Source organism: Phragmites australis, chromosome 3 (genome assembly GCF_958298935.1).
Source record: "Phragmites australis chromosome 3, lpPhrAust1.1, whole genome shotgun sequence".
In the NCBI taxonomy this organism is placed as follows: Eukaryota; Viridiplantae; Streptophyta; class Magnoliopsida; order Poales; family Poaceae; genus Phragmites; species Phragmites australis.
This window is the reverse complement of record NC_084923.1, coordinates 29464293-29608471: the sequence shown is the minus strand read 5'-3', so window position 1 is coordinate 29608471 and position 144179 is coordinate 29464293. Positions and strand designations below refer to the sequence as shown.

General features: G+C 43.6%; 3 protein-coding genes across 3 annotated transcripts; 2 read left to right on the top strand and 1 right to left on the bottom strand.

Annotated features, from left to right (window-relative positions):
- Positions 1-2937: 2937 nt before the first annotated feature.
- On the top strand, positions 2938-4802 carry LOC133912778 (dormancy-associated protein 1). The gene is made up of 3 exons (XM_062355687.1): positions 2938-3147; positions 3357-3576; positions 4390-4802. Exons 1-3 carry the CDS (start codon positions 3042-3044, stop codon positions 4424-4426), a joined length of 363 nt encoding a protein of 120 aa, XP_062211671.1. The 5' UTR covers positions 2938-3041; the 3' UTR covers positions 4427-4802.
- A 73807-nt stretch (positions 4803-78609) lies between these two features.
- Positions 78610-109590, top strand: LOC133912777 (probable sodium/metabolite cotransporter BASS1, chloroplastic). Its single transcript, XM_062355686.1, has 8 exons — positions 78610-79052; positions 79723-79811; positions 97706-97799; positions 97876-97909; positions 99475-99529; positions 99611-99694; positions 99777-100064; positions 109085-109590. The coding sequence occupies exons 1-8, from the start codon at positions 78623-78625 to the stop codon at positions 109235-109237; spliced, it is 1227 nt and encodes a 408-aa protein (XP_062211670.1). The 5' UTR covers positions 78610-78622; the 3' UTR covers positions 109238-109590.
- Positions 109591-122630: 13040 nt separating this feature from the next.
- LOC133912776 (putative E3 ubiquitin-protein ligase RING1a) lies at positions 122631-138551 on the bottom strand. Its single transcript, XM_062355685.1, has 10 exons — positions 138202-138551; positions 138006-138099; positions 126611-126669; positions 125459-125540; positions 125139-125259; positions 125014-125055; positions 123656-124186; positions 123472-123579; positions 123213-123386; positions 122631-123106 (listed from the first exon to the last, which is right to left on the bottom strand). Exons 1-10 carry the CDS (start codon positions 138365-138367, stop codon positions 123074-123076), a joined length of 1410 nt encoding a protein of 469 aa, XP_062211669.1. The 5' UTR covers positions 138368-138551; the 3' UTR covers positions 122631-123073.
- Positions 138552-144179: the final 5628 nt, after the last annotated feature.

Sequence of the window (144179 nt, the reverse complement as noted above, 5' to 3'; positions counted from 1 at the left end):
GTGCTTGAGTTACATGGTGGTATTCATTGCCCATGAAGATGCCTAGCCTAGCCGCTTAAGGACCGAGTCTTGCGTCGTCATGCTTTGCCACACCCGTGCAACCATGCGTCCTGTATGGGTAGGACTTGACTTTCCTTCACTAGACTGAGTTGGGCATCATACCAGGAGGCTGAGAGCAACGAGCAGCCAAGGGTCCATCTGTCCCGCTGTTTGGAGGTTTCAAGGATCGTCTTAGGCTTAAAAAGGGATGCTGGCCTTCAGAACATGTAGCTCTGGGACTTGGCGTGTCTCGTGGAAAAGCCCAGCAGGAAAGGTTTTTGGAGAGTCTCGGTATGATTCGCTCCTCCGCTTGCAACGGTTGGAGGCTGAGTATATCATGTGGGTAAAGTTGTACAATCTCTGCAGAGTGTATATCTATTCAAATAGCCGTGTCCACGGTCATGGACATACGAAGGCATGTTCATGCTTGAATAGACTCCGGGTGCGTGAGTTTTGATGAGTGAGTATGTGGACTAGATGTCCGTGTGATGTGATTCCTGGCTCACTCTGCCAGAAATTATGTGGTACTAGAGGTACACCAGATGTGATAAAAGGAACTGTGGAGTGAGGTGTAGCCCCTCCTAGGACTCAGAAACCCCAGATACAGCTCGTCACTGGTATTGAACTACTTAAAATTTATTGAAGTCAATCATAGGTGATACAATGGGTAATCTGCATAAACTGCTTTACGCTTAAATCTAAATCGTAAAACCTATCCTTGAATAAACCCTTTATGTATCTATCAACACTTGAAGTAATATAGTGCTTGTTGAGTACCTTCCGTACTCACTCTTACTGTCATTCAGATGAAGAACCCAATGTCGACTCCGCCGGAGGTGAAATCGGGGATGAAGAATAGTCTCTGAGGTCGCGTTCGCCCCCTCGCTGCTTGTGGCTTGGGCTTTTGCTTCCGTTGTGTGTTTTGCTAGCCGCTAGGCCAGACTTGTAATATTCAGTATGGTTTGTAAGCCTTCTGTACTCAGAACTTTACTATTTACCTATGAAGTTTGACTGTAATACTACAATTGTTATACTGTACGTATCAGCTACGTAATCCAGGGACTGATATAGGAGGCACAAGAGATCCCGGTAATGGGGGTCTGACAACCACCTGGTCAGAACCCATCTGAACAATTCTGATAATATCTGAGCTTCATTGTTGTATCGTGTCACCCTCCGCAGTTACTATCTGATCTCATACAACTTTCTCTAAACGGAGTACTCTACCTTCCGATTCAAAGTCAAATAGTAACTAAATCGGCAACAACATTAAGTTCTTATCATTAAGCTAAGCAACACTGCAATAGCCATCATACATGCTAAATCTTGCCATCTTTTTCCTTCTTCAGTTTGATTTGTGGAAGGCATCACTTGCCCAAAACTGATGTGAGCGGTTAGCAGCCTTTTCGCCCTCTGAGGGGCGGTTAGGTCATCCGCTCTCTCAGGGGCGGTAAGGAGGCTTAATCGGTCTCTCAGAGGACTGCAGCTCTCTCAGAGGACTACAAATGTCTATTTGTGTAATTATTGCAATGAGAAATCTATTTATTTAATTTTTTAATAAAAAATATATAAAAAAAAACTCATCTCCGTGCTCAGAAAACAAAGGAATCTGCCGTTGGCCTCGCGGTTGGGCACCGCACCGTTAGGTGCGTGCGCAGTGCGCGGTCGCAGGCAGGGACTCGTGGCGGCCAGCGAGCGAAGCAGCGGAGCCGTGCCAGTTTGTCCGCTCCGGCGTGTCCCACTCTCACGTCTGACGTTGCCATCAGGTTAGCATAGGATATTTTCGCTCTGATCGAAGTATCAAGGCCCTTTCGTGATGCGGGGCCCGGGCGCCAGTCCGCTCCATCCTTATCTACTTCGCCACCTTTGCTGCGTCATCCGATCGAGCGCTGGGTCTGCTCACCTTCGCACCGGAACTGAAATTTCCAGCGGCCACCCCCACTTACTTCGGACGTGTTTGGTTGGTGTCCTTAACTCTGTGATTGAGGATAATAGGTACATAAAGGTATTTTGAGAGTTGAATCTTTTTTGTTCGATTAGCCACTAACTGGCTTTGTTATTTAGTTGAAGATAGGTATCTAAGATAAAAACGTAAAACTAAAAATACATCAGTTAGCCAATATAAAAGCTAAAAGCTATTTTCACTAGACCTCTCAACTCATGTGCCAATAAACGCTCCTTCAAGCTCACCAACGGCGAGGCTCGGCTGGAGGAGTGGTGGAGACCACCAAAATAGATGTGTTATGAGGTAGACAGTATAATGAAATAATCAATTTAGGGTAATACATGGTTTAGGTGATTAATTTTGAAGATTAGTGGTACTGTTGGTTGCGTTCTTATACGTGCAGGAGCAAACTAGGTGGGCGACGGGTGATGACCAGCAGTACAGAGGCAAGCGAGGCCAAACGGGATGAGGATGACTGCAACGACAAGCAATGTTAGGAGGGATGGTTGCTGATGTGGGATAGAGGAGGTGGATGTGTGGAGTGAGGAGATAGGGAGTATATGTGGCCGTGCGGGGAAGACTATGGTCTGAAAGGGTAGTCGCGCTAGGAAGACTATGACCGAGAAGAGCAGCTTGGAGGAAAGATCGTGGGGAGGACGGTCATAAAAAAGAGGACGGTCATACGGAATGAATAGTTATCAAGAGAGAGCATGGTGAAAAAAAGAGATGACATAGTCTCATACGCTCAATTTCGAATGTCTGAACATGAGATACACACTTAAGCGAAAAAGATACTTAAAATAGGAATCAAACACCCCCGTCAACATATCCCTATAAAGACATTCTTCATTGGCTTCTACAGCGTGACAGCTTCTTCTGTTAACCTATGGCGGTACCCGGACCTGCCGGTATTCCCACCCTCCTCGCTTGATGATTTAAGAGCGGCCCCGTAGCTCACTTTTCTTTGTACCTGGACATTCTAGTGCGGTGCGTTCAGCGGTAGCAGTAAGTAACCTTGGAAGTGCACGAGATCTTGAGCTAGAAAGAAGAGGTGAAGATGCTGGAGAAGCTGTGGGACTACGTGGTCGCCGGGCCTCATCCGGAGACCGGCCTCGAGAAGCTCCGCAAGGCCACCACCTCCCGCCCTCTTGTCATCAACAAAGGTAGTCTACTAGCAACTATAGAACTAAAGATCGAGCACGCAACTGCTCGTACTAGAACTATAGAATTATTGCGCTGTAATTTGTGACAATATAGCACAAGAAATTAACACAAGCAGAGCTTCTAAGTTCTAAGAGGCATACTATCACTAAGATGAGCATCTTGTGTTGGTTTGTTCACTGACATGCGAGTGACTGGGTGTGGTTTTAAGATGAGGACGGAGGAGCTGCTGGTGGGAGCTACAAGCGGACGCAGTCGATGCCGACGACCCCCACGACGCCGGTGACTCCGTCGTCGTCGTCCATGACGCCGCGCTCCAACGACAACGTGTGGCGCAGCGTGTTCCACCCGGGGAGCAACCTGGCAACCAAGGGCATGGGCGCCGATCTCTTCGACCGCCCGCAGCCCAACTCCCCCACCGTCTACGACTGGTACTTATCGCCCCATCTGCATCTCCTCTCCTCGATCCGTACAGCCGGATCGGATCGCTGTTAATTAACCAGCTCCAGAATGATGAGCGGGCCAGATGACCCTATCATTTGATTACTACTCCTCGCTCACAAAGTGCAGGAGCTTTTTTAAAGAAAAATTAAATTTTGTGTAGTTTGATTAATATTTAATTAAATTATAAGAATATCTTGGATATAAAACTTATATAACTAGTTTATAATTAAAATAATTTCACATTGTACAGATTTTTAGCTATAAATGATATATTTTATGAGAAAATCTTAATTAAAATCTAATTTGAAACACTAAGTCTAAAAGAAATATTTCTATTTCAAATGACATGATCTACCATTTTTGAATGGTTAGGAGAATTTTCTGCTCAAAGCATAGCACCAAAACACAAAACAGGGAGTGTAGATGTCACTGCAAGTTGCAGAGCGTCAAAAACTTGGTTCTTGCATGCTCTTTGCCTGTGAATGATTAATGTTTCTGTTTGAACAACCCGAGATAAATTAGTGAAATTACTATGGACATCGAGATGATCGGCTGGCATATTAGTTTATTAGCATTAAACAAAAAGCAACAGGGGGGGCCACCTAGCGCAATATGATTAGGTCGCGTGGCATGCCAATCCATAAGTACGATCGAGTGCTACTGTTTGTCGAAACGGATAAGGCCATGGCCACCATATTAAAAGCTCCTCTATTTTTTCTAACCCGCGAAAATGATCTCTTTGCAGTCATGTCATTTGAACTTTAGCATTATTATCACCGAAAATATTATATGTATTTCAGGCTCTATAGCGACGAAACAAGGAGCAACCACCGCTAGATCGGGGCCGTCCGACGGATGAGATGGATGGTAAAGTTTGTGGTGGCCGGTCTCTGTCACTCATGACATGTTTGCTAGTCCTTGTGGTTATCTAATGTACTACTGCGTTGCTGTCAGAGGCTACGTGTTAAGACGTTGCCGTTTAATTTGTCCTATGCGATGGAGTGAGTACTAGTTACTACTACTTGCCACTTGGTCAGTTCCTCCGACTCAGCTTGGATGCTAAGTGCTAAGCGACCGACGAGTGACAAGAACCTTGCGTGTGGTGTGTAGCGTTCATATGTAAATACTGCCAGTGTAAGAGCATTCAGAGTGTGCCTCATAATAATTAAATAAACAGAAAGGGAGTACTCTTCTTCCCTCCCGTTCCTGCTCTCGTTCCCAACCACAGGTGGTTGTTTTCCATGGTGCCTCTTCTCTCTGTGCCTGTTCTCCCCAAATCCACTCAATGTAGAACCAGATGCAATCCGACATCAAATTGATCCAATCCAGCCCCAAATCAAACAAATGTTCCGCAAATAGAACAAATCTTGGCCCAAATCAACGAATGTTTCGCCATCTCGAAGCCGACTTCACCGAGGTGCTGCGTTTGCTTCTCCCGCTCCGGCGATGCCATGAATAGCCTGATGCGGCGTCACGTGGCTGCAAGACCCGCACGGGGCGCCATGGTAGAGAGCTGCAGGCCGCAGGGTGGGAGGAGCGAGCGGTGGAGGGGCGCCGAGAGGCCGCACGCCGCATGGATAGGTGAGCACGACTGTCGCCCCCGCTGCATTGGCCGAGGACGCGCCCTCCTTCCCCGATGACGATGGCAGCAGCCAACGATGCCTTTCTCCTCCATCTTGTCCCGTCCTCGCGCCACATCCCTTCTATGCTTTGCAAACGCGAGGAGTTGGTTGTTGGCGGGACACTGCTAACACTGGTCAGTCCTATTTTTTTAATCTCCAGACATCGGGACATCTAGTTTCTTTGCAACCAACTTTTTTCAACTGGGGCTACTGTGGAAAAATCGATACCTGGATCTTCCCTCTCCTGTCTCCTGTTGAAGCATCGTTTCCTTATCACACCGTGGGTGGTCTAATAGGATGTGTACTACTTGCTTGTTTCCGTGTTTAACTAATTTCCCAATTTGATGTTTAATTACCGGTGCTGAGATAATAGATAACAACGGCAATTACTTGCGTTGCCGACTTGCCGTTAAAGCACGTTCAAGGAATGATGAATCTACCTTCAAAGAAAGAAAAGGGGAAGGGAAATGAACTTCCATGGATAAAGATAACAACAGTTCATTCTTTCTTTGGACCGTTGAACATGCATTGCACAAGTTTTATATATGTGGGTCAGCGGGGAATGTGAGATTAGCGGAACCAAATGCAACGCAATGGGGCTTGCTTCTAAAAAATAAGTACCTTCAGGTCCACGCAATCTATCCACTGAAAAATTAGCACGCCGTAGTCAGGCTGCCGTGCTGAGTTTGGTGACCGTGACTTGTAATCAAGGTACGTAGCACAAGAAGGTTTGCTTGACCGTCATCCACATCTCTCTGGCAACATGCAGTCGACATTTTCACCGACGTTTACCGCTGAGACTATTACTTTTAGTAAATTAGTACTCATTTCCTTTCAAAATATAGGTTGCGATTTAATCCGACACGGTCTTTAAAACCAAACTTTGATCTCAAGTAATATTATTTGTAGCAATAAAATCATAGTCATAACAAAGTATTTTAAAGTGTGAATCTAGTGGTACCATTTTTATAACACAAAACCTATATATTGTAAGACTAATTGTTGATCAAAGATTGAAGAGTTTGAATCTTGCAATATATGTGCACTTTATCATAAGAAATTGAGGGAGTATGGAGGTAATACAAGGACTCGACATCAACTTTGTCTCTGACTTAAAAGGTTTAGAGCCTTGATCGAATGCATTTTTGATAGTAATAAGACGGTAGAACTGAGGACATGAGGACCACGAAACATGAGAAAATTGAAATAATGACTGATAAAATACAGGAAAACACATGATTTCTTTTATGGAAAGTAGGGAGAACACAAAAGAATCTTTACATAAGATTGGCCTAATGATGTGGATCAAAACGCTACTATCGCATCAATTGTTGTTGACAAGAGGTCAATATTGCTTCATGTAGTTACTCTGTTTCTACGGAGGTAGACCATGATGAGTTTATGAAATATTGCCATGGTGAAAAACAAAAATCCATGATGGCTAGCTAGGGTTTGCACCTTGTTTGAGTTGGTGAGAGCTTGGTAATATCACCCAGTTCTTGAGAAGCTGGTTAGGTTTTTCTTCCTGCTGTGTGAATTTAACCTTCTAGATTGGAATTCGTGAACACCTCTGCTCATGACAAATTTGATCTTTTGCCGCTTCAAAGAGTGGGCTTCGATTAGTTGCCACTCTAAACATTTGCTTCGACAAAAAAAAAACGTTGAAGCCTTGTTTTCCATGCCATTATGCAATTTTTAATTGATTTCATTTTCCTTTCTCCTCTCAGGCCACATGCAAGGATTGTTTTACCCCTCAGCTCATTTTCTTGTCCACAGTGGGGTCAACCCGAGTAGACAGAACAGAACCAGTTCATCCCATTTTCCTTCGAGGAGGAAACAAGACACGTGATGTAGACAGGTTCGGATCCTCAGTTAGAGTAATATCCTACATCATGTATGGATGATGTTGTATATGGATTATCTCGAGTACAAGCAATGTGGCTAGACCTATTACAATAGAGGGGATTGGATCTAGACTAATCTAGAGTTGAAGGGTTGAAGTCGCCGAGTATCTCCGATTGCTAGGGTCTTGGAGTTGCTTCCGTCAAGTTGAGTATTCGTCCCTCCCTCTCTCTAAGGGCCAGGGTCCCCGCATTATAAAGGAGTACTGGCACCGCTTTAGTTCTGACCGTAGTCGATAGGGAGTTCTTCATCTTATTAGCCAAGATACTAGCCCAGATAATTGTAATACTCGAGTCGGATAACTCGATCGGGACCTTCCTAGTATGTCTTCATGATCTCTTGGAGTCTCGTAGATTCAGGTCCGCAATATCCGGAGTTGTTAAGCAAGCCTATGATATACCTTGTCTGTATACGGTGCACTCCTTATACGTATATACCCTATAGTTAGATATTCGATAATAGCCCTCAAACTCTACTTAGAAGGGAGGTGATGAAGACATGAATTGTCCAAATACAATCACGTGTTTACTTGAATATAAGGTGCTCGCATTCATATTAAATATTATTATAATACACGTGAACTTGATTTACTATGTCACGAAGGAATTTTATTGTTCACATATGCATAATTATTGACTTGGATCAAAGAAGCATGGTGAGGAGAATGAAGATATGTGGAACAACATTTTCATCACCAAGCTAGCCCCACCTCTTACAAGAAATTGATTGGGGACCACACCAGGACCTTCCCAAGATCCCTACATGCTCATCACGTTGTTTATATCCATAAAGAGTTTGAGTTGGGCACGTTCTGGATTTGGATTCTCCTGACAACATCAGTTTCCAACAGCCATAGATTTTGACATAGAAGGAATCAGGAGCCCATGAGTACATCATGGAAAGCTCTTCTCGTCTACATTCAGATGGATCTGACCACACCTCCAAATTCCTTCTGAGCTATTCAGAATTGGCCAAACAAAGCACGTCACTTTTCTGGTCCGAGTCAACACGGGCTTTTGGATCTTGTATCAAGTAGAGTCTATTAGGGATGCATCCTAGGGTTAGAGCACGACCCCAACACCCTCTTGGTTATCCTCTACCCCTTTAAATATCCCCCATATCCATCATTAACAAATTGGGTTTTGTTTAGATTGAAAGTTAGCATTGCTACTTCCTACTATAATCGCGTGTGTTGGCTAAACCACCCGTATTAGTTATCTTCAGAACCTGGATTTCGTGATTCTTGGTTTTTATCTTCTATTCATATTTGCAATTTAGATTGCTTTTATCTTTTTTCTTGCTCATTCTTCGGTTGCTCACAGGAACAAAGGTTGATCGTGCCCTGGCAGGATCAACAACACGTTGGAGTTGGTGTATCGACTGCTAAGGCGCAAATGTCCTGTACGGTTGTAGTCGGATCGTCAACGTCTCCCCCCTGCCATAAATCGATAGTTATCTCCTCTCATCAAAAGATCGAGACTCCAATATATTTATCAAGTGGTATCAGATTTTAGGTTGATCGGTGAGAGATTTCTAGACCTAGTTTTTATTTTTACTATCATCCAACTAAATCAAAAAACAAAAAAGATTAGTTTCCCTTGTTCGAACCAATTTGAGCCTTTTTGACATTATTCACTTGGTCTTTGGTTTGTTGAATTTTTGGTTGTATTGTTGTGTCGAGTTGTTGGTCTTAGTGTCTAGTTCCATTAGAGTTTCGAGTTCTTGTCATATTTTTGTCACGCATCACCGCTGCCACCACCATCATCACTGTATCCAACACCTTTACCTTCGCTTGCACTAACTTATGTCATAAAAAAAATACAAAAAGAACAGAAAAGAAAGAAAAGAATATCAAGGAAAAAGAGGGGGGAAAAGAGAAAGGTTGTTCCTGAAATTTGGCAAGATTTTTTTTTAAAGCAAGGACCAAATCTGGTGTGTTTCAAAAGTACAAGTTTGGAGAAAGAGAGGAAAAGAAGTGAACAAAAGGGGAGGAAGGTTTTTCTTTCTTTGTGCTGGTTGCTTTCAATACGTGACATCTTTTGTGTCTAGGCTCACATCTCTAGCACGGTTTAGCCTAGGACCAACATAGTACCACGTTGAATGATTATTCAACTTGCTTTTCACTAACATGGTTGTAGCACTTTCCTTCCTACTATATTTTAGCCCACCTATAGCTCCAAAAATTCGGTGACAGCTGTACAGGCAAATTTACCTCCAACGCATTGATACAACAATCTCTAAAGGATATCTTGACTTGTTCGCTGGCCATTACCTCGTGTTTGGCTTGGTAACAATTGGTAAGAACTTGATCAAAGCTTAAGAGTGAGTGACTTGAGACCACCAGATCCTCATAGCAGGGATAATTTTTCTTTACTAACAGTGCATGGATTTCATATTCTTGTGAGTTTCTTGTTTTTAAGTATAATGGCATGTTCAAGTAAGGAGGTTGGAGGCTATGCTGATCACCATCAATCTAGTTCTATACATCAGGATACAAGGTGTAATCAGCATGCTGCACTTGAGGTATGCGAAGATGTTTCAACTAGGCTCATATCTACACTGCCTTCTTTTGATGGAGGATTTTATCCTTATGCTCGAGTTAGATAATCAATTTGAAATGTTTGTTTTGACTGAAGGTGCAAAGATTAAATCTAACAGCAGTGTTTCTACTAACTTTGCAGTAAGTTGGTGGAAACATATTTGTAGACATAACAATGTACCTCATACTTGGAGAGCCATGAAAAAGCTTATGAGAGATGAATATGTCCCTTTATTATGCTAGAAAATTGCTAGATAGGTTACAATGTTTAAAACAAGGTAGTAGTATCGTAAGGGAATACTGTCATGAGTTAAAGATCCATTTATGACATTGTGGTTTAGATGAGTGTGCAGAAGCAACATAGATCAGATTTCTAAATGGACTTAACTAGGAAATTTGGGACATTCTTATGCATGAAACATATAATTCCCTCTCATGTTTGTTTAATCTTGCATGTAAGGCTGGAAATCAAATTGAAGAAGACTTGAGAATAATTGAAGCTAAACAGCATAGAATGCAGCCTACTTTGCTAGTCGCTCTTTATTGCTTGGATGAGTTGCATTTATCGGAAGGATTTTCTGTGCATGTACCTGCTTCTATGACTAACATATCCCAACCAAGTTGACAATAGTTCAAAGGAGAATGAGATCAATGACCATCTGCTTTTGCTGAATTAAGTTTAAAGGATGAGGAAGAAAATTCTCTATGCGATCCTCCTGCTACCATTGACATGATCTAGGAGAAGATAGTGATACAACATCTACATCATTTGGAGCGATCAAAACAAGTAATATATGTGGTGCTCACATTATTCGAGGTGAGTATGCAATATCATCAAATCTATCCACTACTCTTGCTGCGTTAGAGCAACCATTAGAGGAAGTTTCTTTTACTCATCCTCTGTCACAAGATGATTTAGTTGTTGTTCCTTGTGCTAAAGAAGAGTTATGTGACCATGCTTCACTTATATGTTAGTCACAACTAGTGAATAAACTTGCTAAATCTATTGTAGAGAACAAAACATGTGTAGAAAACGGACATGTACATTTCATTGCTAGTGAGGATTTCACTTGTTATCTTCTTTAAATACTTTGGGTTATATTGAATTAGATGTTCTTTGTAATTTAAATATAGGAGAAAATAAAACTGAATTATGGTTTGCCATGTACCGGTGGTTGTTTGTTTCATGTGATTGAACATTTTAATAATAAACAAGAGTATATGGTGCATCGTGTTTATATATGTTCAAATCTGAAATCTCCCTTCATTATGACCAATGGATCAATTCAAGGATTGTTTAAATGCTAATCATATTATGCTGAGTTTCTCTTTTTGTTCTTTCAAGAAACCTTTCAAGAAGGGGAGCGCAATGATCTATCCACAAATTTTTCTTCAGAGTCATGTGCAATGAAATCAGAGTCATCATAATTTGTAAAAAGATCTAGTAAGGTTAGTTAGCTACCTCCTAATTTCCAACCAAATGGATTTATGATATTGAACCATGATCCTTTGTTTTATGCTGCAAGAAACACTGAAAAGAATGACATATCAAAACCAAGGACGGTTTCCTATCAAAAAAGGGGAGAATGATGAATCATCCAGATACAACCACGTGTGTACTTGAATATAAGGTTCTCTGATCCATATTGAATATTATTATAATACATGTGAACTTGATTTACTAGGTCATGAAGTAATTTTATTAATCACGCATGCAGAATTATTTATTTGGATCAAAGAAGCATGCACGAGCAGAGTGAAGGCACATGGAACAGCATTTTCATCACCAAGCCGGCCCCACCTCTTACAAGAAATTGATTAGGGGCCACACCAGGACCTTTCCAACATCCCTAGATGCTCATCATGTTATTTATCCATAAAGAGAAGCAAGGGTTTGAGTTAGGCATCTTCTGGATTTGGATTCGGATTCAGATTATCTTGACAGCATCAGATTCCAACGGCCATAGATTTTGATACAGAGGGAATCATGGAGCCCATGAGTACATGATGGAAAGCCCTTCTCGTCTACTTTTAGATGGATCTGGCCTCACCTCCAAATTCCTTCTAAGTTGTTCGAAATCAGCCAAACAAAGCGCGTCACTTTTCCGGTCTGAGTCAACATGAGCTTTTAGGTCTTGTATCAAGTCTATCTATTAGGGATGTGTCCTAGGGTCAGAGCACAACCCTAACACCCTCCTGATCATCCTCTACCCCTTTAAATATCCCCCATAGCCATCATGAACAAATCGGGTTTTGTTTAGATTCAAAGTTAGCATTGCTACTTCCTGTTGTAATCGCATGTGTTGACTAAATCACCCGTATCACTTGTCTTCGAAACCCAATTTTGTGATTCTTGATTTGATCTTCTATTCATATTTGCAATTTAGATTGTTTTTGTCTTGTTCTTGATCGTTCTTCGGTTGCTCAAAGGAACAAAGGCTGATCGTGGCACGATAGGATCAACAACACATCAGCGTTGGTGTATCGATTGCTAAGGCACAAACATCCTTTATGGTTGTAGTTAGATCGTCAACGTCTCATCCCTCCTCCCTCCCACCACAAATCGATAGTTATCAAGCTTGTAGTTGAAAGAATCGAGCAAGAAATGGTCATGTTTTGAATATCGAGTTTTAACGTAGTTGAGTCGAGTGCCCTGCCATTGCCCATATTCAAGACTCTAGAAAGGCATGAAAACTCGACTTATTGATATCCAACTTTGAGTAGAGTTAAAAAAGAAATCTCCAAAATTTGAACCGTTGGGTTTAGACACATTTAATGCTTGTGGATGGACGTGCAAAGATTCATATAACGCCATCATCCTGCCTTTTGCGCCAAACAAAGCGCCACAGTGACGGGAGTGCTTACCAAAGAGATGTTAAATACCAAACTATTTATCCGTATGAACCTGGACTGTAGCCATTCTTTCACCCTCTTGCCGTCAATCTTTTCCTGCAAACTCTCTTATTTCTCTACTCAAACACATGTCGATGCACAGAAACTCAACTCCATGACTTCCAAAACCTCCACGAATGTCGCTCCTCCTTCCTCGCCTGAAAAGAAGTCTGACGCAAAGGCCGCCGACACCTCTCCCAAGTAGCTGGACTAGATGAGGCTCCTAACGGATGTCTGATCAATCTCAAGAATCAAAGCTCTAGGAACTTGAGGCCAAAGGAATTATCACTCGTGAGCTAGCCAACTAGAGGCTGGCATCAGGTGAGGAATTCCTGTCATGTCAACTTGATCATGAAATTACGGTGTTTGAGTCATTTTTTTGATACGGTTTCAATGTTCCCCTTCCAAGTTCCTTCTCACCATACTCGACTGCTACCAAATCGAGTGATGAGGACATCACTCCTTCGGTTACACGCACCACAAATATTCCTCCTCGCGCTGCTGTAATTCAAGGTCCTTTGACAAGAGCTCGTGCACGAGAATTTAATTATCAGGTGAACTCGTTCCTCGCTGTCCATACAAATGTTTCTAAGGATTGGATGCTACTAACTTATTGCGATGATTTTATTATCCTTAGGAATCTGAGAGAAGATCCATATAAGCACAAGTGTAACCGGAGGGCTACCGCGCATAAATCCAGTTCTGTCCCCAAGATCAATTCGGAATCGGAATTACAGACAGCACCAAATTCAAATGAACATAACTCTTGATTCCGAAAGGTGGTCGAGGCCCATGAGTACTAGTTGGAAAGCTTGCGGAGTCTACTTTCATACGGATCTGATCTCATCTCCAAATACCTTCTGTGTTGTCCGAAATCGGTAAAACAAGTCGCGTCACTCTTCCAGTCCGAATCAGTTTGGACCTTGGGTCTTGTAATTGAGTTGTATTCGAGCTCCATCAGTTGTGGCCGAATCCTTTCTCCTCCTAGCTTATAAATAGATAGCCCCCCCTCTTCTAGGGTTTGGGTTTTTCTTAGATTACAACTAGACAATTAGTCAATTTTTCGCCGTTCATCGGTTTGTGGAACCCCAACTTGTGTGCTTCATCTTTATTAGCAATTCAGATTGCATCTTCCTTGTTCTTGAGTTGCTTTGATTGCTTGCAGGAACAATAACCCTCGTGGTAAGGTCAATCACGTGCGAGCGTGGTTGATAACGACAGTCGTGCGGGTGTAACGAATTGCGAGGTAACAATCTGCGGGTTGAAAGCCTCCAAGCGTCAACGTCCTCACGACGAAATCAATCGAACCTATCGGAAGATCGGGCCGCTGTTCTCTTCACGTGGTACCGGAGCCTCAGTTGCCCGATAGGTAACTTTGTATCCTCTTTTGTTAGATTAAATTTGCCATCGTCCTAGAATCCAGAAAATTAGCCCCCCCAAAAAAAATTATTCATCGTCTTCCGCTGTCCTACAACCCCTTTGTGCCGTGCAATTTTCAGTTTGGTTTGCTTTTCTGAATTTTAGTCCCTCGCTGTGTCGTTGTGTTCGTCGTGTCTAGGTCTTGTTCTTGGTCTCTAGTTTCGAGTTTTGCTGCCATTAACTTCTGCCTCTGATAAGTGCTTCATGTTCGTGCGAATTATTGTTCATACAGAGACAGAGGAAAGCCGAATCATAGCAAGCTAGTTTGTCTTGTCTAGTCAATAGCACTGAACGGAAAGGAAATTTTGCCTTTTTTTTATTGCTGATTTCGAGCAGCAAGTGCCAAGACCGTTTTGCTACGCTGGCTCAGTTCTGCTAAGCTGTAGCTTTCAAGCATTATAAATTCCAAAGCCGAAAGCTTATTTGTTCTATAGCGCGGCTGCTAGTTTATTGCCAGCGGTGAGTTTGCTTAGTGCAGAAAATCTATTTGCGTATTGGAGAGTGTTTATTTGTCTAGTGCAACAGTTTCCGGTGCAGAAGCTTTGTAGTTCGATCTTAGGTTGTAATTTATCTCTTGCGGCACTTTCTGTCATATAAAAAAAAAGAAAAGGAAAAGAGCAAAAGGCAAAGAGGTGCAGAAAAAGTGAAGGAAAAAAAAGCCGCACCAAAAGAAAAGAAGATAAAAAAAAAATAGAAACAGAAGTGCTTGCATCCTTTGAGTTCTTGAGCTGAGTTGGATTTCTGCTTGCTTGAACAACGTTAGAGACGAGTTTAGGCCGGCGGCATAGACTAGCTTGGGACTACTTTTCAGTCTTGCAATTTCTGAATTGAACTATTGCTAATCCTTGCTACCATATATTGTGCCTATCAAAGCTCCACATACTTTTGGCCCTCAGATTTGGATCCTCGCATTCGCCTCCGTGGCGATCATACATCCCACCTTCTCCGGTCATACCACCTGCTGCAATTTGGTAAGAAATTCATAAGAGCTTGGTAAGACGCTTGAGAGTGTGTGATTCCACCTTCACCTCCACAACCCAGTAGTCGATAGGGATAATATATATATATATATATATATATATATATATATTTGTCTCTTGTTTGCTACTAACCATGGCAGGTAAAACGTTCGAGGAGGAGATGCAGGAATTCATGAGGAGTTATGGACGTAAGATCGATGAACTGGTTGAGAGTGCGAAAAATCAAACTGAGAAGATGGACGAGATGCAACAATTACTTCGGAGCCATGAGACGTGACTTCATCATGTGGATGAAGCATTAGGTTCTGCTAACCGTATTATTGTTAATTTCACTGATAGGTTGAACAGGATGGAGACGCGCATTCCAGAGCAGCCCCCAATGCAACATGGTATTCATGGCGACAATGGCCATCTTCAAGGTGCAGCCCAACATGAAGAGTCCGTCGCTGATGATGAAATTTTGAGGCAAGACCGTGACGCCTTTGATGCACGACAAAGGAACCGATTGAACTTCAACCGTCAAGGTATGAGAGGTAACAATTTTCAGCAACATAATACACGTGGTAATGATGATCCATTTGCTAAAGTTAAGTTTACCATACCATCTTTTTCGGGTACTTATGATGCTGAAATATATCTAGATTGGGAGATGACGGTGGAACAAAAATTTAATGCTCACCTAGTTCCTAAAGTGCATAGAGTTAGGCAAGCCACTAGTGAGTTTAAAGACTTTGCTATCATTTGGTGGAATAGGGTATGCAATGATGGGTTATCGCCTACTACATGGGATGCTTTAAAGGTGGCTATGCGCAATAGATTTGTTCCACCATCTTTTAGACGTGATTTGCGTAAGAAATTACAGCGCTTAAACCAAGGCAATAGGTCAGTAGAAGAATATTATCCGGAGCTACAAATTGGTATGTTACGTTGTGATATTGTTGAGGATGAAGAGGCTGCTTTGGCACGCTTTTATGGAGGGTTGAGATGTGAAATTCAGGACATAGTAGATTACAAAGAATATGATAATATTCCTAGATTGTTCCAACTTGCATGTTTGGCAGAAAAAGAATTACAGGGACGACAACAGAGGCCAAAGAACAATTTTGGAAGAACGTCTACACCAAGATCAACGCCGGGGCAAGTTAAAACCATTCCACCTTCTGCTACACGGTCTGCTGCCCCCTCCTCGAGTAGGGCGCGTTCAGCAGGACCTACTACACCGTCACATGCAACTGAGGTAAGTAAATCTACTAGTGTGCAGGCCCCCGCTAAGAGTTCTTCTTCGGTTGCTTCCACGGGCCGTACAACTGGGATTGTTTGCCACCGATGCAAGGGAATGGGCCATGTCATGAAGGACTGCCCAAGTCAGCGCGCGTACATTACAACAGAAGATGGTGGTTATGTAAGTGCTAGTGATATTGAGGATGAATATGTACTGGCTGCTAACATTGCAGGTGAGGATGATGAGGACATCACTCCTTCGATTACACGCACCACAAATATTCCTCCTCGCGCTGCTGTAATTCAAGGTCCTTTGACAAGAGCTCGTGCGCGAGAACTTAATTATCAGGTGAACTCGTTCCTCGCTGTCCATACAAATGTTTCTAAGGATTGGATGCTACTAATTTATTGCGATGATTTTATTATCCTTAGGAACCTGAGAGAAGATCCATATAAGCACAAGTGTAACCAGATAGCTACCGCGCATAAATCCAGTTTTGTCCCCAAGATCAATTCAGAATCGGAATTACAGACAGCACCAAATTCAAACGACCATAACTCTTGATTCCGAAAGGTGGTCGAGGCCCATGAGTACTGGTTGGAAAGCTCGCGGAGTCTACTTTCATACGGATCTGACCTCATCTACAAATACCTTCTGTGTTGTCCGAAATCGGCAAAACAAGTCACATCACTCTTCCAGTCCAAATCAGTTTGGACCTTGGGCCTTGTAATTGAGTTGTATTCGAGCTCCATCAGTTGTGGCCGAATCCTTTCTCCTCCTAGCTTATAAATAGATAGCCGCCCCCTCTTCTAGGGTTTGGGTTTTGCTTAGATTACAACTAGACAGTTAGTCAGTTTTTCACCATTCATCGGTTTGTGGAACCCTAACTCGTGTGCTTCATCTTTATTAGCAATTCAGATTGCATTTTCCTTGCTCTTGTGAGTTGCTTCGATTGCTTGCAGGAACAATAACCCTCGTGGTAAGGTCAATCGCGTGCGAGCGTGGTTGATAACGACAGTCGTGCGGGTGTAACGAATTGCGAGGTGACAATCTACGGGTTGAAAGCCTCCAAGCGTCAACGTCCTGACCACGAAATCAATCGAACCTATCGGAAGATCGGGCCGCTGTTCTCTTCATCGAGCTTCACCATCTGAACCCAAACTCTATTACCAAGCTTAGTGTGTTTGTGTGCGAAGCCTTCCTCGGTAACAAGCTGAGATTGAATTTGTTCCAATACTTTTATCATCTAAAGAGAAATACTGAGAACAAATATGTCAGAGGCTGTGGTTTCTAGCTGCAGAATAGAATAAAGAATTCCTATATCCCCGTTTCGCTTAGCTCCTCCTGGCAAAAAGATTAGAAAAAACATTGGTTTTACAGCTTCAACCCTGATTCAGTCAATTCTCCCTTAGTTTATAAGGGCCTCCATCGCTAGCCAAATCCGTCCTGGTTAAAGAAGCATTGCGAGTCCGATCACACTGCCCATTACGTCAAGAGGATTAGTGAACTTAGGCAGAGTGGTTTCACCAGGTGGCATGCGGCCAAAGACTTCATTAGTCGAAAGTCAAGCCCTTGGAAGCACGGGATCACTTTGCCTAGGACTATGCTAGAGATGAAGATAGCTCCTAGGACGTTGTTGGATGTAAGATTTATATAGAATTTTGCTGCTTCTATTGCTTTAGTTGAGCTATTTCCAGTGACCCTATCTTCTTTTCTCTTTGTAACCTTGCCCCTGCAAGACACTACTGCTCGACTGAGCAAGCTATTTGCTGAAGAGGTGCAGTCATGCTCTATTCAGCCCTACTCCTTCATGAATTCTCGACCACCGGTGAGAATTTTTCTGATTGAAGAAGTAGTACTAATTATTACTTGTTTGACCTTATTCATTTTTTTTATTCTAGGCTCTAGTCTTCCACCAAGAGGAAAACATCTACACAACTGAGGTCTTTTGTGCTCGGTGATGATAAGCAAGGCCCTCATCCCACAACCAATGCTGTTGTAGAAGAAGCTAAGGCCAAGGGGAAAACAACAGCCGATCGAGATTCCATAGAGTCTTCAGGTAATAAATTATCCAGCATCTACTCCGGTTATCGGGTATATACCAACTGATGCTCAGTCCATGCGGGTGGCCTTTCTTACAAAAGATAGCCAATGCTCATGATCGATTGCCTCCTCGTACAACCGACGTGCCTGACGACTTGGTAAGAGAGGTAACTCGTATCAAGTTGCCACCCCTTATGCTGGTCATTCTTCTAAAGATTTGCTCGATAAATCCAGAATGATGATGAATCATTATGGGCTAGTTTTTTTGCATGCAATGGGTTCCTTGGCTTCATCTGACCTCCAAGTCATCTCTTCGACACAGCCGGTCCCAACTGCCGGTACGATGAAGAAGATAATATCGATCAAGAGGAAGAAGTTGGATGTCCTTCCAAGCATTCCAGTCAGTAAAAGGTTTGTTTTGAACATTTATCTTGACTTGTGGCCATCCGTTCCATTCCTTATACTGTTGATCGCAAGTCACCACGTATGAAGGAATCGAAGGAGTAGACGACATAGTATAGCTAACTTAATATGGAACAAAGACATCATAATATGGAACAACACAATGCATAAACAAAAACAACATAGGTGCATCAACCAAGCATATGTTACACCTAAGGGCATAGTATAGCTAACTTAATCATCCAAACGCTCACACAAGGAAGCTACACCCTATTACACTTCTCTCATCTTCACCAACTTAGAACCACTCACCCAAAGAGGCCATCCTTAACCCCTTAAGAAGGAGACGAGTCAGGGATCAAGATTAAACATGTTGTCCACAAGAAGATGTACGACAAAATCTAAGATAAGGTGAGGAATAAAGGAGAGCAAACACTTAGGATACAAAGATAACTTTAGTGGGTTGTCTTAGTGAGGTTGATATGTTTTATTAACCCATCCTAAGTTCTTTAGGCTACTTCATTAAACCAAACTCTGATACCACGCTGTGACAACCGTGCAAATAATATTTTAATTAATTATTAAATCGATCATTTACCTAATCATGACTGCAATGATTAATCAGAATATTATCCCGATAGTCCCGACATGTGTTTTATGCCTAAGATCGGAATACACGCCTTTTCAACATAGGTCATCATAACAAAGCTTAAGAAAGAGTGAGTAATTAACATATATAACATGTCATTAAGTCATTACATTGCCATAAACCTCGGCGGGCGTAAAGTAGCCAAACACTAGCTCCTCCTCGTCTGCAGAACCTGAAAGAGCAGCGTGAGTATGAAGGTAATCGCAAAGTTTAATCCATATTGGGTACATATAAATAACTGAACTACAAGAATTATACATTTGGATGATTAGCAAGGAAGGACCACAGGGTTCAGTAGACTCACATGTGAAAGAAAATTTTGACATAAATTTGTAAGCATCTACACATGACCACCTATACCATTCTATCCTGTAATCATCAACATACAGATATATGTAACTAAAACCATCATATATGTGTCACGTCCCCAAATTCTGTAATCGTGTGATTAAGCTTAATCATGCATCATTAACGTCATAATTAAATTCGTGGTAAATTATTTTGGCATTTTAGAGCACTCTATTCCAAGTCATTGGATGAGAGAAAAATATTGAATTCACAGTTAAAACAGACCTCTTCTCTCTTTCATGTGGGCCCCACCACCCACCACACATAATGGGCAGCCCCCACCTACTCTCTCTCTCCTCCTCACTCCCCTTGTCTCCCACCCGAGCTACATAGCAGCAGTAGCAGCTGCTCTCTCCTTCTCTCTCAAGCTCTCTCACTCCTCCTCTGTTCCCCGAGGTACGCATGTGGTGTCTATACGTTCTTTAGCTTGTAAGCTATCCATCCCTCCAATTCATTTTTGTTTTCCTGAAGGATTCAAGTTGATTTTGGTATCTTTTGGTGTTTAGGTTTGAAACGTGAAGAACACCGGATTTCTTCGCCTCCCGAGCGTTTCACTCCATTAACGTCATCATCCTGGAGGTCACTAACCTCAACAAGCACCATGGGTAAGTCTCTTAGGCTCCCCGTGGCATGAATTTGTGATTTGGTTACTCAATTTCGTGATAAAGCAAAGTTCATGAGTTCTAGACCTTATAAACTACCTCAAACATGTTTCCCTTTGGATTGGAGAGGGTAGCAAGTCGATTTGGTAAAGTTTCCCCTTTTTTAGAGCAGTTCTGGACAGTCCGGATATTCCACAAAAGTGCAGAGTATCCGCAGAAATTTGCGGATAATCCGTAGTTACTGTTCATCAGATGGTTTACGGCTTATAAAATTTATAATAAATTTTCTGTAGCTCCATAAATTATGAAACCAATTTTGTTGGTTTCATAATAACCTCCTCTACCTACTAAAAATGTTTCCAGTCATGAATAGTTAATTAACTTTCTGAGATAAATTAATTATGTAAGGTTTCATTAATTCACCGCTAATTCTTTACAAGTCCAAAATGGGTGAATCCAATTTGTTAGTTTTCTTATGACTTGTGCTAACTAGGAAAAAGATTTTCATGCAATTTAAAGTATATTTTCAAGGCTTTTCTTCATATGCATTGTGGTATGCATTGTTACACTTTATTCATACTCATCATTGCACGTGCTCTCCCTTTTAATGAATGAAGAACTGGAGCATGACGTGGGTGTGAGCGAAGGCAGCAGTGAGCTCCTTTATTTTACACCTTTTGTTCAAATGAATGGAGTCTAAAAATTGATAAATTATGCTTATGTAATGTTTGAATATGTTTCGAGTCGATGTCGGGCAAATGGGTAGAACCTATGTTGTTTGCATGATTCATCTACCTTGAACTATTGTTCATCCATAATCACATGGTCGATGTCTACGATTCGTCCTATATGCTTAGCAACGCTAAAGTCATCGGTAGAAGTCGAACGACGATGTCGCCGTTGTTCGCAATCCTAGGGCTTACTACTTGGTTCACAAATACTTGATGATGATGATGAGACAGTTGGATGAGTGGTGAGAATTAGGCGAGATGTGAGCAGTGTTAGGGGTGTATCTGCTCCGGTGGGAAGTCCTGGGGGCAGTTCGGGGGAGGAACCCGAGCACCATAGACTGCTTGCATCAGTTAAGGCCGTCAGTCGTTGCTGTTGGCTTTAGCACTTTCCTTACTCACCACATGCCGATCTAATGATAAGGCGAGCCAAATACCTTTGTAGCTTGGTCATTTAGGGTCTGAACATCGACGGTGTGAGCGGGCGGGCTTGTAGTGGTACTAGTTTACTCCGGGAGTAGTTCTAGTACCGCCGCGCAGAGCGATGCTTGTTTCAAATGATCAGGGCTTATTGGGAAAAGTTGACATGAGTACCCCCTCGTATGGACCTGTGTGGTTATGCGAGCCATATGGTCCTCAAGTCGTGTGGGTTCAGAAGTATCCCCCTATAGGGTGTATAAATATTTTGAAATACCGCGCTCTCGGTCATGAGCATGCTTCTGTCCATCCGCATCGGTCGTAGAGTTTTCGATTGTGGTTTGTGGTATGGTTTAGTGGGGGATGATTGTGTTAGTTACTATTATATGTTGATACTCGTGATGGTTACAGTTATATTATGTTTAGTTGGTAAATTGCAGGGTTTATGATATATGTTGTTGGTTTAGTTAGTTGCTCACACATACGTGTCTAGGTTACTTACCGCATATGTTTACTTAACCTTGTGGCTTTTCCTTGTTAATAGCTCAATGCATAAACCTTGGAGTCAAGCTATGTATATGTACTCTATATGGTTTAAGTCTGGAAAGTACCTTCGTACTCAGCTGCTCTACAGGTTTTGCAAGTGAGGTAGGGCCGGTGTTTGGCTACTTTGTGCCTACCGATCAGGGTGGCGAGCAAAAGTAGTTCATCCTACTCTCAGAGGTCGTGCTTTTGGAGTGGAGACCAAGCGCATGTGGCTCTATCCTCCTTTTGTTGTGTAGTTTTTAGTCTTCTGCTGCTTAGTTTCTTTTGCTGGTTAGGAGTTGAGTAGGTTTTAGTCTCCTCCTAGCTCCATTTTATTGTAAATTGTATAACGTGTTGCATGCTTAAGAACTTGTAATATAACTTTAATTACTTGCTCTTTCTTAAGCTGAGTTGTGATGCTATATGTTGTAAAGGCATGTGTTCTAATGTTGGGCATAAAACATGTGCCGGGACTACCGGGATGATATTCTAGTTAATCGTTGAAGTCGTGATTATGTAAATGATCAACTTGGTGATTAACTAGAATACTGTTTGAACGGTTCCTCACAATATGTATATGAGAAAAGAACCATCTCAACTATATCCCAACATACCCTACCATATCATCCCAAATTCGTGACTCTACGACAAAGGTGGATGGACATAAGCATACTTATGACTGAGAGCATAGCAATTCAAATTGATCTTACACCCTGCAGAGGGTACAACTTTACCCACATGACTTGAGGATCATTCATCTTGCATGACCACACAGGCCCACACAAGGGGGTAGGTAACACCCTAATTTTTTTATTTTGTAATTCCCTAAAATTTTGCTAGAATTTAATTAGGGTTTAAAATAAATAGAAAGGTCAAAACCTAATTTCTAATATAAATTTAATTTTGCCTTAGGATATAATTTTGTGTTGCATTCATGCTGGAATAGATGCATTAGAGTTTTTATTGTGTGGAAAATGAATTTTTGAAATCTCGAGGCACACAGTTAGAGCTTTTGAGAAAGTTGAAAAATGTTTCTATAAAAGAAAATGTATTTTTCCCTATTCGGTCCAAATCTCTTCCGTTTCTCCTTTTCTTTTTCCCCTTCTTCACTCTGGCCCATTCTTCTTTCTTCTCTAGGGCAAAGCCCATTCTCCTCTCTCCTTCTCCCAACCTACCCTCTAGCTTGGGCCAGCCAAAGGCCAGGCCCAACAGCTGTCGCCTGTCTCCTTCAGATGTCGCCCTAGCCGAAACCCGCCTCCCTCTCCCTCTGGCATGTCGGGCCTGCCCGTCGGTCGTCGTCTCTGACTCGAGCTTGGGCTTCCACCGAGTCCACACTGAACTCGATGCCATGCGCCGGCTTCCTAAGCCTGAATCCCAACAACCCTAGCCGAACCCAACGCCCTACGCCTTGCCCGCCTATATAAACCTAGTTTTCCCTCCCTTTTCGATCTATTTCACCCACACCAAGCAGCCGCCGCAGCCACCATTGCCGCTCAACCAAGCTTCGCTGCTGACCATTCTCGCCATGCATTGTTGTACCCGAGCACACCTCCATCTCCACGTGCTCATGCGGAGTCGATCTCGCCACTTCCTGTCGCCTCTCTGCCGTCAGAATGCCGTTGCCGACGAGGACCCGACAGTCTCCGCCGCCCATCATTCCGCCAATGCTTTCCACCGCCTCCCCGAAGACGTCGAAGCCCTAGGTGAGTTTGCCGCCCTCCCGTGGTGCTTTTCCGCTACTTGTCATCACCACCGGCGAGCCGGAGCCTGTTTTCAGCAAGACTCCGGTCGCCTACCGCTGCTAATCCCCTCCCGTCACCATCTTGGTCCAAGCCACCGGTCGGCTAACCCTCTCTTTGATTCTCAGTCATCAGATCCGAGATAGATGATTAGATCCAAAATATCCCTTCGCCGGAACCAATCGCGTGATGCAACGTGGCCTCCTTAATCTAGTCAACCGCCTAGAGTCGCGTCATCGTCTACATCAATCGGCCATATCATCCAATCTGCCTACGTGTCATGCCATATTATCAAACCTTTTATCTAGTAAGCTTTAGGTTTATTTTACTTTGGGAGAAGTGTCACTTTTGCACTTTTGCCCCCGAACGTCTCTGTAATTACCTAATAGCCCTTGTCTTTTTACATCTTAGTCCCTAAATTTTCCCATATTTGCATATAGGTCTCTCTATTTTTAGGAAAAGGCCCCCAACCTTTCTGTTTTATTCAAAACAACATTGTTTCATTTTCAGATTTAACCTTAAACTTGTTTTTAGCGTAACTTTCTCGCCCTAACTCTGATTTAGGCGATTTTCATGCTCTTGTGTTTGTAGCAGCGTGTACTATCTTTTAGCACCTTTTTCATAGATGTTAGATCCTGTTTGCTATACTATTCTTATTTAGTTTTGTTATGTGCTTTTCTGCTGTGTTTCGAGAGCCGACGAGTAGCAGTTCGAGAATCCCTAGGACCAAGTGTTTGAAGAGTCTGAGCAGCAAGTTGGAAGAGGCAAGTGCCCTTGAACATTCTGATCATAGTATTTCAAATGCATTCTTTATTTTAAACATGCATTTTGTTAATACCGAATCCTATTTACTTGTAGTATCATGTTCCATATATTTCTTGTCGCCTAGTTGTCAATAGTGGTTATGTGGGGTAGGTTATGCTTAGCTTTGCACAAGGGTATGGATGGGTTGATGGTTAAACATGACTAATGAACTATGCAACTATGAGTTAGAAACTCTGGTAACTGTTGTAGCAACATGGGACATAGGGATGTCGAGTAGAAGGTTGGTTGATAATGGTGTGTGAGGCACAGGTGTGTGAAACACTTTGGTGGGTGGTAGTGTTTGCTCGGTATCCTAAGGACTGGTTCATGGAGCGGCAACCCAAGAAGTATCGTCTAACCATGAGGCTTATATGAGTACGGTCGGGACTATTAATTAGCAGATCCTCAGCATAGAATGAGCCAATGGTGGTGTAGTGGAAGGGAAGAGTGACTCTTTCTGGAGCTACATGGCGTAAGAGGGGGCTTCTGGGTGGTGTGACTCCCATTTGACAGTGGTGAAACCTTAGCGAGCTTATTCTTGTTGGGAGGATGCTTTATAATAGCCTTGTAGTGCTCTCCAGGCGACACACCACTAGCGTGTGTTAAGTGTCTTGTAAACACAGCAACAAGGAAATCATGACTCCTGGGGAAAGTTGGATAACTTTTGCAGAGTGTAAGATCTAATATATCAGCTGTCCTCATGGTCATGAGAGATTTGGATCCCCACATGATCAGATGGATGGGTTTGGTTTGGTTGGATGGTTTAGGAACCTGAAGTGGTTTTCATGTAGTTGGTAAACATGTGGAGATGTTTCTAGGAGTTGAAAGTCTAGTAATGATTCACGTAGTTAAATAGGTTTCTTTTATAACTCTTACGTTAGCTTAGATGGCTTTTATGCAAATTTAATCTTTTCCTTTATTTAAGCTTACATGTCATTTATTTCTCACACTTATGGAATATGACATGTACTCACACTAGCTATTTCCATCCGAATATACATCAAATGCTGCTCAGACAATGAAGGAGAACTGGACTACTACGTCGATGAAGATAAAGATTGCTTGGCTAGTGGACCCCGGGTCAATTGCTTGGGGAAGATGGGAGCTTCGCTGTGTTTAGTTTGTGTGCTTAGTTAAAGACTTTGGAGTATATCTATTTTGTTTAAGTTAAATGTTTTAATAATGGCACTGTGTATGGTACACTGATGAAGTCACTGCATGTATGAAACTTGATCCTTGCATACATGTGGTTTACATCTGGTTTTATCCCTTTATCAAACCAGGTGTGACAGAGGTGGTATCAGAGCTGTGTTGACCGTAGGACGTGAGCCAAGTTAGAATGGTTGAGTTTAAGGATTAATTTGATAAACAAAACTATTTTTGAAAACTCTGCCTTCGCTTTTCTGTGCTTTTCTTGGCTTATTCTGTTTGAACCCATTAACTTCTTTCCCTTTCAAAATATTGTAGATGGCCCGTACCCATCAGGCTGCTCGCAAGAGTGTTGGTGGTCATCTTCCTGCTCCACTGTTGTCCCTGACTCGTGCCATGGCCGCTGCAAGACCTCAGTCACCCCATGTTCCTTGTTAATGCCGCGTCTACCACTCCGATGGACGCCGCATAGGATAGTTCCCCACAAAGCTTTGGGAGATACTCCATAGTCTAGGATCCGAGAAGGCACCTAAGTATGCAGGAGTAAAGACTGAGTACACCGATGCTCCTCCTGAGTGGAAAGTCAAAGTGGTGATCTACGGTTTGCTACCAGAGCATGGAGCCTATGAAGTGACGAGCATCCACTACGTCATCTCACCAAGAGCTACCTTCGAGGCTGGAATCTGTGATGCTGCACACCAAGCCCTTCTGATCCTTTGCCATCGCCACAACAAAGAGCTGATCTTCACCCAGTTTCTCCACTACCCTCAGCGCATCAGTGGCTTCACCAACATCACTGCTCAACCTGTCCTCGCAGAAGGCACTATAAGGCTTTGAGAGTAGACTGACCTAGCTTTGGAGCTAAGTCATGAGCTAGATAGTACCGCCGAGGAACTGCACTATGTCAGAGGCAAGCTAGCTCAGGCATAGTGTGAGATACGCAACAAGAAGTGCCATCATCTGGACTATTGGGACTCTTCTTCTTCTGAATCTGAGTCTAGGGAAGAGACTCCGTGTTCTTTGCACCGTCTCCTGGCCCGCCATATCCCAGCACAAGAACCTTGAGGCTTCACTAGAGTTATGTGTCATTTAGGAGGTTATCTTGTAGATGGAAGTCATTAGAACCGTGTGCTAGTTAGTGAGTTGGTTGAGTTTGGTGGTGTGCTATGTAATGATTTGGATCTTTGTCTGCGTGTGTGTTGTATTGTGAAGAGTTCCTTCACGAATGCACCCTAATAATAATAATAATAATAATAATAATAATAATAATAATATAATGGATAGTTTAGGAGTCTATCTCTATCTATCTTTGTCCTTTCTTTACTACTGTTGTTCTACCTTTTCCCTCTTTCCTCATCTTCATGCCTCTATGTCAGATGGTGAACCTAAGGAACCGCGCCAACGTTAATGGCAATGCTTGTAATGGACAAGGCAATGACAATCCATCCCCACCGCCGCAGCCTTCCCTTGAGTAACTTTTGGTAGTGCAAACTTAGATTCTACAAGGAGTGGCCCAAGCAATGGCTCAAATGCAGCAGAATCCCCTCGCCACCGCCCATGCACCACCACAGCAACCCTGTGACAAGCTTAGAGAGTTCCAAAGGACTAAGTCACCTAGTTTCTCTTATGCTATTGAACCCATGGACGCCGATGGCTGGCTCAAGGTCATCGATAAGAAGCTTTTAGTCGCATAGTGCTACATCAGTGAGAAAGTTCTGTTTGCTTCACACCAGCTTATGGGACCTGCCGCAAACTGGTGGAATGATTCTCCTATTCTTTTTTACTTACGTGTCATAAGGCCGTAAGGCAAGCATCAGTAAGACGTATGATAATCAGCTTGTCTTACCATTAGATCGACATGTGGTTAGTGTTGGGAAATGGGTAAGCTACGCTAGCCTCAAATCAAAAATTTCTATCGCATTCACCTAGGAAACCATGCTAGTAGGATATCATAGATTGTTATCACTCGACACGCAGTGCTGCGGAAGAAGAGTTGGAGTAGACTGATCCAACATCGTATGCGTCAAACTCCTTGAACAGCTTCTCGATTAGAACCACGACTTGCCCCACACAGATGGTCATGCTCCTCGACAAACTACGAGCAGGTGGTCGTGCTCCTCGACCAGTTTCTCGACCAACTCCCGATCAGGTCTGTCGTGATGTCGACTAGTTCTGAGTGGTTGAGTCATGCTATCCGACCAGATTTGAGTGGTCATGTTGTGCTTCACGGCCAATCCTGAACACATCGTGATCAACTCATCTAGAAGATCAGCACCACAATTGTAGAAGAGCCTCTACGATATCCACACACACTGGGCAAAAACGCTGAGCGCCGATGTGCTAGAACCTCATGCACAGCTAGGGTTTTGGGAGATCGGGTGGAAGGCTGATGCTAGGGTTTTGGAATGGCTCAACCTCTACATGCCCCAACCCACGCCTTTCCTTATATAGAGCTCACTAATGGGCTCCTACATTGGAAGCTCTTTAGGACTCTAACACCTCATGGATCACAATCCAATCAAACCCATATACGAATCCAATTCCCATGTTTTGTTCCAACCCATTAAGTGTGTGACCCGTTAGGTTCATGTAAATACGGCTATGACTCGGAAACCCTTTCCAAACCGATTGCGGTCCCTAGCAGGACATGTTGACTCCCGAGTATACACAAAAGATCATATCATCTAAACCTTGATATACACGTGCACTGATCCCTTCGCCTCATGATACTAGTCAAGCTCAAGATGAGATACGTGCCACCCTTGTGATAGCTTGACCATTCACTCGATCAAGTAGTGGATTCATCATGATTAGCTCTTTAATCATATTGGCATGGCCATGCACTTTCTTAATCCACCTACATCAAGGGCCCCAGAGATATCTCTTCTATTATCATGGAGTGCCAAATTCCATCTTGATCGCTCACACCCCACGATATATTTCATGACAAACTTGAAAACTACCTTTATGACTACCGAGTTATGGAAAGGGTTTGGCAGCCCTAAAGTATGTCACAACATATTTTGGGAATCAATAACGATCTCAGATCTAAGGATCCTATAGGTACACCATTTGAGATAACAACTGATGGCACATCATAATAACAATCCCAACAATATCTCAAGGTGGGTCTATCCAATATTATATTCTTCAAAATAAATGTCCATATTATTGACTTGATATCTCTATACATGTGCTAGTCTTATGTATCATCACAATAATATGCGACCAAAGATCGATTAAGAATAACATCATGATATAAACAAAGAGTTTCATGAACAAGTCACATATTTGCCAATCAAAGTAAACGATAGTCATTCTTGGAATAACATATTATTCAGAAGTACATGAACATAGATGTGTGATACAATCATCTCTATGATTGCCTTTAGGCATATCACCTTCAATCTCCCACTTGCACTAGAGTCGATCATCTAAGTATCTAATACCCATAGCTATTATGTGCGCCTCATGCTTTGGCCGCGGGAGTGGCTTTATCAACAGATCATAAATATTCAAATATGTGCGTACCTTGCATATCTTCATGTTACCCCAATCTAAAATCTCTCTAATAAGGTGATAGCGCCACAGTATGTGCTTGAACTTCTGAAGCGACCTAGGTTCTTTGGCTTGCGCAATAGCTCCACTATTATCACATCAGAGATCCATTGGACTAGAAGCACTAGCCACCACACCTAACTTAGAAACAAACTTTTTGATCCAAACAGCCTCGTTTGCAACTTCAGAAGCTGCAATATACTTGGCATCCGTCATGGAAGTGGCCACCGTTTCTTGCTTGGAACTCTTCCAACTCACTTCTCCTCAATTGAGGCAAAATACAAAACCAGATTGCGATCTCGAATCGTCCTTGTCGGTTTGGAAGCTAGCATCGGTGTAACCATTTACAACAAGCTCCTCCTCACCTCCATAGACTAGGAACATATCCATAGTTCTTCTTAAGTACTTGAGGATACTCTTTACTGTTACCTAGTGAGCTTCACTCAAGTTTGATTGGTATCTACTCGTAACACTTGGAGAATAGGAAACATCTGGGAGTGTACAAAGCATGGAATACATGATGGACCCGATAGAGGAAGCATATGGGATCACACTCATCCCCTCTAGCTCATCAATGGTCGAAGGACATTAACTCTTGCTGAGAGTGATGCCATGTGACATTGGCAGGAAACCTTTCTTGAAATCCTGCATAGTGAACCTTTTCAATACCTTGTCGATGCATGTACTCTGGCTTAATCCGATCAGCCTTCTCCATCTATCTCTATTTAGATCTTTATGCCCAATATGTATGCCACCTCTCCTAGATCTTTCATTGAGAAACTCTTTCACAACGAAGATTTCACAGCATCAAGCATTGGAATATCATTCCCGATCAATAATATATCAGCTACATATAAGACTAGAAACACAAGTGTGCTCACACTAGCTTTTTGTAAACACAAGGCGCTTCTTCATTCTTGATGAAACCAAACCCTTTAACCACTTCATCAAAACAAAGATTCCAACTTTGAGAAGCTTGCTTCAGCCCACAGATGGACTTTTGCAGCATGCATATCTTCCTAGCATTTTTTGGACTGACAAAACCTTCAGGCTATATTATGTACACATGCTCACTTAGGTTTCCATTAAGGAAAGATGTTTTGGCATCCATCTGCCATATCTTATAGTCATAATATGCGGTAATTTCTAGTATGATCCGGATAGACTTTAGCATTACAACGGGCGAAAATGTTTCATCATAATCAACACCTTGAATTTGCCTGAAACCTTTCGCCACCAATCATGACTTATAGATGTGAATATTTCCATCAACGTCCATCTTTTTTCTTAAAAACCCATTTGCACTCAACTGCTTTAACACCATCAGGTGGATCAACCAAGTTCCAAGCTTGATTATCGTGCATGGATTCTATCTCGGATCTCATGGCTCCAAGCCATCTCTCAGAGTCCGGTCCCACCACCACTTCCATGTAGGTCCTAGGTCCATCATTGTCCAACAATAATATATCATGTTTCTCCATGGTTAGGAACATAAATCTCTCAGGTGCGCGATTGACCTTTTCCGACTGACGTAAGGCCGATGTCTCCACAACATGTTCTACAGCATCCAATTGTGGTTCAGTAGGGGCTGAAACACTTTCTGATGGTTCTCAAATTTTTTTCAAGCTGCACCGTGCTCTGATTAATTTCATTGAGAGAAACTATTTCTCCAGAAAAACACCATTCCGAGCGACAAACACTTTTCCCTCTTTCTGGTTATAGAAGTAATATCCTTTGGTTTCTCTAGGATACCCCACAAAGACTGATTTGGGAGTGAGCTTATTAGACATCAAACATTTTAATAGGTCTCACAACCCCAGATCTTAAGAACAGAAAACCCGAGATGCTTCTCGGTCTATATCTCATATGGTGTCTTCTCTACAGCTTTAGATTAAACCCTATTTAAAGTGAACATAATAGTTTTTAAAACGTATCCCCAATAGGATAATGGAAGATCTGATTGGCTCATCATGGACCGGACCATGTCCAACAAATTCTGGTTCCTCTATTCAGACACCCCATTCCATTGAGGCGTACCCGGTGGAGTCAACTGTGGAATAGTTCCACATTGCTTTAGATGATCACCAAATTCATGGCTCACATACTCACCTCCATGATCAGACCACAGAAATTTAATTGTCTTGCCAAGTTGATTTTGTACTTCATTATGAAACTCCTTGTACTTTTCAAAGGACCCAGACTTGTGCTTCATTAGGTAGATGTTACCATGTCTACTAAAGTCATCAGTAAAAGTAATGAAGTGTAACCATGTCTACTAAAGTCATCAGTAAAGTAATGAAGTACTAAAAACCACCTCTAGCAATAGAGCTCATTGGTCCACTTACATCAGTACGTACAAGGTCCAGCAACTCACTTGACCTCTCTCCTTGACTGGTGAAAGGCTCCTTAGTCATGTTGCCAAGTAAACAAAATTCGCATGTATCAAATGACTCAAAATTAAATGAATCAAGAAGACAATTTTTTTGGAGCCTCTACATGCGTTTTTCATTTATATGACCTAAGCGACAATGCCAAATAAAAGTGGGATTCAAATCATTAAGCCGAGGCTTTTTTTTATTAATGTTATAGACATGGACATTCGTACCTCATTCCGGACAGAGGCCTCGCAGGCGCTTCGGGGTCTTACCATCCCTCGAGTCCAATCTCGGGATGGCGCTATGGCAAGGTTCCTAATCCCTAAGGTCGGGATTCCCTCAAATGAGGGATTCCCTCTATTGAGGTCAGGATTCCCGGAGGGATTAGAATATATAATCCATTCACTAATGAACAATAACCATAGAGCATACCATTCAAATAAATCAAACAACACTTGTTCTTTACTATGAAATCATATCCATCTTCTTCCAAATATGAAGAAGAGATAATGTTTTTGCCCAAGGCAGGAATGTAATAACAATTATTTAATTCCAAAACTAATCCTAAGGGTAGCAATAAGGAATAAACACCGATGGCCAACAACAACTTTTGCACCATTGCCGACATGAGCATCTATCTCGCCTCTCGCACATTTCCTAGCCTTTTTCAGTTCCTGCTACGATTTGCAAGTATGAATCATCGATCCAGTATCAAATACCCATAAATCATTAGAATGAGTAGCAAGATTAATTTCAATAACATTTATACCCGAAGTGGAAGTCTTACTTCCCTTCTTCATCTTGAGTTCTTCCAAGTATTGCTTGCAGTTCCTCCGCCAATGGCTAGGCTTATGGCAGTTGTGGCAAGCATCAGAAGCAGTAGGGCCAGCCTTGGACTTTCCAACATGTTTATGCTTTGATCTTGAGATCTTATCTGATACTTTAACCTTGGCCTTATGCTTTCTCTTCGTGCTATCCTTGTGAACCATCATCATATAACTAGAGATTTTCTTAATGCTTTCATTGGCAGTCTTAAGCAGCATATGCAATTTAGTCATGCTCTTCTCCATTCTATTCATATGAAAATTCAAAATGAATGGCTCGAGGCTCGCAGGAAGCGACTGGAGAATCACATCCGTAGCCAACTAAGGGGAAAACCAAGTTTTTTTAGGCTCTCAATGTAACCAATCATTTTGATCACATGAGGGCTAACTGGACTGCCTTTTGTCAACCTACACGCAAACAAGGATTTGGAGGTGTTGAACCTCTCGACGCTAGCTTGGTTCTCAAGTATGCCTTGGAGTCCCACAATCATATTGTGAGCATTTGCATTCTCATAGTGCTTCTGAAGCTCAGAGAATATAATGGCAAGCATGAGACAGCTAACATCGAGTGAATCATTGGTGTGCTTCTTGTAAGCCCTGTGAACAGCTGCAGATGCATTATTAGCTGGTTCATTAGGATAGAGAACCTCTAGAACATACTCCTTTTTCTCTTGTTTGAGAACTATTCTCAGATTTCTATACCAATCAATAAAGTTTGTTCCAGATAGCTTTTCCTTTTCAAGAATTGAACGCAAATTAAAACTAGAATTGGCGTGAATAGTAGGTAACAAAAGATACTCCCACTATATGTTTTGAAATTGTTTCTCTCTAACGACATATAGTAGAACAAGATCCATATTCGACTAGGTTCTAGTGAGCTTTGGCATCACTGCTAAAAATTTAGATGACATAGGCAAGCAACATCTTGCTAATCATATCCCTATGTGACTCTTGTTTGTTGGGTGGCATCGAATGCCCCAGTTCCCAACTCTATGCTCCAAAGCCCAAAACCGTTTTGATAGCTTTGTTAAGTAAATCAACACTAACGCATGTGGATGTTCAGCATCCACACTAACTAGTTGAGATAAAAGATGCTATCTTGCTTTGGTAGACCTACCAAACAATGATCAAAACCTATATTGGTGCAACTATTGGAAGGACATCAATTACTCTTAATTTTTCTGAGGGAGGCTATTCTATCATGTAAACATATCCATCTCAAAGAAAATATGAATAAAATAGCTTGACAGGAACATAGATAAGCATCATAGGTGTCACACCCTGATTTTTAGATTTCTCAAATTTTTAAAATTTTCCAATATTAGTTGATAGATCAAATAATTTGAATAGGAAAAAATCCTAATTTCTAAATTCAAATTCAAATGTAAATTAAGGTTATTCATTTTTTGATGCATTCATGCTGAATAATAGGCATATAGGTTATCTTTGGATTTTATTTGAGCTCTATTGGAGTTTATTTGAATTTATTGAGTTAAATCTAATTTCCAAAATATCAAAATGTTTTCACAAGCTTCAAATATTTTTATTTGGCTTCTAAATGATTTAAAAAGCTTGTTGAAATTTTCTAGAATTTTTAGGCTTTATTTGGTGTTTTTATTTGCTATTTATTAGAATTGTATTTGCTTCTCCTTTTCTGAAATTCCTAAAACAAAATCCTATCCTATTTCCCTAAGCCCAGCCCATCCTCTCTTTTCTTTTCTTGGCCCGGGCCACCCCTCCTCTCTCCTTTCAGCCCACCCTGCCAGCGGACCCGACTTGCCCTGCCTTCCCTCCCCTCCTCCCCTTCCCTTCCCGCCTGGGCCGCACCCCGACCCAGCTCCTCAGCCCGCCTGCTACAGTGCTCCGCTCAGCCCGTCGCGCACAAGACGCCCCGGCCGCTTTCCATTTTCACCCCCACGCCCGCTCCTGTCTTCTCCGACTCGAACTCCGCCGTCGCCATTGTGTCCGTGACGAACTCCTACCGTCGCCTTAGAGTCCCGGCACACCCCGAAGTCCCTCGACCCACCTATATAGGTCTTAGCCCCCTTCCGTTCTCATCTCGTCCCAAATTTTGGGTTCCGAGCCCTCTCGCTAAGATCTGAAGCTCCGTCGCCGCCATTGTTGCCGTCACCGGTCGATCTCTCCGCTGAGCTGCTCCAGTGCCGCCTTGCGCCATCTAAGCTTCCCAATAGTTCCACCGTTGACCACCGAAGCTGTTGCCACTGTTGTCTTCGCTTCCCGACCGTCGAAGACCTCTCCCCGTCAAGCCCGAGCTGGTTCTCCACCCCTTCTGTTGCCGACTACCTTCCGGTGCTACTCTGCTCAAGGTGAGCCTTCAAATGGATTCAACAACTCCCTCTCTTGCCTTTCTGCCGCTCGTCGGTGATATCCGAAGCCTGCGACGAGGTCTTTGACTAACTCCAGCGAGTCCGCCACTGCACAATGCCCGCCGCCACCCTTTGGTGCCGTCAGACCACCGACCCTCTCCCTCCGCCGTTCGATTCAAAATCAAAGGCCTGGATTAGATCTGTCCCTTACCCCTTCGCCAGCCAATCAGAGCTTATCATGTGTCCACATAACCCCGTCATCACAACTTTGCCATGTCACTCTACCACATCTTGTGCCACGTCAACAAATCCGCTCATGTGTCATCCCTATCAGCTAGCCACATCACCAAATCAAGCCAGTCAGTAGCCCACTCAATAATTCTCAATTTCCAGTACAAAAATAATTCAAGAAATTCCAGTAGTTGACAATGTTTCAAATAGGCCCCTGAGCTTTCCTATTTTCACAAAAAGACCATATCCTTTTTGCACATCAGTCCCTAAACTTTTCTAGAATTTCAAATAGGTCCCTCTATTTTTACAAAAGGCCCCAAAGCTTTCGGTTTTATTCAAAATTAATCCTTTTCTTTTTCAGGTTTAATCCCTAAAAATTGTTTTAGCCATAACTTCTTCATTTTAGCTCCGATTTGAGTGATTCTTGCGCTCAAATTTTTCTAAAATCATGATCTATCCAACCATGCCAATTTTCTATCTTTGTAGTAGTTTTCCATTGTTAACATTTAAGTCCCTATAACACGAAGATATTATTTTGATTAGTAAATTTATGGTTGTCACATTTACATATAAGTCCTGACTAGATCTACATGTCATTGTGTTACAAACATGTGTTTATGATATTAAAATAATATATTAACTTTGTAAGTCCCTCACGTTAATTAATCAGTTATGGTGTGCAAGGTGGGGCACCTTGTATGCTAGTTGTTGCTGTACGGGTTACATTCACTTAATAATTGTTTACTTGTATTTACGCAAATGTATCATGTGTTAGCCTGTTCTTGTTATACGCCTGTGTAGCAAAAATGGCCTTATTAGGCCATGATTGTGATTTGATGATTAATGACAACATAGTTATTGGGACTAACATGTTTGTTAAGAATATATGTTAGTAGATCTCATAGATGCAATAGATCAAGAACCCACTGTAGCCAAGACAAAGTTTGATTGAATTGGAAAAAGTCCCAGAGAAATTGTTCTCACTGGAAGGTCCAACGTTGGAAGAATTGCACTCACCGAAGCATTATGTGTAGAGCCAGTTTGCCTCACTGGATGATCCGGTGATAAAGAGTGTACATGCTAGAGCAATTCTGTCAGAAGGAGTCAGAGTGGATTGCACTCACCTGAAGATCTGGCGATCAGAAGAGATGTACACCGGACTAATTCTTGCAGAGAAGAATCAAAGCGCAGAAGATCGAGGATGAAGGCTTCACCAGAGCATTTAACAGAAGGTGTGGAAAATCGAGAAAAGGAGAAGTTTAACACATCGGAAGGTCCGGAGATGAAGACAATAAAAGTCGGAGCAATTTACACATAGAGGCTGTTGAAGATGAGAAGGCTCAAGTGTACTCATCGGATAGTCCGGTGATGGATTGAAGATTACACCGGACAATCCGGTGTTCAGAATAACTCTGAGTGGAGGTTCAATGGCTAGTTTCTGAGAATGTACACATCTAATAGTCCAATGCTTGTACCTCTGTTAACGCCGGATCATCCGGTGTTCGCAGAATATGTGAGCCGTTGGGATAATGGCTAGTCCGTGGGGTTGAGGTTATAAATACCCCTCCACTTATTCATTTGAAGGGGCTGGATTTCAGAGAAACCCTTATACACCTAAGAAGACATCCAAGCCATCCAAGAGTATAAAGTGTTCATCGAAGGCGATTAAGCACATCATTAGTGTGTGATTAGTACTTATAGGACTAGAGAGAAGATTTGCTAGGTGCTGCAACCTAGAGTGTGGATCAAGGAGTGCTCCAAAAGTGTACCGAGAGGTACGCTGACGCCTGTCTTTGTGACTCACCGGTAACTTGTTGGGCCTCTGACTTGGTGTGGAGCGACGATAAGTGGATTGTGCGGGGACACGGAGGCCCTTGTCTTTGTGACTAAAGCTCTGAAGTGAAGATGATGCTCAAGTGACCGGAAGAGAGGTTAGTTGTGAGACCTCGCCTTGGTGGCTCATTGTGCTTGAGGCCTTGTCTTGGTGACTTGGTATCTCAAGAGCCATGACCAAAAGAGACTTGGCGACCGGGAGCATATCTTTTGTGGAGCTCCAACATGGACTAGGGGTGGCTTGTGCGTCACCGATACCACGTAATAAAAATCCCTCATACCGTGTTTGTCTCTCTACCTCATTTATGTTTCCGCATTTACTTACTTGCAATTTACCTTGCAATTCTCTTAAGCGGTAGAGTAGACACACTAGATAAGCCTAGAGCACATTTAGATAGAAATTGAGATAGGCTTATCTTGTGAAAGTTTTGAAGCCAATAGTTTTTAGTGTCCTAATTCACCCCCCCCCTTAGGACATCTTCGATTCCCTTCAATTGGTATCAGAGTCTCGTGCTCTTCAATTGGGCTTAACCGCCTAGAGTTGTGACGTCCGAGGTTAGGGATGGATATTGGTAGTGCTCCACACTTCGATGGCACTAATTTCCCCGTTGGAAAATTCTTTTGACATGTTACTTGGAAGCAAAAGGTCTAGATATTTGGAGGATCGCCGAAAAGGGGAAGAATGAACGCATCACCAAAGCGGAGAAACAATTTGATGTTTTAGTGAGGAGTAACCTTTTATCATCTTTATGTGTTGATGCATTTAATAGAGTATATTCTCTCACTAATGCATATGATATTTAGACTAGTCTCATTGAAATACATAAAGGCACAAAGGATGTGCGCAATGAGAAATATCATGTTCTTGAGACAAGAGAAAGAAGTAAAGCATTTGCAAGCATAGGAAGATGCGTGAGTGGGCATGAAGAGTCGAGCTCAAGTGATGAAAATTTCACCATCCACTCCTCCAAGAGAAGCTCTTCCTCAAGGTCATCATCATGCAAATCTTCATCGCGCAAGTCATCTCACAAGTGCCTTATAGCTAAAGGTATGGAAAGTGATGTAAGTGATGATGAATTGGATGAGGATTCACCATCCCAAGAAGAACTTCTTGATTGTATAAATGAGCAACAAAGGGCCATTAAAAAATAATATAAAGAGCTTAAAAAATTCACTGCACTTAAGTACATTCATGCTACCTTTGTTTCTAATTATGAACAATTATTGTGCAAATTTAATTTTCTAAACAAGAAGCATGAAGAGATTAAGGTTAATTTTGAGTGCATTGAATCTCAACCTAAGGTACCTTTGAAACAATCTACCTCTCTCTTTAATTTCAAACCTAAGGTAGATGCTTCCACTTCTTGTGATGATTTAATTGATTTATCTAGCTCACCCATTTGCAATGAGAAATGCGTTGAGAATGTTGTTGTAGCATCATCTAATGAACTCATTGCATAAGAAAATGGTGAGCTCAAGAAAGAACTAGAGAAGCTCAAGAAGGACTTGGCAAGACTAAAGGACAAGAACCATGTCCAACCTCCTCAAGATAACCATACCACCATGGTGAAGAAGCTTGCGGAAGGGTCCACCGTGACAAGCTTCAAGTGCCATCAAGGAGGCCACAAGTACTTCCAATGTAAGGAAGTCAAGAAGGAGACCAAGGAGAAGAAGAGGATGATAAACCTCTCCAAAAAGACCTCCAACATCTACACCAAGCCCAACTACAAGAACAAGATTAAGAGCAACCACTACAAGCTCAAGAAAAAGAACAATGGAAAAGTGGTTACACACATGGTTGAGAGAAAGGATCGGGGGTGGAACCAACCTATTTGGGTGCCCAAGAAAAATTATCACCAACATGAAAGGACCCCAATCAGTTTGGTTTCCAAATAATACTTAAAGTCCACAGGTATTCGGAGATTTGGCACACAAGATTAAGTGAAAATTCAAGCAAAAAGCCAAGTATATAAAATTGGGCGCATTGATGATGATCATGATCATTATATACCCAAATCCCCATCCAAAGGTGAAAGGTATTAGATATAAAATATTTTCAATTGGTATCTTTGCCTTGTGCTTATTTCAATTTATTGCAATACCTAGTGTAGGTTTTCATATGGTAGGTTGCTTGTGTTTCTCTCTCTCTCCTATGAGCAACCTATATGGTTTATTAGTTGTAGGTTTCTTTCATGACATTAGTCCTTCAATTGGTAATTACTAGCTCTTCAATTAGTATTCCTTATGTGCCATGAATCAATCCATAGGATAAATTCCCCATTGTTATCAATAATAAGTGCATATCTCTTACAAGTATTCAACACTTGTATACACACTTTTAGGGGGGTATATCTTATGGGTTGTGATTTTGAGACTAACATGTGTACCAAGTGATATCTTTTGTAGTCTCATGAAGTGATCAACAAGTCCCCGGAAGTATGCAATGCTTAAAAGATTCAATTGGTATCATTGTCGATTTATTTTCTACATTTAAGCTACCTCCATGCATGATATGTCTTAAACTTCCTATCTTATCATATTGTCTAATTATGCATATGTTTTACTCTCATCATATGAATGCAAACACATAGGGGGAGTTTAGATTATATCATGTGAGTTTCATGATTTGTGATCCTTGTTTGTATTTTGTAATTGGTATCAATACCTCCTATTCTTTCAATTGGTATCACTACCTCATATCTTAAGTAGTATCATTCATATAGATCATATTTTATGAAACTCTCTCCCAAATGCTCTAAAGCTTTCCCTTGAGTTCAACATGTGTTTGTAGCCTTTTTGAGATTGTTGACAAAGGGGGAGAATTTTGAGACCAAAGCAAGAAGCAAGAAAAAGCAAGGTGAAAGAACTATCTCGAGTAGATTGTTGACAAAGGGCATCTTGAGTTGACAAAGGATACGAAGAATCTCTTGCATGGGTCAATCGAGGGAGATATAAAAAGAGGGGAGATTGTATCAAAAATAGGAGATATAAATTGGTAAGAACATGATTGCCTTACATTAGTATCATAATTTGTTCTTACCATGCATCCAAGCAAAGAGGTATGTCCTTATGAACTTTTGAAATCATGTACTCTATTAATTGGTCTAAATTGGTATCATTTTCCTCTTCCTTTGGTTGTGTTGTCATCAATCACCAAAAAGGGGGAGATTGTAGCGAAAATGGCTCTATTAGGCCATGATTGTGATCTTAATGATTAATGACAACATAGTAATTGGGACTAAGATGTTTGTCAAGAACATATGTTAGTAGGTCTCATGGATACAATACATCAAGAAGCCACGCAACCGAGACAAAGTTTGATTGAATTGAAAAAAGTTCCAGAGAAATTGTTCTCACCAGAAGGTCCGGTGTTGGAAGAATTGCACTCACTGGAGCATTATGTCCAGAGGCAGTTTGCCTCATTAGATGATCTGGTGATAAAGAGAGTACACGCCGAAGCAATTCTGTCAGAAGGAGTCATAGTGGATTGCACTCACCGGAAGGTCCGACGATTAGAAGAGATGTACACCAGGCTAATTCTTGCAGAGAAGAATCTAAGCACAGAAGATCAAAGATCTACTCATCGGATAGTTCGGTGATGAAGTGATGCACACCGGAGGCTTCACCGGAGCATTTAACAGAAGGTGTGGGAAATCCAGAAAAGGAGAAGATTAACACACCGGAATGTCTGGCGATGAAGACAATGAATGTCGGAGCAATTTACACAGAGAGGCTGTTCAAGATTAGAATGCTCAAGTGTACTCATCAGATAGTTCGGTGATGGATTGAAGATTACACCGGACAATCCGGTGTTCGGAAGAACTGTGAGGGGAGTTTCAACGGCTAGTTTCTGAGAATGTACACACCGGATGGTCCGGTGCTTGTACCTCTATTAACGCCGGATCATCCAGTGTTCACAGAATATGTGAGACGTTGGCTAGTACGCGGTGTTGAGGCTATAAATACCCCTCCATTCATTTATTTGAAGGGGCTGGTGTCGGAGAATGAACTCCACAAGCAGGGATCTGGAGGGACCCCCTTTGAGATTCAGCCGGGGGATGATTCTGAATCCGCCTCGTATGTGAAATAAATGGGAGTAAATGAGATGCAGGTAGAGTGGATGATCGGATGCAGGAGGAAGTAAATACTCAGGGGATTTTTAGACAGGTTTGAGCCACACTGAGCGTAATACCCTACTCTTGTGTGTATGCTATAAATACTCTGAGAATGTTTCTCTGAGGATCTGCTGTGTTACAAGAATGTTTGTCTAAGTCTAGAGCTTCGTGCTTCTTCCGTCGTCATCCAGAGTTCGTCCGATGTGTTCTAAGACTCGTCACCGCCTTTCTCCGGAGAGCCCGCCCCTCCTTTATACCCGTCGGGGCGGGTAGCGTGCCCAGATAGGATGGTGCAAGTTCCAAGGCGCCATTAATGGAAAGCAACCATCATGGGCTGCAGCTTGAGGTGACGGGGAGAGTTGAAAACGTGCCCCCGTCTGGTCTTCTCCGTCATCATTCCGCTTTTCTGCGGGTGCAGCGGGGAGGGCCCGCCGGGCAGCCACTGAGCAGCCCCGCGTGCCCACCCGGTCAGAGTGAGTCTGACATAGCAGGGTAGTAGGCGTTACGCCTCGAGCCCTGCGACGTTATCCCGAGGCGCGCCGGATGACGCGTGATGGGACCCGTGCATTAAATATCCCCACGCCTCCCTGCCAGTCCGTGGGAGGGACTGACAGTAGGCGTGAGGAGTGGTAGGAAGCGACAGGCCACGCACTATCTTAAATGCAGCATCGGGCCTCTCACCCATTGACACCTCACCGCTGAGCCCTTATGGAGACCACCGGCGAAGGACTTCTCGGGCCCTCGGGAAACTGTGAGTGCTCGGGGACTACTATTCACAGCCCCGAGCACTCTCTCCCGGATATGCCCTCTCTTGGTCCTCGGGGAACTCGGGTGCTCGGGGACCACTGTTCATGGCCCCGAGCACCCTCTCCCGGAACTTGACTACTCGGGTCCTCCGGGAACTCGGGTGCTCGGGGACCACTGTTCATAGCCTAGAGCACCCTCTCCCGGAACTGACTTCTCTTGTCATTGGGGAACTCGGGTGCTAGGGGACCACTGTCCATGGCCCCGAACACCCTCTCCTGGAACTTAGCCTTCTCGGGTCATCGGGGAACTCGGGTACTCGGGGACTACTGTGCATGGCCCCAAGCACCCTCTCCCGGGACTTGGTCTTCTCGGACCTAGGGGAGATAACCCTCGAGGGAGGGTACCACATGGCACTCTGTTGTCCTGGCCTCGGGACTCAGGGACCCCTGGTTCCCATGTCATCGACAGCTGGAGTCCAGAGAAACCTTTGTACACTTAAGAAGACATCCAAGCCATCCAAGAGCATAAAGTGTTCATCCAAAGCGATTAAACACACCATTAGTGAGTGATTAGTGCCTATAGGCCTAGAGAGAAGAGTTGCTAGGTGCTGCAACCTAGAGTGTGGATCAAGGAGTGATCCAAAAGTGTACCGAGAGGTACGCCGATGCCTTAGAGTCTTTGTGACTCGCTGGTAACTTGTTGACCCTTCAACTTGGTGTGGAGTGACGACAAGAGGATTGTGCGGGGACATGGAGGCCCTTGTCTTTGTGACTAAAGCTCCGAAGTGAAGACAACGTTCAAGTGACCGGAAGAGAGGTTAGTGGTGAGACCTCACCTTGGTGGCTTAGTGGCTCATCGTGCTTGAGACCTTATCTTGGTGACTTGGTATCTCAAGAGTCATGACCGGAAGAGACTTGGCGACTGGGAACATATCCTTTGTGGAGCTCCAACATAGACTAGGGGTGGCTTGTGTGCCACCGATACCACGGGATAAAAATCCCTCGTGTTGAATTTGTCTCTCTTCCTTATTTACGTTTCCGCATTTACTTACTTGCAATTTACCTTGAAATTCTCTAAAGTGGTAGAGTAGACACACTAGATAAGCCTAGAGTACATTTAGATATAAATTGAGATAGGTTTATCTTGTGAAAGTTTTGGAGCCAATAGTTTTAAGTGTTCCTAATTCACCCCCCCCCCCTTAGGAAAACTTCGATTCCCGTCAGCCTGCATATCATTATCTTTCCCACACTTGCTGAGCATGTCATGTGCTCACACTTGCTATTTTCCCTATACCATGTGACATGTGTGGTGTTTCTCAGTAAGTGACGATGTTGAAGATTATCAAGATGAGGTTGTGACGTTCTAGGCGCGTGTCTCCCGGTCGGTTGCCTGCGGTGTTGTTGGCACCAGTGCTTCTGTTTCGCTATAGATATCTTCATAGAAGATAATATATGTTAATTGTTGTAAGAGTTTAACATTTATTTAATAAAATTATTGCTTTTGTTACTTCACCTGTAACGTCCTTATGTGTATTCAACCGGGTGTATTCAACCTGTAACACCCTAGGCACACATAAGTCGCATCTGGTTTTGTCTATTAAAACCGGGTGTGACAATAGACAATCATATTAATTGTGACATAGTATGACCCCTTCACATGGTGATCTCCATCGCCATGGTCCCTGTCCTCCGGGTCATCATGTTTCAAGTCTCCATGGTTATATGCTAGTCTACTACACCTAATAGCACTAGACAAATTACATGAGAATATGAAGCATCACAAATAGGCACACCACCTATACACAGTCCGTTAATTACAACCTTTGGCTGTAATTAACCATGACTCGCAGGCCATGAAAATTACATGCATGCATCATATACACATAAAGGCCATACTGTGCACATCATTCCTTGAGAAAACAAGTTAAACGCATAATCGAATTCTAATAGGATGATGAAAACATGTTATCCTTAAAAGCCCTAGGCTTGGACAGCACAGTGGTCCCGCTAACATGTTATCGAGGGGGAAGACACCCCCTCCCCTGCGGGTTTTAGGGCAGTGCCCTGAAAACCTCTCAGTAATACATAGATCATATCTATGAAATTTCTATGACAATCTCATCAGATTGATCATATCAAGCCGATTCTGAGTCATTCATAATGCCTCAATTTCCATTGGATCAATCATATTGATCATCACGTGAGGTTTTCTAGAATCAATGACAACACATACAACCTCGATCTGCTGTTCTTCCGACCATGTGGCGGTGCATGCTGTTAGCCCGGATGGTGATTCTAGCCGGTAGGAGGAAGTCACACGCGCGGCCAGGTGGGAAAGCGAGCTAATCCTTTGGCCATATGGTTCCATCGACTCACACCTCATCTGACCCCTAGTACAACAAATTGTGCAATAACCGATCCATCACATGAACTGATCAAGATCCAATCTTTAACTACCATATATCATCTATATGTGTCTGATCTAGATAAAAAAACTATGCTGGATGGCTCTGATACCACAGTTAGGAAACAAGTAGGCTAAACTAGCCTAAAACAAAAAATTTCTACCGCATTCACCCAGGAAATCATGCTAGTAGGAGATCATAGATCGTTACCACTCGACGCGCAGTATAGTGGAAGAAGAGTTGGATTAGACCGATCCAACATCATACGCGTCAAACTCCTTGAATAGCTTCTCGATCAGAACCGCCACTAGCCCTACGCAGATGGTCACGCTCCTCGACCAACTCTGAACAGGTGGTTATGCTACTCGACCAGTTCCTCGACCAGCTTCCGATCAGGTCTGTTGCGACCTCGACCAATTCTGAGTGGTCGTGTCATGCTATCCGACCAGATTTGAGTGGTCGTGTTGTGCTTTGTGACCAGTCTTGAATAGTCACGATCAACTTGTCGAGAAGATCAGTGTTGCAATAGCAACAGCGCCACTACAGTATCCATACGTACTTGGAAGAAATGCCAAGCGCCGATGTGCTAGCACCTCACGCACGACTAGAGTTTTGGGAGATCGTGTGGAGGCTGTGGCTAGGGTTTTGGAATGGCTCAACTTTTGCAAACCCCACCCCACGCATCTCCTTATATAGAGCATGCTAATGGGCTTCCACGTTGGAAGCCCTTTAGGACTCTAACACCTCATGGATCACAATCCAATCAAACCCATATACGAATCCAATTCGCATGTTTTGTTCCAATCCATGAAGTGTGTGACCTGTTAGGTTCATGTACATACGGCTATGACTCAGAAACCCTTTCCAAACCAAAATAAATAGCTGTCCCAGGACATGTTGACTCCCGAATATACACAAAAGATCATATCGATTGAACCTTGATATAGACATGCACCGATCCCTTCAGCTCACGATACCAATCAAGCTCAAGGTGAGATACGTGTCACCCTTGGGATAGCTCGACCATTCACTCGATCAAATAGTAGATTTATCATGATTAAATCTTTAATCATATTGGCATGATGATGTACTTTATGAATCCACCTACCACGAGGGCCCTAGAGATATCTCTCATATTATCAAGGAGGGGCAAATTCCATCTTGATCACTCACACCCCACGACATGTTTCATGACAAACCTAAAAACTACCTTCATGACTACCCAGTTAAAATAGTGTTTGGCAGCCGCAAAGTATGTCACTACACATTCTGGGAATCAATGATGATCTCCAATTTAAGGATCCTGCAGGTACACCATTTCAGATAACGACTGATGGCACATCATAATAACAATCCCAACAGTATCTCAAGGTGATCCTATCCAACACTATGTTATCTAACATAAATGTCCACATTATTGACATGGTATCTTTATACCTATGATCTATGAAATGTGATCATCAATCAATACATATGCTGGTCTTATGTATCATCACAATGATATACGACCAGGGGTCGACTAAGAATAACATCATGATATAAACAAAGAATTTCATGAACAAGTCACATACTTGCCAATTAAAGTAAATGATAGTCATTCTTGGAATAACACATTATTCAGAAGTACATAAACATAGACGTGTGATACAATCATCTTTAAGATTGCCTCTAGGTCATATCACCTTCAGTTAGTACGGAAAGAGCTAGAGCGAACATCACCTACGGACGGTACTTAATAAATGCAAGCAATCTATGACATACGGGTTCCTCTCCCGACCTACCCCTAGCACCGCCCACATCTCGTTTAATCCTCACTCTCCTACAATCCATATTGTTATCATCATTGTGAACAATAATTGACCCAATAGCTCACAAATGATGGAACATTCCACCGCTCGATTTCTACCGAATACCTATGCATTGGCAAGCATCTCGTATCACTTTTAAGTAAGACATTCTCATGATTATACCCAGGATACAAGGATAAGGATCATCCACAAGATCAAGGTAGAAGTAATGCATCAACATAGGTTCTACCTATATAATCCAACATTGGAACTATAACATGCATAACTCACTACATAAAGAATGTCAGTGCATTGGTCAGGCCAAAGGACATAACAGTATACTCATAGATCCCATAACGGGTAGAGAAAGCCATCTTTGAAATATCCTCCGGTCGGATCTTTATTTGGTGATAGCCCAATCTCAAATCAATCTTGGAGAAAACCCAGGCACCGATCAACTGATTGAACAGAATGTCAATCCGAGGAAGTGGATACTTATTCTTAACTGTGATCTCATGCAACGGATGGTAATCAACACACATCCATAGAGTTTTATCCTTCTTCCTCACAAAAAGCGCCGAGCATGCCCAAGGTCAGGAGCTCGAACGAATGAAACCCTTTGAGAGCAACTGCTAAATCTACTTCTTCATCTCTACCAATTCATTTGGAGGCATCCGATAAGACCTCTTTGAAGTTGGGGCCGTACCAGGTAAAAACTCAATAGAGAATTCTACTTCTCGGTCGGGTGGCATTCCTGTCAATTCGTTTGGAAAGACATCTGGAAACTCACAGACCATAGGAACATCCAAAAGACTCATGGTTACCACACTCAGCAAGGCATATAAGTGTGGACCACCCTCTCCAAGGTGAAAAGAAATCTGCCCACCACTTGGATTTTTGAGAGAAACTACTCTTTCTGCGCAATCAATACGAGCGCTATGCTTGGCTAACCAATTCATCCCCAAGATGACATGAACTCCTCTAGTGTCCAACACAATCAAGTTTTCCAAGAATGAAACTCATTCAATGAGTACCTAGCCTTAGGAACAACTCGGTTGGCTCTTAACTTAGTGTTGGGCACATCGGTATGGAATGAAGAAGGTAGGGTCTGGGTGACTATATTGTGACCCAAGACATAACCTTCCTTGATGAATGAATGAGATGCACCAGAATAAAAAAGTACGACTGTAGGGTGAGAATTCACAAGTAGCGTACAAATGAGCACGTTGTCATTCTCCTGAGCTTCCTCGACGGTGATGTGGTTCACTCAGCCACGCTTGGGAACATGCACCATCTTGGAAGCTTGGGAGGGGGTTAGACCGACAGTGAAGGCCATGGAGCAGTCATCATAGCTCCCAGCTTCGGAAAAGGGTAATCTCGTGCAAAGTGGCTGACACACCTATAGTTGTAACATGGGCTACCGGGGCCACCTATCACGCTCCCTTGCAATCCTACGGGTCTTCAAAGTTGCCCCTTACAAAGAGGAGGACGGACGTCAAACTACCCACATTGGTCATGGAGCAGCTGAAGTTGCCATGAGAGATGGAGGAGGTTGACTCTCTGACCGTGGATGTTGAGAGCTCCTGCCCATGGAAGGCAATGGAACCTTCTTGCGCTTCTTCTCTTCTTGGTGGTTCTTCATCTTCAACTCGACCGTGAGAGAGGTACTTACCAACTTGTTGAAATCGATAAACTCATGAGCCGACAAGTGATCTTGCATCTTGGATGACAGGCCATTCACAAAACGATATTACTTCTTCTCATCGGTGTTGACCTCTTCTGGCGCGTATTGTCCAAGGTGGTTGAACACTTGCACATACTCCATAACAGACTTTCCTCTCTGCTCGAGGTCTAAGAATTCCCGTCTTTTGATCTCCATTAGCCCCTTGGGAATATGATAGTCACGTAAGGTTTGGTGGAACTCCACCCAAGAAACCTGATGGTTGGCGGTGTGCATGGCCAGGTAGTTAGTCCACCACGTGCCAGCGCACCCTAAAGTTTATGGGTGGCGAAGGGAGCTTTCTTATGGTCCTCGCACTGAAGGAGTACGAGCTTCCGCTTGATGGTGCAAAGCTAATGGTCGGTGTCGAGAGGATCCTCAGCAGAAGTCATCACGGCGTCTACCTCCACCTCCTCCTTGAGGACTCGTGTTGCACATGAGAGCTTCAAGAAGAGCCATCCGCGCTTGATGGTTTTGCTCAATCTGCATTAGCACATCCGCCATGCTTGGTAGTGGAGGCGGTATTGGATTGCTCTCATTAGAACCCTGAGGGAGATCTCCAAGACTTTGGCAGATTCGCATCCTATTGTGACAATAAGATGGAAGAGATGTGAAAGGTCAAACTCCAACATAGCAAAAATAGCATTAGTCGGATATCACTTGCTTGGACCCATAATACCGTATATTAGGAAAAATGCATGCAATATGGGCGATAGGGAAATGAAGGCATGCTCGATCCCTATCTACACATCTCTTTCTCGAGTGCATTGTTCCCCACAAGCATTCATACATAATGAGCACCAACAATCACCCTTCGCGCGAGAAAGAAAAGTGTTCGTGCAAACAGTGGTTATGCAACTTGCCACACAAGCGACATTTCAAATGTTGTTGCCAACGTATTTACTTCCTATACCATCACCTTATGGGACACCCCATGTGATTGCCATATGGGTAGATGACTATAACTACCATTGTATGGTGGATGTTTATACGTTATTCCTATCATATTCACTTCCCATACTATCACCGTACGTGACACACTAGGCCCCTACCTCACACTGGTTGAACCCTCGATATTTACCACCATCAGAATGTGTTCCTTACCTTCTTAACTTTTTCGTCGATTACGTCAATACAGCATAAATCACAAATACATCATAATATGGAAGAACACAATGTGGAAACAAAAACAACATAGGTGCAGCAACCAAGGATACATTACACTTAAGGGAATAGTATAGTTAACTTAATCATCCAAACGTTCATGCAAGGAAGCTACACCCTATTACACTTCTCTCATCTTTACCAACTTAGAACCACTCAGGAAAAGCGGCCATCCTTAACCCCTTAAACCCCTTAAGAAGGAGATGAGTCTGGGATCAAGATTAAACATGTTGTCCATAAGAAGATGTACGGCAAAATCTAAGACAAGGTGAGGAATAAAGGAGAGTAAGCACTGAGGATACAAAGATAACTTTAGTGGGTTGTCTTAGTGGGGTTGATATGTTTTATTAACCCATCCTAAGTTCTTTAAGCTAGTTCATTAAACCAAGCTCTGATACCACGCTTTGAGGAACTATCCAAATAATATAACAATTAATCATTAAGTTGATCATTTACCAAATGATTACAATGATTAATTAGAATATAATCCCGGTAGTCCAGGCAAAGTGTTTTATGCCCAAGATCAGAACATACGTCTTTCCAACATAGGTCATCACAACAAAGTTAAGAAAGAGCGAGTAATTAACATATATTGTATGTCATTAAGTCATTACATTGCTATAAACATTTACAAGACACTACATAGTGGAAAAGCAAAATTTATTGACAACAAAAGGTGGGTAGAGCCATTTTCTTGAGGCACCACCCTAAAAACTCGCCACTCGAATAGTTCGCACTACTCATGCTCGCCACCTACATCGGCGGGCGTGAAGTAGCCAAACACTAGCTCCTCCTCGCCTACAGAACTTGAAGGAACAACGTGGGTACAAAGGTACTCGCAAGACTTAATTCATAATAGGTACATATAAATAACCTGACTCTAAAGATTATGCATTTGAATGATTAGCAAGAAACGGCAATAGGGTTAAGTAGATTCACATGCAAAAGCATTTTTGACATAAATGTGTAAGCATCTACACATGACCACATATACCATTCTATCTTGTAATCAATGACATAAACATATATGTAATTGGAACCATCATAAATATATGTGAGAATAGAACCATCTCAATTACATCCCAACATACCATACCATATCATCCCACATTCGTGACACTACGAACAATGCGGATGGACAGAAGCATGCTCACGACTGAGAGTGTGACAATTCAAAATGATCTTACACCATGCAAGAGGTAGAAGTTTACCCCATGACTTGAGGATCATTCGACTTGCGTGACCACACAGGCCCACACAACGGGCTACTCGTGTCAATCTTTCTCATACCCAAAACTACCAACTTGCACATGCCCCTATGGCACCGGGGTTAGCACGAGCGTGTCCTGGACACCTCTGGCTTCCCGCCACCTTGCTTCTCCTATTTTTTTTCTTACGTGTCATAGGGCCGCAAGACTAGTGTCAGCATGGCGTATGATAACTCACATAAGCATAATTTATCAATTGAGACTTCACAAGATCAAAATATGAGGTACAATATGCTTAGAAGCTTGCCTTGCTGCTCTGGTGCCTACCTGATGATACCTGTGTAGCACTCACAGAACTCCAGTAGTTCGGTATCACCTTCGATCACCCCCGCGCCACACTCCAGTCCTTTGTTATCCAAAGAATAGCGCATGCAATGATGAGCATGAAAGAAATGCAAGGAAATTTGCTACATGATGCATAACAATGGAGGATGCAACATAACAAAAAGCTAAAAGTACACAACACAAGAAAGAACACAACTTCTGAACTTATGACAGAACTCGGAAGTTCCGGGTTAACCTCCAAAAAGGGTCCTTGATTTTCCACATTTTGATTGACTCGAAGGTCCCGGGTTGAGGTCAGAACTTCCGGGTCAAGCGGAACATTCAGGTTTTGCTCCAGGTAGAGGTTTTGCTCCAGGTAGAACTTCCAGGTTGCATCGGATGCTCCGAGTGAGGGTGCTTGGTTAGAGTTAATTCATCTTACCTGGAACTTCCGGGTGGAGGTTCTCGGTTACCTCTAACTAGGATCACCCAAAACTTCTGGGCTGCAAACTCGGAACTTCTGGGTTCTGGAAGAAAATGCGTTCTCATTGATTTCTTTGCTGATTCACCGTGCATGTTAAATCTATCCCACATAAACTTGTATTTGCACGAGCCCAGTGGTTCTAGAGTCAAGTTACACACTAAACCACACAATTTTCTGAGTATAATTCAATTTGGTTTACCCAGAACTTTTGGGTTGAACTCGAAACTTCTTAGTAGTTCCAGAGGGAGTTCTTCGCAGGGAAATTTTGGCCAATTTGATTTGTAAGCCTTACCAATTCAAAGAGACAAGGGCTTTCACTACACATAGGTTCTACACTTCATCCACCAACCAAAAAACACAATTTTCTAGCTCATACCCATCCAAATTACTGTAATTAGCTCCAAACATCAAGAACACCAAAAGAGGTCAAGAACGGCTCGAATCCTTTGGGTATGCGCAAAATACTTGGATGTATGGGAAGCCTAGAAGCTAGGGATCATGAGAATACCACACACATACATCGATTTTGCTTATTGAAGGCGGAATCCGAGGGAGAATAAGAGAGGGCTTGAGGTAGAGGGGGAGCAGCTCTCTTGCTCGGTTGGAGAGGGAGAGAGCATGGGAGAGGAGTGAGGGGTGGGGCTGCAGCTGTGCGAGAGGGAGGGGGTGGTTGGCCAACTCTAATGGGCCCCATTTGCTAGAGAAACAAGTCTATTTCAACTGCAAAACCTTTCCTTCTCTCCCATTTTCTTTCTCTCTTTTTATTACCCAAACCGATGTGCTCTAGTGCTCCAAAAATAAAATTGCTAAAAATAAAACATTACACTAATGATGCATGATTATGCTTAAATACATGATTACGGGTTTGGGACGTGACAAAAAGTTATCACGAAGAAGGATAAATATCTGGAAGACCTCAGAGGTGCTTTGAAGAAAGCGAAAACTGATCAGAACACTGTGGTTACAGTGCTTCAAACCCTCGACCGCATGAGCCAGTCGGCTTCCATCAATGCCGAGATAGTGCTTGTCTTCTCAAGAGCTATAACCCCAACCTCGACACATTGGTGGTGACAGAGGGGTTCGAGTGCTCTACAGAGGAGGCAGCAAATATTAACCAAAGCATCGGGCCTCTGATCCCTACCTTTTGTCGAGTCGTTAGCACTTAGGCTGCCTAACGGCGAGGGCAAGGGCAGTCCTTATAACTAATTTCCTATTAGTTTTTGACTCGAAATATTTGAAACTTGCCATGTGATTGGAAGTTTTCTATAACAGTACTGCTATTTTGCTTGTGTAGCATGCTATTACCTACTATTTCCTTATCAATGAAATAGAGTTAGCATAAGTAGATGCAATACATTATGACCATCCTCGGTATTGGCTGACTGCATATCCGTTGATACCTGAAAGCTCAACTAGACACATTATCAAATACATTTGTCCTCGAGCTAGCACTCAAAGTAGCCGAAAGGGTAAGAGAAAAACACTAGTTCAAAGCTAGAAAAAATAGATAACATGATGATTTTTCAAACTTTCACTGACTTGCATATTTAACCAGCACAGGAACATGAACTCAATAGAGTAACACATATGGGATTGACTAGAACTTTGAAATCTTGTGGATAGTTAGGTGTGAGATGTCTGACAATCTCTAATACCGTTATGCCTTATGAGGTGTAGTTGTTTGTCATCGACCCAACACATGTCTCTATTGGTTCTATCCACTGTAGTTGATGCATAGATAGATAAACTTTTGCCAAAAAAAATGTATTTTTCAAAATATGGCATTACTATGTAGCCCCCGATTCTCTGGTCAAGGAGAAGATTTCCTAATTGGAGAGTAAGAAAGAACATACATTACCATAAAAAATGTGTGATGTAGCCCCCGACTCTCTGCTCGATACTGGATCAAGTGGAGAGTAAAGTCATAGCATCGAAAGTATGCGATATAGCCTCCGACTCTCTGCTCGATGTGATAACCAGACAAAGATTAGAGTTATAGCATTAGAAAGAATACCCGATGTGGCCGCTAAATCTTCACTCAATGAGTGGATCAAATAGAAAGTAGAGTGTAAGCACTAACATTATGCGATGTTGCCCTGACTCTCTGGTTTATGTGATAACCAAAATAGAAAGTAGAACACAAGCATTGAAAATGTATGATTTAGCCACTGACTCTCTACTCGATAACTGGATCAAGTGGAGAGTAGAGCATAAGCATTGACTCACTACCTTCAACCATATGCTCGAAGATGTAAACCTACAAGCATATGGTTGTACTTATGTTATGGCCATCAAATGAATTCGAACAATCGGGTGGGTGAACATTAAAAATCTACTCCTGTTCGTGCTTGTTTTCACCGCAACCCTTGATTTGATGTTCCATAATGATGCAGCATCCTGCCACCAAAGGATTGGACACGCCATAATATCCCAGTGACGCCTCGGCTTCCACCTGATGTGCAACTAAGGCAACCTCGAAATTGCAACCAGCATTATCGGATCTTGACGGTTCCATTTCCGTAGTTTGACCCATTCCCATGACTATAAATATGTGGGACCCGAGGCCGTCTATTTTTCACCCCGTCTCCTCCCATCTTCCTTGTGCATTGCTTAGTAGTGCTTGTAGATCATGAGACCATGGCCTCCGCTCCAATGTCATCTCCCAAGAAATGCTAGGAAAATGAAGAAGTAGAATCTCTCTCCCCAAAGCCTCTCACCATGGTTCCACTGGGAGTCATCATCATCTCCTCTAACGAGGAGTCGAGCGAGGAGCATGGGAGAACAAGATGTAGAAAGTCCATCAGAGTTCGTCGACCCTTCACTTAGCACCTTTGGTGCTTCCTTGATGCCGATGTCACTGAAGGAGCAGTGCAAGAGCAGGCAACATGGGCTGCGCAGGAGGAGGATGAAGACGGTGATGATCTTGACAAGATCATTGACCAAGTCACTGACGAGATCTTCAACGATGGAGCCCCCGAATCTCTGGTGGTGAAGAGACCGCGATCTCTTCGTTGACAACCGCTAGATCATCTCTACATTCTACTGAGAGTCCTTCAGCACTGGTCAGCAGCTCCAGCACAGGTAGGGTCTTCACCTCGGCCATTTCCCTGGCCCTTTTGCTAGTCAGGGTCTAGTCCCTGATGTGATCAACTGCCGCCACAAGGTAGAGCGAAAGAGGTTCCTCGACTCGTTCGAGGGCAAGTAGGACCTTCCCTGTTTACAAGAGCTAGGTAAATCCTTTCTGTTAATTTTTCACTACCCACACAGGTCGAAGGGAAAAGAAAAAAATATAATAGAATAGTTAGTCTAATTAAATGTGATCAATTTACCTTAAATTACCTTATCTATGAATGAAACTGTCAAAGTTGATCGATATGCCATGAGTTTTCGAGTACCTCACCATTCAGAATATATAATTGCACTTATTCAGGTCAAGTAACTTCGACTACTATGAAGGATCCTTCCCACTTAGGTGATAAATTGTGGAACCTAGCCTGTTTTTACACCTTAAGTAAAACAAGGTCCCCAACAGTGAGTTTCCTGGGCTGGATCTTCTAACTATGATATTTACGCAACTGCTCCTACCCTTTTTAAGAGTAACTTTCCACTCATGGTGATCCAAACTGCAACTCAGTCAGAAGCACCGCCTCTGCTCCATAGACCAAGAGAATGGAGTTTCACTAATGGCTCTGTTAGTCAAGGTGCAAATGACCCATCATACTGAGGGAAGTTCCTTCACCTAGCATTTCGAGTAGGCTTTCAACCTACCGAAGACCTGAGTTTTGATACCCTGGAAGACTATACCATTGGAGCACTCAACCTGATCATTACTTTGAGGGTGAGCTACTGAAGTAATGCAAGTTTTGATGCCAAATTCTTCACAGAAAGCAGTAAAGGTTCCACTTCGGAACTAGCTACTGTTGTCTGTAAGTATTCAATGTGAGATGCTATATTGAGTAATTATACTCCTCATGAACTTCTTAGCCTCTTATGTGGTTACATTTCCTATAGGTTCAGCCTCAATCCACTTAGTGAACGTGTCGATAGCAACGAATAGGAATTTATAACCACCTTGGGCTCTTGGGAACTGTTGAAGCAAGAGTTCGTCTTGCCCCAGCAAGTACGGCGAGAGTTTCTTCTAAGGAGGAGACTCAAGCTTGAAGACGAAGTTTAAGAGGAAGGAACACCACGAATGTATTGATGGTAGAAAAAATCGGTCAATCTGGAAGGAGTTTCACAACATGACTTGGTGTTTTTTCATTTCTGTGTTCTTCTACCGTCCAGACCTGTTTTCTTTAGCCCAGGCAACCATGGCTCCTATTTAAAGGGCCGTGCGTAGCTTGGCGTACAAGTTATCATAATGTACAAATATCTGAAACCTGACCAAATTACTAGGTCTTCTCCCGAATAACTACTTTCTACCCAATCTAGGAGACAAATATACACCGTAGTAACTATCGTGGTACCTGCCCCCTGAAGGCGGCGAGCCGGTCACCAATTGCGGTCCAGCGTCACACTGTCAGGGGTGCCAGGATAGCCTCCTTTACACCGGGGTGTCAGAGCGGCGTCCACCAACCTAGACATTTAATGCCAGTCACTTCCTTGCAGGCATAGCATGACCGGTGCTCCCCTTCCGGCAGATCTTTCTTGAGGCCAGATGACTCACCCTGTAGCCTCCGGGAAGCCGGCCCGAGCAGCTGGAGACGGGGGCCTCAGGAGGCATGGCCCTGGGAGGTGAAGGCTTCGGGAGGCAGGACTCTGAAAGGCCAGCGCTTCAGGAGGCCGAGGCCTAGGGGCATCGGGCTTCGGGAGGCCAGGCTTTAGGAGGCTGAGCCTTCGGGTGGCCGGGGCTGGTTAAGCCAAGGGAAGGCTTCACAGGTACAAAGAGGTGGTGCCAAGGAGCCTTGATGGCTTTGAAGGTCGAGCCTTTAGCTGAGGGTCCGGAGATCAAGACTCTAGAGGGACCTGGATAGTACTCTTCAACCATCATCCTTAGGCTAGTTTATTTTCCCCCAACAGGAACAGTCCCAGGATATCCAAGCCCCATACGAAGAAAGGCTAAGAAAGACGATTTCTTTGCAGAGCTTGGGGTGGTCGGGTGGCCTAACTTCCAAAAAATTAGTAGCTTTCACACTTTTTGATCAGCTTAGAAGCATCCAGGAGGGTAGTCAGCCAAAAGAACCCCTAGCAGAAAACCTTTCTGACTAAGGTGCGATAAGACACATGATTACCACACATTCCTTAATGGATATCAAGCAATATTCTATTGCCCTCTTTCTGAGTGATGACTTCATTAAGATTTTGTTACTCCCCTTTTTATAGAGCTTGCTGTCTACTAGAGTGTATAGCTTAGACTTATGAGCAATTTTCTCTGTGGATGCATCATTGTTATGGACTCTCAACCTTCGAGATAGGCTCGTAATGGGGTCATCCAAGTTAGCTCGTATTCGAGTAGTACAATTTTCGTGTCTGCGGGTTCTGCCTTGCTAACCTGACTAGACTGCTGGTCAAGATGGGCAGCATCTGTGCTCGAGGCTGTCGAGATAGATGATTTGAGGGGTTTCTCGATGAAGACTCCCACAGGTGTTGGCGAACGAGAGAAGCGAGCCTGGCGAGTTCATCATAAGTGGAGTTGTCACTTCTCCAAATGTGCGTGACCTCCAACCCTTCAAACTTTTGCTCGAGCTTTCGTACCTCGTTTAGATAAGCCACCATGTTGTCGTCCAAGCACTAGTACTCTTTTTGCACTTGATTTACGACTAGCTGTGAGTCCCCTTTCACGAGTATCTATCTTATTCCAAGTGACGCGGCTATACAGAGCTCGTTTACCACTCCCTCATACTCTACAACATTGTTGGAAGCATTAAAATCTAATTGAATGAAGTACTTGACTTCGTCGCCTGTTAGAGATTTGAGTACAATGCAAGCCCCCGAGCCTTGAAGCGTGAGCGATCCATCAAAGAAAAGCGTCCAGTGGACCTCAACCACATTTGGTTTTGTTTCTTCAACGTTTGTCCACTCGGTGATGAATTCTGCTAGTACTCCCTATTTAATGCTTGTACATAGTGTATAGCCCACGTCGTTGAGTTCGACCGCCCACTGCGCGATTCATCTAGTTGTCTCCCTATTGCGTATAACATCCTTCAGCATCCTTTAGCGGGTACATTTTCACAATGGTGACCTTGTGCGTTTGGAAATAATACCATAGCTTCTGAGAAGTCATAAGGACTGTGTAGAGTAACTTCTGCACTTACGGGTATCGTAGCTTGGCACCATGTAGCACTTTGCTCATGTAGTAAACAGGTTTTTCGATATTAGCCTTCTTATCAGGACATTCCTGTTCGACCATAGGGATTGCGCTTATAACTTGAGGAGTAGCTGCAATGTACAAAAAGAGCTCCTCTTTGTCGTTACACAGGGTTAGAATCAACAGAGATGATAAATACCTTTTCAAGTCTTGGAAAGCTTCCCCGCTTCTTTCATCCACTCAAACTGGTCATGTTTCTTCAGCAGCTAGAAGAAAGACATCCCTTGCTCGCCCATCTTGGAGATGTATCGACTAAGGGCGGTTGTACATCCTATCAATTTTTGAACTTCCTTCAGTGTTCGAGGTGACCACATCTAGTCGAGAGCCCATTTTACGTGGATTGGCCTTAATTCCTCAACTTGACACCAGGAAACTGAGAAGATTGCCAAACAGAACACTGACATTCACTTCTCGAGGTTAAGCATCATACGATACTTCCTGAAGTTGTCGAATGTTTCCTTGAGGTCATCAATAAATGCATCTTTAGTTTTAGATTTGACTACGATATCATCGACAAAAGCTTCAACATTGTGCCTAATCTAGGGTTACAAAAATTTTGAATACACCATTGATAGATAGCACTAGCACTCTTCAATCCAAAGGGCATATTTACATAGCAAAATACACCAAAGCGAGTAATAAAAGCAATTTTTTCCTCCTCCTCTACCCTCATACTAATTTGGTGATACCCCGAACAGGCATCAAGAAAACACAGCAACAACAACCTGCTGTAGAATCGATAATCTGGTTGATGCGAGGAAGGTGAAAATAATCCTTTGGACAAGCTTTGTTGAGGTTGGTAAAGTTGACGCACATTCTCTGCTTGCCATTGGCTTTGTTCATGAGGACAGGATTCACGAGCCATGTAGGATGACAAACCTCTCGAATGAAGCCCAGCTTAAAGAGTTTATTGACCTCCCCTTGGATGACCTGCTTTCTATCCTCCATGAATCCTCGCTGCTTCTGCACCACAGGTTTGGTGCTTGGTTCCATAGCTAGTCGATGCTCGATCACCTCCCTAGGGACCCAACGGTTGCCACACAAACACATCTTGGTTCGCCTGGAGGAAGAGCTCAAGCTCCTATTTTGGGTCAAGGTTAGCCCCAATCCTAGCCATCTTAGCCAGCTCAGACGGGTCGAGGGGCACTGCCTTGGTACCACCACAAGCCTTCTTATCCTTGGTGCCTTCATCGGCCTCACCTTTGGTGGTGTCATCGGACTTAGAAGTATCAGCAAGACTCAAGAGCTTGGAGTCATTGGCACTATCCTTGCTCTTGCCGATAGCTTAACACTTCTGACACTTGGACTGCATGTATTTTGCGGTAGTCGCTGTTCGGCAGAATTGCTCGACCATCTCCAGGCTCTGCTTATCGCACTTGACCCCTTTTCGGCGTAGGATTTTGAGCTCTTAGTACGCATAATGTACCATGGCCTTGAACTTGCCCAGCATTGGATGACCTAGGATTACATTGTGTAGGACCAAGAACACTGACTAGAGGGGGTGAATAGGTGCCTTACCAGTTTCTTTTAAAACAGATGGCCATCTCCTAGTTTCTCACCCAACGCACCCAAAACAAATAGCAGAAGCAAGAAACTAAGAGAGATAGATCACAACAAAAAAACTCTGAAGGCATGGCTCTCATGTATGTATATGAACACTAGGATCCATTGAAACTCATTCCATCAGTCACAGACACAAAAATATATCAACTTGAATGAAGAACACTTAGGTCCAAAGAAATGGACACTAGGTGAATAAACTCTTCAAGTTGATAGATCTAGAGGCAAGGGAGATTAAGACCATTCTGAATGTGAATTTAGTGCCTCTAGCAACAAGAAGAACCACTCCAACGAACTGAAAATTTTAGCTTTAAAAAAACAAAAATCACAACAAAAACTAAAGAACTTGCAATAAAGCAAGGGAGCCAACAAAGTTAAACTAGAAGGAGATGAACTCAAGCATGGGGACAAACATAAACTTAATTTCTTCCAAAATTGATGCATGTTTTCCCGATCTTCCGAAGGTAATATGATAAGTCGATTCGTGGAGTTTCGACATTGATGATCCAAAGGCTCCGAATAGAACAGATCGAGAACCCTCGCAACCACTACACCACTACTTCGTGGTTATCAACTGTGACAAGATGCGGTTGACCTCATCAAGAAGGATTTTCATACAAGCAAATCAAGAGCACAAGCAAGAATAGGTAGATTCAATCTAAATATTGCTAATTACCAATGAAGTGCTCGAGTTGGGGTTCCACAAACCGAACAAGCGGCGAAACTGTATAAAACAAAATAATCTAAGCAAAACTCAAGCTTAAATTATGATGGCTATTGTGTATATATAGGGGAATGTGAGGAGATTGACTTAGGGTTGTGTAACCATGGAAAGAGGCATGCACAAACTGGACTTTGACCCCGACATGATTACAAGAACCAACTAGGTCCAAAATGGTGGGGCAACACATTATTTCTTTTAGTCTGACTAAAGTATAAGGAATATTTGGTCGATCCCATATCCATTGTAAAGGGCACGTCGTAAAATCTTTCTAGAATGTTCAAGATTGCCTAAAATGGTCTTTGTCTGAGAGAGTTATGCCCGTTTTACTAACGTGATATCCTGCATCTCGACCATGACCACGACTTCGACCACGACCACGATTAGAGCACAGCCTCGAGTCCGAGTAGACTTGGCCTTCGAGGGGTAACATCCGGGTAAGGTTGTGGTGCTTCTCCCACGTTCCTAAGAAATAAAACATCACAAGAATTTAGTAGTAATCCATCCAAGAAAGCATGAACAACAAGAAACGAGTTCACCTGGTGGTCTAATTGTCATGCACATACTCTTGTAATTGGACCTTGTATGATTTGAGGATTATTGGCGGTATTGATTATATCCAAAGGAACCATGGGCTCATCATCCTCCCCCTCTTGAACTAGAGTTGTCCTCGACTCAAGCTCTTCCTCTTCTCCCAAGTTGGAATTCATATCTGAAATGTGGGACTAACCCCAAAATCTACATGTGGTCCAATTTGTATGCATTGTCATTTAATTTCTTAATTATCTTAAATGGTCCATAGCCCTAGACATCAATTTTGACTTTCTTAGTTCTGGAAACATATCCTTCCTCAAATGCAACCAAACTAAATCACCCGGTTCAAATTTTATTTACTTTCTACATTTACTTCCAGCAATCCTATACTTTTCAGTCATGTTCTATATATTATTTTTAGTGGTTTCATACAACTTAAGAATAAATTCAACATGTTTTTTAGCATCTAAATTAAGTCTTTCAAAACTAAGCAAAGGTAGTAAATCAATAGGAGTACAGAGATTATGTCACACCCTGATTTTTAAATTTCTCAAATTTGTAAAATTTTCCAAAAATAATTATAGTATAAATACAAAGAATAGGAACAATCGTATTTTCTAAATTCAGATTCAAATTTGAATTATGTTATAGTTTGTTGAATGCATTCATGCTGAAAAAGGCATTAAGGCTTTATTTTGGGTTGTTGGTTTTCTCTGGATTTTATTTCAGCTCCTCTGGAATTTATTTCAATTCTTTTGCGTTCAAATTAAATTTCCAAAATATCAAAATACTTTTAGAAGTCCAAAATGTTTTTATTAGCTTCTAAAATGTTTTCAAAAGGCTTGCTGGAATTTTCTAGAAATTTTAGGCTTCATTTGGCGTTTTATTTGAATATTGTTTGCTTCAATTTGAATTTCAAAAGGATTTTAAAAGAAGAAGAAGAAAAGAACCCCTAGCTACTGGGCCTATTTTCCTCCGACCGAAGCCAGCCCAACCTCCGGCATGGGCCCGGCCACCCTAGCCTATTCTTGCGCCTAGCCATCTAACCGCACGCTCTTCTGGGCCAGCCTCAATTCCGGCCCGAGCCAACCGCACCAGGCCGCTCACGCGTGCCTCAGCCTAGAGCTGCGCTTGGCCACTCCATTGGCGCCTCGCCTGTTGCCGTCCTCGTCATGTGCCGGTACCATGTGGGGCCCACGTGTCAGAAGTCCCGACACCCATATAGGGCAACCGATGTACCCCGGTCCCATCTCGCCAAAAGTCATCGCCTCCCGTGCCCGTTCTCACAGAGTTGCTGAATCCCAAACTTGTGCCACCGCCCGCCATTGGAACCTCAGTCGAAGCTCGCCAATCCGCCGCCCAAGCACCAATCGCTGTTGTCGACAGGTCCTTGAGCCTTGACGTTGCCCCTTGTGTGATTTGATTTTTCTTTTTGAGTGCTGGAGTGCGTTGTGGGATGCTTTAGCATATGCTAACAGCAACATTCCTTATATACCTCTATAGTTAATAGTGTAATTGGGTTTTCTCCTTCTATTCTTTTCTTTTCTTACCCCAACTTGCCTACTCAAATTCCGATTAGATGGTGAACATAAAGAAAGATCAGCTTGGTAAAAGTACCAACAACAGCAACATCTAGTAAATGACATTTTTGGAGATGTAGACTCAGATCATTCAAGGCATGACTCAGAATATAGAAAATCTGCTACAGATTGTCGAAGCTCTAGGTGCAAAAGATGAGCGTGGAAAGAAAGGTAGCAACAAGAAGAGGAAGAAAGCCTTTGAAGACCATCAAGCAAACAATAGTTCTCAGCTACATTCCACTCCTGAACAAACACTTTGTTCTGTCAACTAGGAAGTTTCATAGGTCGAGAGAAAATTTGCAGAGTACCCCTACAAGAAAGGTGTGTTTTTACTGTGAAGAAGAAAGACACTACGCCAATCGATGTCCCCTGAGGATCCTTGTACCTGACGATAAGAAGGTGTGTGTCCACTGTGGAGAACCTACGCACTGGGTCAAAAGATGTCCCATGAAGTACCCCGCACGGAACTGTAATAACTCCAAACCCCATATGAAGATCTCGGTTCAACATTCAGACCATCACGACTTTCAAGTTGTAACTCAAGATAGCAAAGATCGACGAGATCCCATCAAGCCCGCAAAAGCTCCGTAAGCACCAAGAAGTTGAGAGTGATATATCACATGTCAAATGCAACCTTATAATAATGTGGACCGATGTCATCTCTTCGTATCATCAAACCATGTTGCTTAAGTACAATATGCCTTAACACTTGAATGGCAGTTTTGTTGCCCCTCGTTCTACCTGAGAATTGTTTCTTCGCTCCATCTAGTATGTCTACACCTCAAGAACTGAAAATGCATGTCAAAGAAGTCCTTTTTTAAGGGGGTAGACTTTCTGGCCAACCTCTTGGTTCAGGAACCCAAAAACAGATATTTGAAATGGCTAGCCAGCAAGTTTAATGGAGTAATTAAGGTGTGTCAAAGGAAGGACAATACTTGCAAGCTACAATCTGATCTCAGAAATGACCATCAAGAACAAGTACTCTTTTCTCAGAATTAAGATATGCCGCGGTAAATCTCGAGGAATAAGAAGGTCCACCAAGGTCGATTAGCAAATGAGAAGATCAAGAAATTAAGGAAACTTATCATAAGTGCTAAAGCTACGATTCTCGGGAAATAGTTCTGAAAGGACCAAGATGTACCATGGTCTCAAGGATCGTTATTGATGTTATGGGAAGAAGAGACATATAGCAAAGCGTGTGACCCTATATGATACATGTTAGAGAGTCAAAGCAGTACCCTAGAGACAACTATAACCATTGAAGGTACTAGGAATAACATGTTCAGAAATTTTTTGCATATCTAGCCTAATCAATCAAGATTTCTTGAGACAGATGGGAAGCCATCAAAGGCACAGTGATCAAAGAAAGTCAGTGCAATGAGGATACAACCAAGAAGAAACAGTGATTTGGAAAGCAAGAAGAAAATTAGAAGACCAAGTCCCCTTATCTCTTCTCAAATCTTTCCGAATCTCGAGGGCGAGATTCCTTTAATGGGGGTAGATTTGTCACACCCTGATTTTCAGATTTCTCAAATTTCTAAAAATTTTCAAAAATAGTTATAGAGTAAATACATAGTGATGAGGACATCACTCTTTCGGATACACACACACCGAGTATTCCTCCAACAATATGTCCATTGACACGAGCTCGTGCACGTCAACTAAATCATGAGGTGAGCTCGTTCCTTAGTGTTCCTTTATATTTTGATAAGGATGGGATGCTACTGAATAATTGTGATGTATTATTACTTAGGAACACGGGAGAAGAACAGCAAGGGCACCCAAGCCAAGGTGGAGGTCCAATCAAGTTCGAGTCTGTTTCGGAGTCCAGGACCAGTCTGCACTAAAATCGTCGCCCAGGACGCATACGGACTCCGTTTTCGACTTTCTACACATGGTTGGAAAGCTAAGGAGATAGGCTTTAAAACAGGACTGGTCCCATATCCAAATTCTTTCTAAGTCAACAGGAATCATCGAAACAAGTGGACATCCAGAATCTGTCAGGGTGCTACGCCACCATCTTTTGGGTTGTTGGGCCGTGTAACGTGTTGGAGTCCATTAGGGACGCGTCCATGGGTCCTTGGCCGACCCTAGTCTTTTATATACAGTAGCCGCCGCCCTAATTACGGTTGGGTTTTGCTTAGATATTGATCTACACACAGTTGTGAGATTTTCGCTCTTGTTCCGGACCGACTAGGCCGCCGCAAGTGTTTGTGGAACCCCGACTTCGAGTGCTTGAATTCAATTCGCAATATTTCAGATTGCATCTTCTACGTTCTTGCTTGTGTTCTCGGTACGCTTGCAGGGATTGAGCCTTCTTGGCGAGGTCAACCGCGCGACACGGTTGATATCCAACGGAGCTGTAGTGTAGTGATTGCAAGGGAGACGATCTGTTCGGGTCGAAGCCTTTGGATCATCAACGTCGAGTTCTCCACCCACCGACTTATCGCTACCTATCGGAAGATCAGGCCAATAATACTCATCACATAGAATAGGAAAAATCCTATTTTCTAAATTCAAATTCAAATTTGAATTAGGTTATAGTTGGATGAAAGCATTCATGCTGAAATAGGCATTTAGGCTTTATTTTGAGTTGTTGGTTTCCTCTGTATTTTATTTCAGCTCCTCAGGAATTTATTTCAATTCTTTTGAGTTAAATTTTAATTTCCAAAATATCAAAATGCTTTCATAAGTCAAAAATGTTTTTATTAGCTTCTAAAATGTTTTCAAAAGGCTTGATGGAATTTTCTAGAAATTTTAGGCTTCATTTGGCATTTTGTTTGAATTTGGTTTGCTTCAATTTGAATTTCAAAAGGATTTTAAAAAAAGAAGAAGAAAAGAACCCATAGCTACTGGGCCTATTTTCCTCCCTTCGGCCGAAGCCAGCCCAACCTCCGCCCGCTCCATCCTCTCCCACTCCTCTCTTCACCCTCCCGCATGGGCCCGACCACCCAGGCCTATTCCTGCACCTGGCCCAACTAACCGCACGCTCTTTTGGGCCACCCTCAATTCCGGCCCGAGCCAGTCACACCGAGCCGCTCGCGCGTTCCTCGACCCAGAGCCGCGCTCGGCCACTCCGTTGGCACCCCGCCAGTTGCTGTCTTCGTCACGTATCACTGCCATGTGGAGCCCGCGTGTCAGATTCAACCTCGTCCCAGACTCGTTTCCGCGCTGCCGTATCTGAGTTTGCCGCCACCCTTCCTTAGAGTATGTGCCACGGACTTCGTGGTTCTACCGCCCATATAGGGCAACGATGTACCCCGATCCCATCTCGCCAAAAGTAGTCGCCTCCCATGCCCGTTCTCGCCGAGTCGCCGAATCCCAAAATTTGCGCTACCGCTCGCCATTGGAACCTCAACCGAAGCTCACCAATCCGCGACCCTAGCACTAATCTGCTGTCATCGACCGGTCCTCGAGCCTCGACGTTGCCCCTGGAACATGCTGACACTTTTGCCTTCACCTCTCGGCCACCGAAAACCCTCCGTCGATGAGCTCCAAGTGGTCTAGCCGCCCCTCGCCACTGTCATGCCGCTGTGGAACGTACGATCACCAACATGTGTTTTAGGTAAGCTCTCCATGCCTCACTGATGCTCCTCCGCCGCTCGCCGTCACAATCCGTGCACCAGAGCTCCGTTCCGGCCAACTCCGGTGAGTCTGCCGCCGTCCCGAGCTCCTTCCGCTATCCAGACCTACCACCGGCACTCAAAACATCCCTGGCCGTCCGATCCAATCTAAATGGCTTAAATAAGATCTATTCCATACCCTTTCAATAGAAAATCACAATCTACCACATGTCCACTTTAATCCAGTCATCAAATGTGCCATGTCAACACGCCACATCATTGACCACGTTGGCGTCTTCACTAACATTTCAACCCAGATCAGCAAGCCATATCAGCAGCCAAGCCTAGTTAGCATGCCCAATCAATATTTCAAGAATTTTTGGTACAAAAATAGATCCATAAATTCCAGGAAAAAGGCAATCTTGCATTTAAGCACTTGAACTCTTTTGTAATTGCATATAAGCCCATGTATTTTGACAGATTAGTCCCTAATCTTTTCTATAGTTGCAAATAGGTCCCTCTATTTTTACAAAAAGGGACTTAAACCTTTCTATTAATTACAAATTAGTCTTTTTCTTTTTTAGATTTAATCCTAAGATTGTTTGAGCCATAACTTCTTCGTTTAATTCTGATTTGAGTGATTGTTGCATTCAAATTTTTCTAAAATCATGATCTATCCAACCATGCCAGTTTCAAGTATCAATTCTCATATCTCTATAGAAGTTTTCCTCATTAACATTTAAACCTCTGCAACATGAAAATATTATTTCGATTAGTAAATTTATGGTTGTTGCAATGGCATATAGATCCGAATAAAATCTACATATCATTGTATTACAAACATGAGTTTATGATATTAAAATAATATATTAACTCTGTAAGTCACTCAAGCTAATGATTCAATCAATCGTTTCTATCATTTCATGTGAACCCTTTCTTATCATTTCATGTGAAATCTAAACCCTAGTTCTTTCATCTTCCTTCAAGAGGAGTCCAATCAATTCTATTCTCCATATCCAACTCACTCAAAGATCCTAGTCTATCGTTCTTCTCTTTTTATTTGCAATTTGGAGTTTATTTGGTGTTTATTCGATGTTGTTTTTGTTTGTCGATAGAATTCATGATTTGTTGATAACGCTTCGGATCTGTTCGAGGGATTTCAAGATCAAGATTTCGACAATCCTGAGCAGCATTGGGTAAAAGGCAAGTGTCCTCGATCACGTTGAACCTATGTTTTAAATGTTTTGTTTTACAAAATTTCATGCAATGTCTATCAACTTGATTGGTAGTCACTTATGTTAGGGTTTACCTAGTTCTTCCTTTACATTCCTTGAAGCATAAGTGGTAGTTGATATGAGTTTCTTGGGTAGAATTGCTTAGCCATATTTTTGGGATGTTGAGAAGTGTCATAATCTTGATTAATGAACTTATGCAACAATGGTCGTTAATGTGCAAATGGTCTAGCAACATGGAACCTTACGCCTTGAGAAAAGTGGTTTTGGTGGTTCTCATGGTTATGTTGTTGGTTTAGTCTTTGGATCATAGATAATGTTGCCAAGTTTTAAGCACACAAACTAAAGCATACAATTCTTTATCATAAGTGGAATAATTCATACTTGACACACTTAATTTATCGCTGAAATAAGCAACAGATTTACCTTCTTGAATTAGCACACCTCCAATTCCAATCCCACTAGCATCACATTCCAGTTCAAAGGTCTTACCAAAATCAGGGAGTTGGAGCAATGGAGCATGGGTGAGCTTCTTTTTCAACAACTTGAATGCTTGTTCTTGTGCAGGTCCCCATTCAAAAACTATTCCTTTATTTGTCAACTCGTTTAATGAAGTAGCAACGGTGTTGAAATTCGCACAAATCGCTAATAGAAACCCGCAAGACCATGAAAGCATTCTCACTTGTGTAACGGTCGCAAGAGCTGGCCAGCTCTTTATGGCTTCAATTTTTATTTCATCCACCACTATTCCCTGTGGAGTAACAACATAGCTAAGAAAAGAGACTCGATCCATGCAAAAGGTGCACCTTTTGAGGTTACCAAATAAACTTCATCTCTCAAAGTGTAAGTGATCAAAGTGTAGTTCATATGACTTGCTATAAATCAAGATGTCATCAAAGTAAACCACCACAAATCTCCTAATGAAAGCATGTGAAACTTCGTTCATCAATCACATGAAAGTACTAAGTACATTAGTTAAACTAAAAGGCATTACTAGCCACTCATACAAACCAAACTTAGTTTTAAAAGTGGATTTCTATTCATCTCCAAGTTTCATCCTAATTTGCTGGTATCCACTTTGCAAGTCAATTTTAGTGAAAATATAGAACCACTCAACTCATCAAGCATATCATCTAACTTATGATAGGGTGGTGATATCTTATAGTAATATTATTGATGGCTCTACAATCAACACACATACGCCAACTACCATCCTTCTTAGGAACCAAAAGAATGGGAATAGCACAAGGGTTAAGACTTTCTCGTACATACCTGCGGTCCAAAAGGTTTAGGACTTGTCGCTAAATTTCCTTAGTCTCTTCTGGGTTGGTCCTATATGCAGCACGGTATGGCAAAGTTGCTCTCAGAATCAAATCAATTTGATGTTCAATCCCTCAAATAGGTGGTAATCCCGGGGGTACCTCAGCTGGAAATACATCCACAAACTCCTACAAAAGGTTAGCAACAACAGGAGACAAAGAGCTAGATATATCTTTGAGTGAAACTAAAGCACCTTTGCATATCAAAGCATAGCATGGCAACTCGTTATCACAAATTTTAGTAAGGTTAGGTTTAGTAGCAAGCATAACACACCCTTTCAGTCTAATTTCATTGGATTTAGACGTTGTTGTTGCTTTCTCCTTGTTGAGTAGAAAAACATTTTCCACTACTTGCGGATTTTTAGATTCATTCTTAAGCCCTTTTCTCTTATTTTCAGCTATCTTTTGTTCACATTTCACAATTTCAACAAGGGTTAAAGGTAGAAAAGTTATTTTTTTCCTTTATGCATAAAAGTCTACTTATTACTTCTACCATAATGTGTTGCATCAGTATCAAACTCCCATGGTCATCCTAACAAAAGAGAGCATGCTTGCATAGAAACTACATCGAAATCAGCACAATCATGGTATGAACCAATAGAAAAATGCACCCAAACTATTTGCATTACCTTCACCTTACCACTGTTGTCGAACCATTGAATATGATAAGGGTGAGGATGGTTTCTTGTCAGCAAGGCAAGCTTCTTGATCATATCTGAACTTACCAAGTTACTGCAGCTTCCTCCATCAATACTGACTTGAACACGATAATCCTTGACTATGAGGAACATCCGAAACAAATTATGGCGTTGTAGCTATTCCGCTTGCTTCATTTGAGTGCTTAACACTCGCTGCACACTGAGGGTCCGATTATCCTCCATGGCAGTGGCATCGAACACTTCCTCATGGTCGATATCCTTCTCACGACCATCCTCATCACCTACATGGTTAGCTGCAAGAGCATATTCATCCTCAACATCACTAACACTTATATATCCACTGTCTTCTGTTACAATATACTCTCACTGACTTGGGCAATCCTTCATGATGTGGCCCATTCCCTTGCAACGGTGGCATACAATCCCTGTGGATCAGCCTGTAGAAGCAACCGAAGAAGAGCTCTTGGCGGGACCCTACGCACTTACAGATTTACTTACCTCGGGAGCGTGTGATGGTGTCGAAGGTACTACGGAACGCGCCCTACTCGAGAAGGGGGCAGCAGACTGTGTAGCTGAATGTGGGGCTATTTTAACTTGTCCCGATGTTGATTTTGAAGTGGTCGTTCTTCTAAAATTGCTCCTTGGCCTCTGTTGTTGTCCCTGTAATTCTTTTTCTGCCATACATGCAAGTTGGAACAATCTAGGAACACTATTGTATTCTTTGTAATCAACAATGTCCTAAATTTCACGCCTTAAGCCTCCATAAAAGCGTGCCATTGCAGCCTCTTCATCCACAATAATATTACAACGCAACATATTAATTTGTAGCTCATGATAATATTCTTCTACGGATCTATCACCTTGGTTTAAATGCTGCAATTTCTTACGAAAATCACATTTAAAAGAGGGTGGAACAAAACTGTTACGTATAACAACCATTAAAGTATTCCATATGGCAGGCGCTAATCCATCGATGCATACTCTATTCCACCAGATAATTGCAAATTCTTTAAATGCACTAGTGGCTTGCCTAACTCTATGCACTTCAGGAACTAAATGAGCATTAAACTTCTGTTCAACCGTCATATCCTAATCTAAATACTTTTCAGTATCATAAGCACCCGCAAAAGATGGTATGGTAAACTTAACCTTAGTAAATGGATCATCATTAACACGTAGGTTATGTTGCTGAAAATTATTACCTCCCATACCTCGACGGTTGAAGTTTAATCAGCCCGTTGTCGTGCATCAAAGGCATCTTGTTCTTGCCTCAAATTTCATCATCTGCGACGGACTCCTCTCGCTCACGGTCTACACCACGAGGATCCACATGCCCATGGTTTGGTGGCAGATTAACTACTCGATCAAAGCGTGTATTGGGCATGGCAATACTATCATTAAGTCATTGCAATATTTTATTTGTCTCCGCACGCTTCTTATCGAGGTCATCAGTAATAGCTTGTCAATGATCATTCAACACCATTGTGAGTTATTTCCTCAAAAAACACTCCTGTGCATCCAATGCTTCTCCAGCCATGGTTAGTCGAAGATAGAAAACAACGAAAGGTAAATTATCCATGTCGACTACAAGGTGGTGCAAGTGGAGTCACACACTCTCAAGTATCTTACCACGCTCTTGCAAGTGTTCTTACCAATCACCACAGTTGCCACAACCGGTGGTTGGTTCGTGATACCTTATCGGATGCGATGAGGTAGTTGTAAGGGGAGAAACCGTTCTGATCGAGAGAAGGTGTAGCTTGGACAAGAAGTATTTAGTAGCAAGTAATAGCAATAATTGAAATCGGATTAGCAAAGCTGAATAAAAGTCCACAATACTCATCACAGTTGTTGTCCCGAACACATTCCTAGAACTAGCTCAAGCAAGCTGAAAACTATAACAGACACAAGCACAATGGAATAAAATTTGCAATACAAACTGATTCTCTTTTTTTAATTCTCTCTTTTTTGCACTCTTTGCTTCTTTTTTTTTTTTTGCGAATGTGACACAAAGACAAAAACTCTTCTACTGTCTTTTCTAGGACCAGTGAGGTACGTGGGTCACAAACTCTTTCTAGAGAGCAGGGTAATAAAAAGATACTCTCTCTCTCTAAACTTTGGCTACCTCTGTTTCGGCTATGATGGTCGGATCCGAGAAGATGGGCGATTCCGACTAGGTGGTCGTAGTGACTAGTTATGACCCCAAGTGGGTGGTCAGAATGACTGGTCGGGACCCCGAGTGGGTAGTCAGAGTGCTTAGTCGGACCCCGAGTGGGTCGTCGAAATGACTGGTCAGGACCCTAAGGGGTGGTCAGAGTGACTGGTCGAGACCCCGAGTGGGTGGTTAGAACGACTAGTGATCACACCCGAGTAGATGGTTGAAGCGACTAGTGGTCGAACCTGAGTAGATGGTCGACTCGACTAGTGGTTGAACTCAAGTAGATGCTTGAAGTGACTAGTAGTCGAACACGACTTGATGGTTGACTCGACTAGTGGTCAAACTCGACTACATGGTTAAAGTGACTAATGGTCGAACACGAGTTGATTGTCGACTCGACTAGAGACACTTTCTCGGCTATTGCAGACAAGGGCGGGCCGAGATACGTGACGACTAAACAGCAAGACTCGACACTAGAAACTAGATCATGATGACTCGACCAGCAACAAAAACACCTACGATGGACTCAAACTCAACAACGCGAATGCTGAAAATAAAATTGCAAAGGCACAAAATGGTTTGGACAGCGGAAAAACTAAAATCTAAATATTTTCGTGGGGCAATTTTCTGGACTCTAGGTAATGGAAAACGACGAAACAAAAGGGATGACTGAGATTACCTAACAGGCAACCGAGGCTCTGATGCCACTTGATGCACGTTTGCCTGATTTTCCAAAGGTAATATGATAAATCGATTGCTAGAGTTTCAACGTTGATGATCCAAAGGCTCCGAACAGAACAGATCGAGAATCCTCGCAACCACTACACCACTACTCTGTGGTTATCAACTGTACCAAAATGTGGTTGACCTCGCTAAGAAGGCTTTTACTAAAAGACAATTGAGAACACAAGCAAAAACAGGTAAATGCAAAATGAAGTGCTCAAGTTGGGGTTCCACAAACTAAATAAGCGGTGAAACTGTATAAAACAAAATAATCTATATAAAACCCAAGCCTAAACTATGATGACTACTATGTATATATAGAGAGGACATGAGGAGGTCAACCTAGGGTTGTGCAACTATGGAAAGAGGCATGCACAACCTGGACTCTGACCCCAACACAATTATCAGACCCAACTAGGTCCAAAACAGTGGCACAACACATAATTTCTTTGATTCTAACTAAACTATAAAGAATATTTGGTCGAGCTCATATCCATTGGAAATGGCTCATCGTAAGCTTTCCAGAATGTCTAGGATTACCTAAAATGGACTTCATATGAGAGAGTTATGCCCATTTACTAACGTATTGTCCTGCGTCTCGACCACGACCACGACTTCTACCATGACCACAACTAGAACTCAGCTTCAAGTACGAGTAGACTTGGCCTTCGAGGGGTGTCATTTGGGTAAGGTTGTAGTGTTTCTCCCATGTTCCTAAGCAATAAAACATTACAAGAATTTAGTAGTAATCCATCAAAGGAATCATGAACAGCAAGGAACCAGTCTACCTAGTGGTCTAATTGTTGTGCACGTGTTTTTGTATTTGGACCCTGTATGATTTTATGATTATTGGCGCTATTTATCATATCCGAAGGAGCCATGGGCCCATCAAAAAGTCAGCCCTATTTTTGGTAGATTACAAAGTATTTTCGCTCACAAAAGCTCTTATATAACATATAGGCTAAGCACTCCTCTCACCCTTCTAATACCCTAGCTTAGAACTCTCAAATGGCTGGTTCAAACCTCCCACACAGCCCTACCTCTCTATTTATAGGCCTAGGAAGATAATTTAACCCTTAAGTTTCCTTGTTCCCAAAATACTCATCTCTTCTAAAGACCTCATACCTACCACCAGAGTATTTTGATCTATTTTTCACTCTATTGATCGAACGATCATGGCTTCTTCATGACTTAGCTTCGTCTTGATGCAAGCTTTGCGATGATGCCAGGTGCACTCCATCCTTCCACGATTTTGAGGTGAAACCACGAAACCTCCTTGCACACTTCTCAAAGCATGACTCACTGCCACTTGCTTATGCCTTAAGCAAGTACCCGATGTTGACACGTGTACTCTGTCTTACGATCTTAGCCACCGAAAAGTCTCTCCCACTCTTGATCCCTCAGACCATCTTATCACTTACACCAGCATCCCTTTTACTTGACTTTGTCAACACGTCATCTTCATCTCTATTCTCACGTTTTGCTTTATCTCTACGTGTATAGCTAGGATCACCCTTGACTCCACCCGGCATCCTTGATCCTCCATCACCAAGCATCCCACTTAGCCCCGATCATACTGTCGTCGACCGCCAAGTTGCATCCATCACCTGTACATCATAAGACAAGCACAAACATATCTCTAATTCCTTTATAGATTAGTCAAACACATAATCCAAATTGTGAACGCCGGATGTTTCGTCTTTGCCAATACCTCATCACCGGACCATCCGGCGTATACATCCACACCAAACATGCTATTTTGTGTCCTCTCTGGAAAAAATTATCCGGTGAAACCTCCGGTGTTCACATTGCTCATCACCGAACTATCCAGTAAGTACAACCTTGCCAAAAGCCATTTTGCAACCTCTCTACAACAAATGGTCCGGTGAAGCATCCGATGTACACATTGCTCAGTGTTGGACCTTCCAACGTGTACAACTCTTTCTGTTCTAAAAGTTTCTTCTCTGGAAAAAAATAGTCTGGCATGCACTTCTGCCAACACCAGACTATCCAGCACGTTGAGCACATGATCTCCTCCTCCTCCTAGAATGCTCTGGTGTATACAATCTCTCTAGCGTCAGATCATCCGGTGTGTGCAAATTTTCTAGACTAGAGACAAAAACGCTAACTCTATTTTCTCTACAATATTGGTTAGTCATGATCATAATTGCAATACATAGACATGCTTATTAAATCTCAAAATTATCAAACCAAATCAATCAACCTTGTCAATCACTTATCATAAATAAACTAAGGCACATTTCAACGACTAGCTGTGAGTCCTCTTTCACAAGAAGTCACATGATTCCAAGTAATGCAGCTATACGAAGCCCATTTGTCAGTCCTTCGTATTCTACACTAATGTTGGAAGCTTTAAAATCTAATTGAATAACGTACCTGAGTTCATCACCCATTGAAGATTTGAGCGCAATGCCAGCCCCCGAGCCCTGATGCGTGAGTGATCCATCAAAGAAAAATGTCCAGTGGTCCTCGACCACACAGGTTTTTGGATTAGAGAAGTGGAGGGGATATTTTGCTTTGGTGGGTTACTGTTTATGGGCCACCGTCATTCTCTCTACCTCTCTATCGCCGACTTTGTGGACTTTTGAGGCCGGCCACTGAGGCGCTTCCAAAGACGTCGAGTGCTGGTCTTATCCCTCCCTGCTCTTTCTCTCTCCGTCGCTTATCCATATGCCGATCGAACTCAAACGTAGAGAGCAGAGTAGCACAGCACAACACGACAGCGCCGCCGCTTCAAAATCAGTCATGCATGAGCACCAATCCCTCGAGCTCGAGCCCTGGAAGACAAGGTGGAAGGACGCCACCGTCTCACCGAGCTTCCACCCTCACGAAGCCTCACCTTTCTCCGCCAGATTTCATGCGCCGAAATCGTCTTCCTCTTCTCCAGCGCATTCCTTCACCCTCCATCGTCGACCCGCCACTACAAAGCTCTCCCCGACCGATCGAAAGCTTATTGAGCTTCCCCGTGCTCTCCTCTACCTATTGTGTGCGTTCTTTTTGTTTTAGCCATCGCCGCCATGGTAGTTCCATGATGGCCGAGCCGCCGTTGCCTCCCCGCGCACGCTGCTGGCCGAGCCACCGTGGACCCCTCGGCCAAGAGGCGGGCCATCGTGTTTGTGTGCCCACGTAGATACCATAGGTGCTTTCAGTCGGGTTGGTTGCACCGTCGTTCATCTCCGGTGCGTCGAACTGTGCAGCTGTATTGCCGCCGCTCACCTCCTTTAGGCCATCGCTGTCGGTCCCGTGTGCCTCGAATGGGTCCGCGTGTGTGCACCGATGCTCTTGCTGCCCTCCTCCGACGGTGGCTCACCACCGTTTGCAGCCAGCAAGGCCAACCGAGCAGGCCAGCTGGCAGGGGCGCAATGCAGCCGACCTCGGGTCAATTTTGACCCAGGTCAACCCACCAGGCCCCACTGTCAACTGCAAGGGCTAGCCGGTGCCGAGTGCAAAAAGGAATTGGGTCCTTTTTATATTTGGTTAAATTTAAAAAAATCGCAAAATGGATTTAGTGTACAACTAATAAATCAGCTGAAACATTGTAAAATGCATCCGAAATAAAATATAGCTCCAAAAATAGTGAAACCAAATTTGCTAGCCTTGTATTATCATACTCTACATGATAAAATATTAGTAACCATGAAATATGTACTGGAATTGGTTTAATTAATAAATAAAGGTTTAAGCTTTGTTAATTCATAATTAATTTTTGATAACCCCCAAATTGATCAGGTCAGTTTAGTTAATACTATTTTAATATACTCTGTGCAACAAAAATAATCACCTACATGTTAGATATGATTAAGTTCCTATTTAGGGTTAAGCTTTGTGTTAAGATTAATTAATCCAGGAAATGATTAGATGCTTAACAATAATTCAAACTAAGGAAAACCTTTAATCCTTTAAAACTTATGCATGATGCATTGCATCTCCACTATTGTCATACATTGTGGAGCATCCGTCATTGCATGTCGTTTATGCTCATCATTGCATGCGTTCTTTAGTAGTGAATGAAGGTCCAGAGCGTGACGCGAGCGTGATCGCGAACAACACCAACTTTTCGCATTTTTGTGAGTTATGTGCGAGAAGTATCAGGCAAACCCCGGAGCAGCAAGGGAAGCATTGAAGTATATTGCACCCTTTGTTCAAATTGAATGGAGTCTAAATTGATAAATTATGCTTTATGTATGTTTGCATGTATTGAGTTCAGTGTTAGGCTGATATAGGTAGAACCTATGTTGATGCATTGTCTCTACCTTGCCTTATTGATAAATCCTTGTCCTTGTAGCCTTGATGATATAGTTGGTGTCTAGCTTCAAGGATTATTCGAAATGCTTTAGATTCTCGGTAGAAGTTGAGAGATAGTGCTGCCATTGTTTATGAGCCTAGGGCTTAATCATTGTTCACAAATGCAAAGATGAGGTTGAGATGATGGCTGAGATGTGAGATTGAGGCGAGATGTGAGCAGTGTTAGGGGTATCTTCTGCCCAGGAGGAGTCCTCTGGGTAGTTCAGGAGAGGAGCCGAGATGCTATAGACTGCTTTGCATTGTTTAAGGCCGTCTGTCGGTGCAGTTGACTCTTGCACTTTCCGTACTTACCACATGCTGATCTAATGGTAAGGTAAGCCAATTATCATATGTCGTGCCGACACTTGTCTTGCGGCTCTATGACACGTAAGAGAAAAAGAAAAGGAGAAGAAAGGTGTCGGGAGTCAGAGCATGGCCGGGACTTACTCACGGTAACCCCGGTGCCATAGAGGCATTGCAAGTGGTGGTTCTGAGTATGAGAAAGTTTGATATGAGTACCCCTTGTGTGTACTTTCATGAGTAGCACAAGCCAAATGGTCCCCGAGTCGTGTGGGTAAAGTTGTACCCTCCTGCATGGTGTAAAAATATTTCGAAATGTTGCGCTCTCGGTCATGAGTATGCTTTCGTTCATTTGCATCGGTTATAGAGTTTACAAATGTGGGATAAGGATATGGTATGATAGAAATGGTCGGTGAATTTTGTTGATGAGATACTATAGTTCCTATACATACATGCTCAAGTTATGGTTGCAGGATACACTAGTATATTGGTTAAGTATAGATGCTCACACATAGGTGTCCAGGTTTTTTACTGCATATGTTTTATTTAACCCTGTGACCTTACTCTTGCTAATAGTTCAATGCATGATCTTTGGAGTTGGGCTATTTATATGTGCCCTATATGGATTAAGTCATGCGAGTACCTTTGTACTCACGCTATTCTTTCAGGTTCTACTGGTGAGGGTGAGGCGGTGTTTGGCTACTTCGTGCCTACCGATGCAAGTGGTGGGCAAGGTAGTGCATCCTACTCTAGTGAGGCGTAACTTTTGGGGTGGAGCCTAAGGGCATATGGCTCCACTCTCATTTTTTTGTTGTTAAGGTTTTAATCTTCTGCTGTTAGTTTCTCTTTTGTTACAAACTGTTGTAAATGATCATGCTGAATAACTTGTGTTATAACTTTAATTACTCGCTCTTTCTTAAGCTATGTTGTGATGTATATGTTGGAAAGGCATGTGTTCCGATCATGGACACAAAACACGTGCTGGGATTATCGTGATGGTATTCTAGTTAATCATTGAGGTTGTGATGATGAATAATGATCCTCCTGATGATTAATAAGAATACTATTTGAACGGTTTCTCACAGCGTGGTATCAGAGCTTGATTTAATTAAGTAGCGTAAACAACGCCCTAAGCATCGTTTAGTATGTGTGTCAACATCACTAAGCAACCCACTAAAGTTTCTTTAGTACCTCTCTTGCTAATATATATAAACTTACTATATTATGCCTCTAAGTGTAAAGCGTGGATACGAGCAATGCTTAAGTTGTTTGTTTCTGCATTATAACGCATTTATGATTTATATTGCATCAACGAAAAAGGTAAGGGATGCATCTCGATGGTGGTAAATATCAGGGGCTTATAGATTATTTTTTATACAATGGTTAGGAATAAATGACAAGTGAGACGGTAAGGAAGGTTCGTGCGAGGTTAGAGGTTGCGAGTTCGACACCTAGAAAACAAACTCGTGGTATTTCACGTGAAAAATCGTGTGACTTGCGACTGTGCCTACATAATAATATAGGGGCTAGTGTGGGTAGGAAAATTTGAATTTTTAGATCAGAAAACTTAGTACAGACGGTTCCAGAAAAGAGTTATCTGTACAAATGATTTGTACAGACGGCTTGTTATTGAAATCGTCTGTACAAATGATTTGTACATATGGTTCAAAAACCGTCAAATTTGTACATACTCTTTTTCACAAATGGTTAAAAAAAGTGTCTCACACAAGATTCCCAAACTGTCTGTACAAATCATTTTTCTACTAGTGAACACCCATTGAAGATCCATAGAAAAATCAACCATTATCCGGCTAGACCTTAGCAGTATGAACACGTAGCAATCCACCTAGTTCTTGGTATTAGATCCACACATAAACTCTTTTGTACCCTGTGATTTGAGAATAATCAATGCAAGACATTATGTAGGGTTATTATCTATCTTAGAGGCCTGAACCTATATAAATATGTGACATTCTTTGCGATACTCTTCGACGACTACGCAGCTAACTCTATTTTTATATTACGAACAATAGACAGTCGTATACAAATCCTCGACAATCTCCCCCTTAAATGTTATGTGGTTGTAAATACCCCATGCGGTCATTTTCAGTTTTGACCATCCTATGTGGCGCACACACGTGCTTCAAATCTTGTGCACACACGTGGAATCACATAATACTTGCATAGGCATGGTTTCACGCTCGATCGGAGGCATCGGCTCAGTACAGAGCCACTTTTGTTCTGGAAGGAAAAACAAAGCCACGACCTCCCTTCATTCTCTAGTGGTGGGGACGAGGGGATGCCCATCGCTTCTGTCTTCACCAACGCCGTGGACGAAGATCGCCATTGACGAAGGCTTTCGCACCACCGCCAAGAAAACTAGGACATGACTTGAGGCGTGTCGCTTCCCTCTTCACTGGCGAAGTGGTGGAGGTCGTCATCAACGTCGACCACGTGAGAATGAAGGCATGAGGGTAGGAGCCTAGCTTCCATCAGTGGCCGCCGCGATGCAATGCCAGGGCCGAGGTCTGCGGCTCAATTCATTTTTCGTATATGAAAACCTGAAGTTCTTGGATGGAACTAGCTTGACCTGTTTTTTTGTTGGAAGCAGATACGAGTGACCGCTCGTTTTTACTTCGTTCGTACTTAGGAGTAGCTAGAGCCGAAACAAAATCATGGGAGGGAGGAAGCAATTGCTTTGAGATCTATGATGTGACAGTGGCATCAATTCGGCATAGTGCTTCATGGGGGAATTTTTTTATTTTTTAACCTATTTAATTCTAATATTTTAATGTTAGCCTCTCTCAAACTATATTTTCGGTTCTAACCTTTTGGTCACCGCCAACGTCACAAGAAGGGTTACATGTTAGAAATTCAGTTGGAGGGTTAGTATTAAAATATTAAAAATTAAATAGATTAAATTAAAAAATCTTCACGCGGTCGGTTTGCAGCAGTGCTGCAGTGAATTTATTTCTCCCCACTACCCAGTCACATGAGTCAACGGCCGGTCAGTTCCTCCAGCGTCATGCCTCTCCTCCGCCCCGCGCCTCCGGCTCACACCGCCGCCCGGGCCCTCCCCTACCGCCAGCTCTTCACTCCCCACAACCGACTAAACCCTAAACCCTCCTCCTCGCCGCCCCTCACCTGCCTCCGCCTCCGCCCCCGCCCCGCTCCTCCGCTCCGCGGCATTCCGTCGAGGAGCGGGTGCCGCGCGGCCCCCGCCGATGCGACACCCTCCCAGTCTCTGGGCGGCGCCGTCGGAGGCGGCGTGCGCGGGGCCCTGGTGCGCGTGGGGGAGGCTCTGTCTCTGGGGTTCCCGGTGTGGGTGGCGTCGGCCTGCGCGCTTGCGCTGTGGCGGCCGCCGGCCTTCCTCTGGGTCGGCCCCCCCGCACAGATGCTCGGCATCTCCTTCACCATGCTCGGTCCGTACCTTCCTTCCCCATCCCTGGCGCTACTACATTGCTGATTCCCTCACTTCTTGAAATGGATTGAAAGTCTGAAACTCTAGTTTCTGTGGTGTTCTTGGCTCTGTTGATGCCCTCTATTTGATACCAACCGCTGCTATCAATGAGAATTGGTGGCGTTATGGGACACTGAGGTCCGGATTACTTAGGCAGTGTGATTACTGAAATATATGTGCAACCTGTTACAAGGAAATTATAACGGCAAAATAAAAAAAGACTACAACTGAATAGGAGAAAAGAAGAAGAAAAAATCAAGTATCATCTTTAAAATTTGAGTACATTAACACAACCAGCCATCTTGCAATGTATATTCTCACTTTGTAATGAGCCTTGGCTTCCCATAAGCAGATGTTTCACCTTTGATATTATTGTGGAGGCACCAAAACCCGAGTGGTGGAACACTATTCGTTCCGCACAGTTCATGGATTGAACACAAATGCTGAAGCTATGATTAGCAGGAACTTCTACCTGCTTCTGTTGTCCTTTCATCATTTGTACATTTACAAACTGAAGGATGTTAATATCTAAATTTTCTTGTGTCTGTATATGTTATTTACCCCTGATTTCAGTTGCTGGGCATCCTATTTATAGTCAGATAATTGATATATGATTTAATCAATATCCACAGGAATGGGAATGACATTGACGTTGGATGACCTGAAAACTGCATTATTGATGCCTAAGGAGTTAGCTGCTGGGTTTATACTTCAATACACGGTCAGTTCCCCCCAACTTATTTAGTTCTCGATAAGTCAGCAATCCTTGTAATCATTTTCTCTCAGTTCTATTTTAGCTGTACATATAAATTTATCCGTTAGCTATTGCATAGGAAGTAATTAAAGACGAATCCTTAGTTGTAAGTGATGGTTAGATGATCAGATAATCTAGTTTTTGGCGCCGGATGAACAAGGCCACAATGGAGTAGTGTTTAGTGTAGCATTAAATGAAATAAGATGGACACTGGATCGTAATGTATTAGCAGTTTAGCGTTTGTTCATGTTTACAACAACAACAACAACAATAAAGCCTTTTAGTCCCAAAAAAGTTGAGGTAGGTTAGAAATTAAACCCACAAGATCCAACAAAAAAATGATAAAAAAATAAAAAATAAAAATGTACTAGTAATAGTATCGTAATAGTAATAATGGTAAAAGGAGACCGGTAGTATAAATAATGGTTCTAGCACGTGGATTGCTAACTTTCATACGCTCCTATCTTTGGGGATACTCCATTCCTTCAAGTATCTCTTTGCAGACTCCTCCCATGTCAGGTTTGGTCAACCCTTATCTTTCTTTATATTATCGACTCATCTTAGTATCCCACTATGTATGGGTAACTTTTGAGATCCATTAGATATGTCCAAACCATTTCAATCAATGTTGGATAAGCTTTTCTTCAATTGGTGCTACCCCTACCCTATCAAGTATATCATCATTTCAGATCTGATTCTTTCTTGTATGGCCACAAATCCATTGCAACATATGCATATATGCTAGTTGGCAAACATTCTGCACCATACAATATCGCAGATCGAATCATCGTCCTATAAAACTTACCTTTTGGCTTTTGTGGCACCATCTTGTCACAAAGGATGCCAAAAGCTTGGCGCATTTTTATTCATCCGGCTTTGATTTTATGACTAACATCTTCATCAATAGCACTATACCCCTGTAGCATTGATCCCAAGTATTGAAAGGTATCCTTCTTTGGAATAAACCACACTTGAGACCTACATTGCAAATTCTTCCTCTATGATTCAGAATATTCCATATTTGTTTTGATACAATGTTGATGCAACAACAACAACGAAGCCTTTTAGTCCCAAACAAGTTGGGGTGTGCTAGAGAAATATGGCACGTCGCTAAGAGAGTTACGCCCCAACGGATTTCTTTTGGGTTTCATCTCTATAAGAGTGGCCGGGTTGTTACGTTGGCTCGCTAAGCCTATCACAACCCTCCTCCTTAACCCAGACTTGGGACCGGCTATGTTGATACAATGGTGATATGTTATTGGCATCATGAAGTATTAAGGCAGTCCATGTTCTCTTACAAAGCATCGGCAAGTAAAAGATGATACTTGACTTGGATATGGTTCCACTTCCCAACGATAGTTCATGTAAAGTTCTTTTTGTTACGTTTAGGATGATTTGTGGGAAGATGATCCTTTACATTAGTCTTGATGTCAATATATATACAACATATGGGCCAAGATACATGGGCTTCCTAGATATATCCTTGACACCCCCCTCAAACTCAAGGTGGATCTAAAACGTTGAGCTTGAGCAAATGAAGCCGTTGGTGCTCTCGAGTTTGTGCTTTGGTGAAGAAGTCTGCAACTTGCATTCCTGATGGTACATACTGGAGAGCAATTGTTTTCTGGTGGTAGTGAGACCGAGTAAAAGAAGCATCAACACCAATATGTTTTGTAAGTTCATGCTTCACATGATCATAGCAATCTGTATGGCTCTAGTGATATCACAAAGAGGTGTCTGTGCTTCACAAGATACTCTAAAATCAGCCAACAACCAACAAAGCCATACAATCTTTGAAGTGGTAATGGTAAGTGCTCGAAGTTCTACCTCTGTACTAGAACATGACACAACAACCTGCTTCTTGGACTTCCATGTAAGAGAAGTACCAAGGAGAATACAATAATCAGTGACAGAATGACGATCCGCTGGATCACTCGTCCAAGTGGAGTCTGAGTAAGCATAAAGTTGAAGCGGACTAGAATGAGCATGAACAAACACTGAGATGACGTCCCCCTCAAGTAATGTAGTACACGAAGCAAATGACCAAAATGTACTGAAGTAGGAGCACTCACAAACTAGCTCAAAATATGAACTGCATGAGCAATATTTGTCCTGGTGACAGTGAGAAACAAGACTACCCACAATATAACGATATCGATAGAGATTCTCAAGGGGGTGCCATCAGTAGAGCGAAGCTGCAAATGAAGCTCCATAGGTGTAGCAACTGTCCGAGTATCAATAATGCCAGAGTGAGCAATAAGATCTTGAATATATTTTGATTGGGAAAGATAATAACCCTTTGCTGAAGACACAACCTCAATCCCTAGAAAGTAACTAAGAGGGCTCAAATCAAACATCTGAAACCGCTTACTAAGTTGTTTCTTCACATGAGCAACATGCTCCTTATCATCTCCTGTAATTAACATATCATCAACATATAGGAGAATCAAAGTACGCCATCGTGGAGTCAAATGAACAAATAAAGCAGGATTATGATCACTTGGAGAAAAACCAGCAGCTTGTATTATAGAAACAAAATGCTCAAACCAAGCACGAGGAGCCTGTTTGAGACCATACAAAGCACGTCGAAGATGACAAACATGTCCTGAAGGAATATCAACACCTGGGGGTGGCTGCATATAAACCTCATACAAATCACCATGAAGAAAAACATTCTTAACATCCATCTGAGAGATAGTTTAGAAACAAGTAGCTGCCACTGCAATCAGAGTACGAACTATGGTCATGTGAGTAACAGGAGCAAACTTCTCATCATAATCTCGTCTTTGAGTCGGCTGAAAACCTTTGGCAACAGGACAAGCTTTGTAACTTTCAATTGAACCATTTGACTTGGTTTTAATTTTGAACACCCACTTACATATGATGGGGACTGCATAAGACGGTAAGGGAATGAGATCCATCAAGTCGAGCAAGCTCTTCAGACATAGCAGATTGCCATTTAGGAACTTCAGATGCGTCCTAATAAGTGAATGGCTCCTCAACAACAACACTCGCACGGGGAAAACCCCACGTGACAGGAGCCTCAATAGTACAACCACGTAGATTATATCGGTGACTAGCAGATGACTCATCAATAATAGCAGAATCATCAAAAACAGGAGCATCAGGACTGACCGGAGATGTAGGATTGGACGGAGGATGATCAACAGGAACAATGGTCCTACGAGTATAGACATGTGTGGTAGGTGGAATATATGGAGGAGCTAAAATCTTATTAGAAGTGGGTGTGATGGAAAGGGAGAGATCAAAAGATGAAGGAGCTAAAGTCGAATAAGAAGTGGGTGTGATGGAAGGGGAGAGATCAGAAGATGGTGGAGCTAAAGTCGCATCAGAAGTGGGTGTAATGAAAGAAGTAGGTGTAGTGGAAAGAGATGGAACAGAGGCATCATCACCAGATGAAAGAGGAGAAAGGCATAAGAAGGAAGTGGACTCTGTGGGAGAGGATGGGGGTTGAGTGGAAGGATTATAAAAGAAAGGATGACCCTCAACAAAAATCACATCACGAGAAATACACATGTGACGAGAGGAAGGATCATAACAACCACAACCCTTATGCTCAGGACAATATCCTAGAAAAACCCACTCAACTGATTGGGCAGTCAACTTGGTTTGCTCACGAGGTGCGAGCAAGACATAGCATGTGCAACCAAAAACTTGAAGGTGATCATATTTAGGAGGTGTACAAAAAAGAACCTCACGAGGGCATTTGCCAGCAAGTTTAGAGGTGGGTTGTCAGTTAATAAGATAAACAACTGTAGAAACGGTTTCTCCCTAGAAATGAGAAGGAACAAAAGATGAGATAAGAAGTGTGCGAGCAGTCTCTATAAGATGACAATTTTTGCATTCATCAATGCCATTCTGAGCATGAGCATTAGGACATGAGAGATGAGCTAGAGTGCCCTCAGAGGTGAGAAACTGGTGACAACAGAAGACAAATATTCACCTCCAGATTCAGAACGGAAAACTCTAACAGTCGTGAAAAACTGAATGTGGATCATGCGAGCAAATGACTGATAAATAGAACACAACTAAGAGCGGTGTTTCATAAAATAGATCCAAGTATATCGAGAATGGTCGTCAACAAAAATGACATAATTACTATGACCACCATTGGAAGCAAAAGGTGAAGGACCCTAGTCATCTGAGTGAATAAGATCAAAAAGTCTAGCAGAAACTACTAGTAGAATATGGAATTTGTACTTGCTTGCCAAGTTTGCAGCCCTTACAATGAAAGCAAGAATCAATAGAAATACGACCAAGATGTCCCTGATGAATCAAGGTGGACAAATGAGACCCACACAGATGACCAAGACTATGATGCTACTTGGCGAAGGATGAAGCTGATGATGGCACATATGATGACACACAAGTAGTGCTAGCGGAAGAAGGAAGATGCAAGGTGTTCAAAACATAGAGGTTAGAAAAATCTCTACGACAATGGCCAGTCCCAATCACACTCCCACTTCAATGATCCTGAATAAAACAAGATGAAGCATTAATCAACTATTTGATCCACTAATAGAAGATTCATAAATAGCTGAGGTACACACGAAACATTAGGTACATAAAATTGAGAAGAGTGAAGGGCACCCTGATGAGTAATATGACAACATGCACCATCAGTCTTGTGAATAGAAGTATCTTCAGCAACTGGCTTACAAGCAATCAACTAAGACTTGTCAGACATCACATGGAAAGGAGCCCCTGAATCCAAAACCCAAGACTGACGAGCAATGTCATGAGAGGCAACAGCTACTGACACCGATCGACTTGTATGAATCACACCATCATGCTTGAGATCAACAGTGATGATGGGTAGTATAAAACTACTATATATTAATATCTTATATGTATCCAAATACCCTAGGGTTTCCTATATTCTTGGAGCATACATCTGTACCTGAAAAAGGAATCCTTAGACGTATGAAATCTGCTCGCAGGTGCTAGGATATCTTGTAAACATGGAAGTTTATCTTTAAGAATAACATAATCCTACTCGGAGAGGAGTCCAGAGGCCACACAATGGCCCCCATACAGGGGACCCTGCGGAGGACAAGTCCAACTAACGAGACACAAGCTCCATTGCCCAAGCATACATAAGCCTCAAGCTCTCGAGCTTTTTGTACACACGATCCACATTAACATCTCACCGAGACTACATGCAATGAGCCCTCGACTAAGTTTAGATCCATCTAGGCTAGTCAAGACTCCTCTTGTAATCTGTTTTGAAGATCAATACAATATCATATGACGTAGGGGATTATCATTCGGGAGACCTGAACCTGTATAAATCTCTACGTTTTAGCATACGATTTGGCTACAGGGAGTATCCCCTACTTCATTCATGTATTCGGAAGATCGTTAGTTCACAAATCATCGACAACAGCAATGACATTTGTTGGCTGTGACATGTTGAATGCAAAGATGATTTACCTTAGCAATACAACAACAAAGGAGTCACCAACAACAGGCAATATTACCAGAGCAAAACAACACCAAAAACAGAGAGAATCATCACCACCACCACCACCAGAACAGAGGAGGCCCTGATGATAGCTTGATGCAATGCAAAAATAAGGGGATGAGTTCCCTGTGATGCAAGAGCTCCGCACGATAGATGGCAAGTTGAGGATTGAACCCACTAACGGTGGAGATGGATCGTGAAGGGCGGCCTGAAGATCGACTTCGTGATGGCAGAGATGAACCACGATGGGCGGTGACAAGCCGCAATAGAAGGGACAACAAGATGATGGCAATCCACAACACGTGGATCTTGATGGTGGCTCGGAGGCCAGATTGCGACTGGGATGGCCACGCAATGGACTTCCACAATAGACAACAACAGCTCGGAGGCGGAAATCCCGGCCAGATGGGCACCTCCGCAACGGGCAGCGGTCTCCTTTGCAATAGAGAAATTGCATGACAGACGACGGGCATGCGCCTCCGCAACACGCGGCAAGCAGACCGCGATGAGTGGCCACAACAAGCGTCAGACGATCACGATGCTCCTAACAACGGCAGCGGAGATGGTCAGACTACGACAGGGGGGGGCAAGGTGGAATGGCGCCATGGTGCTGAAGGACGTGGTGGCGCTCCAAAAAATGGGATCAGGATCGGGACTATGCAACCGTAAGCTCTGATGCCATATTACGTTTAGGATGATTTGTGCGAAGATGATCCTTTGTATTAGTCTTGATTTCAGTATGTACACAACATATGGACCAATATGGGCCAAGATACACAGGCGTCCTAGATATATCCTTGACACTTTCCCCTTTTTTCTTGTTTACTGTGGCATAAGCTCAGTATTCACAAGACCTACACGCTTGTAACTGACAATATAAGACCAGATTTTTAATCAAATAAGTGAGCCTACCCCTACTTGCTTTGGACAATAAGGCTCTGCTTCTGTTGACTGGGTAAAGAAGTTAGTGCAACCACATTGAGGCTTGCCTCAAGTTAGCCCTACTTGTTCTCAGTTTCAGTATTTCGTAGCTCCTACTACAACATTTATTCAACTAATTACCTGAACTCTTGTAAACAAACTAAGAGACTAAGAGTAAATTTCACAATACTACAGTAACTTTGTTTAAAGTATCACAAAATCATGCTTTTAAGCAACAATATCATAGAACCACTCTCCTGCTTTGCATAACACTTTACCAAAGTTACACTTTTAATTGCTGTGTATCCAACAAGCGCGCCCAATATGTCAGCCTCATGAAGGTGAAAATATGGCAGTGCTTAAAAGCGCGCCCAGTTTTGCGAAACATTATGCAAATAGGAGTGCGGTTCTCCGAAATTGTTGCTTCAGAGTGTGGTTTTGTAATATTTTCATGAAGGTATTGTGGTTTTGTGATAATTTTCATGCTTCACCACTCCATCTTGGAGAAGTTTCCTGATGTCAATAGATTAAAATTGCCAATTACAATCCAGAAGGGTAATATATCCAGGGACAATCTTTTGTATAACTGTGATGCTTCGCTGCCACCAATATGTCCGGACCCTGTGTGTTTAGCCCGGTTAGTTCAAGTGGACAACAGAATACAAATAATATTCTGTTAAGTAAATTGCAGATCAGACTCTAGGGAGGACTCATAGATGTAGGCAACATATTACAAATAATTTTCTATTAACTCTTGCATACGTGTTGGACTAAACCTGGCCTCAATTTATTAGGATAACTAGGTCTCCCTGGCTTCTGTTGGAACCGAAAACAGAAACAGGATTTTGGTGCTGCGGGAGCTGCAGCTTTTCAGGTATGTATTAGCTAGTATTTATAGCCTAGTATATACTAAATCAGGCCTTACTTGCCCGGCACACAAAGAAAGCTATAGATAGAAAATCTAAACTTACTAAATCTTCAAACCGAACTAACCAAAGCTATCTGGTCCATCTAAACTAACAAACATAAGACACATGCGCCAGGGATTAGTAACAAATCTCCCCCTAATCCTTGCGCAATTGATCAAGTTGGACCATTCCAATCCTAGCCCTTAGCTCCTGGAATCTAACTCGCCCAAGTGCCTTTGTGAAAATGTCAGCGAGCTGGTCCGATGTCCCGACGAAACTGGCACTGATGCTGCCGTCTTCAAACGCCTCGCGCACAAAATGATACTTGATCCTGATGTGCTTGCTTTTGTCGTGGAAGACAGGGTTCTTGATTAGCGCGAGCGCGGACATGTTGTCGATGTTTAGCCCGACTGTCTCAGCTTGATCTCCAGTGAAATCGCTAAGCAGCCGGGCCAACCAAATAGCCTGAGTTGCCGCCGACGCCGCGGCGACATACTCTGCCTCGCATGAAGACAGAGCAACCACGCGCTGCTTCAGGGAGTGCCAGCTAACCGGCCCGCTCCCGAGAAAGAAAATGCCGCCAGACGTACTCCTGCTCGAGTCGATGTCGCCGGCGAGGTCGGAGTCGGTGTAGCCGTGCAGCTTCACTTTTGCCGTGTCACCGCGCGCGTAGAAGCAGCCGTAGTCTAGGGTTCCGGCGATGTAGCGGAGGATGCGCTTGATGGCGACCATGTGCTCCTCCGTAGGACGCTGCAAGAACCTGCTCACGTACCCAACCGCGAACGAAATGTCCGGCCGGGTGTGAACCAAATAGCGTAGGCAGCCGACGATCCGCCGGTACAGAGTCGCATCAACTTCTGCTGCCTCGCTACTGCGGCTCAATTTGAGCCTCTCCTCCATTGGGGTGTGCGCCGGATTGCAATTGGCCATCCCCGCCACCTCCAAGACCTTCCGCGCGTAGCTCCCTTGGCTCGCCGTGATACCGCGGACGGTCTGCTGCACCTCAATTCCAAGGTAGAAGGAAAGGAGGCCAAGATCACTCATCTTGAATTGCGCCTTCATCTCCTGCTTGAAGCGGCGGACCTCCTTCTCCGAAGCGCCCGTGATGACCAAGTCATCTACGTAGACGCCGACGAGCGTCCGTGCGCCACCCTCGCCGCGGCCGTAGATGCCGGCCTCGTGCGGGCTCTGCTTGAAGCCGAGCTCCTTGAGCGTGCTGTCGAGCCGTGCGTTCCACGCGCGCGGGGCCTGACGAAGTCCGTAGAGCGCCTTGCGCAGCCGTAGCACCTTGTTTTCCTCCCCGGCGACGGCGAATCCAGGCGGCTGCGATACGTACACCTCCTCGCGGAGCACTCCGTTCAGGAATGCGGACTTTACATCCATGTGGTGCACGGCCCAGTGTTTATGCCCAGCCAGCGCGAGCAACAGCCGCACTGATTCCAGCCGCGCAACAGGTGCGAAGGCGTCCTCATAGTCGATCCCCGGCTGCTGGACGTAGCCCTTCGCGACGAGGCGAGCTTTGTGCTTGATGACGTCGCCGGCCTCGTTCCGCTTCAGCTTGTACACCCACTTCAATCCGATTGGGCGGTGTCCGCGCGGTAAGTCGACGAGCTCCCAAGTACCGTTCTCCTCCACGGCGTTCATCTCTTCGCGCATGGCCGCCCGCCAAGCATCGTCCTTCTCCGCCTCCTTGAACGTGGACGGCTCACCGGTGCAGGCGAGGTGGAGCTCGGCGTCGTAGACGCGAGCTGCCATCTCTGGAGCTGGTCCCGTTTCCCCAAGCACGTCGTCTACCGTGCGATAGCACACTGGAGTGTTGTCGTGCCACGCGTCCATCCTCTCCTCATCATTCTGCAGCGGCGTGACGAAAGCAGGGGACGCTGGCGCTGCAGCAGGCTCTGGCGGTGACGTCGCCGGGGCTGGGGAAGGAGCGCGCGCAGCAGGTGCTGGTGAAGACGATCGTGCTCCCCCGTTCATGTTTACCGGAGCAGGCTCGAGTTCTTGCTGCACGACGCGCTCGACGCGGAAATCATACGGAGCCGTCATGGTTGCCTCGCCCTTGCCTTCCCAATCCCAGCCGACGGACTCGTCGAATATCACGTCGCGGGACACCGTCACCTTGCCCGTAGCAGGTTCCAGCAACCTGTACGCCTTGGTGCCGGTAGCATAGCCGATGAAGACCATTGCTCGGCTGCGGTCGTCGAGCTTGGAGACGCCGGGCTTCACAACCTTGGCATAAGCCAAGCAGCCGAACGTGCGCAGGAAGGAGACAACGGGTTTGTGACCGGTCCAGGCCTCGTACGGCGTCATCTCGGCGAGGCTCTTCGTCGGAGCGCGGTTGAGGAGGAAGACGGCCGTGGAAACGGCCTCGCCCCAGTAGCGCGCCGGCATCTTCCTCTGCTTCAGCAGTGCTCTAGCCGTGGCGAGCACTGTCTGATTCCTCCTTTCCACAACGCCGTTCTGTTGCGGCGTGTACGGCGCGGTGAAGTGCCTTTCAACTCCCTGTTCCGCGCAATAACGCGCGAACTCGCTCGATGTGAACTCGCCACCATTGTCCGTCCGTAAAACGCGAAGGCGGCGGCCGCTCTGGTTCTCGGCGCCGGCCTGCACCTTCTTGATTGCGGCCTCAGCATCACTCTTGGAAGAGAGGAGCTCGAGCCACATGAATCGTGAGAAGTCGTCGACGAGGAGCAGAAAGTACTGCCGGCCGCCTGGAGTTGCTGGGGACACAGGGCCGCAGAGGTCACCATGGATGAGCTCGAGAGGAACGTCAGCGCGGTACTTAGCTTTGGAGGGGAAGGAGGCGCGGCGATGCTTGGTGGTGACGCAGGTTTCGCACAGCTGCTCGACGTGGTCCAGCTTGGGGAGGCCTCTCACCATGTCGTCGCGCGTCAGTCGCCGCAAAGCATCGAAGTTGAGGTGCCCGTAGCGATCGTGCCAGAGCCAGGCTCCTTCTGATCCAGCCCGGGCAGCCAGGCACACCGGCTTGACAATGGCGAGTCGCAGGATGTAGAGCCGGGTGCGCCCGCGCTCAACCTTGACCAGGAGGCGGCGCTGCCGATCCCAGATTCGCATGACGCCATCTTCAATTTCCACCTTGGAGCCTCCCTCGTCAAGCTGCCCGACGGAGATGATGGAGTTCTTCAGGCGCGGGATGTAGTAGACGCCTGTGAACGCCTTGTGCTCCCCGTTTCGCCCAGCGAAGATCACGGTGCCACGGCCGCGGATCGAAACAACGGAGCCGTCGCCGAAGCGCACATCGCCGACCACCGCGTGATCGAGGTCGGAGAAAGCGTCCAGGCGGCCCGTCATGTGATTCGACGCCCCCGTGTCGAGGTACCACCCCTCCAGCTTCTCAGCATCGTCCGTCTCACCGAGGAACGCCTGTGCACGCGGTTCATCGAGGTGCAAAGGCGCGGCACCGTCGACAAGATTTAGATCGAGAATCTCCGCAAGGTGCAGCGCCGGCTCGTCGTCGTCGTCATTCTCCCTCGCCAGGTTGGCCTGCTCCCGCTTGGGCGAGCGGCAATCCTTGGCCCAGTGGCCCTGGCGGCCGCAGTTGCGGCACTTATCGCGCACCGGATCCGAACGCGGCGCGTCCCTGGCATCGCCGTTCACGTCGCTACCCTTCTTCCCTTTCGGGCCTCGACGCCTGTTCTTGGGCTTTGACTTGGAGCGGCCCTCGGCCTGCCTCTCCTTGGAGCGCGCGAGCCACTGCTCCTCCGTGAGGAGCAGCTTGCCGGCGGTGTTGACCTCCGGCACGTCGGGGCCACGAATTTCTGCCGCCTTTAGCCTACTGGTGATGTCGTCCACCGTGAGCTCAGAGATATCAAGCAAGGTCTCAATGGAGACGGCCACCTGGCGGAATCTCTTCGGCACGACGCGGAGGTACCTCTCCACTACCTTGCTTGGTGGCTCGGGGTCGCCGAGGACGGCGAGCTTCGTCACGAGCCCCTCCAACCTGACAGCGAAGTCGTCCACCTCCTCGCCGTCGCGGAAGCAGAGCTGCTCGAACCCCCTCCGCACGTTCTGCGCATTGGATTTGCGCGTGCGTTCGTCTCCGATCCGCACCTTCCGGATCGCCTCCCACGCCTCCTGCGCGGTTGGTTTCACGGCGATCGGCGCCTGCATCTCCAGCGGGAGCCCGAGCAGAATTGCTTCCAGGGCCATCCGATCCACCTGGTCGTCGCAGTCACCGAATTCCACGGCCTCCCATAAGCCGCGGGCTTGGAGCTTCACCTTCATCACCAAAGACCAGTCGCTGTAGTTCGCCTTGGTCAAGATTGGGAACGTACCGGCGCCGCCAACCTCCTTGATTACCCTTTGCACGATGGAGCGGCGGCCGCCGCGTCTGCGCCTGCTTGGAGAAGGAGATTGCGACCCTTTCCTCATCCTGGTGGGAGAGCGAGAGGGACGAGGGGTTGTCACCGGCGTCTCATCGCCGTTCACGCCCTTGGCCGGAGGAGGAGGAGGCGTTCCTACCATCTTGATTTGATCTACGAACCTAGCTCTGACTACCAATTGTTGGAACCGAAAACAGAAACAGGATTTTGGTGCTGCGGGAGCTGCAGCTTTTCAGGTATGTATTAGCTAGTATTTATAGCCTAGTATATACTAAATCAGGCCTTACTTGCCCGGCACACAAAGAAAGCTATAGATAGAAAATCTAAACTTACTAAATCTTCAAACCGAACTAACCAAAGCTATCTGGTCCATCTAAACTAACAAACATAAGACACATGCGCCAGGGATTAGTAACAGCTTCCAGGCTGACCAATTTTGATTAATTCTTTGTTACCGATTACCCCATCGGCCTCTCTTTACATAGAGGTTCAAAAGTACTAACTAGGAAAGCTTATAGATAAAGGACTCTAAACAGTCTGAAACTTAAAAGGAAACTAATTATTTTCTTCTCTAACTACTCTTCTGCGCCTCTGGCACTTGATCCCACACCAGGAGTCCATATCATTTCCCTCCTTCCCAACAAGCAGCTTGTCCTCAAGCTGATAAGATGGATAAGCCTGTTGGAAGGACTGCAATGGTTCCCAAGTAGCTTCAGCTGGAGACGAACCTCGCCAATGAACTAAAATTTCTTGAGTGCCATAATTGATGCGAGAACGAAGGACTTTATCTGGCGAAGGAACCACCCGGCCATGAACAATTTCCGGCAATTGAACTGTACCAGTTGGTGGCGCCCATCATATTTCTTGAGCAAAGCCACATGAAACACATCGTGTATACACGCCTTGGAAGGAAGGCAAAGCCGATAAGCTACATCACCAATATGTTCCAAGATAAGAAAAGGACTGTAAAATCTGAGACAACTTGGGATGGGCCTAATCAATGATGGTGGCAGCCAAACGATGATGTAAACGCAACCACACCCAATCTCCAACTTCAAAGGTCACCTCACAGTGAGACTTATCATAATACTGCTTCATATATTCCTGGGCCTGAAAAAGCTGCTCTTTGATTTCAATCAAAAATTCATCACGCTGCTGCAATTGCCTATCCACAGCCACCACACGAGAAGTACCCGGTTGATAGGGCAAAACAGAAGGAGGGTCACACCCATACACCACCTTAGAAGGGGTTTCTTGGAGAGCAGATTGATATGAAGAGTTGTAACAGAATTCAGCCCAAGGAAGCCATTGCAGCCACTGTTTAGGACAGTACCCAGTTAAGCAGCGAAGGTACATTGCAATAATGCGGTTTACTACCTCAGACTGGCCATCAGATTGAGGAGGAAAGGCTGTGCTCATATTCAGCTTAGTCTCAGAAAGGCGAAACAATTCCTTCCAAAAATTGCTAGTAAGGCGGGATCTCAATCACTCACAATGGAACAGGGAATGCCATGTAAACGAACCACTTGATCAAAGAAAACCCGGGCAACAGAAGGTGCTATGTAAGGGTGTCCCAAAGCAATGAAGTGAGCATATTTTAAGAAGCGGTCAACCACCGTCAAGATCACAGATTTTCCACCCACACGAGGAAGGCATTCAATAAAATCCATAGAAATATCCTCCCAAACATAAGACGCACCACAAGCGCCTGCAAAAGACCTGCTGGATGTAAATGTTCGGTTTTATTACGCTGGAACAAACCGCAACCTTTGACAAATTCTTTGACCAAGGAGTGTGCATGAGTTTAAAACAGTAGCCCGAAGCCGGTCTAATGTTTTCTGGACACCCTCATGACCCAGACCATGAGCATAAGCAAGGAAAATATGCCAACATTCGGAGGTCGTAGGCACGAATAAACATCCATGGAACACCACCAAATCATCCACTAAGGACCAGTCGTCCGCAGCCTTGGAAGCAAGAATCTTGTCACGCATTTGGCACAATTCAGGGAGGTAGCCAAAGGATGGACTAGACAGTGCCAAACTAGCCAAGTACGCATCTCTGTGAGAAAGGGCATCTGCTGCTGCATTATGCTTCCCAAGTTGAAATTCGACCTCAGAATCATATCCAAAGAGCTTGTTGACCCATGAATGCTGCGGAATAGTGGAAAGATGCTGATCCAACAAAAAGTTCAGACTATAGTGATATGTTCGCTTAGTAAAAGGGCGCCCCCACACATTTGGTCTCCAATGACACACTACCTTAAACCAAGCCAATTAATTCCCGTTCATAAGCCGCCAATTTAGCGTGGTGAGGGGCAACAGGCTGGCTAAAATAAGCTATGGGACCGGCACCTTGGTGTAAGACCCCAAAACCCGAGCCTTAGGCATCACAATCAATGATAAATCGCTTTGAGAAATCTGGAAGTTGCAAGAAAGGCTGGAATGAGGGCCTTTTCGAGGGCTAAAAATGCCTCAGTACCTGTAGAGGACCAACAAAAAGACTCCTTTCAATCACATGGTAAGGGGGGCTAAAGGGTACCATAATCTTTGATAAACTTACAATAGTAACCCGTCAGACCAAGGAATCCCCTAAGAGCCCATATTGAACCGGACTGCGGCCAAGCCCTCACCGCTAACCTTTGAAGGATCCATGGCCACACGCGTAGATGAGACAATATGACCCAAATATTGCACTAACTCCTCACCGAATAGGCACTTAGATCTCTTAAGGACTAGCTTATGAGTGCGCAGCACAGAGAAAACAACCTGCAGGTGTTGAAGGTGGGAGGCCCAAGAAGTGCTGTATATAAGGATGTCGTAAAAAAAAACCAACACAAATTTCCGAAGATAAGGTAATAAAATGTCATTCATTAGAGCCTGAAAGGTTGCTAGAGCATTTGTGAGTCCAAAGGCCATGACTAAAAACTCAAAGTGGCCATGGTGTGTGCGAAAGACCATTTTCTTCACATCATCTGGATGCATGAGAACCTAAAAATAGCCACTACGTAGGTCTAGTTTAGTGAAGAATTTGGCACATTTCAGCTCATCAAACAATTCATCCACCACGGGAATTGGAAATTTATTCTTGATTGTCTTGCTGCTAAGTACTCGATAATCCACACAAAAACGCCAAGAACCATCATCTGATTTCTTAACAAACAAAACAGGAGAAGAAAATTCAGAATGGCTGGGACGAATAGTACCTTGGGCTAGCATCTCCGCACACTGCTTCTCAATTTTGTCCTTGAGCAACTGAGGATATCTATAAGGACGTAGTGCCACTGTGTGGTACCAGGAAGATGGATGCGGTGATCATGGGGACCAGCCGAGCGCAAACCAACAGTTTAGCAAACAAGTCCTCAAATTCCAATAGCAATTCTGCTAGTAGCTCCTGCCCCGACATGGTGTGCACCCAAGGCTGATTTGAGAGACGTGTGGAACCCTGCCACATAACACGATGATCGTCCCTCCAGAAGGACATTGTCAACTTATCAAAATCCCATGAGATTGGCCTGAGGGTGCAGTGCCATTGGACGCCCACCACTATATCAAAGCCCTCCAGTGGAATAACATAACAATCGAGTACAAACTCTTCGACTTCAATTTGAATTCTAGTGTTGTGGCAAACCCCCAAGCTATCAAAGCGATCACCATTAGCTACCAAGACTTGGATAGCGGCGTGAGAAAAAGGTTGAAGGCCCATGGTTGCTGCTGTGCGGCTAGAAATAAAGGTGTGAATAGATCCTGAATCCACAAGGGTAGCAAGAATGTGACCATCAATTGAAACGGAAAGATGCATTGTATTGCTAGTACGAATCCTTGTAAGAGCATGCAGGGAGATTTCCATCACACTGTCATCACTTCTAAGATCGTCTTGAGGATCACCAAGTTCCTTGGAAAAATTTTCTAGGCAATTGAAACATAAGCCTTCAGCACGTCGATCATTCAGACGTAAGACAGTGGAATATGGAATTTGATTTAGCCTGAGAGGGAGTGGCCGAGTTGGTGGATGCTGGTGGAAGGAGCCCGAACAGTGCAGGAACGAGAATTGCTAAGTTGACGAGTAGTAAATTTGCTAGGAGCTGGTGGGAGGCTCCCAATGTCACCTTCCTAGAGGCGTTTCTCGTAAGCATGAGCCAGACCCATGGTTGACTCAAGATCCAAAGGATTTTGAAGCTCCACATCTGTGCTAAGGGGTTTCCCAAGGCTGACAGTGAATAAACTGACCTACTGTTTGGGAACAAGAGGTGGAGTAACCCAAGCGAGAAGGGCCAAAAATTGCTTCCGGTATTCATCCACTGAGCCGATCTTCTGGAGAGTAGCCAATTCACCCAACGGATTGCTACGAATGGGTGGACCAAACTGTAGATTGACGTAATGCTTGAAAACCGACCAATTGATGGAGCCATGGTCCCTTTCAAACTGCATGTACCAGTGCTGAGCATCACCCGTCATATGATATGAGGCGAGCCATACCTTCTCATTTTCAGGTGTGCGTTGCCCACAGAAGAGTTGAGCACAACGGTTCAACCATGGGAGTGGATCTCCCTCACCATTGAAGGTGGGAAAGGTGAGCTTGTGAAAGCGAGGGGCGTAGTGATCTTCATCTGAGGTCCAAGACTTGCCTTTGTGAACACCGGAAATTTGTGGAGTAGCCATATCTGAAGTGGTGAAGTTCTTCTCCCAATCATCCTGGCTAACCTTGATAGCAGAAACTTTCTGCAGTATGAAGTCCATCATCTTGCTGAGGTCAGCTAAGTTAGGGGTGTTGGCACCCATGACGAGGGTGTAGGCCAGCTATGTAAGGATCAGCGGCAGAGACGACGGCGCAAAGCAGTGGTGGTGGAGCGGCGTTGGGGGCGGCTTGGGATAGAGCGCAGTGGTGACGGCAAAAAGCAGGGGTGGTGGAGCGGCAGACGTGGGTAGCTTGGGATAGAGCGCAGCGGCGGTGCAGGGACGGAACATGGCACATGATCAAGGCCTCTAGATACCAAATATTAGGATAACTAGGTCTCCCTGGCTTCCAGGCTCTGACCAATTTGATTAATTCCTTGTTACCGATTACCCCATCGGCCTCTCTTTACATAGAGGTTCAAAAGTACTAACTAGGAAAGCTTATAGATAAAGAAGGACTTTGAAAAGTCCGAAACTTACAAGGAAACTAATTATTTTCTTCCCTAACTACTCTTCTGCGCCTCTGGTACTTGATCCCAAACCAGGAGTCCATATCACAATTGCCCAAAGATGATTGCTGCGCTGGTCCCTTAGATGGCAATGTGTTACGCTATTGTTTTTGCAATGGGATTAGGGTTTTCCCTGTTTTGGACTCCATTGAGAGGAGGCGCACATGAGTTGGCGTAGTGGAGATGAGTCCTGGTCATTTAGACTAGCATATTAGAGAAGAGGGTATTCCAATAAATTAAGTTGAGTCAGAGATAGGAAAATCATCCTACAGTTCGTTGTCCAGGTTGTAGTGCTAGCAGGGTTCAGTCATCTAGTGCAATATAAGAGTCAGCTATGTGATAGATTGAGGCAAGCAAGAAAGCAATCAATCTACTTCCTTCTAGTTGCTATTTCCGAACTCTAGAGTTTCTATCTTATATTCCTGCTACCCTTCTCTTCTCTATATGTCGACTACGGCACCTACATGTGGAGGTGCCCATGCCTGCCAGCTTAACAAACCTACACTCTTGGTAGTCAAGGGGCCCACGATGTTTGGAATCGGAACACATAGTCGCTTATGGACTCCAATAATGAGAACAACACGCAAGAAGATTTGAGATTGGTTTGGTTATCACCAAATGCATAACATATACGTAAAACTTTATTAATGATATGCCAATGTTTCAATGAGTTGGAGCCTCCCCAAATATCATCACGTCATGATTTGTAAGTCATAAGTGCAGCCTAAAACAATCTAAAAATATTCATGATTATTGTCGTTTTAACTGGGTTGAAAACCATAAAAAATAATAATAATAATCCTGTTTGCATCTACATTATCTATGATTAGATTGTTCTCCTTACAAATTGCAACGGTGTTATAAATTTTCCCTTGTAAAATTTGATGCATCTTGTAATGATAAATGTTAAATAACTATTCTTTTTAATTGGTGATCACATAGATTCTTTGTATGTATTTTACTTATGTTTTGCTGCTCCATGTGCAACAAAAAATCCAGAGTAAGTGATTTCTGTACAGGTGATGCCACTGTCAGGATTTTTTGTGAGCAGGCTGTTGAAATTGCCACCCCATTATGCTGCTGGATTGATTTTAGTGTCATGCTGCCCTGGAGGTGTGTATGCACTTCGTTTTTTCTGTTTATAGGTTGGATACCAATCCTTAAACTGAGAAGACAATTACATCTGCAGGCACAGCAAGCAACATTGTGACCTATTTAGCAAGGTAATGAAAAAACAAAATGTCATGCTGAGAATACATGCCATCATGAACTTGTTAAAACATTAGTCTCTTGTTGGCAACAATTCATTCTGATTTCTGTGCTTGTTCATTTAGTTATGTTCAGATATATCAAATCTTGTGAATATTTTATTCCTCAATAGCGGATAGGAATAAATAAATTCACAGACAATAAATAGATACATGGACATAGACTTAAGTATAAGAAAAAAATCTTGGATGGTTACCTCCAGTAACCAAAAAATCTCAGTGGCCCCGGTTTCCCGGTTTGAATTTGCTCCATCTTTTTCCCATTTGGGCTTACACTTTAATATGTTTTTCTTAAGTACTATAAATTCCATTTACATTCGTATCCCTCTTTCTAGGAGTGATAGCTCGGTTGGTAAAGCCTCCAGTTGAGAGGCCACCCACCCGGGTGCTCGCAAGTCGTGTGAGTATCTTTCTAAGAACTGGTTTCAACGAGTTTTTTAGCTAGCCAGGGTTCGGTACTCCCCTCCTTCAGCCAGGGTTCGGTACTCCCCTCTTTTAAGACGAAGCCAAGGGAATGCCTTCTCCCCATGGTCAAGTCTTTTTTTCTAGTATAATTCAAAATCTTGTTTCACAAAAAATAATGAAGAAAATTCAAAACATTCCAAATAAAATTGTTTGGATGTTGTTTAAACCGTTACCAACTCTAGATTTCCGGATAGCGCGGTAATAGAAATCTGTTTCACCTCCAGTTTTTTCTGGAGTCTGTCTTTCTTTTACTTGGTCTGTTGTTAACTGCTAACACTTAATGGAGGCGCAAGCTTGTCTTTGAAATTATTTGACCATGACTCTTAAAAGTTCTCAACAATTTAGAGTTGCAGAGGAATTGTTTGAAGATAACTGTTAGCCAGCTTGATCTGCCAGTAAGTGGTCAAATTAGCTAGGACTAGTACAAAATTAAAGCACTTGATTGTGCTTTACCAAACTGAAAAATATCTGATCTAGATCATAGTTTGGCCATTAGAACATTATACAACAGTTCTGATCAGTTTAGAATAAACTATTATGACTTTATAATTACCGACTGTTTTTTGTGAAAAATAATGATATGAAGGTGGAAACATGGCCAGGTGTTGTATAGCTGGGGTCAGGCAACAACATTATCTTTGATATGTTCAGATCATGTAAATAACAACTTTAAGGTTGCTTGTTGCCCATAACAAGTGTGTAATGAAACAAATTGCATGGTTTGTTCAAGTGGTCTATAATTGGGTGGCCCATAGCATCCTATGTATCTGATCGGAATTATATTATAGGTGTAATACCCATTGATTCAGAAATGTTGGCAGAGTAATAAGTGTTAAGTGAATAATGAATGTCAAGATGGTGAATATCTTGAATTCATCAATCGGCATAACTGACTAATGATGAAAATTGATTCAAAATAAGTTAGTGCATTTGCATCACATTCCAATTTCAATGGAAGCAAATAGTCATAATTCGGAAGCATCATTTTTCAGGGAATTGTATCTTCAATAGTCATCAGGAAGTAATACTTAGATAAATTAATATCCATATTGCAGGGCAAATGTTGCTCTTTCAGTGCTGATGACAGCAGCAAGCACTTTTGCTGCAGCGGTAATGAGCCACTCTCACAGCAGTAATATTCAACGTAGCTATTATGTTTTCTTTTTCTTCACATCTATCTCCCTGATGCAGTTCATGACTCCTCTCCTGACATCCAAACTTGCTGGACAATATGTTGCAGTAGATCCAACGGGATTGTTTATGTCCACATCTCAGGTGCTGCAAATTTCAAATTTGTCTGTTTTACTTTTATATTATATTCTTTGACCTCTGGCTACCGTTGATATATCTTATACAGGTTGTCCTGGCACCTGTCCTTCTGGGTGCTCTACTTAATCAGTATTGCAATGGTTTGGTTCAATTAGTTTCCCCCTTGATGCCATTCATTGCTGTAGCAACAGTAGCTATTCTCTGTGGCAATGCTATCGCACAGAATGCTTCAGCTATCCTAGCATCTGGGGTACAAGTGGTTTTATCTGTTTGTTGCTTGCATGCATCTGGCTTTTTCTTTGGCTATGTTCTTTCCAGATTACTGGGCATTGATACCTCTTCGTCACGAACAGTCTCTATCGAGGTTGGCATGCAGGTAATTGCTGTTTTGCATTTACAAACGAATTTTATCATATTCTGTCTCCTAGAATAGAAGCTAATATGTTGGAAATCCTGAATTTTTTTGTGCTGCGCTAAGACTGCTTGCAGCTTTTCTATTCTCTCTTTTATTTATAAGCCAAACATCAAGTCTCACAACCATGCACAAACGGCTAATTAACAAACAGTTAGTTAAAGACCTACATGCAGAAACTTCCTAATTCTCCTACATGCAGAAACGGCTAAATAAAAACCTCTTGCATGCAGAAACAGAAAAGACTAACTGCACTAATGTCACATCCGGTTTTAAGACCAAACCGAATTTAAACTACATGTTTGCTAGGATCGAATTACATACACGTAGTGACGTCATAAGTGAGTAGCAGTTATAATATCTATTATTACAATGTTACTCTAAGCAAACTTATCAATCAAGCAGTTCATCACTTATTATAGCAAGCAAAACGATTCTAAATGATTTATTAAAACTATCTCATGGTGGCATCCTAAGCATGAGATCTGGCGGTTGGTCCATCAACTAACTGGTCGGCGTCCCTCGAAGACTCAGAGCTAGAAGGGTCACTGCAGCGCAGCCTCTTACGAGAGGGCGAGTGAACGGACTGGTTCTCAGAATCAAAAGAGCTAGACATCTCATTAAGGCTCTTCTACAGCTCCTTGATCATTGCTTCTGCGTCCAAAAGGCGCTCGCGTGTGTCCAAAGCCTCATTCATGTCCTCGTGCAGTGTTGTAGCCAGAAATGCCTGCTCACGAACCACACCACTCTCCTCATACGTTGCTGACTTCACCTTGATGTCCCATGCTCTCGACGGGGAAAGTAGTCGTAGGAAGTCCCCCTCAAGGTGCTCATGTGGCGCTCGCAGACACGACCAGCGCCTGCTTCGCTACGTCTCTGATCCTTGCTCTAAAGCTTGCTTGGACTGCAATTACCTTGTGGATTCCCATGATCTTATAGCTGTCGTTGCCTTCTGGAGAACCATATATGCACACCTCGACAGTCCACTCCTCACGTCCCCGACAAGGCTGACAAAGACTGTGGTAGACCGACGCCTTGGTGTACCCAGACGTTGTATCATCTCCACCAGCATCATCGGTGCTTTCCTTACATCTAGTCCCTCATTGTGGTACAGTTTCTTCTCTTCATGCTAAGGAATAGTGACCACGTGACTGGGTCCAGCAAAAACGGTAGGTCTGAAGGTGGCAGAGGCGCAGGGAGAAGCGTAACCGTCGGTGATCTTGTGGGCAGTTTGCTTGGTGCAGTCATTTGCATGTAGAAAACAAGAGAGTATCAATAAAACAATTTTCATTAAAAAATAAAACAACAAAATAAAGCACAAGGGTAAACAAAATTTTGCAAATATAGTTTTTATAAATTAAATCGTTAATACGTGGTCATTTCTATATAGGCTTGCATCTTATGGACGATATGGTACTATTTCTGTCATACACGGTTTTAAGATCAAACTGAATGTAAACTACATGTACGTCATGATCATACTACATACACGTAATGACGTCATAAGTGAGTAGCAGGTACAATATTCATTATTACAATGTTACTTTATTACATCAACAACCTAAGGGTCTAAAAGAAAATTACAAAGCAGCGGAAATAAACTCAACACAACGCCAAACTCCACATGCCGAAAAGTCGTTCGTCTAGAACTCAGCTCTATCTTCTGGGAAATCCTCATAGTCTTCACCTTCTGAGCAACAACTAGACTATAAGAGAGAGCAAGCGTGAGTATTTGGAAAACTCAGTAGGTGTGGGAAAGTATGACATATGGACCAATAACAAAAATAGCTTGCTCAGGGGTTTATTTGCATAATGTCATTTTTAAATAAAACAGTTATAAAGGCAACCTATTTACTAGATGAAATATTCTTTAAGACTTAAGCCAAGGTTCCAACCACCTTGCTCCCTAACTGAGGTTCTAACCATCTCCAAACCAAACTCAAATCACAGTTCCCACCATAGTGATCTATCATATCCTACCCAAAACCAATCCGGGAACACTCGACTAATCATATGAGGAGTCTATGCCGCTCATGACCATAAGCGCGGTTGCTATATCAGTTTTTACTCTACAGAGGTTATATACTTTACCTACAAATCATGATTTTCATTATGCTCGTGTTAGCTAGACACTTGCACACTTCCAAGGTGTGCGGCCAAGAAACCACTACAAAGCCTTTACAACGCCACTCTCAGCACATATCTATTCGCTAAGGTTTCACCACTCATACATAAGTGGAGTACACCCTCCACTTCAGAAGCCCCCTTTTACACCTTACAATTCCAGGAAGTACACCCTTCCTTCCTCGCACCACCAAATGATCTACATCATGTTGAGAGAATAGCGAATTACTCGGCTAGGCCCGTCCTATACCAAGCTTTTGGTTGTACTATTTTCATAGGTGGTCGCTCCACGAATCGGTCCTTAATATGGTCATTTCGGCGAGCGGCGAGCGAGGTTCTTAACATGGTCACCTTGATATCCACAAGCGATGACGCTCAAGGACCCCTCGGGACCAGTCGACCTCTCCTCGACAACCTAACTGGAAGTCATCCTGGCACCATAGTCATTCGAGCCGGGGTCATGGCCGATCTCCAACCCCTACGAGTGGGGCGCCCATGGCTACTCAGGGTGCCATCAACGGGTACCAGGCCTTCTCACCCGTGCTCAGGAGGGTCAAGTAGCTAGCCCGATTCAGATCCAGGTCCATAGAGAAGTGCAACGGAACCACCAATCCCAGTGAGTTCCTCCAGATTTATACTACTATCCAAGCAGCTGATGGGGACGAGAAGGTCATGGCTAACTAACTTCTCACCGCCTTTGAGGGGTCGGCTAGGGCTTGGCTGACCAACCTACAACTGGGGATCTACTCGTAGGAGTAGCTATGCGACTTATTCCATGAAAACTTCCAAGGCACATATGTTCGTCCCGGCAAGAACGACCTTTTCCAACTTTTTTTTTCAGACGGAGAAGGAAGTCTTTCGCGAGTTCGTTCGGCGCATCAGCAACATCCGGAACACCATCCCTAAGGTAGCCGATGCTAACATTATCTAGGCGTTTATCCGAGGAGTCAGAAGCCATCGGTGTGTTGAAGACATTGCCATGGTTGACCCTCAGACGGTCCAAGAGTTGAATGGACATTGCCAACAAGACAACCAATGTCAAAGAGGCACTCCTGTTCATTAAGGAAATAGATCAGGGGGTGCAAAACCCTCAACCCAGACTCGATGGTGACTCAACAAAGAATAAGCGCAAGAAAAATCCCTCCAAGGGAAGCAACGAGAAGAAGCCTAAGACTCAGGAAGTCATGTTAGACCTTATCGACAAGCGTTCTGGATCATCCAGGATCAAGGGCAAGCAACGAACCACCGGTGAGGATTCTAGCAAGTCCTGGTGTGACATACACCAGTCTCACGACCATAATCTTCAATAGTGTCGAGTCTTCCTGAAGGCGGTCAAAGCAGAGGTCGAGAAGAGCCAGGGGAAAGCTCCACAGGTCGCGAGCCAGAGTAGGGACTCTAGTTCTAGCGACGTCATGAACCATTTGCCTTTCCAGAAAGAGACAAGAACTATCGACCACATGTTCGGGGGCTCGGCTTCCTACGAGTCCAAGAGGTAATACAAGATGGTGGCCGGGAAGTATTAGCTGTCATACCCAAGAATCGCCAGGCGGTTAAATGGTAATACTTGAGATCTCCTTTGACCAAGATTACTGTCCTGAGAACTTTGTCCGACCCGGCCACTTCCCGATAGTGGTTGAACCTATCATCTACAATTGCTAGGTTACATGTACGGAGGAAGTTCCTTGAACATCCTCTTCACAAGTGCGCTCAATGCGATGCAGGTCTCTCGATTTGCCATTAAGCCAGTGACTCAAGCCTTCCACGGCATAGTACCTTTCCGGGTGTCATTATGATTTTTTTTGCCGGGAAAAGAGAAAAGATTCTTTTCACTACCACGTAAAATTTCCGCCTTGACCGTTCAAATTTCAAAAACCCGCCAGGCGAGGAGTCAACCCCCCCCCCCCTCCATCCTTCTCGGGACTCCAAAAAGTTGGGACAATATTTCTCTGTTGACCCAGAATCCCTACTCTGATGAGGTACCTTCTTGGAGGCTCACAGAGCTAGCTGGAGAAGTTTAAAATCTCGACTAGATGACCTGAGGACATACGGATGCTCGATTCGATGTACAACCTATCTGGAGACCTGAGTTGTCACTCGAAGAAACAACTTGTCGGGATGTTTCCCTCGGTTAGACTCGGTTTTTATCTGTCATAGCCTCATTTCACGTACTGATAGAGGGCTTGACGAGAAGTAGTATATAACTACCGTATATGACTATCCTATACGTATGCGAATCCCCTATGATTTCTTAGATTCTCGGAGCATACGACTGTATCTGGGAAAGGAGTCCCTAGATGTATGTAAACTACCCGCAGGTTTTAGGAGATCCCTTAAACAAGGAAGTTTATCGCTAAGTTTAAGGATGACAGAATCATAATCGGAAAGGAATATGGGTGCTACATGGCAACCCCCTATATATATGGAACCGTGGGACCCTGCAGAGGACAATCCCAATCCGATCATCGATCGCAACCACAATCGCGATTTACACCGACAATTCGCCAAGACTACGCACAAGGAGCCTTCGACTAGTTTTAGATCTCATCTAGGCTAACCATGACTCCCCTTGTACTCTGTCTCGAAGATCAATAAAGAACACAGGGCGTAGGGTTATAATCCTCTGGGAGATTCGAACTTGTATAAAATCTCTGTCTTTGGTGCTTGATTCAGCAAGAGGGAGTATTCTCTACTTTCATCACGTATTTCGTGAGATCAGCGGTTTACTGATCGTCGACATGTCCCGGTGATGATTAGGTCAGCGACATACACGCCGATGTGGAGACAGGATTCGCCTTCGCCATGTCCATACACGACATGCTTCAAGGTGCTCCGCTAGAAGCCGAGCTTAACCAGGCCGTCGTCTAGCTTGGAGTTCCATGCTCTTGGTGCTTGACGTAGACCGTACAAGGCCTTTAGCTTGAGCCCGATGGGTCGTGGACGAAGCCTGGTGGTTAGACCACGTACACCTCCGTGAGCATGCCATTGAGGAACACGCTCTTCACATCCATGTGGTGGACTTGCCATCCTTCATGCACCGCCACGGCTAGAAGAACCCGCACAAACTTCATGCGTGCCACGGGGGCGAATACTTCTCGAAGTCGATCTCGGTGCGTTGTGCTTACCCCTTCGCCACCGATCGCGCCTTGTTGATGATGGCGTCGTGCTCATCACGCTTCACCTTGAAGGCCCACTTGAGCCCGATGGGTTGATGGCCACTAGGGACGTCAATGAGCTCCCACGTGTTTTTGTTGTCATCGTCGATCGACTTCATCTCGTCCAACATCATGCGGCGCTAACATTCATGTTGTTCTGCTTCAGCGAGGGTGTTGGTTTCTCGGCATTCACCATGTGAAGCTCGTCGAGGTCGAGTTGGCGCGGTTCGAACCCTCGTGGCGTGGCTGGACTAAGGATGTTGTCAACAATACGGTAGTGTTAGGTATCGTCTTCTTCAGTAGCCGCGTCAAGCCTGGAGCCTTGCATGGGTGACGTGACGTGCTTGATCACCACCGGAGTTCAATTCATCGCAGTTGCAGGTGTCGCCAGCGAAGTTGTTCGGCCATGGTCCGAGGGGTCCATGGTGACCACGTACTCCATAGTGAAGGGTCGTCGCCGTTCACCTCGTGCTCCTCTGAGATCCATTTTCATTACGCCAATTCGTTGAACACGACATCGTGTGTCACGTGCACGTGCTTGCTGACGGAGTCGTACACCTGATACACCTTGGACCCGCCTGCTCTCGTAGTCGACAAAGATCAATAGAGTGTTGCGATCGTCTAGCTTTAGGTGAGGCTTCACGCTCTTGACATATGCGACGCAGCTGAAGGTGTAGAGGAAGTGCACTGTCGGCTACATGCCATGCCAGTCTTTGTAAAGAGTCTTGCCATCTACGCTCTAAGTCAGCGCACGGTTAAGGATGAAGACGGCGGTGGAGACTGCCTCATCCTAGAATGTTCCGATGAGGTCCTTTGCCTTCAGCATGCTTCGGGTCATGGCAACCATTGTCTGATTGTGGCGCTCAATGACCTCGTTCTGTTGCGGAGAATAGGGGGTCGTGAGCTGATGCTGAACACTGCACTTGGCGAAGTGGTCCCCAAACTCAACTGCTTCATTCTCGACTCCACCTCTGCCATGGCCTGGAATTGCCAGATCACCGTCAGAGCTTGGTTCTTGCTCCCAACAAAATTGAGCCACATGTAGCGGCTCAAATCAACCAGTAGCAGAAAGTATTGGTTGTCGCTCGATTTCATTGGTGCGATCGGCCCGCAAAGGTCACTATGGACGAGGTCGAGGATGTGCGCCGCGCAGTGCCATGCTTGCTTCGAGAACGAGCTCCGTTGAGGCAATTGTCACACACTTCATCCACCTGATCAATGCGCGGTAGCCCTCATACCATCTCATTTTGGACGAGCTTATGTAGAGCCTGAAAGCTGGTATGGCTGTACCTGGTGTGCCAGCGCCAGGACTCGTCAGAGCTCCTCGCTGATAGGCATACCAGATGCGTAATGTTGAGATTGAGCATGTACAGCCAGATGGGGGAGCGCTTCACCCTTGCTAGCAGCCGTCACTCAGGATCCCGGATCCACAGAACGCCACTGTCAACCAACACATGGTAGTCATTCTCGTCAAGCTGTCGGATGCTAATGCTAACGCCCCGTGTGCTCGCCAGTCTTGCAGGTGAACAAGATTTTGTCACGCCCCTCAATGTCTCTGACGAAGTCGTCGCCGAACTTGACGGTATCCCGGATTCCAAAGTCAATATCGAAGAAGGCGGCATGTGACCCAGTCATGTGATTCGTGGCGCCGATGTCGAGGTACCACAACCGATCGTCGCGATCCTCTTGATCCAGTTATGCGGATACCTTCGCCTCGACCAGTGGGAGAGCTGCATCACAGCGGAGGGGATGTCGGCACGGCGGGTTGCGGTGGAGTGGGCATCGCAGGTGTGACACAAGCCTTGACCATCAAAAGCGTGGGACCGTCGTCGTCGCCTTGTGTCAGGTGCGCCTCAGCTCGCTTTGACTTGTTGCGGCAACCCTTGACCCAATGGGCAAATTTGTCGTAGTTTCGATATTGGTCTCGACCACCTCATGTGTCAAACGTGTTGGCATTGCTGTCGTGCGGCCTGTTGCCGCAACCGTACCCATGGTTCTTGCCATGACATCGATGGGAGCCGCTGTTGCCGCTGCTACTGGATCGTCCCTCCCCATCGCGCTTCTTTATGCGAGCTAGCCACTCAGTGAGGGTAGCTTTTGTCAGCCGTTGCTGCTTGAAGAGCTGAGCTTGTACCTCTGCACCACATCGCGCAAGCGATCGGTCACCTCCTCGATCAAGAGCGTGTTCAGATCAAGGAGGGTCTTGATGGAGATGGCGACCTGCTGGAGGCGTTTTGAGACGACCAGCAGAAATTGACACCACCTCAACATTAGTGACTTCATCCCCTGGTACTCAGAGGTTGTTGGCGAGTTTTGTGATCCTCATGGCAAAGCATCGACGGGACTCACCATCTTTTAACTCGATCTCGCCAAGCTCGCGTAGCAGTTTTTGTGTGTTTTTTTTTTGGACACACTCGATGTCGATGCGCATCATCTTGATCGCTTCCCAAGCAACCATGGTGGTGTATTGACGACAAGAGTTTACAGCATCTCTGGCGGCACGACGCGGAGAATGGTGGACAGCGCCAGCCTGTCATCGTGGTAGTCATCGCTGATAGGTTTCATCGCCTCCCAAAGACCCGGTGCTTGCAGGTTGACCCGCGGCACAAGTGCCCAGTCATTGTAGTTTGTTCGGGCGAGCGTGGGGTAGACCATCGAGCCCGATGCATCCTTGATGACGTGCTGCATGACCACCTTGCAGCCACCGTCGGCGTGGAGGAGGTGTCGGTGAGCTATGACGGCCTCGACGTGGAGGAGTCCTCAATTGCGCGCCCTTAGGAGCCTATGATGACATAGCAGCACTTGGATCGACAACACATGCTTTGATGCCAAATGTTGGAAATCCCGAGCCGAATATACGCGAATACAAGTAGAATTTGTTTGTGTTGCGTTAAGACTGTTTGCAGCTTTTCTGTTTCTCCTTTATTTATAAACCAAACATCAAGTCTCACAATCATGCACAAAAAGACTAATTAACAAACGGCTAATTAAAGACCTACATGTAGAAACTTCCTAATCCTCGTACATGCAGAAACGGCTAAATAAAAACCTCTTGCATGTAGAAACAGAAAAGACTACTTGCACTAACAGCCATGCATCTAACAATCAAAACGGACAAAAAAAACTGCTCAGGATTAGTAAAATCGTGCAACATAATATACTTCAAGGTCACTGTCATATTCAAGTATCATGAGGGGTTTCAGGTATGAGACTACACAGGTCACATGGAAACTAACGATCTTGGTTGCATCTCTAGGCTCTATGCATTAGATTTACTGGGTTCCAACTTCCAACAAAACAACTGACCTTCTGGGTTAACTAGGACCAAATCCTAATATATAGTCATTCTGTGTAAAAATTTTAGCACTGGACAATGTATATACCACGCATTGCTAGCTTATTATTGATTTTTATACACGTCCTAATTTACAACTAGAGTGTAGCTACACCCACACTGAATTACTGAACCAAATTACTGAAATTCAGTAACCAAACTACTGATGGTGACTACTGAAGACATGTTACTGAACGTCAGATATAGATGGTTTCAAAGTTTTCATTTTATTCTATATAAGCAACTCATCATCTCTTGCTGGTCAACCAAGTGTCTAGCCATTTTTTGCATGCTTCCAAGGATATATGTCACCAATGTTATGCCCCTTCCATGCATTATTTATTTATATCTCACTAAATTTGCTATCCATGCAGAACTCAGTACTGGGTGTAGTCCTTGCAAGCAAGCATTTTGGTAATCCTCTCACTGCAGTTCCATGTGCTGTTTCAAGCATCTGCCACTCGGTCTACGGTAGCATTTTAGCTGGGATCTGGAGGTCTATGCCTCCAACGGACAAGGGAGAATAGTGTGTTGGCCATGTCAGTAACCTGAATTTTCTGTTCTCCCGGCGATGAGGGATTTACCTCCATTAGACCAAACGTTGAGATGGCTGGTGGTTACGCCATCAGGAGCAGCACGTTGTCTATGATCTGCTGCAGTAAACACATCGCAGTGACATGATCTATAAAACACCAAGCTTGGATTAGACTGGTTTTAGTTGTCTTTTGGGAGGTGCCTTGAATCTGATCAGCTGTTTAGTTTTTCATAGGTGCAGATGAATAAGTATGGTTTCCATTGGACTCAGATAGTTTAGTTCGTGGAAACATGATTTCTGTGGAGGTCCACCATGGTAGCATGCTTATTGCACCTTACCCTGCTAGTATTTGGAGTACTCTAGCCATTTACCTTGCAGAAATTCAGGTCGAATCTTTTCTTTTCTTTGAGCTGAAGGTCGAGTTTGATGATTAGCAGAATTGGGGCCAGGCGGGCCACCAGGCCGGTGTAGCGGCGCTACCTCACATCGGCTTGCACGTTGGCTTCGGTAACGCAGGAAACCCGCCGCATAGGCAATCGTCTAGCGCTGGTTCATGCATCGGATGGCAAAATAGCTCATCGACGGAGGTTTCCATGGTTTGATCTCAGCTGCCTTCCGGACTTCATATATCTCCCTCGGCAGTTCAAGGCCCCTCAATGTACCACTTACTCCATGGTCTTTGATGGCTTGTTGCCGGATGACCAAATTGCTCAAGTTAATCGTAATCACAGCAGGAGTCTGATTCTCAGGAACCAAACCGGAGCAACGAGTGAACAACATGCAAGTTGCTGGACAAGGATTAGGGGTTTCAGTGTGTTTGCATCTCCGGATGATCCGATCCAAAAACTGGACCTAGGTTGCGAGATGTCGCCATCCGTCTTCCCTCACTCCACTGTAGGGTTACCGCAGGCAAGTCTCCAAAGTTGGATTCATTCATAAAAAAACATATGCCGACACTATGCTCCCTGCATGCCGGACCAACACATGCCGAATGCAATCAATCCTCGAACCAACACGCTCTTAGTATCTACTATTAGCTTCGTTCTTTTTTAGTTGTATACGCAGTCTCCAAAGCATGCCTTTGACTATTATTTTTTCTAAGCACTTGTTATTAAAATTATTGAAAATGTAATCTTTTAAAAATATTTTCTATAACGAATCTACTAATATCATTTTTATAGGATAAATCTTCATACTTTTATGTATATAAACGGTTGAAGTTTATAAAGTTTCTACACATCCTTAAACAACATCTATTTGACAGCAGAGAGTATCTAGCGTCCCCTAGCCAACACCTAGAACATTTTTGCATGAGGATAATCAATAAGTGCATGCAGTAGGTTTAATAGTCAGCTAAGCAAACTTCACACAAGCTCGTACAATAAAATAGTAACATTCCCCCAAAGAGTACCTTTCAAAACCTGCTAACAGAAAAATCTCCACTTGGGACAACTTTTAGCTTCCATAGTCTTCCTACGAGTCACGCTGAGAATGGGAACTTACAGAAATAATTGATTTCTCGTTACCTACTATATTTATTTTGTGTACAATTTCCTTGAATAGATTGAATAACACAAACGGTTGTCTTCAAGTATGCTTGTTCTTAATTATTAAACTATTATGCACCGATCAATTCACTTAAAAGTCTAAACTAATAGAAAAAAGGGGACAAATCACTTATATATATCAATACTCCCCCTCACGTGGAGTTCCCTCAGGCTTTAGATGTCAAATCTGAGATATTTGCCTCTAATACCATATTAAGCTATTATGCACCAGCTAGTTACCCAAATACCTAACCTGATAGGGCGGATAACTTACTTATACTACAACACTTTTCTTTATATGGAGACACTCTCAAGCCTCAGACGTGGAATAGGAGTGGGTGATAATTTTTATTTAAATTGTGCTAACCAGTACTTGAATCCGAGACTTATGGTGATGATACTATACTAAGGTATTATGTACCAGCCAGTTCACTCAAAAACCAAACCTGATGGAAAAGACGAGCAATTTAATTATACTACAATATTAATTAATATTCATGCACGTTTATCGCGTTACTACTCAACTCCCCCCACCCACACACACGCACACTTGTTTGCTTCCCAAAATTGTACTTATTTACCTATCAAAATGCCCTGTGTTATGTTCTAGTTGTCCTAATATTACTTCTCAAATTCAATCTAATTTGCGTGAAAAAAATTTCCATTTTGGTTATGTGGTTGTTCTCATACACTTTTGAATCTTAACACCAATTTGATTTATCCTAATATTCTTGAGAAGTTATCTTAAATTGCTTGCAAATTTTCCTAATATGTTGAACGTTTTGGATGTATTTCCATTTTGTTCCAATTTTCTTCTAGGTTCATTCTGATTTGCTTGCAATTTCTAACAAATTCATTATTATTATCTAAGGCAACATACAAAGAACAAATAATTTTCTCAATGTTTTCCTTTTCGTCTTGTGCATACATAGTACGTAGAGAAAAGAGTTTTGTGAGCCTGCCTCAATGTTGAGCAGCCAAAAATAAAATAAGAAGTAGAAAAGAGTGATGTGTCAGGATGAACATACAGGTTTTGTGAGCTTATAATCTAGACGCATCAAGTCTCATGTTACATAATTAGTCTAGGAGTGATTCTGAATCTAAACATGATATTGATCTATATAACTAATGGGAAGAGATAAGTCTATTTTTCAACCTCCAATTGGCACGAAAGTATAAGATTTCCCCCCGACCTATAATACCAGACATCCCACAACACGCAACTGGCAGAACTGGACAAATGACACCCCTTAGCAATTTCACCCTAGTTTTGGAACACGTCATCCATCCAGCGTGGCACACTTTGCCGACTCAGCACTTGGGTCCTAAAACGCCTGTGACCCAGCAGCTCTCTCTCTCTCTCTCTCTCTCTCTCTCTCTCTCTCTCTCTCTCTCTCTCTCTCTTCCAAAATTTCCCTATTCCCCATCTAAAGCTCTAGATCTGCGACAATCCAAGAGGCAACAGAAGTGGCATCAATACGACATCTCCAGCAATGCCCTAGGAAGAGGGCCAGGGAAATGATGCTGGAGTACACCTGAAGGGTGTATGAGGTTAGTGCATTGCACCCCCGATTTGCTCTAGTTCATATGTGTGGTTCTAGGGTTGGGAAGAGTACACAATTGAGGCTTTCTTGGATGTAGCTGCAATTGTTTATGGTTAGGGATCCAGTGAGTTCGCGATTTAGTGAGCACTGTGAACTAGACAACGACCTTTTGCAATTGTTTATTAGGAGTAGAGCTGTTATTTACTACCTTTTCTTTTGATTTGCATGCACAGCAGCAACATGGATGTTCTTGGGACCCTTAATGTGAGATTTCATTTCAACGGGGAGTTCATACATGATGGGAAGAAGCTGCATTATTGCGGTGGAAATGAGGGAATGTCTTACATTGAAAGGGACAAAGTGTCACTGCCAGAAATGGTTGGACACCTGAAGGATAATTGTATGGTTTCGGATGGCTTCTTGTTGCATTGGTTGTTCCCTGTGAAGGATCTTGCCATCGAGCTTCAAGTTTTGTGGGATGACAATACATGCCTGCATATGTTAAATTTTACTGATGAAGGATGTGTTGCAAACATATACGTTGAGGACCGAGGTGTAGAACAATCAGATGGTGAGGATGGCTTAGATGATGAGGATAATGACTATGAGGATGATATGGCTGCAGACATAGAAGGTGATGATGAAGATTTAGATATTGAAGCTGATGATGAAGATTTATACTTAGGAGCTGGTGTAGTGAAAGAGGTGGTAACATTCAGGGAACCTAGAGAGAAAGTAGATAAGCAAATCTAGTTATTGAAGGAATTCTACAGCCCTAGCAAAGTGAGTAGTAGCAAGGGGACAAACACCAAGGGCAAGGTAGTTGTGCAGGATCTAGCTCAACCAGTTAGAGTCGATGAGTTTGACAGTGATTACATGCCTAAAGATAGCTGCACATCAAAGGATGATGAAGAAGCAAGGGAGATTTTTTTAAAAAAATCAAGGAATTCAAGAAGAAATTGAAGTCGGGTCAAGTGGCACAGCTGAATGATATGTTTGTTGAGGTCTCTGAAACCCATATAGGTGACTCCAATGTCATATATCTTGAAGATCATGGTAATGCTACACCATATGCTGATACTAGTGATGATAAGTTTTCAAAAGAGGAAGTGGGAGGAAGTGGAGAACTGTTCAGAAAGGATAGCAAGTATCTAAGGTTCAATAAAAAGGATCCAGTTCTAAAGTTTTTCTTGGGGATGAAATTCAATGGGAAGAGGCAGTTCAAGAAGGTAATAATCAAGTATGCTTTGGTTGAGAGGAGGGTGATCAAGTTCATCAAGGGTGAGGGTGATAGAGTTAGTTGTCCCTGAGTATGTCTGCTTTCCACAAACTCCATAACAAGTAGCTGGAAGATGGCAAGCTTCACTGATGTGCACCAATGTCCACCTAGGAGGGACAACAGATTGGTGACTGCACCAAGAATTGCTAAGAAGTATGAAATGACAATTAGAGCCAAATCAACTTGGAGCCTGCAGAGCATGAAGACCACTGTGCAGCAAGAGATGTTTGCTGATGTTAGTCTTGCCAAATTGAAGAGAGCAAAGTCTATGGTCATGCCAAGGACGTTAGATGCTCGTAAGGGTCAGTATCAGAGGTTGTTTGACTACCAGCTTGAGCTGTTGAGGAGTAACCCAGGTAGCACAGTCATAGTTGTAGTTGATAATCATCCAATCTAGCCTGTGTTTGAAAGGATGTGCATTTGCCTTGATGCTTATAAGAAATGATTTATGGCTGGATGTAGGGAAGTAGTTGGGTTGGATGGTTGTTTCTTCAAGGGTGCAAGAAATGGAGAGCTCATGTGTGCTCTGGGCAAGGATGCAAACAATCAAATGTATCCAATTACCTGGCAGTAGTAGAGAAGGAGACCATTCTAACATGGGATTGATTCTTTGACTTATTGTGCAAGGACACCAAAGTTGGTCATGAAAGTGACTAGGTTTTCATTTCTGACCAACAAAATGTAAGATATGTAAGCAGTGTCAACCCTTCTTCTGTGTTATCCCTTATGTGCTAACCCTTCTTCTCTAAACATGACTGCAGGGATTTCTGGTAGCTGTGAACAAGTGGGCTCTAGAAGTCGAGCATAGGAACTATGCAAGGCACATCTATGCTAACTAGAGGAAGAAATTCAAAAGCAAGGAGTGGCAGAAGAAATTCTAGAGGTGTGCCAAGGCTCCTTGCACAAATCTGTTAAATTTGGCAAGAGCAAAGCTGTCACAAGAAACAAGAGAAGGAGCACAAGCCTTGATGTACATTGTCCTCACCACAAGAGTAGGGCCTTGTTTAGGTTAGGCTCAAACTGTGATTCAGTTGACAATAACATGTGCGAGTCTTTCAACAAATGGATTGTAAAGGCCAGGTTCTTTTCTATTATTACAATGCTTGAGATCATTAGGAGGAAAGTGATTTTTAGGATACAGGAAAATAGGACTAAACTACAGAGGTGGACTGGTAGAATTTGCCCCAATATCTGGAAGAAACTTAATTCTTACATCACTGAGTCTGCATACTATCATGCCATTTGTAATGGTTCTGATTCCTTTGAAGTGAATCACAAGGATCATAGGTTCATTGTCAGCCTTAATGCAATATCCTACATTTTCTTCAAGACAAATACACTAGATGAATTCATTGCCAGTTGCTTCTCAATAGAAGAGTTCAGAAATACATACAGCCATTACCTACAACCAGTTGAAGGTATGCATAGCTGGCCCATTTCAGACAAGGTGAAGCCAATAGCACCAAAGTATGTTAGGATGTCAGGGAGGCCTAGGAAAGGGATAAGAAGGGAGCCACAAGAAAAACGAAAACCAATAAGAATTTCAAAGGTAGGGACTGTAATCGGATGCAGAACCTGCAAAGATGTTGGGCACAATACAACCATTTGTTCAAAGAGGAATGAAGGGCCATCTGCATCAACTGAAGCTGGTTCACAAGCATCACATGCTATGGTCATGGTGTCTGGCACTTAGCAAAGCCCCAGCACTGGGACCAAAAGGAAGAGAAGATCAAAACCCAGTGAGAATTCACTGAAGAGATCTGGTCTAGGACTTGTCATATCTGACATGACAGAAAGTACCCATACGCAAGTACTTGTTTCTTAGTACATTGCTTTTTTTATTTCAATTTGCTTTTCATGCTCTAACCATGCCATTTTATTCAAGTCTTCTATGCAGCATGTCACCAAGACAACAACAAAAGCAAGGATAACCACAATTGCTGGTTGCACAGCTTCACTCAACCTGCATGCCCAAGTCCCAATGTCTAAAGCAAGCTCAAGTGTGACAATCAATTTAACATCTGGAACTGCTTCTATTCATGTTGCTACCCAGGAGCTACCAAGAAGAAAGAAAGCAGCACAAAGGACCAGGGCTCCATCACCACTTATGTTGCCTTATGGGGGTTCTAATCTCATGTGATGTCTATGGTCTAATGACAGACTTGGCCTATTTATCTGTGTTTCTTATAAACTTGTAATGCCAGACTTGATGGCCTATTTATCTGTGCTTCTTATGTACATGTGATGTCAACTTATGGCAGCTCTGAACCTTATGTTAGTTTCATGCCATACTATTTTATGTGTGCCTAATCATGTACTACTTTAAGTCAATTTGAATGAACCTATCTATCCTACATGTGTGTCATAATGCACTAGTTTATGTCAATGTGTCCTCATGGTACTGAACTGCGAAGTTACTCTATTAACACACATGTTCAACAATGAATTCAACGCATATGTCACCATAAGCATAGTTTCATTTCACTTGCTAACATAAGGATACATAAGTTCTTGTTATGTTCACTTGCTAAACATCATCCCTAATAGAACACCAACACAACACACCACCACAACCATTAGCATCACTCTCTCATGCTCCAACTTCTGAACCCTTCCTATGAGCTCTGCATTTGCAACATCCTTCTAGCACAACTCCTTGTTCAATGCTTCCTTCTCTGATTTCTTCTCTTCTAGCTTTGTCGTGGCATCAAGCATATACAGTTTTAGCTGATTGTTCTCCATCTCCAGGGCCCTGACCATGTCGCGCAAATCTATTAGCAACTCTTGGGTGAAAGAGGGAATGGGATATTCATCAAACCATTTCCAGAAACCACATCCACTAACCTTCAATCGGAAACCGCAAGACAATCCCCAACCAGAAGAAATGTCCAATCAAACATCAATGGCAACTGGACTTACCCGAGCACGGAAGCATTTCAGGTATCTTCTTCCTGGTTGTCATCGCTCCACGAAAGCCACCGTGCTGCCTTCTGACCACACAAGCAGTGCACAGCAAGCTCATAGTCGAGTGGATGGTTCATGTACCGGATGAGGGAAGAGAAGTCCCCATCGCCAGTGCTCAGCCGAGAAGACCCACTCAAGATCTAGGAACTCACCATTGATACCGCTTTCGTCACCTCCTAGACCACTGCAGATCTAGAGCTTTGGATGGGGAATGGGGAAATTTTGGAAGAGAGAGATAGACAGAGAGAGACAGACAGAGAGAGACAGAGAGATAGAGAGAGAGAGAGACAGAGAGTCGAGTCATAGGCTTTTTACAACCCAGGTGTTGGGTTGACAAAGTGTGCCATGCCGGACGGATAACGTGTTCCAAAACCGAGGTGGAATTACTGCGGGAGTGTCATTCATCCGATTTTGCTAGTTGCAGGTTGTGGGATGTCTGATATTGTAGGTCTGGGGGGGATCTCATACTTTCGTGCCAATTAGAGGATGAAAAATAGACTTATCTCTAATGGGAATCTTGTCACATCTTTTGCAAGATTCCTAGGTAGCACTTTCCCTTGAACCTAGATTTCTAGACGGGAGGTCGTGGGCAGGGTCGAGTTTGGGGTGTCACAATAGCGAGGTTAATGGAGGGTGGGGTCGAGGCAGTTGTCGGTGGGCGACGTGGTGAGGCGGCGGGGACACCGCTAGTCGTGGATGGTGATATGTAAAGCAGAGGCGTGACGGATAGTTACCCCGGTGCCAGCGGAGACGTCGGTGGCTACAAGGGGTTGTAGCACAGTTGGCGGGGCGAGGCGGTGATGGAGAGGCGTCGGTTGGGAGGAAGACAGCCTGAGGTGCAAGACAGTTGGTCGGGAGGAAGACAGCCTGAGGTGAAACACGACGTGGCTGATCGCACGTTCCCCTATCACATGACACATCAAGCGTTAACAGTATCCATATGTAATGCAGGTTGATCGAACTGCACTCCATCTTTTAGTTTGTCAATCTACGGAGATCTGCAACCAAAAGCAGATGATATAGATTGTATGAATTAAAGAGTAGATTTTGTCGGGTAGCCTCTTTATCTTATACAACACAACTTTTTGATTTTTCAAAGCAAGTGGCAGTAATCTTTTCCAAACTCTTACACCTTAGAGCATCTTTAGGAGACTAGCTAGATAGCACCCTCCATATCTCCATATGGAGTCCTCCAAAAAGATTCCCCCTCTATATCTCTTCGCACTCTAATAGACTATCAATATTCGACCCTCCATATTCTACTCTCCTATATTTTAGTAATTTCTTGTAACTAACCATATATTTGTAATGGCTATATTCAAAACGACTATATTTCCAACGGCTATGTTTATAACAGATATATTTGCAACGGCTATATTTCTAACGGCTATATTTTCAACGGCTGTATTTTGACGGTCTATATATGCAACTCCATTTGTTATTCCTAGTTGTATCTCCTCATCCACATATCTGTGTCTCCTCTACCACATCCTAATGAGTCGTCGCAACCCCATCCTCCAAATGCTCTTGGATTCATCATCATCCTCATCTGACGATGACGAACTCATTGTTGCTACAACATTCATAGCACACAATGAATATCGGCAGTTGAATGCTCCACACCATGGTGGTTCCATACGCGCACATTGAATATCAGCAATTGAACGCTCCATGCCATGGTGATTCCATACCAAGATGTCGGGTAATTCATCGCAATAGAGAAGGTGGACATGCTAGACTATACCAAGGCTAATTTTCAAAGGCTCCTACCTATGGCCCAACTATCTTTCGGCAAAGGTTTGCAGTTAGTCTATATATTTTAGTTCGCCATTCTTGTTGATCCTCCTGTCTCATTGTTTTTTTCCCACGCAGGTTTAGAATGGTTCATTCTCTATTTTTTTTTATAGTGCATGCTGTAGAAGACCATGATATCTATTTTGTGTAGAAAAGAAATAGTGATGGAATTCTTGGGTTATTGTCTTTGCAGAAGATTAGAGCAGCATTTTGAATGCTAACTTATGGAGTAGCAGTGGATACTACTGATGATTATATTCAGATTGAAGAAAGTATTGTTATATAGAGTCTTAAAAGGTTTATGAAAGCTATAATTGAAGTTTTCAGAGATGAGTACCTGAGATCTCCAAATGATTATGATACTGCTAGATTACCTATAATTGGAGAGAGGTTTTCCCGGAATGCTAGGGAGCATAGATTGCATGCATTGGAAGTAGAAAATTTGCCCTGCAGCATAGCAAGGTATGTATATCGGCCATGTGCACGAATCCACAATCATTATGGAAGTAGTAGCTTCACAACATCTTTGGATTTGGAATGCCATCTTTGGTTTACCAGGATCTCGCAATGATATTAATGTTCTCCACCATTCTCCTTTTTTTTGCAAAGCTAGTCGAAGGGCAAGCTCTAAAAGTGAATTATACCGTCGATGGTCATAACTATACAATGGGATATTACCTTGCAGAAGGCATATATTTACCATGGGCCATATTTGTGAAGACAATATCATCTCCACTAGGGAATAAGAAAAACCATTTCTCTCAAGCTCAAGAATCAGTTAGGAAATATGTTAAATGAGCTTTTGGAGTTCTACAAGCTCGCTTTGCCATTGTTCGTGGACCAGCAAGATGTTGGAATCAAGAGACACTTGGACAAATCATGACAGTCCGTGTCGTCATGCATAACATGATAGTTGAAGATGAGCGGGACGGAGGACCAGATGATTTCTATTATGAAGGAGTGAGAGAAAGGATGATAGTTTCCCATAAGCACACACATGAACTATTTGAGTTTATTCAAAATCATCATAATATTGGAGACTGTCTAACTCACTCTCGGCTTCAAGACGATATAGCTAAGCACATATGGCAATATTATGGCGAGAACTAGTGTTTTAATTATGGAGGGGTGTAGTGTTTTAATTATGGACCACCTCTTTCATACAATAAATAGCTCATACATCGTAAAAGTTCATACAACAAATAATTCATACATCATAAAAGTTCATACAACTAATTAAAGTATGCAACAAAATAACATAATTGCTCATACATCAAGTAGTGTAGCTCAAACCGATCATCGAGCAATGATCTCACCCTACAAGCTCAAGTAGTATTGTTGTTGTGGTCCCGTCATAGCACTAAGGTCCATGCTCATAATTCTCTCATCTCTCTCATTTCTCTGAAATCCTAACTTCTTTTCTTCTATTACCAAACTCTTTTCTTCTAGTAGAAATGCTTGTTCATAGCGATCATCTTTCTTGGCCTCTTTCACAGCTTTTGTCTCTCTTCTTTGACCACACACTTTCCAATGCTAAGATGATAGTACTATTATCATTTGTAGAGGCACAACTTTTATGTCATCATAATTGTTCTTTCTCCGCCTTCTTATTAGTCTCAAGAGATCATCTTCTAGAGTAAGAGCCTCAGGTACATTCTCAAAACAACTAGAGTTCGTACAAGGAGACAATATACCCGGACTTGTAGACGAGATCACCTTATATTTTTTTTCTGAGATAACGTATTAGTCCACTTTGGATGGAGATGTAAGACATTCCAACAATGCAATAATCCAAACACCCCCCCCCCCCTATCTTTTGCTTGGTACAAAGTGCATGCCTGAATAAACTGCACAAGGAAATACATCTTATTAAACTTGCACAGAACATAAAAAGTTACAAGCAAATTAAAGAGATTGGTGTATACCTTATCTTTCTCTGTCATCCAACTTTGCCTTCTATTCTGAATCTAATCATAACATCCACATAACTTGTTAACCCGTTCTTGAATAGTACCCCAATGGTTCGTGAGGGAATTTTGATTACGCACATATTCGAAGTACTTGTTCTTTTGGAACTACTAATGAATCCTCATCCAATATGAATCACGAGTTCATTCATTCCCTATTGTTGTATCCAAACTGGTATTTAACCATGCCGACACCAATACATTGTCTTCATTATCGGTGAACTTTTTTATCTCTTGTTGTTTGATGTCACTGAGGTGATAGCTTCTTTAGTTCATAGTGGATGCTCCCCAATTGGGCTAAAATTTTGACTATTCTCCCAAGTTGAACCATCAATTCCCTCATTCAACAAGTTTACATAACTATCCATTGAAGCACCTTGCATTCAAATAACAACAAGTGTCAAATATTTGCTGAAAGGGTTCATGCATAAACAAGCAATTTCACACAGGTATTTGATAGTGAGAGAGCATTCAGTCTTTCCAATATGATTAAAAAAAAAAAAGAAAGGTAGCCTCAGAATTTTGTAGATACTATCATACTCTTTCACTCAAACAATGTAGGCAAAGAACTTAAGTAACTTGGCTTTCAAAAAACAAGGAGATCAATGTTAACTTAAGCAATCACAAAGTGGATCGCCATCAATTCTTGTATTCTACAAATAGCCATCAGTAACCATAGAGCCTCACAAGGAGATCAACGTGAACCTGCTCATTCACCTTAGAGCCAACAGCAATCAGTGATAGCCACTAGCATCAGGACTCACCACCGAGCAAACACAAGCCATCCCAGGGTGGCAATAAGCATTCTTATGCATTCTGCCCAGCACACTTACAAAGACTGACAACAGAGATAGATAGCACAGACCATGGATCAACAGCAGAGATAAACTCTATCACTAGCCAGCTAACATCAGGACATGCAAACATCGCCGAGAAACAACTCAGCGGGCCACAACCATAGGCACAACACAGGGAGACACCAAGCCAGCAGCAAAGCGCAGAACAACAGCAACACGCCGATGGCGACCATGATCGCAACCCTAATAGAGAAATAGGTCAAGGTGGCCACGCTTCAATTCAAGCACGACGGCGACACAACATGGCCACAGGGTGAGGGGAGCACTATGGCGACTAGGCCTAAGCGTAGGCACAAAGGCAGCGGCAAAATACACGCACGACATCACCGGCCAACCGCCCAACCGGCAAGCGGCACCACGACAAGCGCGGCACCAACGAGCAGCTGGTCTCAGTCATAGGCACAAAACGGCGACAAAGCGGTGGGCCTCACATGTCGGACAACACCGGTGACAACACGCAGATAGGAACATGATGGTCGGGATTCAAGAATAAGCACCTGACAATACTCAGAGAGAGAAACACGATAACAAGTAGACACGCACAGCCGAGACCCAAGCTACAAAAGCACAGCGTGATCAGGGCCCAAGGCTACAACGGCGCGGCTGGAGCTTGAGACTTCAACGCATGCAACCGGAGCGAGGCATCCACGACGTTTGGCCGAAGCACGACATCCATGATGTGTGGCCAGCGACAAACATCAACACAGAGGGGAGCACAACGGCATAACGACGCGCGATAAACATCGAGAGAGAGACGATGGCTGAGCGACAAGGCACAACGGCACATGACACATAAATCTGGAGATCGATCCCAATCTGCCCAAATCCATTCGCACAGGATAGAGATAAACGGGGCTAAGGCTAGAGTTTGGATACCTTTCTTGGAGGAAGATGAGGGAAAAGTTGACCTAGTAAAGGTAGGCTTCTACATCTTTCACAAAGGTCGCCGCTGCTAGTTGGGATGCCAAGCCGGGCCACGGAGGAGGGGAGCCACAACGGTCGATGACGTCAGGGGCTCAAAGCGGAGGTGCGAAGGCCGTGGTGAAGCCGCTAAGGCCAGAGGCACCGGTGGCTTGAGGTGGAGCCGCAGAGTCCGAATCATGACAGGAGCACACAGGGGTGAGCAGGCAGTTGAAGGATGGCTCACAGAAGGAGCGGGATAGCACTCCCAGCAAAATGGCATGGGCGATGGGGAGACTACTAGAGCACCAAATTTACTGAATTTAGCTACCAGGTGGGATGAGGGTCTACTGGAGATGTTCTAACCCCTTCAACCCCTCCAGCCAGCCAGGGTCCGGTTTTGGCACCAGTTCTTGTAATTGGAATCCGGCGTGTTCTAGACTCCTCGGGCAGCCGTAAATTCAGTCTATCAACATTCGCATGATTATATCATGCTAACTTTTTGATGGATACGTAAACAAAAATGAGCAAAATACATGAAATCCACCTCACACATCTGCCTTCGACTTCGAGTAAGTACAGATATAATACAATGCTCTGCTACAATGAGCTCAAGGTTAAATAAAACTTGTCCATGCGTCATACCAAAAACGCCAAAACTAAGTTTTGTGACAGTAGAAAAATATCAGGAAGCACTTCGCAGCACGGGCAGGCTGCCATCCGCACAAAAGAATATGAGCCCTACAAGTTGAAATAAATGGAGTGTTGAAGTCTCTCTGGCTCATCTGAAAACTACTGATTGACAACCTACACACATTTATGATTTATCTCACATCTCACGATACACGAACTGTTCTCTGAAGTTCTCTTTTTTTTTTAATTTTATACAGTAACCCTCAGCCGCCGAGGGATCATGATTAAGATATGTACAAACAACTCCTTCCATTTGAACTCACTGGTCTGCTTTATTCATCAACTAGTTAGCCATTTTTAGGGAATACACCAGCTCCTGAAATCACAACGTACAAAGAGAAAAACATCAAGCAAAACAAAATGTCAAACACAATAGATATATACATAAACACTAGATGAGGCAACTGAACGTCTGGTCTCACCAGAATCCCATTGGGAAATGTGAATGAGGAACGCAAGTCTGAAAGGTGTTCCTCCCCAATAAGCCTTGCCTTATCCAAACTAGATTTGTTATTGCTGACAAGATCGTTGTAAGAAGGATTCACTGCATACATCTCAACTTCTTCATCTTTGTGAGATGTCTGAATGGCGACAAACTACATGCATGCATTGAAAAAGTCATTTGAAGTTCGGGAATAGTTCCTGACACTGGATCACGGCCAAAACTCAGTAAGGGCTGACCTGACAAAGCTGTTTGATGGAGAGAGTTGGGCCACAGCACAGATATGACTTCTCGAGGTTTGGTGTAGTTTGTCCATCCAGTGGGAGCAGACAAACATGTATATCACACTGTAAAATAAAATCAGTAACTAGTGCAACATTCAATGAACCAAAAAAACGTATCAAGAGCATGTTTAATGTTCACCTCACTATCATTGTCATCAGAATTTCGTAGACACTCAACTAACTTGATCATGCGCCCACCCTTGACCATCCTGCCATTGGAACCACTGAAGTTACTGTGACGAGACTGACTGCGAGTACCGTTCTTTCCCCATGCTCGCAGAGGAGACGTGGTAAATTTTTCTCTGGTGGTTCCTACATCATCCTTATCATCAGAAGCGACCTCTTCGTTGCATGCTGCTCGAGCATGTGAAGAACGTGGTGTTGGCCATTTCGGCAATCGTTTCTGCTTTTTCTCTGGGGAACACTCCTCAGCAGATGATGACTCTTTCCCGCAGTTTTCACCGTTTCCATCCTCTTCATCGTCAGAACAGGCCAGAGCAACATCATCAGAACTGGTTCTTCCTCTGCCACGAAAATAGGTACTCAGTCCATTAGCCCGCATGTTACGGCGTGATCTTCTTATAAATGCAGCAGCAGTTGCTTTGGCAGTAGACTTTCGCCCAATAACTTCTGATTGTTTCCGAAAAGTTTCAGCAATGGATGCTTGAATCTTCACATGTACATTAATCAGGAACAAATATAAGTTTAATGTAAAAAAACGAGGAAACAAACTGCACACACGCATGCAAAAATGTCAATAGTTTGTTTGGATCTTTGTAAGTGTCAGACTGTAATACATGATGCAGTTGACCATGACACCATTTGCATAACAGGCAGACATCAAAACAAGGTTTCTGGGTTCTTGCCAAAAAAAACAAAAAAAAGGTAACATGCTTAGTTGCACTTTGCAGCCAGGGCACTAGGGCAGTAGACAAGTGGAAATTCATGACTCCACTGCAGATGTAGTTAACATAAGTTTCTATTCATTGGAATGAAGCACATGCCTTACCTAAATGCTAGGATGAAGAAGTAATTTTATTTTAGTTTCGTTATTTTTATGAAGATCTCTGTCACTAACTTGCAAAGTGCAGTTTGACCAAACAACCACATTGGCCAATGCTAAGATGTAGACTCAGTTCAAGTTATTCCAGGGCACATGGCTATTGATGCTTAAACTTATTAGAACTGTTTCTTTTAAAAGGAGCAGAAAGTGGCTCAAAGTTGACCAAGTTTGATTCCTTAGGTCCTGACTATTGAATTTGACTAAGATTTTCCTAATACACACCCAGAATGTGCTAATGGTAGGAAACTCCACATGGGACGAAATTTTGTCATGAGAAATAGCAAGGGCATCATCACCATAACATTTTTTGTAATATATAGGGTTCACGGGTCATAAGTCAAAGCTGATTGGGAATGCTGTATGTGAAGCACCTTAATAGGTTCACATGAACGAAGATATAATCTGATATAAGTAAAACAGAAGGAAAAAGGTACCTGCTTATTGCGATCATTCTCCTCTTCATTGAAGGCTAGTTCCTGGGCATAGGAAAATGCATACACATTCATTAGGATCAATCTCAAATATGAATAAATAAATAACAAGAATAGCATTTGAATACCTCTTCTTCATATTTGTCAATATCTGGGTATAGAGCTGCAATAAGGGCATCATAGTTTGGATCATCTCTCAAGGAACGCCGACTTGCACAATGTGTGCGGCATGCTGGACACTCGTTATTCCTTTACAGCAAAGGGAAAGGTTAATTGTATTGTGCTACTGAGCATGGGCTGGCAACATGTCTGATGCACATGGATGCAACATAAAATCATATAAGCAGCATATGAAAACCGCAAGGCATGGCCTTAAAAGACAAAACAACACAACAATTTAATTGTCCACAGAAGCAAAATCTGAAATAAGCAATATGTCATATCTTACCCAAGCCGCATGGATTTGTCAATGCATTCCCTGCAGAACCGGTGCAGGCACTCCATAACTGTTCTAGTCTTACGAATGATGCCTAGCAGTACAGAGGGTTCCACCATCAGTAAATTAATGCTGAAGTTCAGTTATGAAACATGTTAACAGAGTGTATTTGCACATGAAATTGACAAGGCAGGATATCTGCAAGCAGATGATGCCTAGCAGCACAGAAGGTTCCACCGTCAGTAAAAAGCTGGCGTTCATAACTGAACTTCAGCATTAATTTACTGATGCAACATGTTTACAGAGCGTATATCTACGACAATAAGGATGAAATTGACAAGGCAGGATATTCACAAGCAGCATGCTTCGAGTTAAAAAAATTATGGGCTAGAAACAGCTAGAAATATTAAAAAATGGAAGACCAAAAGCTCTTCACTCGAGTCATTCTTTCTTGCTGGAATGAAGATGAATGTTTGTTTTAGCTAAGCATGACAAAAATATGCTGCACGCTTTGGTTCTTCTAGCTCCCAAAATATGGCATGTCTATTGTTAGGGTAAACACCTGCCAGGAAGATAGCAGGATGACGGCAGCTGCTAGAGGATAGATTAGATAATATATTGGAGAGACAGAATATTTAGAAATACTAGACTAATTCTTCTTTGCTTATTACAAAGGGTGGCAGCCATGTGCCTTATATAGGCCTACAAAGACCTCATTCAAATCCAACTCAAACTTATCTCTAATCTTATCTCTAACTCCTATCTAATTTAAACTAACCGATCTCTAATTTAAATCCAACTCTATATCTTAATCTTATCTCTAATTCTCTCCTGATTTAAACTAACCAAACTCTATCTTATCTCCTAAACCGAACTTGATTCAAACAAACAAATAATGTGCCAGAGTACCGCGGCTACTGTTTGCGTGCGTGAACAGTGCGCGCGAGCAGTAATTCCTGCACCTAACATCTATTAAGAGATTTCTTACACTTTAGGACATAAGGATTCTCTCTGACTGAAATCAGTTCTATTTCTAACTATGCCTATAGGTGGATTTTGAAATAACAAAATATCAAGATTATATTACAATATACTGTGTATGAAGAATCTAGCCATACAGAAATGGCAGCTTCTTTTCTACAATATAAAATGGCATGTAGTTACCTAAGCATATGGGGCACTGCACTTCTTTGCGCATGTCCGCCAATTTCACTGGTATAAACCTGCAAGTGTCAGTGCACATTAATTACGAAACCATCAAATTTTCATTTCATCAAACATCAGTTAATCATAGAAAGTCAAGTGGAAATGAAGATCATGGAGGAAGTAATAAATGACAGTATCAACTTTTGAAAATTGGTGGAAAAGCAAGATAAATAAAAATGGGTGTCCAGTAAAATTCTAAAATGTAGCAAAACTTTAGGTGAAACACTAGATTAATCTAGTACAGACCATGTATACTATAAAAGGGTCTGGAGCTAATGGTGTGAATTGCAAACTAGGCAGAGTGGACAAAGGAGCTGCAGGTACTAGATAGCAATGTATCCAGACACATTATAGCTCAGAATAACCAACATTCTGGTAATAGAAGTTTATAAGTCGATCTTCTGACTAGGCAGCAAATGGACAAGTGGTCTTATTGGTTAAGGGCCTCTTTGGAACACAGGATTCTCAAAATGTTCAGTAACGAAATATACTGTTGATGTCAATGTTAAGGCCCATATATTATCTAGACCCATATTGACCCATATCATGGCTATATATCCACATCAACCCCAATGATGTGATTATCTTCTCAAATCCTCATGGTTAGTAACATGGATTCAAAGCAAGGTCTAGGGCTAAACTAATCTACCCCACCCATGATCCTATTTTTTTTTCCCTTGACGCCGTTCCTCTGTTCTCACGTCAAAATCCGTTAGGCCACCGTCGCGGCTATCCTTTGCCGTGGCCTTCGCTGCCTATTCCACCGTCATCGCGGCTGCCATCCGTCGCCACCCCGTCGTGGCTGCCATCCGTCGCCACCCCGTCACGGCGGTTCTCCGTCGCAACTCGTCGCAGCCTCTGTCGTCCGTCATCCCATGTCACGCATCCGCCCGCCTCTGTCGTAGCTCGTCGGGTCTCCATCATGCATCCATCCGCCTCGCCGTGCCGCCCGACCGTCATGCCGCCTTCGATCCGCCCACCCGCCAGTCTGCGGTTGCCTTCGACTTGCCGCCCACCCGTCGCGGTTGTCGCGGATCAAGTCTGCCCCGTCGCCGCTTCGTCCTTCCTCGCGACAAGTCATCGACCAGTCTACTCCAGCCGCCTATCACTGGATCTGTGGTCCACCAGCGCCGTCATCTGCTATCCACCCTCGCTGCTCTCGAGCTCTTGGTGGTCTACTGCTACTGCTATGCGCTATATGTTGTTGCTATTGTGTGTCTGTTGGGGTTGCTCCAGTTGGTCTGCTATCTATTGCTTGTAAGAACAGTGGTGCTGCTGGTGTGCTGCTAAATAGAGGTCTCTATCCATTGCTGTTGTTGGTAATGTCACACTCCAAAATTCCTATTTTGGGTTGTGAACATTTTAAAACAATAAAATAACATTTTTTTTCTTGGAATTTGAAAGCTTTTCCGAAATTTTGTTTAGGGTTTAAAAAGGATTTGTTTTGTATGATGAAAAATGTATTTATAAAATATTAGAATAGGTTAAGGAATTTCAAGGTTGGATAACTCCTTGCTCCTTTTCCCAATATTATCCAAAATCCCTATATCAATTTCTTCCATCTTATATCTTGTAAACTTTTCCCCAAAGCTCCGAAGTTCCCTATATTTATTTCTCCCTATTTCCTTCCCTTACCAAAGATGGCCCAAGCTACCATGTTCCTTCTTCCATCTCCAGATCGAGAGGAGGACATAAACAAAGCAAGTCGCCTTTTCGCCTCCATGGCTGCACATTGGAGCTCCCAAAACTGATGAATTCAATGTGCACCTGTGTCGTTTAAATGCCAATATTGAACATGATGTTGTCCTCATTCAATCCCCTCATCAATTCCCTCTTTATTTCCCTCAATTCATGGTCAAAACCATCACTTTAATGGCTATAATGGCAATTGAAGCCAGCTGGCAGTTACTCCTTGTCATCAGCCTCGTCTTCTCACGAAGTTTCGGAGTTCAAGACGGCCCCAAATGCAAATCTTGATAATACTAAAGTTGTAGGTCACGTCGAGATCTTCGAATTGCACATATGGAAGTCCCTATTTGGATAATGGAGCTAGGAGTTATGGCCACTGAAATCAATGCTGTACAGATTGGACAGAATTCAAACAGTTCCTCTTGTGACACATTTTTGAAAATCAAGATGGTATTTTCAGACGTTCCAATAAATACCAAAGTTGTAGATCTTTTCAAGTACTGCAAGATACAGTCCAGAAACGTCCAATTTTGAGTTCAGACGGTGAAGATATCATCTTCCAACCGAGTTGTCTGTTTCATCTTCATGCACCAGTTCGCTTCATCTTCCAACTCCGGACTCTTCCTCGCCCCCTTCGTGTCCAGCAACACAATCACATAAATAGGAGCTTCACAACCTCTCCTGCCCCTTCCCCTTCCCCCAAACCATAGAAGCACCACCTCCTCTCACCAATCTCTCTCTCCCAACGCCATCTCTCTTTCTTCCTCTCTACTGTTCACATCAAAGCAGATCAACTAAGCCCTGTTGGCCGCCACCGTTGTGCCAGCCGTCGTCACCACTTGCGTGCCACCAACGTCCTATTGCTGCACACCAACATCCTGATGCCGCCTCCGACGTTTGGAGCTGTCGTGTCAAGCTCGCTGTCGTCATCAACCCCAAGCGGCAGCCACGCGCCGACCTCTGCCCCGTGCGCTGAGTGTTGCGCGCCACGCCCTCGGATATCACCCTTCGGAGGAGCTCACCGAGGAGGCTACCATCGAGCCCCCATCCTCTCCGCCGGCCGGCTGAAGCACCGTTGGCCAGAGCTTTTCGATGCAACCATGGCTGCTTCGTCGTGTTGCCGGTGCCGTCGTCGTCTCCGCGGATCTTCTTTTCGCCGATCATCACAGCAAGGTGAGAAATCCTGGATCAGCACCTTCTCCTCTTTTACCCTGTATGGACACCATTTGTGATCCCTAACCAAACCCTGAGCCCGGCAAAAGCTCGATCTGCGCCATCACGGTCGTCGCCGTCACGGATGGCATCGGCGTTCCCCAGCTGATCAGAGCTCGGATCGCCATGCCCTTTGACTAACTCGTGCCCCTAGATGTCCCACATGCCTTCACCAAACCGTTCGGCTATTAGAGCACCGACGCCGCCGGGATCACGATCGTCGTGCCGCTGCCCTAGTCTGGAATTATGTACGTGTAGTGCGGGTTCAGATCACATTCCCCGACAATCTAGCACTCCAATCCATGGGTCCTTTGGCCGAGACGTGCCTCTGCTAGTCGTGTACATCCTGCCAAATTGGTTTGTCCATAATTGCAGCAGAGCTCCCATTATCGACATCACAATCCCTGCTGCCCAGTGCCGCATGCGTCCTGTGAACCTAGAACGTCAGCTGCATTGCCCGACAGATCGGAGCTCCAGTCACCGATCCCTTTCACTGAGATGTGACCCTGGTTGCCCTCTACAATCCCTAAAAGTTGTTCGGCCAGAAGAGCATCGACGCCGATGATGTTGTGGTCACTACGTCGCTGCTCCCTTATCCAGGTGTGTTTGGCGCGTGCACCCGGAATTCATTCGCGTTCCGGTCAATCCAGTAGTGCTTTTGCCGCATCGATCGCGTCACGTTGTTACATCACATCTTCTATGAGGGTTCCCTCGAATCTGCAGCAACGCCACCAAGAACGCAATCCCAACTTTCAATATCGTTGCACAATCTTGCCAAAAGTTCCAACCAATTAATCTCCTTTTCAAGTGAATTTCTATCCAAACCTCCACCCTAGCATTGTGTTCCTTATACATATGAAGCTCTGTGTTCATATACTTTACTTGAATTCATAACCTATCCCCGGGAACGCGAGCGTCTTCGTTGCTGCATCTGTTCGCAGTCACCACCAAACCTAGCGACGTTCGTCGCTGTTTTGCTGCTATCTCGGAACCTCTCTACCAAAACCAACCATAAAACCGAGCTTGTCTTCTCGCGTTCTACACCGTGCACTCCTTGATTTGTGCAACACCATTGCTTCCCAACATCGACGTCAGTGATCATTGCCGCCGTCTCCAGCCAATCGTGCACATCCCCGCCTTCAGCTCGCCGGGGTACGTGTCCTTCTATACCCAGGGTCAAGTTGAGCCCTCAATGAGTTCATGGCTGCGATGCAACCTCGTCTGCACCATCTCCGTCAACCCCAGGCCTTTTCCCCCACTGGCGACACCAAGAGCCCACCGCCGGCTCACTCCTACATGCCAAACTCCCCTGCTCTGCTCTTTGATCTCTCTCTCTTGGTGAGAATCCCAAATAACCCTCCAGAGATCCTTTATTTCTGTCCTTATCTCCTGTTTAAGATGTTTACATGTTAGCCCCTGTCTTCTATAGTTAATTATGTTCCAGCTCTTATTATTCAAATAGAATTCATCTATTCAAATCTTGTTCAGCGAATTCAAATCCAAGCAACACTATGAATTCACCTAAATCTCGTACCATATCCAACCATAGCATTTTCTTATGATGTGATGCCTCTGTTTGATGTATTTTTCTTAATTGTTTGTGTTTTCTCTTTTGTCGGTTGTTCCTGCGAGTAGACGACTACGTTCTGAAGCAATACGAGGATCTCCAGGAGCAACAGTTCGAGATAACTGGGCAACATCATGAAGGCAAGTGTCCTTGAACATTTTACGCCTACTTTTATAAAGTTTTGCTTTACAAATTGCATGCTCGTCAAACATGATATCCCATGAATAGGGTTTACTAGTTTTCCCCCATTTTCCTTGTAGCCGTAGAATGGTGATCATGGTTTGGGTAGAAAATGCTTAGTGTCGCTTACTTATGGGTAAAATAGGCAAATGATGTTTTGTTTAATAATGCATGATGATAACCTTGGTAAAGATGCTTAGACTCATGGAAGTTAGAGTCTAGGCAAGTGTGGCATGATGGATGGCATGTGGATGTGTTCCAGACAGATTGTGGGCTTTGTCGGATATTAGTTATCTCCCTTTGTTGGTTGAAGGCGGTCTTGCCCAGACTATATTAAGGACCGGTTCGTGGAGCGACCACCAATAAAAACAGTACAACCACAAGCCTGGTATGGGACGGACCTAGCCGAGTAATTCGCTATCCTCTCAGCATTGTGAAGGTCATTTGGTAGTACAGGAATGGAAGAGTACTTCCTGGAACTATAAGACGCAAGAGAGAGCTTCTGAGGTGGAGGGTGTACTCCACTTATGTATGACAGTGAAACCTCAGCGGATCGACACGTGCTAAGAGAGGCGTTGGAAAGGCTTTGCAATGGATTCCTAGCACACCTTGAAAGTATGTAAGAGTCACCCGTCGGCCAACGGTTACTCGGCAAAATAGGAAGACACGTCTTGTGAGTAAAGTATACAACCTCTGCAGAGTGAAAACTAAATATTTAGTTGTGCTCACGGTTATGAGCAGCATGGACCCCTCACATGATTAGCCGAGTGATTTTTGATGGTTTGGATGGTTTTTTGTTGGTTCGGGTGGATCACAGTGGTGGGAACTGTGATTCGATCTTAGGTTTTTGGATAGAGGTGGATGGAATCTCAGATGAGGAGCAAGGTGGCAGGAACCTTGACTCAAGTTTTAAAAGATCTTTCACATAGTAAATATATTGCTTTTATAACTGTTTTACTACTAAAATGACATTTATGCAAACAAACTCTTGAATTAAGCCATTCTTGATATTGGCATCATGTCATATTTTCCCACATTTGCGGAGTACGATATGTACTCACACTTGTTATTTCCAATAATAAATGCTGCTCAGTTGGAGAAGACTATAAGGAGATCAAGTGTTTCAGGTCACATTGCCCCCAGTCGATTGCCTGTGGTGTGTCCAGAAGATCCATAGGAGTCCTCTTGTGTTCTTCCGCTGTTGAATAAACTCTGGTATTTATTTCAATAAAGTTGTTTTGTTCGATATAGAACTGTATATCACTTATATGTCACCGCATGTATGATGAAACTTGTCCTGGTATACATGTGGATTGCACCTGGTGATTCTTCTGAAAAACCGGGCGTGACAGGTAACATTCTGTCCATTGTTGCTGTTGGTAACGTTTCTATTGCAGCAAGTTTTTTTTTTCCGCGATTCAATCATGTCGCAACTCAATGCAATTACTATCAATATCACTCTTGATGGTTACAATTATCGGGAGTGGGCTTTTTCTATAGAGACTGCATTAAGGGGTTATGGTCTAGCTTTTCAGTTAACTGAAGTTCCACCCGCACGCAAGTCTGATGGTACTAATGCCACTAAAATCAAAACATAGCAAATTAATGATGACAAAGTGATTGCTGCCATTGTCAATAGCACTAAGCAATCTATGATTATGAAGTCTTTCTAAGTTTAAGACAGCCAAGGCCATGTGATCTTCTTTGTAGCAGCGCTATGTTCAGGATAGTGGTGCTCTTCTGCATACTCTCATGCAACAAATTCATGTAATTGAACAGAATGATATGTTCATTGATGAGTACTACTCTGCTTTTGATCGTTTGATGAGCCCTTTGATCTCCATGGTACCTCAGAGCACAGCAGAGGAATGTATCACACACATTTATTGAAAAGTTTCTCACATATCGTTTTGTCATGGGAGTAAGGGCAGAATTTGAGTCCATTCGTACACGGTTGCTTCACAATTCTTCTACTCTAACCATGGCACAGGCATTGTCTGATATAATTGCTAAAGAGATCCGTCTCCAGTCTATGTCTGATGCTCCTATGTCAATACCTCATAGTCTTCTTCCGCTACCTCTACCGCTCATGTGTCATCTGTTGCATCGTCATCCGCTTCTTCCTTCGCCAAATGGCATCATCGTCTTGGTCATTTATGTGAATCTCGCTTGTCTACATTAATAAATTAAGGTTGTTTAGATCATACATCTATTGAGTCTAGCTTTCATTGTAAGGGTTGCAAGCTTGGAAAACATATACAACTTCCATATTCCTCTAGTGCTTCTCATTCTGCTAGACCTTTTAATCTTATCCATTCAGATGTATGGGATCCTACACCTTTTGCTACAAAGGGTGGTCATACGTATTATGTCATTTTTGTTGATGATCATGCTTGATATACTTAGATTTATTTCATGAAACATCGTTCCCAGTTGCTTTCCATTTATCAATCTTTTACTCACATGGTTCACACTCAGTTTTCTACTTCCATTAAAGTTTTTCGTTCTGACTCTGATGGTGAGTATTTATCTGATATTTTTCGTCAGTTCTTGACCTCTAAGGGTACTCTTGCTCAGCACTCATGTTCTGGTGCTCATGCTCAGAATGGTGTTGTTGAACGTAAACATCGTCATCTCATAGAGACTGCTCGAACACTTCTCATTACCTCTTTTGTTCCTTCCCATTTCTGAGGCGAAACTGTTTCCACTGTTGTTTATCTCATAAATACAACCATCATCCAAATTGCCTGGTAAGTGCCCTAGTGAAGTACTTTTTGGTACTCATAGCTATGATCATCTTCGGGTGTTTGGGTGTACGTGCTATGTTCTGCTTGCACCTCGTGAGCGAATTAAGTTGACTGGCCAGTCAGTTGAGTGTGTTTTTCTGGATACAGTCTTGAGCATAAGGGTTATCGTTGTTATGATCCTTCCTCTCGTCGCATACGTATCTCTCATGATGTGACCTTTGTTGAGGATCGTCCTTTCTTTTATAACCCTTCTACTCAACCATCCTATTCTCCCACAGAGTCCACATCGTTTCTATGTCTCCCTCCTATTTCATCCAGTGATGATGTCTCTACACTGCCCCATCTGTTCCACTTATTCCTATTGAACCTCCTCCATCCACTTCTGCTCCACCTCCACCATCTAAACCGCCCATCATATGTATACACTCGTCGCCCCATGGATCCCAAAGAGCTTCCACCTAGTCCTATCTCCTCGGCCAGTCCTGATGCTCCTGGTTTTGATGAATTTGACAATTTTGATGAGTCACATGCTATTTTTGCTGAGTCCCAGGTTGGTCCACGATATAAACTACGTGATCGTACTACTATTGAACCTCCTAATAGGTTGGGATTTCCACGTGTGAGTGCTATTATTGATGAGCTATCCACTTATCAGGAAGCTTCTAGTATTCCAGATTAGCAACTTGCTATGTCTGAGAAGCTTGTTGCCCTTGATCATACTGGCATTTGGGATATTGTTCCCTTACCATCACATGCAGTACCTATTACATGTAAATGGGTGTTCAAAATTAAGACCAAGTCAGACGGTTATATTGAGAGATATAAAGCTCATCTTGTTGCCAGAGGCTTTCAGCAGACTCAGGAACGAGATTATGATGAAACATTTGCTCTTGTTGCCCATATGACTAATGTTCGTACTCTAATTACAGTAGCTGCTGCTTGTTCTTGGACTCTCTCAGATGGACATGTTTATCGTCTTCGTCGTGCTTTATATGGTCTTAAATAGGCTCCTCGTGCTTAGTTTGAGCGTTTTGTCTCTTTGATACGAGCTGCTAATTTTTCGCCTAGTGATCATGATCCTGCTTTATTTATTCATTTCTCTTCACGTGGACGTACTTTACTTCTTCTGTATGCTGATGATATGTTGATTACAGGTGATAATGTGGACCATATTTCTCATGTGAAGAAGCAATTTAGTGAGCAATTTCTGATATCTAACTTGGGTCCTCTTAGTAATTTCTTAGGGATTCAGGTTTTACATTCTGTCAAGGGCTATTATCTTTCTCAGTCCAAATATATAAAAGATCTTATTTCTCCTTCTGGCATTACTGATAACCGAACAGGTGCAACACCTATGGATATTCACTTGTAGGTTCGTCCTACTGATGGTACACGTCTTGAAGATTCCTCTCGATATGGGAATGTTGTGGACAGCCTTGTTTATCTTACTGTTACCAAACCTGACATTGCTCATTTCGTCCATATTTTGAGTCAGTTTGTGAGTGCTCCTACTTCGGTTCATTTTGGACATTTACTTCGTGTGTTGCGATACTTAAGGGGAACATCATCTCAGTGTTTATTTTATGCTTATGATAGTCCACTTCAGCTTCATGCTAACTTGGACTCCACTTGGGCGAGTAATCCAACAGATCGTCGTTCTGTCACTGGTTATTGCATTCTTCTTGGTTCTTCTCCTCTTGCATGGAAGTCCAAGAAGCAGGCAGCAATATCTTGGTCCAGTACAGAGGCTGAACTTCGAGCACTTGCCACTACCACTTCTGAGATTGTATGGCTTCGATGGTTGTTGGTTGATTTTGGCATTTCTTGTGATAATCCCACACCCCTTCTCTGTGATAATACTGGAGCCATACAAATTGACAGTAATCTTGTGAATCATGAACTTACAAAGCATATTGGTGTTGATGCCTCCTTTACCCAGTCTCATTGTCATCAGAAAACAATTGCTCTTCAATATGTGTCATCCGAACTGCAAGTTGCAGATTTCTTCACTAAAGCATAGACTCAGAGAGGAGCATCGGCTTCATTTGCTCAAACTCAACGCTTCAGATACCTTGAGTTTAGGGGGGGGGGGGGCGGTGAAGACCCATATTGGCCCATATCATGGCTATATATCCACATCAACCCCAATGATGTGATTATCTTCTCAAATCCTCAAGGTTAGTAACAGTCAATACATGACAGGAGACAATAGTTGTCCTTGTCCCATTGATCTATATGCATATCAGCAGCTAAAGTACAAACTAGTCCAGTATACTTTTAAAAGCACGAGGTAGATAACTAAAACATGGATAGAGCACTGAACACTTAAGCTATAAATGCATATGTTGCATTAATTTTCTCGCTTTATTGACATGCGCAAAAAAAAAAAAGGCATTTCATAACTAAAGGTTTGAAGTCTGATAGGAAAGCCTTAGTATTTTGTGCAAACCGAGTGTCAAGTAGATAAGAGGTAAAATATTAGTAGCAGGCAGTTAGTACATAGACAACAGCAATAAGCCTGCCCAAAGTTATGAGAAGAAATGTACACTGTGTTACACTCCTGCAATGTTATCTCATCTACTTATGCAGAAGCTCTAGGCCTCTTGCTAGGCATGCACATTCTGTTCTCTTTGCAGGTACAAGGAGCCACCATCCAATCAGACAATCAAGCAATCATAACCAGCCTACACAGCGAACAATCATCTCTACCGGATTGGAAAATAAGACCAGCTTTACAGGAAATCCAAATGCTGAATCAAACAGAAAAGCCATTTGAAGTATTTGCCAAGGAAGAACAACAATGTAGCTGACTCTCTAGCAAAAGGAGCACATAGTTGTACTCAAAATGTGAATGTTTCATCCTGCTCCAATATATATCATCAAGGGAACTGTCCTATTGTAACTAAAATTTGTAACATGCCCCAGTGGGCTAGACTATGTAATATTTCTTGCATTTAAATATGTTTTGCCCTTCTGGGTGAGTGGGTGTTTAACCTTCAAAACAAAACCCTTACACTGAGGTACTTTGTGAATTGTCGTAAATCAAGAGCTTGCATCAGCCAACATGAAATATATTTAAAGTTGTTCTAGCGCATGTATCTATGCCAGATTTGTCCTGTAGTACTTATTGCACCAAAATGCAAATGTTTCAATTGATGATTACGCATGTCAGTGCCATGTCACACTTGTCAGGAGCACTAATGAGTTCACAGATCTAGTTAGTTTTGGAAATCAGGGGTGGTGGAGTCTACCACTACGGCAACAACTAAAAGTAATCAACTGTGAACAGGCTTCTAAGTTCCTGATACTATGGTTTCACTTAGTGACTGGATGGAATTCAGTTATTGTACCTAGCATCACTGATTAAGCAGTAAATAAATGAACTAAAATCTAGTCCACATTGAAAGCTACACTCTAGGCCTCACTGTAGCAACAAAAGGAAAGGCAGTACAGACTGTAAGCCACAATTTCTATCTCAAGAGTGGTAAGATCTCCAGGGTTTTTTTTTACATAATCAAAATGTAGCTACCAAGTTGCCTCATTTCTGTACTACAGATATGCAAGAATGGAAGAACGTAGTCCTAGCCCACACTGGACAGCTTGGCTTTATTGATCAGTAAAGCTCGTGCTTGAATCTGCGATATGCTAGTGTCGCTACCAACGCAAATCACTGGGACGCCCCTTCCCACAAGCAGAAAACACGGGAAGCCCGACAGAGTATAAGCTCGTTGCCACCCCTCCCCAAAGTCATGCCCCCAGCGACTGCGCGGCCACCCATCGTTGAGCAGGAAAAAACCGACGGGCTCACGAACAAGAGCTGAGGAAAGGGCCAACGATCGCCACACGCAGCTTAGCCGCTTCGCATCTGGAGCACGCATCAGGAAGGAAACACGACGAGGGGAACGTAAACAGGGAAGCAAGCAACGGGGTAGTGCCGTGGTGGCGAACGAGCACGTACTCCTCGTTCGCGGTGGCCGGGTCATCCGTCTCCGAGTCCGACCCCGCAGGCGCCGCCACCGCTGCCTCGCTTGCCGGAGCCTTCGCGCCGGAATCTGCAAGCACAGCCAGTTTACACGGGCGAGGAAAACAACATCAGCGCGCCGGGATCAAGCACAAGAACGTCGTCCGTACGGGAAGCACGAGAGGCCGCCCACCGTTGCCGTTGGCGTCGGCGCCGGCGGTACCGTTCTCCTCCAACTTTGGCTTCTTCTCCACGGGCTCGGCCGTCGCCGCAGGAGAAGTAGGAGGAGAGGGGTTGGTGCCGGGGGCGGCAGAGGGGGAGGGGAAGGGCGACGGGGGTGGGCGCTTCTGGGCGGGCATTGGGCTGGCGGCGAGCGGCGGGAGGTGGAGCCGTTGCTGCGCTGGGGGCACGGCCGGCACGCGGGTCACACCGCTGGGTGCTGGGGCTGCCTTTTCTTCTTTCTGCAGGCGTCGAGTCAAGCTGGGTTGGTGGCGGAGTTTGGGTCGCGCTCGGTCTTCAGATCGCGTACGCGTCGTGTCTGGGATTGGGATGGGGGCTCCTAGTTCGCGCTCGACCGCGGGGTAGCAATCTCGCGGTTGAGTGTCCAGTTTAGTTTCCCCCTCCCCTCCTTCAATCCGAGGAATAACCTACTGAAAAATAATATCAAAAATTTAAAAAGAGAAAATATCAAACTGAATCAAAATAAGTTCCATTCCAAAAATTTCAAGCCAAAATTTTCAATTTCGAAGTAAAAATTTCATATGAAACAATTTCCATAAAAAGTTCCAATCAAAATCTAAAAAAACTAGGATTTCAGGTTTACTTCACCCAATCGATGAAAACGGCAGCACCTCTACGCCGGGAACGAATAGCATCACGATCGTGTGGAGCAGACTTTTCGATAAGAGCGTTGAGAGAGGGGGAAAGCAATGAAACGAGTCGACCATCGAGACACGACAGCGTAAGGGTGCGAGTTCGATGATAGGAGAAGTGCACATGCAAAAGAGGGGATGTGTATTTTTTTCTTTCCGTTTCTACCAACTTTTTGGTCGTGGGAGGGGATGTTCCCCTTTGTGCCCCTCCCTCACCCCACACACACATACACATCATATTAGTCTTTGTACAATAAATTTAGAATTTTTTGTTTTTTAAACTTGTTTTATCATTCTAGAGACTGAGAATTACAATTTGAGAACGTTAATGTATGCTTCAACTCTATTTCTCGTAATTCAAATTGTTTTTATTTTCTTCTTTCTTTCTTTCTTGTGCTCCTTTGCTCGCAGGAATCAAACATGTACAGGTCAACCATATTCTTAACTCAGTTGATAGACTTTGAACTGTGATTTAGCAGTTACTTGGTATTATCGTACTCAGTTAGAAATGTGCATGGTCAATGACATCTCCCAAATTCAAGATATTCTTCAATTATAAATTCCTTAAGAGTAGACAGCTCTTTTAGCTCCGTTTATTTAGGCATCTACAACATATACAAACTAGCCAAGATTCGGCCGACCACCAAGATCCTGTAGTACTGTAGCTACATGTCTTTTTTTTTTACTTGAGCACGGCCAGCAGTGCCCAGAAGCATCGGGGAGCACGACTAGCAGCGTTCAGAAGTATCGGTGCTTCCAGCATGATACTATAGTTACTGTAGCTATGCTTTTTTTATAGCTGAGCAAGGCCAAGCAGCCAGCAGCACCAAGAGTAGCGGCCTCTCAAGACACCTCCTTTCATTGTGGCTCTGTAGCTATGTTTTTCATGATTGAGTAAGGCCAGCAGGTTACGGGGTACATGCTAACACTTTATCCGGTCAAAACCATTGGTCCCCCCAACTCACATAACGCATATTACTTTGGGTTTAGCGGGCGTGAGAATGAATATAATGTTAGCTTCAGCGGGTACAATGGATCATATCTCGCTTACTATTATACTGTAACCTATATCAGTTAGCTATGTAATATACACATACTATTTTCGCACGCATTTACTTACTTTTATTTCACTCTGTAACTAATATAGAGAATTAGATTGAGTGTTTTTTAACTTATCTACTTAACTTCAAACAATATTACCGTATACATATTATCTAGTCATTATCTCCTTTGCTCCGATCAAAAATTAAAATCCCATAGACATGCGTAGGCACGTGAATCAACCTAATCTATATATTAAATCTCCAGGAATCGATGCATTTCTAAGAGGCTTAGGAATTGTAGCTCCTGTTCATTTTAGTATGACAAGTAGGTTATCGATTGGAATAGCTGGCCTTGTTAGCAACAACTTTTTTTAGGTTTGCTCACAGTCACTGACATGTGACCATGGATGTTCTATTTGAGTTATCTGCTAACCTCATTCCGTGAGACGTCTGTGTGAGCTCGGATATGTTGCTACGTTTCAGTAAATCATTGATTGGCTCATGTGTTGTAACCAGCATGTTGATGTGAAGATTGGCATTTGTAGGCTCAACATAACTTATATAATAAATCTCCAGCAATCGATGCATTCCTAGGAGGCTTGGGTATTATAGCTCCTGTTCATTTTAGTATGACAAGTGGGTCATCAGTTGGGATAGCTGGCCTTGGTTAGCAACAATTGTTTTTCAGGTTTGCCCACCGTCACCGACCTGTGACCATAGTTGTTTTACTTGAGTTATCTGCCAACCCTATTCGCTGAGACATCTGTGTGAGCTCAAAAGTGTTGCTTAGTTTCAGTAAATCATTGGTTGGCTCCTGTGTTGTAACCGGTATGTTGATGCAAAGATTGGCAGTTGTAGGCTCGACATAGCTTATATACTAAATCTCCAGGAATCGGCGCATTCCTAGGAGGCTTGGGTACTATAGCTCCTATTCATTTTAGAATGACAAGTGGGTCATTAGTTGGTACAGCTGGCATTGGTTAGCAGCAACTGTTTTTTGGGTCGCCTAAAGTCACCGTCCTATGACCATGGTTGCTCTACTTGAGTTACCTGCCAACCCCATTCGCTAAGACATCTATGTGAGCTCGGATATGTTGCCTGTGGCCACACCGTCTTGCCTAGAGTTGTCGTCTTATGTTGAATGTTTTGTTTGTAATGATATGTATCGCATTCTCGAGACAATGACCTGAAACCCAGAGATCTATTATTGAAAACATCGACAAAGAGATGTCCATCATTGCAAATTTCATTAGGGTAAGACGACTATCTAGTACAAGCACTACTTCCAGCATTGCAAAAGTTGGTAGAAACTGCTACCATAACACGACAAATGTGCATTAATGTTATGCATGTAGATTGCCACATGCAAACCCTTTCCACCCTTTCAAAAGGTTTTTGTATATGTATTTCTTCCCAAGGCAACACTTGAATTTCGAACTCTTGCCATGATGTTGAAGTATCAGTGTTATATTCTCGAATGGAAGATATACATCAACATATTATGCATATATATTTTGATAATGGTTTGTTTAATTAGTAGTTATGAGCACAACAGCTACGCCTCAGGCCTAACAAGTCCCAACACTAAGCCCAGGACAAATAATATGATTTTATTTTTGTTTTCTAGATCCCTCTTTGGCTCTGTTAGACAAAAAATGCTAAGGTTGCTCACATTTTATTGGAAGTTTTGATGGAATGATGGGGAGATTCAGGGACCGAAGCTTTATTGGTATGGAAGATAAAAAAATCATTATAATTTGACAAGCACGATTTTCTAAGTGAGTTTTTCTGTTACAATGTTTATTTAAGATTGATTTATTAAGAGTGTTGAGACCCCTCTACATGAATATGCTTTTCTCTAGCCTCATATTTTAATACATAATTAAATTCCTTTCTTCTCGTGACCATACTCTTGTTCCAGGATGAGCAATGGTTTAAGCTTGGGGAGGTTGATATGTCCAAAATACATATCATATTTCCTAGTGATTTTACGAATACCTTTGATAATTATTGCTTTGCTAACCATTAATTAATTGTGATTTGCATGAGATATGTTCCTTTTTGTTTAACCCACAGAAAAAGGGAAGATTGTGCACAATCCAAGCAGATAAATGCGAAGATCTCACAAAAATGAAGCCAATCATACCAGTCATGCCTCAATTTTTGTTTCTAGAAGGTTTGGAGGGGTGCGGTATGGACTGGAGCGACCGTAACACTTGACCATAACACACCCTACTGGTCTAGTTCATCAAACCAAACAACTTTCGTGAAGATGGTGGCATTGCATGACTTCCAAAGGTGGCACAAACCGTATCCCAACAATTATTTAAAGACAACATCGATCCACATCAAGGGAGCGACCACAAAACCACTACAAAGACATCGAAAGGCCTCTAAAATTTTCACCATAGTTCATCCATTTCCCTCCATTAGATCCACTGTAATAAGTCTCCTTCATCATTTCTCAGTGTAAATATTCATCGCATAAAGGAAGTTATTTATCTTTGCCTTTAATTGTGTTCCTCATTTATTTGATGATAATATTCTTTATTATTATTATGAGTTTCATTTTATTGCGATGAGCGAGTAGTCCCCTTAGGGATACAAGATCTAGTCATTATGTAGCGCACTATTAGCGTAAATCAAGAGTAATCTTAACATAGTCTTTTTTTTCTATGCAAATCCTTTTGTTTGTCTCTCACCTTTTCCAGGTTTGTTTAGCCATAAATACGAGGATTGGATCCACAAGGGATGTAACAACTGTGTGGATGACCAAGTTGTAGATCAGAGCTAGGTGACAGGGACTATACCTAACTGCAGCGAATATCTATAGTGAATCTATGGTAAAATGACAGCACATAAGGCGTTATTCTGGGATCCATCCCTGAATAGATGCGCATGACGACAATATCATGTGCACTAAAGGATAATCATTCTTGTCCAATGGCCCACAAGAGGCAGACGAGCATGGGGAGATTAGGGTGAGGCACCCAAGTGGCACACATATTTAATTCCTATAGTTAACCTTTATATTATTTATTCTCTAACATGTAGATCGATCTGCATGATCAACTAGCTACATAATTCTAGCATGTCCTCTATCCTACTTTTAATCATTGTTGCCATCTTTGTTAAAATCAGCATTATTATTATTTAGAATTTTATAATTACAAATATTTTATCCCCTATATTACAATCAGAGGATTCAGTGATTGTAGGCTTCGATTACAGTGTAAGCTTGGTAGACCAGCTGTCTCCTTGAGGGATCAATATTTACCTAAGGTCACTCTAGGGATTTTGTGTTGCATCTTCTATGTAGTGACATTGAGAGAACAGCTGCATATAATAAGGACGCGTTACAAAGCAGCACCAATTCAAGTGTGTAAGTCATGTCCTTATCAACAATCTCCCTCTCGAGGATCGCAACTTTACTCCTTTCTGCCACCAACTCTTGACTTAGTCATTGAACCTCACTAGCGGAAAGGTCCAAGTCCTTCACCTCAAGTTGATCACATTGATTGTATAGCTTCTTCAGAGAAGCTACACATTTCATGGTGGCCTACAAACCAACCAAGTCAAAAGACACTGTCGGAGGGTGAACTCCTGTCGCAGGGATCCTGGGGGACCCCTTTTTAGAGATTCGGCCGGGGGGATGATCCTGAATATGTTCGCCAGAGAAATAAATGGCTATGAATGCGATGGCCGGCGGTGCGGAGTTATCTAATGCGGAAAGGAGTAAATGCACTGGTGTTTAGACAGGTTCGGGCCGCACGGGGGCGTAACACCCTACTCCTGTATGGATACTATAAATGCCCTGAGAAAGTCCCTTAAGGATGTTGCTAGTTACAAGAATGATTGTCTATCTTAGAGCCTGGGGCTCTTTGTTCTTCGGCCTGTGATCTTTTCTTCTCTCTTCTGTGCTGTTTGTTCCCTTCTCAACCGTTGTTTCTTTTTTTTACTTTGTTTTCCCACACTTCTCAGCCGTTGTTTCTTTTGTGCCGCCGGCGACTTTAAATACCCGCCGGTAGCAGCGTGCCCCAAACGAGAGGGGGAGCATGAGTTTCGAGACACCATAAATGGAAATGGCGTCATCATTTCATCTGGGCGAAGTGACCGGGGGTGGAAAATGCGTCTTACGCCCGGTCAACCGTCACCATAAATGCACTGGCAACGGGCGCCGTGGAGGGGGCCCACCGGGCAGCCGCAAAGCGGCCCAGCGTGCCCGCCCTGTCTTGTTCCCCTGCCACAGCAGCGCG

Bases quoted from the DNA above. Each gene is read 5' to 3' on its own strand.
- LOC133912777 (XM_062355686.1), top strand. From the start codon at position 78,623: ATGAGTCAACGGCCGGTCAGTTCCTCCAGCGTCATGCCTCTCCTCCGC. The intron at 97,910-99,474 runs GTAATGAAAAAA...TCCATATTGCAG, and splicing joins ATTGTGACCTATTTAGCAAG to GGCAAATGTTGCTCTTTCAG. The intron at 100,065-109,084 runs GTAATTGCTGTT...CTATCCATGCAG, and splicing joins CTATCGAGGTTGGCATGCAG to AACTCAGTACTGGGTGTAGT.
- LOC133912776 (XM_062355685.1), bottom strand. From the start codon at position 138,367: ATGCCCGCCCAGAAGCGCCCACCCCCGTCGCCCTTCCCCTCCCCCTCT. The intron at 138,100-138,201 runs GTGGGCGGCCTC...CTGTGCTTGCAG, and splicing joins CGCCGACGCCAACGGCAACG to ATTCCGGCGCGAAGGCTCCG. The intron at 126,670-138,005 runs GTACGTGCTCGT...TGACACTTGCAG, and splicing joins CCGGCCACCGCGAACGAGGA to GTTTATACCAGTGAAATTGG.
- LOC133912778 (XM_062355687.1), top strand. From the start codon at position 3,042: ATGCTGGAGAAGCTGTGGGACTACGTGGTCGCCGGGCCTCATCCGGAG. The intron at 3,148-3,356 runs GTAGTCTACTAG...TGTGGTTTTAAG, and splicing joins CCCTCTTGTCATCAACAAAG to ATGAGGACGGAGGAGCTGCT. The intron at 3,577-4,389 runs GTACTTATCGCC...TATGTATTTCAG, and splicing joins TCCCCCACCGTCTACGACTG to GCTCTATAGCGACGAAACAA.